Source organism: Passer domesticus, chromosome 5, assembly GCF_036417665.1.
Source record: "Passer domesticus isolate bPasDom1 chromosome 5, bPasDom1.hap1, whole genome shotgun sequence".
NCBI classification, from domain to species: domain Eukaryota; kingdom Metazoa; phylum Chordata; class Aves; order Passeriformes; family Passeridae; genus Passer; species Passer domesticus.
Window position 1 is genome coordinate 22,580,657 of NC_087478.1, and position 121,896 is coordinate 22,702,552.

Sequence of the window (121,896 nt, forward strand, 5' to 3'; positions counted from 1 at the left end):
TGGCCACCTGGGCATACACTGGCTCACGTTCAGCTGGCTATAAACTAGCATCCCCAAGTCGCTTTCTGCCAAACAGCTTTCAAGTCACTCCTCCCTAGGTCTGTAGTGCTGTGTTGCCGTCTTGCTGCAAAGGTTTCATACCTTCTTGGAGATTTCTCAAGGGCAGCTCCTCACAGCACTAACTCATCTCCTCAGCACAGCCAACAAACCCCATCTCTCCACTTGATCAGCCAACCTGCTCTTTTATAATACCCCTCTTAACTGGATCCAGCTGTGGCCTATTAAGGGCAGGCTTGTTCTTAATGCTTGATAATTGGCACAGCTGTAACTCTTTAGGGGTGAGATTACTTTCACCACTATCTCTAGTCTCCTGCCTTCTATCTATCCACAGTGCTGCATCCAGTTGCTGCAACATGAGTGAGAGGACGTGGCACCTTATTGAACCTCTAGCATTTGTCCTCAGCCCATTGATGGAGTCTGTCCAGCTCCTCTGCAGGGCCTCCCTACCATTGAGCAGACCAACACTCCTACCCAACTTAGTGCCATCTGCAGATTTACAAGGGTGCACTCAATCCCCACATGCAGATCACCAATAAAGGTGGTAGACAGGACCAGCCCTAAAACTAAGCCCTGGGGAACACCACTGCTGGGAGCACCTGGGAGCACCAGCTGCCAACTGGATTTAACTCCATTTGCCACAATTCTCTGGGCCTGGTCATCCAGCCAGTTTTTTACCCATCAAAGAGTCCACCCATCCAAGCTGTGAGCAGACAGTTTTTCTGGGAGGATGCTGTGGGAGACTGTGCTGAACACTTCACTGAAGTCTAGACAGGCTACATCCACAGCCATTCCCCCATCTACTAATCAGGTCACTTTGTCACAGAAGAAGGCCAGGTTGATGAAGCTTTTGTAAATCCATGTTGTCTGGGCTGTACCCCCTAGCTGTCCAGCATGTGCCGTGTAATGGCACTCAGGATGATCTCTTCCATAACTTTGCCTGGAACAGAGATCAGACTGGCAGACCTGTAGTTCCCTGGATCATCCTTCTGGCCCTTTTTGTAAGTGGGCATTACATTTGCTAATTTCCAGTCAGCTGGAACTTCTCCAGTAAATCAGGACTGTGGGTGGATAATTGAGAGTGCTTGACAGGGTGATTGAGAGTGGTGGGAGTGTCTCAATATAGCCCTGGAGAAGCTGCTGTCTTTCCTTGCCTCAAAGGTGTATTGCTGGCTCAAGTTCAATTTTTTTGGCCACCAGCACCTATAGTTCTTTGTCTGCAAAGTTTCTTCCCAGCTGCTCAGCCTAGTAGAATATACTAATCTGGAATACTGTATTTGTCCTTGGGTACAGGACTTGCATATCTCTATTTTGTATTCATTAGATTTTCATTTGTCTATTTGTCCAGGCAGTCGACAATTTTGTGAATGGCAGCACAGCCATTTGGGCCTCTGCAAACTCCCCAAGCATGCACTCTGTCCTATCATTCAGGTCAGTAATGAAGGTTTTAAACTCTTTTGGCCCTTTTATCAGCCTCCAGAACTAATAACTGGCCTCCATCTGTACTTCAGGCTAGTGACCAGAGCACTTGGAGCACAGCTGTTCAAGCAGTCAGGCCATTTCCAAGCCACATCCCCATCTAGCCTGTATTCTGTCACTTATGAGAGACAGTGCTGCTGTACTGTTAAAGACAGGATTAAAAATATCCACCACTCTTCCTTCATCTATCTACCAAGCAATTCTTATCACAGAAGGTATCATGTTGGGTATGCATGACTCCTGCTACATGAACCCACACTGACTGTTCCAGATCATCATCCTGGTCCTTGCATTAGGATAAGGCTTCCAGAAGGATATGCTCCATCCAGGTTCCAGGGGGTGAGGTGAAGTTGACTGGTCTATAGTACCACGGATTCTCCTTCTTACCCTTCTTGTAGGTACCCTTCTGTTTTCCAGTTCAAACATCTGAGTTCATGGTGTCTTGTGGGTGTATTTGTGTGGCCTGAATCCAACTCCCCATGTCCTGCTGAGGGGTGAAGAGAACAATGCCAGCACAGCCACATATGAACAGATAATTATCAAGCATCCAGAAAGATCCTTTCTAATGTATCTCCGTGCTAGAACCAGCTAGAAAACTGCCTGTATCTTTCTGTAAAGATTTGCCCTAAACCACTTTGGTAAACCACATACTTGTGCATGAAAAGCTACACACACTAGGAACCTCAGAATCTGAAATGCTGGGCTCAGAGACCTCTCACCTCATTTGGACATATAAAAGTTAAACACCTAAATATACTCGAATCAGCTGAAGGTCTCTTCAGAACCAGAGGTAAGAGGCAGATCAGAGAACAGTCCACTGTAAAGGCAAATCAAATTAATTAAATGATCAAATGAATCAAATGAATCCTGTTGTGCAGCTGTTTCTTTCTCCGTTATATCTGGAAGTCAAATATAACTGATTTAATCTTCAATACCTAACCTGTATACTCCAACATATAGCAAGATGATCTGCCTCATCATTTTATCTTCTTGAATTTTTAGCTACTTATAGAAATACAGAGGTAAAATATAATCAATAGCAGCTTAGATTCCTTAGGCATAAAATCTTAGATCATCAGTTCCAATCCTTCACTCCAAGGTGAGAAAAAATATATTTAGATCATTCTTAAGACATGTCAGTCTGATTTGTTCTCAGAAATTTTCATTAATGGGAATTCTACCCCATGCCTTGGTAGCTTGCTCCTGAGGAATCCTCATAACTAGAAATTGCCCCCCAGTCTCAACTCTCCCTTAGAGAAAAGTAAGGGAATTAAATTCTTGCACAAAATGGACGTGTGAAGGTCATTCTCTAGTTTCCTTTTGTGACCGCTTTTAATCTCCATTATTTCTCTTCTAGAAGAAAACAATTCAGATGTTCAGCCTTCATCATAAATTTTATACTTTAAACTTCTGATTATTTTTATTACTCTCTTAACCCGCTCTCTGCAATTTCTCAGCATCTGCTTTAGCATGAAATACCCAGTATGGTGATCAAACTCCAGCTGAAACCTTACTACTGCCTGCCAGCTTAGCAGAATGATTAGTTGCCATGCCCTCAATACAAAACTTGCATTAGCATATCCCAGAATGACACCCCTTGTGAATGGCTTAGCATTGTGCTGTTTAGTCAAAACCAGTTTGTAGTCACTCAAGTCCTTCTTTTCTATGTTGGTGTAATACTTTGCTTTTTACTAATTCTTAGCAATGAATCCTTGTTCTGCCATTTTGTGCAATGTCATCTTAATATCCATCATTAAATCATCCTGACACAGAACAGTTGTTTTCTCCTTATCCTCACTATGCACTCAAATGTATCATACACAAGGGAAGAGTGTTTGCCACAGAATCATTTCATTTTCAATTCAACTTTAGCAAAATAATAAAGTAAAAGTGTAAAGTGATAGAAATTATACAGTCAAATATATTCTATACCAGTGACACTGATGACAACCCATGAAGCAAAAATTCTTCCCAAAAGAATTAACCTTTCCAAATTCATGAACTATGTAACTGGGACAAGTAGAACCTGTGAATTAATACAAAATGCTATAAGAGATGACAACTTATTTGTCTTACATGCTTAATTGCTCATGTATAAAATACAAAACATTTTAAATTAAAACAACTGAGCAAAACAAGGCAGAGACTAAATGTTAAAATACAGACACATATCTCTAAGAGATATTCAGGCTAAAGAATGTAATATCAGAATATTTATAAAATTAAAAGGGAAAGTGAACTGTAAGAAAATGGAAGCATCTTTACCAGGGCAAGAAGTAATTAACCCCAGTGATAAGGTACCAGTCTGCAGGAAAATTTAAAAGAAAAAATATAGAAAGGTGATTTTGCATTTAAAGACAGACATGATGTTAGCTCAACCAAAATGAAAAAAGACCTATGAGACAGACTTACAGTCCAATACTTTGGATTATTTATTGATGGCACTAGTACACATGAGCTAACAACAGTAACAAAACAAAAAAATATCCTCACCAAAAGCAGGTACTCTGTGATGCACAGTATGTGCATGAAAGGATGAACTAAAGAGCTGGACAGACACACTGAATAATCCAGCCTCAAGGAGAAGTCTACATTACAATTTTCAACATCATTTAGTCCAAATATTCAGTGAATGTCACTGTAGTCATTAGGCAGTAAATTGCCAAGGAGTATTCTATGTCTTATGAAGAGGAGGTCTAGAAATGTCATGAAGATTGTATTTAAGGAGGTTTTCTTATTCTTATCTGTGTTTTGTACTATTTTTAATATTCTTTTTTTTTGTAAATTATATTCACTTATGGATTTCAGTTATCTCAGAAAAGAAAATACACTTTTATCTGGTAGGTGGGAAATAGAGAAAGCAAGGGAAGATGTTTTCCTTCTTGTAACTTGCATTTGACACAATAAATTAAAACAATGGCTGCAGTTCAGTGGTCTGCAGGCTTTGTACTCCAGATAATAAAACAAGTTACTGCAGTCTTAAAAGGAATCACTTTCTCTAAGATCTCCTCAAAAAAATGCAGTTACACAAATCTTGTCTGTTTATTGCAGATGTGTGGGTAAGGAACAGATGTGCTTTTGGCAATACAAATATGAGGAACTGGCATGATTAATTTGTCCAAGGACCCGTGTACAGAAATATTTCACTGGGTTTCATTTCATCACCTCCCCATTTTAGTGTCAAGGAAAGGACACAAAGAGGAAACTGAGAGGTTCAAGTCTATACAGTTATCAAAATTCAAGAATACTTAGCTACACACACCTTTCTTCAAGTCATATTTTTCAGTTTAACTGATCATCAAAAAGCCTAGGCGTACAAAAGTGGAATTAACTCTAATGAGTTAATCCAGTATGTTTTTACTTGTGCATCTAAAGCAATTCCCTGAGTCAGGTTTCAGTCAAATCCACAGCTAAAGTAGATTCACAAACAGCAGTGGCAACCAGTGTCAATATTCATAACCTCCAGATTCCCAGAAAGCTTCATTATTTTTTCCAGTGTAGGGTTTTCCAGTTTCACCTGTTCTTATACATTACCTCCAAACTGAACTGTAGAAGGTTTCAACTTCAGCTCACTTTAAAATTACAGTTCCTTTAGAGTGCATTTCTCCAAATTCAGACTAGTACAAATTCCTACAGGCACAGATCATCTGCTCTGAGGTCTACATACAACTTACTTGATCTGACAGTGCAACTCAAAACACTGGTCACTGTGTTCAAAGACTCAAAACCTTGGAACCTGAACTCTGGAAAAAAAAGTATAATCTCTTGTTGTTCAGAACACCTTGAAAATCACCCTGAAGCCTCCTTCTGCTGTCATGACTGTTGTGCTCCATTTTCTGCCTGTACCAAAGAACATGAAACTCACTGTCTCCATTGCTTTGGAGTTTGTCTGCAGCCACCATGCACTGTTCATCTCTATGTGCCTTCTCTTTCTTTCCATCTCTTTTCACCTTAATCTTTTTCCTACTATGAAATTTTGGTCTAATTTATTCTACTAAATGTATGTATCCACTAAATGGGTGATAAAACAATGAAGAAAAAAAAGGTGTGTACTTTCATGTTTTGGGATTCAATCCAAGCAGTGGAAAGCATTGTCTTAACAGAGGTTAATGCATTAACCTCTACATTGTCTTAATTGCTTTTTTCTGTTTAAACGTACTCACTTTTAGATATATAACAGGTTTTCCCTACTTGTAGAAACACAATATTGGGAACCAATGTTCTACAAAAATAAATAAAAATTAATCTAACATTTTTCTACCTAGTTCTCCAATTTTGCATACGTGTGTTACTCCCACAGGTTGTCACACTAGAAGAATGCAACAAGTACAGGGTTTTGCTCCTTTTGGGATTAATTTGAAGTCTGTTTTTATTGATGGCAAGTAATATGTACGCAAACAATTATCAAAAGACAATTTTTCTCCCACCAAAAAATAATTTCAGAAGGAATGAACAATATTATTGTCTTTTATAATATTTTGTGAATCAGAATATTAGAAATGTTTAAGTCAAATTTGCAAAAGTGGACATGGACTCACTTTTTCAAAAGGAGGAATAAAAACATGTATCATTAATTTTCTCAGGTTCCTCTGTTTTTTTGGGTTTTTTTCCCAAATCATGAGGTTAAAGAAGTGCCATTACAGAACCATAGAATCAGAGAAGGACTGAGGTTAGGATGGGCCTCTTGGGATCAAGTTGCTTTCCTACTGGTCAGCCCCTATCTACTGATGCTTGTGTCTTACCCAGTGCAGGGTGTTGCACTTCCCCTTGTTGAAGAGGTTCCCATTAGCCCAATTCTCCAGCCAGACAAGATTGCTCTTGTCACAGCACAAGCCTCTGGGATGTAAGTCAGTCCTCCTGTGCCATCAGTATAATGGTGAGGGTATGTTCTGTCCCATCACCCAGATCATCAGTGAAGATGTTGACCAGGAGTTGCTGATCACCGCCCTCCAGGCAGATGTTGTACCACTGGTCACCACCCTCTGGGCCCAGCAGTTTTCAACCTGGCTCCTGTCTGCTCAGCCAGCCCATACTTCATCAGCCTCTCTGTGAGGAAGTCTTTTCTGTGTCCACTACTATAAACATTTATTTTGATTTCAAAAAATCAACAGAAGTGATTCTTTTAACACTGGATTTATTTTTCCAAGGGAAACAAAAGTCAGAATTCTTAATTTTAATTATCACCTTTTACATGATACTAACTTACATCTAATAAAAATAAGACAGCATCAAGTTTTAAGGGTTTGAAATACCTTAGAACTTGGGTACCTTCAGAGCTTAACCTACATGTTTTATTTATGCATCTGAATTACAGATCTGGCTGTGATGGAATTAGTGCCTTCAAGCCCTGTTGGGAGGCACTGTTTGAAAACAGTGTTTTGAGGATTTTTTCATCAGAAATGAAACATATGATGTTTCCATTTCAGTCTTGTTTGCTTCAGCTGCACCTGAAGGCCTTCCTACAATTGTGTTCCCTCCAGGAGAAAAGCAACAAATAACTTTATAAGATTGCATTTCAAGTGACTGTCTCTTACTGGTCTTGATAATATCTAATTTACTGAAGTGAGAGCACAGGAGGATGGAGAAAAGTGAAAACAATTTGTTCTTGACCACAGAGCTTAGTGTAAATTATTGGCCCATTCAAGGCAGAGATTTAATTCTAATACTGTTGAAGACATGTCATTATTATTCATTAAGTTCTCTGAAAGCAAGCAAACTGCATCTCTATGTCTGTTTACTGACCAGTTCACAAGGAGCTTTCTACAAAGTACTGTGGCTTTTGATTTGACAGATGCAAAATTTTTTAAAGTATTCTTTTAATTACAATTATAAATTATGAATAAGGTAAGTTTCTGCACTTGCAAATATTTGAAATGTTTCTAAGTTTATATAAAGTTCGTTGTGTTTTATTCAATTTATAAGATACACAGACTGAAATAATTTGTAGCATGTATGGACAGCAATTATTTCTTTAATTAATTCCTAAAACACGCAAGTTTGTTTATGCTTTGCAATTAATTTTAGCTACATTTCATCTTACCACATATCAAAGAAAAGGTGAAAACATTCTGTTTAATTGATACCAAACAGAAGCCATGTATATTTTTATGGTTCTTGGACATCTTTTTCCTTTAAACTATTTCACCTAATTTGGGAATTATTTGGACTCATTTTGATCTATCCAACCATGCAAACAGGAGTGCAGCACCTGCTTTCACATAAATGTCACCTAGCCTAGCTGTGCCCATGCACAAGAGAAAGGGACTCGTGGCTCCCCATGCCACTAGAGTTATCTACTGCACAGCAGCTTCCCACTGTTCACTGAACCTGAAATTCCTGACATTATCATCTTGCCACGGCCAACAGTAATCTGTGAGGAAGATAGAGGGTGGGTATAGACGCTTTCAATAAGAAAGCAAGTTTTTATTTGGGTAATATTAATCCATAACAATGACTCCTCTCTGACTATGAGACACTATAAAGAAATCAAGGACAAGGATCCTGGGCAGCTTGTAACATCTGGTGGTTATTTTGACAACATCAGTCACTCCTTTCTCTGTGCAGGCTGTAAGTGGCATGTAAGTAAATACACCCTTCAACAGCCTCAGTCTAAATAACAAAATCTGTTCCAAGATAGTAGCTATCCACTTGCTGCAGCTAAAGCAGAATGTAAACCAGTTAAAATCAATCCAAGGTTCTGCTACAAGCCAAAAAATTAACACTGTGTTTCAATAAAACTATTAAGCTGGTTGAAGTCTAAGAATTACTCAGTGCCTAACATGACATCAGGGCCTACATGCCACAGCCATATCAACACAACTTACATCCATTCAAGACAAGATTTGGGTATTTTGAACAAGCTCAGCAGTACTTCTCAGTATACAGAGATGAATCCTGTTATTACTAGAGACTTGCTGACCCTAAGTTGTTTATTAGAAATTGCTCGCTTGTAAGAAGTGATATCATTCCCATTGCTAAAACCTCAAAACTAGGCTGGCACAGAATATAACAAAGTGCAGTGCATTAATCAACCCTGAATTGGCATAAATCCCAACTTCAGAAAGCCTAATATACAATTTCTTCTCTTAATTGCTACAGTTCTTTGCTGTGGCCTTCATTGTTTCTGCAGCTAGTCCATGATTGATCATTAATACCATGTTTTCATGAGTTTTACCTGTGATGTTAGCTTTAATAAATCTCTGAAACTGCTCTTACCTTTAAATACATGCTATCTCTGCTCTGCAAGGTGTCTCCCCCTAGGAATTTCTGGTGATATTTCTGTTCCTTTAAAAAAGAAGGGTAAGAACATTCAGACTACCACCTCCCCCAAAACAAATATCTCCTTTCTTTGTAAGACCTACAAAGCCATTGTACAAAACTGCTATAAACCACTGGGTCCTCCTCAGCTGAGAGAACTGAGGGAAAACACTGAAACTGAAAGCAGTCTCCAATTTAATTTAATTTCAAGTAATAAAATTTTCTACATCTACAATATGTATAAATAAAAATATTCAAAAAATATTATTTTAACTAAGATCTTATTTCACATGTCACACCACTTGACCTGATCCCATATATTGACCTCGGTGTGCAATAAATCAGTCACCCAATGGCATTGCAGGATAGGGGCATGTTCACAGAAAAATCATTCTCAGTCACTATCCAAAATTGCTCAGTGGATTATTTGTAATTTAGTTTTGACTGTAAAGATTTCTTAGAGTAAGTTCATTAATATTTATCCAATGCTCAGCAATCAGAATTTAAAATCAGTAATAGAAGCAGCACAATTAGCACACGTGTTCAAAGTAAGAAGGGTTATTGCTGTGGTTGAGTTGAAGAAACATTTTTACAGCTTAGAATTCATGCTAATAGGAAAAAGCAGTACTTAGATTCAATTTTCTCCCATTAAAGTGAACAGGAGTCCTGACACTGAGTTCAAGGACAGGAGAATCATGCCCCAGAAAGACAGATGTCAATAGTCAAAGTCAGCAGTCATTAATGAATATGACCTTAGCAGTAGAAGTTTACACCCTCACCCATAAGAAAATAAACCATACTATGGTTTTTATTCTTCTTAAAACTATTTCCAGAAAAATTGTATATCTCAATCCTGATTTACTTTGTGCTAGATATTATGTATTGAATACTCAAAGTGTTCTTCAACAGTCTAAACCAAAAATTAGACAGTGTTTTTTCTTCATCTTAGGTTTTAACCTAATTATGGCAAGGCAGATGTTTCTAGGGCTTGTAGGTGCCAATATAAAGTAAATTAATAAATGGAGTGATAACGAGGATTAAGAAATCCATCATGCAAGTGAGGTCAAAACTGATTATTTGGGGCGAGGGGGGTTTCTTCTTAGTACAATAAGTATCCTGCTACTTTTTTAATCCTCTAGCAATTATATTACCATTAAATGATAAATAATAATTTAATATTTGTACTGCTGTATATAACCAATAAGTGTTTCCATCCTCCAATATTTGAATAAGGAGCTGAACAGTAGGTCAGTCAAACAACCCATCAAAAAAGAGTATTATTTTTTGTGCTTGGTGTGCAGCAGAGGCATGAAAGAAGCCCCACTCTAAATGGCAAATGCACCATGCAAGAATAAGACACTGCACATATGGCATGGAGTCAGCAGGCTTTGATAGGGAAGCCAAAAGCTCTGTGCTTTGCTCTGCAAATCCACAGAAGCCCTGCCCATGCGTTTACATGTGTGCATATATGCATATACACTCCTGCCTAATCAGGCATCCCATACTGCATGTGTACTTTGTGTGAAAAATAGAAGATCTTCTCCTGGCTTCTCCTTCATTTCCTTCACTTCTCCTTCACTTCAGAGGTAGTGACACAGGAATATATCTGTGCAGGCTGTAGCATCCTTTTTTCCTCATTTAAATCTGGAAAATTCTGATAAGCACATTCCAGGCTTGCATACAAGAGATTGATGTGATGCCCCTATTTCTAGCAATGAATCAGCTCTTCAGTGTGATACGTATTACCTATTAATTATGTAGTGCTCCCATTTTATAAAATCTGTTTGCAGACTCCGTCTGGAATAATAATTAATTACACAGTACATATTATATGCTTTATTTCTCTCCAGCCTACATTCAGCTAGCTGCTGTTATTCATTATGCCATATACACTGTTTAACCCTTAGCTCTTCCTGCATTGTACTGAAACCCTAAGACTCAGCTACAGAATCCCTAACCAGGCATCCTGAAAGAGCTGAGGGTCACTGCCTAATACCTGAGTAAGGGAGGAGGACTTCACAGTCAGGAATACACGTAAGAGAGTTGCCTCTCTGTGTAAGCCCCATGCCTGGCACAGAGAAGCAAAAGAAAGTGTGATCATCCTCTCCAGGCCAAATCCAGGGGTCAAGACTAAATCAAACATATTCTGTGCAGACATTTATGCCACCTTCCAGGTGTAGTCAGAGCCTGATTGATATCATATGTTTCCAGTTTGAAATCCCAAGGCTTATATACTTATATACCTATATATATTGTATTTCACAATGACTTATCCTATAGCCACTGATCTTTTAACAAGACACTTGATATTTGCATCTCAATCTGTTCTTTTCAAACATATCATTCTCTATTCAAAACGGAGGGGAAATTTCAGCTTCTAGCGGTCAGCAAGATATTTCCCAATTGTCATTATGGGATTTGATCACTTTTGATAGAAAGAATCATTGTGGTGTTTTCTTTTAGTAATTCTCCCATTAAGTTAATAAACTTGATGTAATATAGAGAGCATTGCATAGCCTTAATGTCACATGGGAAACACAGATTTCTCCATAATTTCTGTACATCAGTGGATAAAATTAATTGAATTACATCTCATTGTATGAAAGAGAAAGAATTTTGTACTAAGGTATTGATTCAATCATTACTGTAATTTACATGGAAGATGTTCCAGAGGTGTCATCCTGTAACACTTCATCTTTGTTACAAGACACATTACAGAGAAACCTCTGACATACTGTGACTTGTTCCCAACATTTTTTCAGACAGTTTTCATCGAAGCTATGTAGCTCTTTTTTCTCACTTCAGTTTCCATTTTCTTACCTATTCTTTGCTTTCCAACCTAACTTTTGCAGAGATTGCATCTTGCTAGTTCTGGGATCAGAATGTTTTTCTATTCCATCTATAAATTTAGAATATTTACAATGGCTCTCAGAAATCTACAGACAGGTTCTCCAAAAATTCAACTCTTGACTAGTTGTTAAGACTATCTAAACTACAGTATGTTCTTATTTTAGTCTCCAGCTAAGTCTATGTCATAAAGTTATAAAGAATTACTGAATGACATAAAATTCAGTGTCCTGGTTCTTCACTTCGTAGGATCTGCATGCAGTTAAATTTTGACGACTTGTTTCATTGTGTTCCAAGAAGGCATTTAAATTCCCTAAGGAGACAATCAAATTGTTTTTGACAACACAGATGTATTTGTTCTTTCCCCCTCTTTCAGTGAGTTATGAGGTCCAAATTAAGCACTTCTGGCAAAGACCAACATTCCCTTCTGCCCTTCATTTCAGACATTTTTATTTTCTAAGGCCACTTTCAGCTACCTTTTCACAACATGTGGGCATGAATGTAAAACATTCATTGATCAATTTTCAGACCAAATAAGACAGGTTATCAGAAGCTTGTGCTCTTCCACACTATGCCCTGAACATTAAAAGCCTTTCAGGGGCTGATCTTTCAAACACTTATTCATGCAATCAAGTTTTACTGAGCTTCTTGCATGCTTGAAATTAAGTACCTACTTCAGTATCATGCTGAACTAGACTCTAAATCTTCTTTATTACCAACAATTACTAAGCCCCATTTTTTCTTTTAATTTTACCTAGCCTGTCAGACAAACACACCCATAAAACCCAATCTGTTATTGTCATTCATATATACAATAATCCCCAGCTGACATCATCTGAGCCTGAAGTAGACAAATAAAGAAGCTTACACCTGCCAGGGATAAAACAAGACAGTTACAGCAATGAATTTGCACTTGAAACATTTTAAATATTTTAGATTATAGCAAGTATAGTCTCATTCTCAAGAAAAGGGAAACAAATTTATGTTGCTTTAGTATTAGCTCTTGAACTATCAAAGAAATCTCTGATATAATGAAACATAAAAGAAGCCTGCAAAACAGTTCTATAATGAAGATACAATGCCTGATTACAACATTGTCCATATTTGTGCAAATCTGATATGAAACTTTAATTTGTATGCAGACACAACCCTGCAAATCTGGGCAAGTAATCAATTTCTATCAGATTCCTGGGAGTTTATGACATCATGTGCACCTGTATTTGAAGGATGTAGCCAATGTCCTTTACACTTTCTTATAATTGCCCATCATACAAAATCACTGATCAGAAAAACCAGTGGAGCTTTAAATTCATCTTTGCATTTTTTGCAAAAGTTTGGGTATGGCATTTAAGCATATCTCATCTGATGCAAGCCAATGACCTTTATACTTTCCCACTCTGTACCTACTCTCCAAGGCTTTTATCAAAGTTAGAAGGCCGATACCTTTAACAACATATAAATTCATACCTGTCAAAATACATGGACTCACACCGCTGCCTCTTTCCACACTCCATCTGCTGCTTTTGTTATTTGTGACCACACTTCCTGCCATGCCACCTCCTACCTGGGCCAATTTGCCTGTAAACTGAGCTCAGTCAGAAATGAGGAATGATCCTGAACTTTCTTGTTCTGCCTCTGCCTCTGTTTTTGACATTAGATGAGGGGTATGCTGCCACCAGGACACTTTCTTCTATGACAGAACACAAAATCCTGTTATTACACTAGACCTTCTGCAGAGTTGCACAACGGTTAGTCAATAAACACTCAGAGAGTCAGAAATGGAAGACCACCTAGATGCCCAGGCAGCTGAGGACAGCACCTTCATCTAACCCATTGCTCTTCTCAGTGGAAGCGTGTGCAGATCAGCAAGAAAAGAAACTATTTCCAGATTCCATCACGAATCACTAGAGTGATTCAAGTTTTGCAATGAGGGTAGACTTTTCACTATTTTTATTACCGCATTGAAGTGACACCAGAAAAACTGAACAACATGCAATGTAGTCTCTTCAAATAGTTACCATGACGATACTCATTAGATGTTCTATGCCAAAACAAAATGCTTCAGGTTACTTTGAAAATGTGAAAAAAGCTTGAAATTGTTCATTTTTGTCCTAATTCTGTCACTGCATGCATGACACAAATAAGCAGTACTTTGATTTTTTTTTTTTTACAGCAGTATTTTCCAAAAATAAGATGCTTTGCTTATGCCTCACATTAAAAAGAGAGGGAGCAAAATAGGATATATCATTAGGGACACAGAAGCAGAAGTCAAAATAGCATTTAAAAAGAGGAAAAAAGAAGAAGAAAGAGCACAACAGCAGCTGAGAGAAAAGAAGCATTTCATTTCACAGTGATGTAAGGAAAAGAGAAAATCCTCTACAAAGGCAAGATATCCCTTCACTTATGTTTAAAAAAGAGGAATTCAAATGGGAACAGACTCAAAGAAGCACTATCACAATGATTATGAGAATTGAGAATTTTTGAGAACCCTTAATATGTCTCATGATACCAGTTAAATTACTTTTATCTGCTTGTCTTAGAAGAGAAATATGATAAGCTTTTATAAACACATTAAAAACAGTATTTGAGAGGGTGGAAAATTATCCAGATTAAAGGATAATAAATAGTATAGATACAAAAGTGACTGTCAATTTGCCAAAAATATATTTTCACCAAAAAATAGAAGTGTTCTTGTCACGTGCAGAGCTGACTACCCTATGATCCTATAATCTTTTCCAAAGGAAAATGAAGATATTTAAAGTTGAGTTCAGGCTCTAAGGTAGGGCCTCTAACAGAGCATCTCTAGGAAAGTTTCATGTAAGAAAATTTATAGAAATTCTGCTAAGCTACATGGGTATTAATAAGCTTTCCCTGCATTTTTCTAAAAATGGGTTTGCATGAGGCATGAACCTGTTTGGTTAACAATTGATACTGGCATTGCTCTTCCAGAGAGGAAAAGTCACAGGTGACCCTAACTCTCATCTCCCAAACAAAACTTACATGACCCCGAATCTGATCTCTCAAAGCAGCAGCAGCCAGGGCAGAGTGGCTTGTCACAGGAACGTTTCTGAGTTGGGGAGAGGGCAGGTGACTTATCTCTGGGGAAAACCTGAGGTTTCCCAGCTGCACACAACCATGCAGCACCAGAAGCTTCTCCTTGCTGCTGAAGAAAACAGCTCAGCCACAAACAGAAGGCATCCTCCCCTATAGGCATAGCTACAAGCTGTGCCCACGCATTGTTTGGAGTGGCACAGCTGGCATGGGCCAAAGCCAGGACAGGAAAGTGTGAAAAGTTAGAGTACAGCATGTCCTTGATGCACATAGCTGCAACATACAGGTTTAGTTAGAGGGAAAATGCCCTGTGCCTTGTGACCCACTACAGCACTGCAGCAGCCCTGTCCTGTTTGTCCCTGTAATGGAAAGCAATGCACAACTTTAACAACAATGCTCTCAGGTGAATAAAATTCAGCTGACGCCACTTAGTTATATTGTTTCTGAAGTGCTAGCAAGACTGAAAAACTAGTAAAAATTATTTGTAACGCTCGCAGGCATGTTTATGAACAGAGAGAGGGAAACAGATTTGCTGAGTATGGAGGTGGTGTTGTATTTGAGAGCACAGTTTCTTGTAAGCATCCATATTGCCTAAATTTAGCATATACAATATTATCCACCATCAGATCAGCAAGTACTGTATGACTGAGATCAGCACAGGCAATTTTTCTACATGAGACAATATTTAATGCAGTGTTGGGTGAATAACACTTTTTTTAATCTATTCTCAGAACAGGACAATGTTTCTTATTTATAAATAACACCTCCAGTCACTACTTTAATCTACACCTTTCATTCATTATGGATAGGCTACAGCATATGGTGATAGATCTCACAGTCTGGGGATTCATTAATCTATGGTGAGCTGAGAGGTGATTTATCTATGGGATAGAGGAGTCTCCTGGGCTCCCAGAGAGTGACAGTGTTACTGCTGACTTACTGTTATTCCCCCACAGCTGTTCACAAGCAAGCCTGCACCTCTCCAGCCAGCAATGCAGTCTCCAGCCCCAAGGATGTAAGGCTCAGTTACAGTCTGGATGAGAACTGGCAGTGTTGTTTGATGCACAGAAAAAATCCCAGGCTCCATGTCAAACACAGCAGCTGCAGCAGCCTGCCTATTATACACACATGCAGAAGGTCACACCACAAGGATTTTACACCATAAGATACAGGACTACTGTTCCCTAGACTGTTGTTACTGTTGGGGTGCGGGAAAAATGTCCCCTGGTGTTGCATGCCCTCATTGTCCTCAGGCTGACGCAGCCTCACTGCAGCAGCAGAGCTCCAGAGCAGTCAGTTCTGCCACCACAGCCCACAGAGCATACTGAAAATCAGCAGGTTTCAAAACACTTCTCTCTCTTTTTTTGTTCAATGGATAAATGCCAAACAGCCACCTTCTCAGCTCTACCCACATCCACCACCAAATTCCTACCAATTATCTTTCTTGATAGAGAGGAATATTCTCTGCATGAGGTGCTCTAGATACACAGAACTAAGAAAGATGAACAGGATTTTCTTGCCCAAAAGTACACTGATGGTTAAATTTTTTTTGTTGTTGATGTATGGCTATATCAGTTAACCTTCCTGTCATCTACAATTGGATCTGAAAGTACTGTCTTTTCAATTTCAGAACCCTGGGCTATAACCATTCATGCCAGAAGTTTCTTTTATTTGAAATGGGGACTAAGCCTTGCTACACATTGCAGCTGTCAGATGTTTGACTGAATGTCAGAAGCAGCTGAGTTGATATACAAGCAGTTGTTTATAGAACTGCTTGATTTGCAGACACCTCCTGATTTTACTTTAATTGTCCTACAGCACGTGAACTGTAATAATAATAATAGTGGGTAGCTGCCATGGAAAGGTTTGTAGAACACAAGATATTTAATCAAGAGAGGGAGGAATATATTTTTCATTTTTCATTAAGATAAATATGCTTTCAGCTCTGATTATATGCCACAGTTTTTCTACAGATAACAAAAACTACCTCCAACGTGAGAGTTAAAGAATGCCCTGTGTCATTATGCATCTGACTTTTCCTGAGGTTTAAGGCCAGCATTCATGTTGACTGTCCCAGGAGCTCTGACTGTTCAGCACTGCCTGAAAATGAGTTACTTCAGTTACATACAAGTTAGGGAATCAGGTGGCTGTGCACTGCTGCTCTCCTGTGGTCTACAAGGGAGTTTCCTAGGACAGAGCTGGGAAACAAAGGAGGTGAGGTTTACATGGAGAAGGGTCTTCACAGGGGAAAGACAGGTGGTAAAGGATGCAGTGTATAAGGGGCAGCATTGGGCTGCCAGACAAAGATCAGAAGTCCTTTCTCCTGGGGACAGGAGACAGAAGGAAAACAGAGCCAAGGGCAGGAGGAGAGGGCTCTCTCCTGCATTCCCTCTCAAAACTGCAGGCAGAGAGCAGCACAGTGCCCTGCAGTCAGGAGAAGCAGAGGTAGAGAGGGGCTGGGCAACCTATCAACCCAAAGTAGCATCGTCATCTGATAAGGGACCTTCTTCAGAGGTTTTTCAACAGCCAACTCAGCAAAACTGCTCCCAGTACTGCTCTGCCCTTGGCAGGGCAGACACTGAAGCCCAGCCTGACCCTTGAGCAAATATTTGTGTAGTGCTGCAATGAATTCAATACCCAGTGTTTTGCAGGAAACAAATATGAGTGATATGTAAACATTAATAAATGCAATTGACCACCAAATTTCTTTGAGACATTAAGGGTACACCTAGAGGTACAGCCTGGAAGAAGGTAGACAGCAGGCAGGTGAATTATCATTTTGTACCTTATGTTCTCAGAAAGATAAGTGAGACAAGGGAGGAGAAACTGGGCATGTGAAGCTCCTGAGCGGAGTTATAATAAAAACTAAACTGCTTAGATAAATCTGTAGCAAAGTAGTAAGACTGTAATGGACTACTATATTTTATGTTGTGTTCTGCCCTTTAAATGGAACCATTCAAGGAAGGACTACAAGATATTAGGACTAAATATAAATGAGAGAGAAATCAAGGAATTTGTTACTAAGAGGAATAAGGTACATCCAAGTGGGCTTTACTTATGCACATTCAGCCAGCTACAGACTCCAGATATCCACAGCAAGGCTGCAGAACAACAAGCATTTAAAAAATTTTAAAAGTCACCACAATCCCAGAGGAGAAAAACTATATTTTTGAAATGGATTTCAGCATCAAACTTACATTTAAGGATTCTATAAATTTCTGACTATTAGGCAGGAGACTAAAGGGCAATGCAAAATACCAGCATTTGGAGGCCAGGAGAATTAAAATTCCTCAAACAGCAAAACAAGACTGAGAAACTCTCCACTCTGGACTGCAGATTTTCTCTCTAGAGAGTTATCTTTTTGAGTTATACTGTATGCTCCTGTAGGTTTGTGAATCCTCTTCTGTTCACCTTCTGGTTTGCCTATATTTCCTAACTTATGGCTAGCTTGGTAGAGAAAGCAAGATACACTGATGACCTGGACACATAGCAGTTTGTACCCACTGCATCTTGGGATCAAGAGATCAGAGCAAAAGAGAATGTGTCCATCTTCCTTGGGACCACTCATGGAGGAGTCCAGCTTCATCGAGTTGCTCGACTTGTTCACCAACAAGTCCATGAAGCTTGTTCTTACATGAGCCTAAAACCACCAACTCCAAAAGCAGAGGGAGTGGTGTCTTCATGTGTCTCCAATTTACAGTACCACCCATAGATTCTCTGCAGGTGGTGGCCATCAGTCTTGGCTTGTAGGTAAGCACAAAATATACATTAAAATACCCAGGTTTTGTTAAGTACTGTGTGTTAGAATCAGAATCTTAAACAAAAATGTAGAAAACTAGCAAAGATAATGTATCCAGTACATTAAAAATTACATAAACTCAGATCTAGATTCATCCTAGCTAAATGTCAGAATCAGCTGAGGATCTTCCATAATCCATAGACTGGGGAGTATGAGGAATCTACAAGAATCAACATCAGACACCTGAGTGCTGACACTGGAGTCTCCCTGGAGCTCTGTAGGACCCAAGCCTTCTCAGGTCAGAACTAGTTTCTGCAGACACTTATATTCAATAAATGCTGAGCACTGCTAAATGTGAAGGCTTGACCCCAAGATGACACTTTCTTATCTTCTTTCTTTGCAGAAAAAAAAAAAAAGTTTAAAAGCAGAAATCCAAAACATTGTTCAGTAATGACAAAGAGCTGAGGACTTTTTAACATACAATAGCGGGAAAGACTTGGAGAAGTTTCACTTGCTAGCTGTGTGCTTCAGACCACATTCATGATGATGATTTTGGGATTGTAGGAGCAAAAGCAGAAATTTTCAAAAGATGGACAGTATTCGCCATGGAACATAATGAAATAATTTTGATGAATGGAGTAGCAAGTTAACTGTGTAAAAGTCATGTATCCATCATGTTACCACAACCATCATAAGATAGACTGCTCAAAAGATGCTAGTTTTAAAAAAGACAAAACAAACAAATCAAGCAAACAAACAAAAAAACAAACAAAAATGCAGAATGGCAAAATATGTAAGTAAAGTGGGTTTATTCCATTTTAAACATAAAAACTTAAAAGTATTTGAAGGGTAAATCTGAAAGAAGAAGAAATTCCTGGGTTTTTTAATAGTAGCCCCATCCTCGCACAAATTAAAATAGTAGAAAGCCCTCACTGTATCAAGAGTATCAAAAAGTTCTTGATCATTGTATAGTGACATCCAATATTATACTATTGGACTCCCTTCTCTCTCCAGAAAGCAAGTGTCAGGGAAAAAAAAAAAAAGCCCTAAAAACTTCCTCCCAAGACTAGATTACTTAGCACTCCTGGATTTGCCAAAAGGAGACTGGCCCTTTTCAAGTAGCAAGGATGATAAGTTTCATTGAAGAGAAGAAAGAACACATGCAATTACTGAATCAGTTCCACAGATGAGCATGGTTTGCAGCAAATGCTAATGTGACTAATGCCTTCTTCCATATCAATATCTCCACCATATGGTGACAGTTGAAGACAAATGGTTGTTCCTGGTTTCTTAACAAAAAGTGACATGACTGAACTATGATATCAAATTATGATGAAACTTAAGTAGCACAGTGAAAATAGTACACAATGGAAAGTCATCTATCTGTGCTGTCTGCAACAACAATTTTCTTAATCTCAAAGGAACATAGCTGGTACCACACTTAGAGAAGAAGGAAAAATTATGCTCAGAGTTACAAACAGGCTGAAATGATTTAACCAAATATTCTTAAAGACTACTCTGAATCTGCAAGAAATTTTATTTTAAAAGTGTATGTCAGCATTTTTGCCGTGATGATACCCACACAGATATACCACATCACTTAAGCTCAATCTTAAGTAAAATACTTGGATGTTTCATAGCTGCCTCTATACTCAAAAATCAAGCATATTTTTACTAGACTCCTGACTTGCTGAATTTTATGCTCACATGTTTAAGTAAAAGAGACTGACAGACACAGAAATGTTAAAAGTATTTTAATGAAATTATATTAATATAATGACATGACTCAGATGTTAACTGTAGATTCAGGAGACCATTCCATGAGTTCCAGGAAAACTCCCATGAGACTAAATGTGTAATAAAGTTTGGAGAGGTTGCTCACTTTCCAATAACTCTACATTATAAACACAGAAATTTCATTCTTAGAAGAAACAATTTTCAAAGTATGGGGAAAAAGAAGACCTTTGAACAGACTGGGGTGAGGAGGTAAAATTAGTCATGGAAAAGCTAAAGAATTAGAACTAAACTTATTTTGGCAACAACACCTTCTTCCTCTTATGTCTGTATAGTATGACATTTTTCAGTTACATAGTAAACTACTATGTTGCTTGAATATCTCTGTCTCTCCCATTGCACTGCACAATTTCCAAAGGATCATAAGAAAAAAAATATCATTCTTCTGTACTGAAGATGAACTCATCCACTGTCTATGAAAGACATGGAAAAACAAACAGACCATCTTAGTCTCTCTTCTTGTCTCCCATTGACTGGAAAATAGCTGGTAATTTAATTGAGTACTTTTAATGCAGGACAGATGTGATAGATTCAAGCTACAAAATTCAGTTTGGTTTTACCTATAAAATGTACAGTGTTCAATCAAGCTGTCACAAGGCTGCACTGTTGCATGAGGTTACCAATAAAGACCAGAGAGCCTGACAGGTTTTTTTACATGAAGAGCCATTCTCAACATCACTTAGCTTGCTTTTGGGAGGGAAGAAGTTAAGTCTGAGAAAATGGACTTTGCAAAAGGCAAAGAAGCCATTGCTGATGCTGTAAGTGCTGAGAAACAACAGATGCATAGGGGACCCTATGAGATGGATTTGTGTCACCTCCAATGCCTATTTTGCAGATATTTGTACAGAGAGATTTGCAGGCTACATTTTAATTTATAACAATAGAAAATACTTCCATTTTCTCACCAAATATAATGAAAAAAGTATGTACAATGTGTAATGTAATCTGTCCTATAACTAAGAACAGTTTGTCTGACAGGCCATTTACTGATATGCATGATGCTGTGTTTTTATATGGTGGTCTTCTTGGCATATAGCATCACCAAACACTTCAAGGGAAAACTTTTCTCCTCAGATTTTAGGTCCATTTTGAATAACATTTGAATGACAGAAGAAGAGGGGGGAGGAACTGTCCAGTCCACATCTTTGTTATTTATGCTGGTTTTAATAACTCTTTTTAACTGTTGCAATTATGGTGAATGAAGGCAGACAAAACAGTAGGCCAGATTAACTTTGCCTTTTACTTCATGGAACAGGTATTTTGCTGAAAACTGCTCATTAATTAATCAATCACTTTCATTGGCCAAAATATGTCCAAACCCTATTTCTCAAAAAGAAATTATTAATTGCTGTACTAGAACTATCTCAAGTAAAAATTTTACAAGTAAAACTTATCATAAGCTTTAGAATATGTGTGGATGTATCACAAAAATTATTTCCTTTTAATAGTTAGAATATAGACTGAATTTGCATTGAGCACCATATACCTGCCAAGCAGGCAGCTTTGTTCAATATCTAAACTTATTTTAGTTATTCACGACTTTTAAATGAGTAGAGGTTCTAACAAGAAGTATTACATGAAAATTGCACCAACTGAATAATAACTTCTGCACAAGTTAAACACTTGGTTGAGCAAAAAAGACCTATTACAGCTGCCTCCTGAGGAGAAGAACAGCCAACAACTTATGTTTTCAATGAGCTGTCCTGTCTTTTTAACCATGATGGAACACATTGCTCCAAAACCAATCAATAAAAGACAGCACTACATCTGCCCTCTATCTAACATTCCACAGAACAGAAAGCTTTTCAGTGAGACTCTTACATATGTTGATGTGACAGAAATATAGTAGAAGAAAAACTATGGTAATTAGTTCTTTTCATCTCAGGAATAATCTGTTCCTGTAGTGCTTTCTCGTAGCATGAATGAGTTTGAGATAAGAGTGGAGGGAACAGACTAGACACAGATTTGCATCTATGCTTTACACTAGTTAGGCTTTAATACTCCTTTTGGCTTGGGCATTTTTGTACACACACTCAAGTTAGAAAGACTATAAAAACCCTGCGTTGTAGGTGGAATCACAACAAAATAAAGTCATATTTCTGAAAGGGGAATAAATCCTGTGTCAGTCATTGACCCAGCTTTTTCCTAATATTTTCAATTTAATGATGCACCTTTCACGTCCATTTGACAGAGGTGAATTGCTAGAAGACAAGTAGATGTTATCAAAAATTAAGAGCTAAACTCAGAATCTATTCACCCCCCTGACACCCTTTGAAGGCCCTCAACACAGGAAAAGTTTAGTTTGGTATCATGTCTCATGTACCCTTAACCAGTGTAACCGTCCCTGAGTATCAACTGTTCTATTAATTATTTACCCTGGTCACATAAATCCTTTTTTAGCACTGCAGTAATAGTACTTGTAACATGATTTAGTGTTGATCTATATAATTTATAAAAGTCTAGTTGATATTTTAAAGCATCTGTTGCACATCTGGGAAAATATCATACTTCAACACACACAGTTTAGTGGAACTGATGCATACAGAAACAAATCTGTCAGTGAAGGTGATAGGTGTACCCAATTCTCTCAGTGGGTACACACAAACTCTCTGCTTTATGGACACTCTCCCAGTAAAGAAATGCTGACATCACTATAAGTATCTCATAACATTACATGGATATATAGCTTTGCCAAATGTGGCAGAAATGATAGCCTAGCTGATTGTAAGGTTGCTACATGAAAATTATTAATTTTAAAGCTTCCCTTTGATTAATAAATGTCTGGGCTAATTAATTTTAAATAACATATGATATTCCCTTAGAAGTTGAATCCCTTCTTTATCATCACTACTGTCATAAACTCAGTCACAAGTTCAGAATTCAGCAAAGAAATCTAAACAATTCCACATTAGACACAACTGTACAGTAAAAAAGATCAGAAATAAACATAACACATTTTTTTTATATATCATGTTTACAGATTCCTCTCATAGGAACTTTTCATGCTGAGAAAAATTCACAGATATTACTCAAAATTTCTGGAACCACTGACAGCGATCATCTCAGTTTCTGTATGATGCCCTGACAGCATTAAGAAGGACCACTACTGTCTGTTCTGGAAGGAATAGAAGAGACTGATACAATCATAAAATTATTTGCAAACTTCTACAAAAACTCCAGAGGCTGCATTCTTAGTCTCAAGCAAACATTATCCTGCATGAGCTCAGACTGGGCAAACACTCTCAGAAATAATATGATCGATTTTTCCCTAGAAAATGCTCTCCAAAGCTAACAAAACAAACTTGCACACAACAAAGAACACTCACTCTTCTTTATACAGTACTTGGGTTTAGTAATCCAGCTACTCATTGTTGCAGTGGAGACAGCCACAATACACAAAGTATCACCATACAATTTCAGAAAGCTTCAACCCCTACAGAGTAACACCAAACCACATCAGGTTTCAGGTGTCTGCCCATACAGAGCAACATCACTTGAGAAGACTGCAACCATCTACCTTTCTTGTTCTTTAGCCCAAAATTTATGCTCCTCATGTTTATGCATTGCCCCTGTGTGCCCTCTGCTCCCTTTGGTTGGTCAGTGCCCCTGGGCTCTCCATGACTCATTGCTGTCAGTGATGCTCCCCTGTTTCTCACAGCTGTGCCCACTGGGGATGAGGCTGCAGCCCCACTCCCAATCTCCACAAACTGTGTACTTATAACTCATCATCCATTTGCTCCCTAAAAATTTCAGGTGTTCAAATGAGAAGCAGTAACAATACTGCTTGACTTCATTGCCAAGTCCCAAGATTAATAGTAACAGAGTGCCTACCAACAGGAACATTTTGGAGGTGATCCATGGGAGGAATGGCTTGAGGTACCCAGACTATCAGCAGAAGTCACAGCTCCTAAGGATAGCTCTTAATGTTAGCACTCCCATTCAGGCCAACCAACACCTTTAGCCACATGCAGAGAGACCCTGCAAGCATACACCTTGTTTAAACTAAAAGGAATTGTTTATTGACCAAAAAAACCATAAAACTCCCCTGTATTTTAATCCTCTGAGATTTTATATATTTTCAAAATGGCTTTTATTTTCTTCTCAATCTCTGCCACAACAACCCTACATCTGATTGCATTTTCACATTCCTTATCTCTCTGTAGACCTCTCATAGCTGGTTCTCCCCATAAGGCAATTTCTTCATAAGCCAGGGTTATGCATCTGGTCCATGCAAAGTAAAGCCAAGAATCCTTGGATATCACCAGTGCCAGCCTGGGCCAGGGAAAGTCCACAGAGGGGGTTACAGTGTGAACAGGTTGTGCAAGTGACTACTTAAATGAAATACTAAGTTATTCTTTCACGTACAAGTACAATTCTGGTTCTTGTAGTACTGAGAGGGAAGGTTTTTCTTCCTGTTAGCAACCAAGTACCCCCATCCCATTTCAGAGGCAGCACTCAGGATGACCAGCTTCAGAGAACAACCTCTACTGAGTCCTTCCAAAAACAGTGCAGTCCAAGTGAACTTTGCACTACAAGGATCAGCCAGATACAATATGAAAATGAAATACTCAGGGTTTCCAGACATGCAGCTCCAAATTACTGCAATGACAGCTACAGTATATGCCCCAAAAACTGACACAACTTCAGTCTTACTTGGGGGCCCAGATATAGGATGTGCATCCACAAAACCAGGATCATACGGAGTAATGCAGTAGAAAGGGTTATGCTGCCTAGTGCTACACCCATTCAGCTTCTCCCATCTTGTATTGCTTCCTGATGGGAGATTTGTCTGTAAGATTGTGGGAATCTTTCAAAAACATAAAAGGGTCTTGATGTGGTTAACTTCCATTTGATGCCCATGAAAATTTGAGTTCTTACAGTTATTTGTGCCTCTCAAGATGTCACTAAAATTACTTTTGATTTAATTATTGTAAGCAAGGATAATAAAGTTGATTCTGCTTTGTGCCGTTAACAATCTTTGTCCTGAATTGCACTGCCTACATGTTACATTAATAATCCTTTTGCTATTTAATTTCTCTTGACTAGCTCTTTAGAATTGATTAATTTATTCTCCAAAGCATTATAATGACTTTGGGCATACAACAGAATACATTTAGGATTAGACTTTACATTTGGTGTAGTACTTTCAGGTTCCTGGACATTCAAAACCAGTGAGACCATTTCTACAGTCAATTCAGTTTCTTACTTGTACAATTCCTCCATTCTTTTAGCTTACAAGTGAAGAGGTGTAGGTTACAAAGATTTACATAACTTAATTATGCAAAATTTAATCAAGAAATTACATTTTTCTTATAGCTTGAAGTAATTCCTAAAAATCTAATTAAAATCTCTTTAATTAATGCTGCCAAAATTGTTCAAGTGTCAAAGCAGATCATATTCTTCACCTCTAGCAGAAATGATAAAATCATTTTACAATTTATATGCACTATTGCTTCTGGGAAAAATATGGCCATTCGACACTTTCTAAACACTCTGCTCAAAAATGTTCAAAGAAAAACTGTGCAATGAGTCATACTGGCATTGTACTGCACATGACAAGCATAGAAAAATCATGATTATTCTGGCAAAAACAGTGTACTGAGATGTCAAACACTGTGTCAGTCAGCAATGTTATCTGAAGTGTACACTGATTTATTACCAATTGGATGAGGCAAAGTACTCCATTCTGTCTAATGCATCTTCTATTTTATTCATTAAACAATAACTTTTGAAACTCATGTCTGATCAGTGTCAAAAATGCAGGGATTGCCCAGCTAAATCTCATTCATTGTGGTCAAAAGTCAAAAAACATGTGAGGAGAAACTGGGTAGTCACAAAAGCTATTTTTCTCTCTTTACCAGCAAAACCTGCACAGGTATACCTGTTCTTGGAAACATTGGCCTGCTCTAGTGACATGCACACAGAAAAGAGCTTGAGCCTTTGCAATGCAGGAGTTGTGTCCACTCAGCCTTTCATCACATGTGCCACCAAGTAAACTGGGGACTCATTTTGTGCATCTCACCCCACAACCTTCTGCCAGCAGCATGTTCCATGACCACCACAGCACGCCCCACCGAAAGGAATGCAGCTCTCGCATTTCTCTGAATGTCTTAACAAATCATGCTGCAGCCTTCTGCACTCATGGCAGACAGTAAGATGGGGACCAACACTAGGGCCAGCATCTCAGGAACATCCTCTCCTTCTGACAGGAGAAACAGTGTAATTGCACAGTGGCATGTGCAGGGCTGACAGGGGATGCACATCGGAAAGACAAGAGGGAGTGGGCAGAGAGAGATATAAGGGGAGGAAAAGGAATGGAGATGAGGAACAATACAGTCAAAACTGTATGTTCAGAAATGGGGCCACAGAGAGTCAAACACCATGTCCCTGGGATTTGTGGCTGGGGGTGCACCATTCCTGGTGTCAGCTGTTCCACTCCTTTCCATGTAGCATGGCATAAAAATGCCAGGAACACTCAGCAGGTCTCCATCTCAATGCACTGGTATTATTGCAAGACCTCTCCTGCTGTCTGTTATTCTGTCTAATGGAAACTCACTTGAAAAGTTAGTACAGACACTGTGTACCAAAAGATCTCTGGCTCCCAGACCAGAGATCATCACTCTTCCTCATCACTCCCTGGATGTGCTTATGCAAGATAGCAAAAAATCAGGAATACAACAAAGATAAACAGATCATAGAATCATAAAATATTTAAGGTAGGAAAAGACTTCTAATATCATTGAATCCAACCATTAACCTAACACTGCCAAGTCCACCATGAAACCATGTCTCTAGGTCCACATGAAGATAGATAAACATGCAAACACACATCCACACCTGTAATAAATCACCAGCAAAATTTCTCCTAATTCCATGACAAATGATGAGATTCTTCTGCCTTCACTCAGGCAGGAAGTGAAGGTATAGACAAAAGTCTGGGGGCACAGAGCTAGTAAGAACATAAGAGATCCAGGTCTGGTTGATTAAAGGTTTCACCTGGAGTTCCTATCACAACCCAAAACTGAGAGCTCCCTCTTCCTTCTGAAAATACTTTCCCTGCCATGATGGAGAGAAAACCTATCACTCCCCAAATAATGAAATGTTTTCTAGCAACTTCATTTTCTTTCTTTTTGATGTGTTGTTAAGAACCTGAGCATCAGTTCTACCTCCTTCAGGTCAGCAGGCTGTCTTATTTTGTGAGTACCTCAATTAGCTAGTAGTAGTAGTACATTTCTCATGTCAACTGCCTTTTTCTCATTATTCTTTGAAAGATCTCAGATGCATTGGAGAAGTTGGTGGGGGTAAAATAGAAGTTTGAGGGTCATCTCTACAACTGAAATCTGATGCTTTCAGAGTTAGAAGACCTGCAAACCACAAGGCATTTGCAATAAATCATGTTGTTTCTTATTATGCACGAGCACAGGTGTTCTGGAGAGGGATCCAGCGATGACTCCCTGCTTAATCACATACAGCCATTCCTCCTGACTGGCTGCTGTTATGGTTTTTACTACTATAATTAATGCTAACAACAGTAATAATAATATTGTCTAAAGCTTGGTAGAGCTCTCAATTAGTAGATCTCATAATACTTCCCAGGAACCATTAACTTCTCAGTTTGTCAGTGGCATAAATGAGATGAACTAAAGCGCCACTTACTTTCAAATGCGCATCACTGTCTGACACTAATAGGACTGGCAATTGCCTTTATCCATGTATGTGAGCATAATTACTTATGGTTGTTGTCTGAAGTGCTGCCATAAACTAAGAATTAAAAAGTCTCAAATGCTTTTAAATAAGCTGCCTGCCAAAAGAATCAGGAGGGATATCAGCATACAAAGTCTTTAGAGACATAATTTAGACAGTGAAACGTTTCAGTTGGTTTTTCATACTTTCTTCCTACCAAATTGCAAATGGAAACTTTCCGTTATTATCAGACAATTTTCTTATTGTATGTTTCTGTTTAAAAATTTAGTTAGTCCATGACTGGCACAAAGCCAATGGCACCTCTGTGCTTGGGCATTCGTGCACCAGTGCAAACCACTGTGCTAGTACAGAGCATCAACACCACAGCCATTTCCACAAAAGCCAGCCCAGCTCAGAACACATACACCGTAATTCTCCCTAATAAGTTCTGCTAAGAAAAGTAATTTCCTGAAGTATAAGGCCACCTGAATGAAGGCACAGAGTGTTGAAGTTAGTGGGAACTTTTTGCGAGTTCTGATGTGCGTTAGGATTTAAAGTTACTGAAACAGTTTTTAAAGCCTAACTTCTTGTTCCTTTTATTATGGATATGAGCAGGGAATTAAAAGTCATAAAAATGAGTTAGAAGAGCATTATTTATGTATATGCAATGTCAGTTTATCCACTGGAAACCTGTTGCCAAGCAGAGTAATAAGTGTTGTATTAAAATTTTCAGGATTATACCTAGTATCTTAATTTCTCTTTCATAGTCAAGTTAAAAATTATCTTTATTATATAATGATTATATATCCCAAGAAATAATTCCATTTTTCATTAATTATGACAAAATTATGACATTGCAGGATTTAGAACAGGCTGGGAGAGACTCAGAACTATGCTATTAGTTGACTCATGTATTTCACACTATCAAAACACATAATGAATGTAGCAGTTATAAAATTTACCGTAGGAATAAAGTTTTAAAAATTAATACACAGGCTGCTAACCTGGTCACTGCAAATAAAAAGAACATTGAGTTATGCAGGCAAGTTGGACTCAGATGGGGTTGAACTTCTGGCCGAGCAATCAAGGTGCCTTTTGCTTCCAAAAATGAGTAATTTTTACACCATACTCAGTACAGCTACTCACAGCATTATTTTTATCTTTGGTTGCAATAATGCATTGGAATAGCTGCCCTGAGCAATGAGTTTGTGACAGTACAAGTGAGTCTTGTGCAGACTCACTACAATGCCCAGCTGTGACCTAACAACTTTCTGCCTCATGTCACAGGCAAAGCTTACTAAAAATTGCTAACAAAAGTTGTTAGAAAACTGCATAAGACCAGACTTAACATGAAGGAACATAAGTTTTCCTCTTGCATACTTTTCATGGACACACTAAGACAGCCAAGATATTTCCTTCTGGTTTACATCTTTTTTTAATTGCAAGACTGGGTGTGCCCAGTCTTGCAATAAAAATTGTGTGAGGTGAAAATTTATTTCCTCCAAATATCTGTGATAAAATTTCCCCCTCAACACCTCCCTTGACTATGCAGAAGTGTTGCACTGACCTGAATGGAAAATGCAAAATGATGCAAAAGCATCATTGTAGGAAAGAAATGTTGAAAAAGGTAGTAAATGCATAACCTTTTCCTCATGAACATTATCTGGTTCCTGCTAACAGCAGAGTTGCATACTGCAAAATATGTTTTGGGGTTTTTTAGACTGAAACAGCCCATTACTAGCAGTTCATTCATTCATTAAGTACTGTGGACAACATAACTCTACTTGTATGAATTATCCCCTTATGTATGCTAAATATGGACAACAGCTGCATTTAGCAGATTTCATTGATTGCTCAGTGCTCCTGAAGTGTAGAGAAGTGCTGGGTACATTTAGGACTAAAACATTTCCAGGTCTCTTTTTCGTTATCAGCCAAGGGCAGTTAATCCCTGGAGGAGAGGAGGTACAGTATGTTTTTAGTTTGCTGTTCTCAGCATCAAACTTGATTGTCTTTATTCTCCTCCATTCCTTCCCAAAGCAAACAACTGGTTGTCTGCTTCCTATTCCCCAGCGGCCCAGTTATTTCAGGCTGCTTGTCTGAATTTCCTTGAAGAATCCTGTTTCTTCCAGTCAGACTTCAAAAGAGAATTATCAAGTGGGCATGGCTGTGTAACTAAAGATTACTTTTTCACTTAGCATCCTCCTCATGTTTTTCAACTCACTATTTTTTTTTTTCAAAACCTCCGCTTCCTCTGTACTTTGAACAAAATCTTAATCTTCTTTCTCTGTCCTATATTTGTCTCCAGTTGCACGGAGACAGAAGTTTGATGGGAGCACACAGCTGTGATGACTACTGAGGGACTGTCTGAGAAAGGAAGAAGTTGGAGATTATGGTTCTTAGCACAAAGATTGTTGTTGGCAGAAGTCTGAGATGAGGTCCTGAGGGAAGCACTTCTACTAGGAGGAGTGCTTTGAGGAACAGGATGAGATAATTTAAGGTGGTACTGTAGGAAATGGAAAAAAATGGGAAAGATTAGGAGAGGAGGAGAATACAGTGATGAAATCACAGCAGGATGAGAAAGAAATGCTAAGTACAATTCAGTTCCTGAAAGAGAGGCATTTAGTGCTATTTGAGATACTCTACAGTACTTTAGACATCTCCATGGAACTGGCAGCTGAAATACAGTACACAAGTGAGTGTTCCTGGACTTGCAGGGGAAAATTTCCAAGGACATTTCAAAGGAAAATAAATCCTTATGAGTATTTGATTGGACTATTCCTGGCATATGTGGCAAGACATAGAAATAAGGGAGAAACAAGGACCACTCTATAAAGAAAGCACAAAAAAGTAATCACAGAAAATGGTAAAAGCAAAGTAAAAAAGGGAAAACTTGACAGGTCATATTAAAGAGAGAAAACATGTTGGAGAGTAGAAAGCACAGAAGCAAGGGATCTCTGGGGTAATAGTAAACAAGCAGAAAACTGCAGTGCTGTTTAAAAGCTTCACTAGAGAGCTACTGGCAGACACTCCCTACACAAGTCAGGTTAAACTTCAAAAATATCCATGTCCCACAAGACCTCAGGTTAAACACAGCTTTTATTCTGTAATCTCAGAACCTCATGCATGAGTATATTCAATTAACATGTGGAGGTTCTAATGATACATTTTGCTTAAAGGTAATACATTTATTATTTTCCAAATTAGAAGTTAAAACTAAGGAGATAAATTTTGTAGGTCAGCCACTGAAGCACATACTTTGCTTATGTCTGAATCCATGTTTCTTGCCAGTTGGTAAGAGTGAGCAAATGAAGGATCATAAAGTCCTTTATCCAGTAGAAGGAGAGGGGAAGGAAGAGGGTGGAAAAGAAGCAGCTTCATCCTCTTGCCTTAGATCAGCTGGGCATGACTTCAGGCACTGGGTTGTTTTTCAAACTGGAAACAAGAACTGGATTGATATGGTCAGATCCAGGCTCAAACTGAACATTTTTCCCCGCGACTTGCATTTTGCATATTCAATTCAGATTCCGATTTAGTTGGATTGATAAAGAACTTGAAAAACATGCTATTTAATAATAACTCTGCCTGGATAGACTGGAAAATAAAGATGGCAAATCATTCAGCCTAATAGGTTTTTTAATTGCTAAACATATTTATAGATTTCATTGATTCTTCTATGGGAACAAGGAATATATTCAAGATGGCAGATAAGGGCTTACCTTCAGTGGCCCCAAATTGCTCATCTTAGGTTTTAAGTCTGTACATAATGCTAACATACTGGAAAGAAAAAATAGAATTTATTGCAACCCCTAATGTCTCACCACATAACCAAAATTCTGCAAACATAAATTGCTCTGCATAAGGCACTTTAGCAGGTAAGATGCTGCATTAAGCATCAAACTAGCTCTCGTGATGGCTTGACATGCAAACTTGACTTCCTGTGTTCTTGTGTACCTTTATCCATTTTTCTTTCACTGCTAATGAGCTGCAGCATGTACAAAGTGTTATGTAGTACCCTGACAAAAGGAGAGTCCCAGTTCCTATGAGATTTGTGAATGTAGAAATAAAAGTATTAAGAAAGGGTATCCATAGCATCCATAGCTTCATGATTCTAATTTAGCCTAGGAGCCCAATCTGTTAGCCAGTAAACCACAGTTCCTGGGAACTGCCTATGGCCTTTTCTGCTAGGCAAATGTTACTCCTCTTTAGTGAAGCATGGTGCCTATTGCTCAGCAAGAGAACATCCTCCCAATGGAAATGTACCACATGTTTGGAGAGGCCTCATGGGCCTACAATGCAGCAAAACAAAAGTAAAATACGAAAACTTCAGTTCAGCTGTTGACTTCCTACTGTACTTCTCACGGAAGACGGAGAGTAAGAAGAAAGATACAGCAATGTAGTTTCTATTTCAGAACAACTGAGAACAGATCACTGTAACATGCAGTCATTTGATCCATGTGAATAGAACCATCAGTGCCCAGCCTGGGAGCACAGTTCATGTTTTCCCTAAGAAATTAAAGTAACATTAATTCTTGATGAATTAAAGAATCTTCTAAATACCAACCATTGTTATTTGTTTTAAAAGCATTTTTTATCACCAGACTATAAATGGGGCAATATACCTGTAAGCCTGTCACTCTGTAGAGAACAGAAGCTGAATATCTATGACAAAGAAGAACTGTCTAATTAGTCTACATTTAAAAAAAAAAAAAATTTGCTGTCAACCATTTAAACCATCTTTGTGGAAACACTTTTCCCAGGGAAGCTATTGACAGGATGTGGATCCCTGAGAATATAAACCTTCCTCAAAAGCAGTCCTATTTCTGTTGAGTTGTAGAAAACTATATTTTCTGTGTTATTTTATATTTGAAGTGCTAAGCATAAAATTAAGGAAAGATATGTTTAAAGGTTTACCAGGGCTCCAGCAACAATATTGTTCAACTAATGTACAATAGCTCATTTCAAATAACAAGGCCAATGATTTATTTTATGGTATATGGTAAGTGTCCCTAAACTTAAACAGTTTAAAGCATTGATGTTAGTTTTTCAGAGGACATAAAGCCCATGCATTAACAGTGGCATGAACAGAAGAATGTGAGGTTGAAGGAAAAGGGGTTGAATATTAAAGCTGTCACTCCTGGGGAAGATGGAGGCTATTTTTGGATCTTCCTTTTAAATTGTGCTTAGAGCAATAATGCATTTATTATCAGACTCCATTAGTACTTCTACAAGGTAAAACTTATTCTGAATGCAGTGGTACAGGGGCTAGGTTCTTTCTAAGATACTATTACATAATTTAGAAAACATAAACCATACTTCAATAAATATTAGTATCTTTAGCAAAGCTCAAATGAGCTATTTTCCAATACCTCATTATGTATCGTGCCTTCTTATTCTAACAGCAATTAGGCACCAGGGAGGAAACAGATCTAATACCAGGAAAAACAACTAAATTAGAGATGGCATAGACTTGTTTTGCTCTAGTTATATCCCTGAAGATGAATCTGGTATGATGTAATCAAGAAACTGCTAAGAACATTGGTGAAAACTCTGCTTAATTATTTATTGGACATTGATGTTTATCGATTTGTATAACTCAGTTCTTCACATAGTACAATTTGTATGCTGTGATTTACAAATCACAGTTAATTTCTGGTTTTTTCAAGGCTAGGGTTCTACACCTTTAAAGTTTAAAAATTAGAAAACTTAGAAAATGGGGAAGTTTTCATGTTCACACTTACCACGACTTTCAGCAATGCATCTCTCTACAAAATACTTATTCTCATCCTTATCACCCAAAGCACTATGGTATTTAAACAGGGGCAACTAATATTTGCTTGTAAAAAATCTTTATTTCATTTTTTACCTTAGAGAAAGATTGTGATATTTGGCTTTCCAATATATATAACCAGAAATAAAAATCCCTGCTAATTTTAATATGCTTTTGGAGCACAAAACTAATTACTACTCTGAAGTTTACACACTAGAAACAAAAAAACCCAAACTTCTCTTTTGCCATCTGAATTGGCAGACACCACATGTAGGGGGTTTTGTGTTTACTTGCCATTCATAATTGGAAATCTCTTAACATCAGCCTTCAGGAGTATTTTTGTCACACTATCTGTGAAGCAAGAATCCTGATTTTCTTTCCGTATTCAACATATAATACATAAGAGAGATGGTATTGCAAATAGAAAAAAAAATCCCTGAGCTTAATTAAATTAGTGGTTATTTGACTACAAGACCCAACATGAACATTTTCCAAAATACTATGTTCATTCTTTTAAAATACTACATTCACTCCTTTTGCTAAATAAACACCCCAACAAATCAATACCTTTAGATACATTGCTTCTAGGTACCTATATACCTAAATCTAAGTCTTATTTCAGCCACCTTCAAAAATTTCAAAAGATACCCTTCACTTATACTGCAAGGACACAGGATAGCCTTAGAATTCTTTTTATTTGAAAACTATTTATACGAAAGGATTTTTAGTTGTGTGTATATATATATATATATAACATATCACCTATGTGTGTTCTGAAAAATAGAAAAATGAGTGGATTTGGAACTATAACTATACTTTTCCATGGACCATCAAGTTTCCATCATGAACACACCAGTGACATCACTGAGATTTTACTTTTGTACATGCAAACAGAATCCAGACAAGACTGGACAAATACATCAAACAATAATAAGCCATATTGCTTATTGCATACTGCTTAGGTGTGTGTTTGGCTTTGATTACACTTTGTGTGTACTATATGCATCATTTTCAGGCATCTCTGCTGTAAATAACTAGAGTGGTAGACTCTGTGAAGAAACAAATGGACTCTGTAAAACAATATTCTTGGGTATACCAATATAAAAAATTAAGAACTTCACTGGGAAAAAATTTGGCATACCACATCAAATGTGACAAGCAATGTATTAATTAAATAGACTAGTCACAAGTTTGCTGTGGTGAACTATGGAAACAGGTCACATTGTACTTTTGTGTAATTTTTAGAAGGATGTCTGAGCATGCCTCCCACTCTCCCTCATTTGTTCTGTCAGCAACACTTGTCTCTTTGATGTCTAATTGCAAACTGTCTGTATAATGCAACTCTGCTGGTACCCACTACACCCAAGCTCTACTTTATCAAACCAAATTGATTATTACTGGTCTGAGGAAATTCTTGATTCAGTTCTCAACAGAGATGTTATAAATCCTCAGATAGCACTGAATCTTGTAGGTCACACATGGCCATTCTGAAAAAACAGTTCATAAACTTGCAGTCCCTGTCAAGAGTCTAGTTACCACAAACAATTCAGAGGAGGAGGCAAAAATAAGAAGTGGCATACCATCCAAAAGAGGGTAAATGACACAGGGGTGTTAGTATGGGGAAAATCACAAGCAACATTGCAATCATCTGTGTCAATTTGAAGGGAACATAGTTTACAATTCAATGTTATATATAATAATAACAAGAAGATAAAAACAATGAAAAAGAAAAATACAACAGAAGAAAAGGTTTTTTCAGTGAATACAAAAATAAAGATCACAGTGAATATAAGAATTGGTAAAGCCATCACTGCAATGCAGTTACAGAAGAGGAAATCAAATAAGTGAAGAAATTGCCTTTTAAAAATGTTTCTATGCTTTTATTACAGAATCAGCACCAACTGCGATTTAAATCTCAGGGGTTTTTTTCACATTTATTGCTAAGTAAATTGCTAATGTTTCAACTGGAAAAAATCTCTAGCCCTAGTGCTGGTGAAGGGGGAGAAAAGCACAACTTTTTTTAAAATAAGAACATCTCTATTGCACCAGGCCATGGAACAAAATCTCACCACTGGGGCCCATGTTAAACTCTTACAGCTACCAACATAATTGAAAAGGTTTATCTTCCTACAAAGAAGAGAACTTTCACTGAACTACTGTAAAGCACACGTTTTACAATTTCCTCAAAGTTCCTCTTGGCTGCCATCCAGTAGATCATACATAGCTGCTGTGCTGCAATATGCAGTGGGCTTAAAAGCCTTTTCTGCAGAGACTAGTGGAATGTACACTTTTAATGGTGCATCATGTCATTAAAAGCAGAATAAATTTTGATGCACATTGCACTGGCATGTATCTTAGATGGGAAAAACATGTTATTGCAGAATTGTTTATGTGATCCATTCAGTTCCTCCGAAATACACTTGGTATTGGCCTCACATAATTACTACAATCTCTATTTTTGCTTCTAGAATACAGGTTGTATTCATAGTTGTAATACATCATGCCAAACATTACATGGTAGAGGTCTGCAGTAGGGAATACACTTTTGTTCATAAGATGCCCTCAAGATTTGAGGAATCAGTATGGATACAGAGAATTCCTGTTGGTTTCACAAATTTTTGTGGTTCCCTTTTGGTTTACTGACTCACACTAGACAATAATGAGAAACTGTCTCCACTTATAGTCAAAGAGAAATATGCTTTACAGTCACGGAAAGTGATAATATTCAGATTTGAATGTGAAGCCAGTTTAAGCTCAATAATCAAATTTAAAAGAAGACTGAAAATATTAACATAGCTCTAACGATATTGGAATAATAGTGTGTGAACTCCAAAATAGCTGAAGTCTACTGAGTTTATCTACATGCATACATCAGACGAAATGTAATGAAAAAATTTCTTACTATGAGGGTGGTGAAACATTGGCATAGTTGTGGTAGAAATCCCATCCCTGGAAACATTCAAAGTCAGATTGGACAGGGCTCTGAGCAACTGATCTAGTTGAAGATGCCCCTGCTTATTGCAGGGGTGGTGGGACTAGACAACCTTTAAAGGTCCAAGGATGCATCTACTTAAGCATCACTGTAATTAAAATACAATAAACTCATCAGATGTGCGGGTTTCACCTGGGATAGAATTACTTTTCTTCTCAGTATCTGGTAAAGTTTTGAATTCAGTATGAGAATAATGTTGATAATACACAGATGTTTTAGATGTGGCTAAGTAATATCTACTCTAAGCCAGGGACTTTTCAGTTTCTCATGCTCTGCCTGTGAGGAGCTGCACAAGAAGCTGGCAGAGAGTATGGCCAAGACAAAGGGATATTCCACACCACAAAACATCATGTCCAGTATATAAACTGGAGGAAGTTGACTCAGACTTCTCCTTGGGGACAGGCTGGGCATCCATCAGCAGGTAGTCAGCAATTGTATTGTTCATCACTTTTTCTAACTTTCTAGATTTTTCTTGTCTCCCTTTTCATTACATCATCATCATCATCATCATCATCATCATCATTATTGGGTTTTTGTTATTATTAATATAAATACTACTTCAATTATTAAACTGTTCTTAACCCACAGGTTTTACTTTTTTCCCTATTCTCCACCCCATCCCACTGGGGCAGAGGGGATGTGCAGTGAGTTAAGCTAATGGCTGCATGGTTCTTAGTTGCTGGCTTGGGTTAAACCATGACGTCATTTAACTCAGCACTTTCTTCTTGAGGCTGGGAATGACAGTTGATCATTGCCATTATTACTTTTAAATCCCTGGGAGGCACTCTGATACTCCAGTGACAGAAGTACACAAAGTCTGAGGCAAATAAATGGATTTTCTAACTGAAATCTAAAACACTATTATCAGTTTTTTCAGAAGATGTGATGTTAGTCCCAAGGGCAGTACAGTGATGGGGACACACTGCCTGATGTTATAAATCCCATACAGTTTTTCATTTCTGTCCCTTTCATCTCCCTTGTACCATGACCTATCCACATGCAGAGAACTGAATGGAAGGGACTTTTTACCAGAAGATTTGTGCCTGGAAGGAATGAAATGCACTTTCTTTGTATTCTCTCTGAACAATGGATGATCTTTCCTGCAGCAGCGACTAACTAGGCACTACTGAATCCAGACATTAAGTCATGAACATTTCACAATATTTTCAGAAATGGACAAGTAGTTGCAGGGGCCAGAAACTTTGCAAGCAGATGACTTCACACTGCAACTTCCATCTCAATTAGTTTTCAGTTGAATGTCCAGAAACATATGCACATTTTTTTCTTTTAAACCACGAGATATATAAAATAGGAAAAAGTACTTTTTTCAAAATAAGAATCTGGGTTTTTTTGTTCATTTAATTATCCACCTGCCTCAATTACTTCTCTGAAAAATATTTTTTAGTGTGAAAGTTTATAATGGAAATTGTTGTTTAGTCTTTACTGTGTATCCAACTCAGTATTACCTTTCATCATGTAGGGAAATTTTATCTTCAAGCAAAATCATAATTTGGAATGTGGTATACAAGTACACTAAATTATTCTGCTGTTGTTATTGTGGTTTTAGTAAATTATTATTTCAAATCATAATCTCATTTACTGTCCCTTTCTTACAAATAAAGGGTAGAGGAAATGGCTTAGTTGGAGTTTAATTTCCCTACAGATGGTAAAACCAGCACACTGAGCTACAAGCTGGCCACAAAATACACTGACAATTTAAAATACACCTTTGGTAAAGTCATGGCTTTAACAAGAATTCACACTTAATCATAACACTGTTGAGATGACACTATATTTCATTACCTGAAGAGTTGAGTTCAGGATCTATCTCTCTGTGTTATAATTCAGTGGTTTATAGTACTAAACTGAATGTATTTGAAGTATAGACTATGACAGGCAATAATGGAGTGTGTTTAACTACAAACTGTGACAGGCAATAACCACATTCTGGTTATCAGGGAAGTATTATACTCCTAGAAATCTTGAAACACTAGTGAGAGAGATTAACATGAGTCTATAAATCTAATGAAGACATCTGCATTAGTCTTTCCTCAAACGATAGTGACAAGACAAATTTCAGGCTGTAGCTATCATGAATTTAACTTCTGACAACTTTCTTGTTAGAGTGTAACAAATACTAAGTAGTTGGTTACAGGTCTCCTCGGGCACCAGTGAGAGACAGCAGAGTAAATACTCAGGGAAAAGCAATAATGGTAAAATCAGAAGTAATAAAACCCATAAAGCATCTTAAAATAGCTCTAAGTGTATGAACACCTAATATAATAGAAGTCCTTCATATAGACTTCCACTCAATAGTTCAGAATATCATGCACCTTTAAAAACGTGAGGAAAAAATAAAACAGCGTTGAAATGCATAAACAGCAACTTTTCTGTATGCCTTTGTCAATGAACATGTAATGTTTTAATCCAACAGCAACTTTAGCTTTATAACTGGAAACTTGGACATTTTGCAATATTTAACCTTAAGTGCTTTGGAAAGAAACTGCAAAAAGTAATCTACTTATTCTTTCCATGATGAAAAATGACTGTGCTGGAATGGGGCTAAAACCAGCCCAAGTGTTTCTTCCTCTTAATCTAAAGTTTGCAAGCAGTCCAAGTAACTTTGAAAAGATCACTTGAATATTTAAAATAGCTACTTACCACATCAAGCCTTAAACCTAACCAACGAATGCTAACAAAAATATAAACGCAATAACATTATAAAACACTAAGTTATAAAAACCAGATTGACATGAATAAACTCATTTAGATAAGAACTCAGTTTTGCATCTATCATGCTGAAAGAAGCATGTAGCATGTCTTTTTTTTTTTTGTTCAGTCTAGTGCTCTCCCAATTGCACTATTGAAACATCCAAACCTCGACCTCACTTTCAATGGGATAATGAGCTGTTCTAGCGAGATGGTTTTTTAATCTTTGGAAAATGTAATAAAACATAAAAGGTGTTTGCAGTCCTTTGTGGCAGAAAGCATTAGAACAAAGGAATGCATGTTACCAAGCATTTTTCAACTATTACATGCAGCTTCCTTTTTCTAGCTGCCCAGTATTTTGACTAAACTATAAAACAAGTACCAGAAAAATAAAAATAGAAAAATATACAGGAGTTTGATAAAAATTAAATAAATCCAAGAATTCCTTTTTCTTTCTTTTATCTTAGAATCATGGCTAGGTGAAACTAAGTGCTTTTCATGCACACGTCTTAGTTTTTCTTTATCTTGTTAAAGGGTAACTAACTGGTTACTTTTCTAAAGGTTTTTTAATGCATTGCTGTCACTGAGATTGCTTTTTATGACTCATTCAGGTTCATCTACTGCATTTTTCCATTTATTGCTACCTGAAATTTTATATGCAAGAAGAAACTCTGCAATGATTGCATTTGGCCTCTTAAGAATTTTTATTTTCCTTTCATTTACTTTTCTTTCCTTTCTATATTCTTCTCCATCACCCAGTCTCACCCCACTGAGGTTTTATTGCTGGTGAAAGAACATTTAATTACATGAAGCAAGCACACTTTTTCACAAATACATGTGAAACAGATGACATGGCCATAGAAAACAAGATATATGCATCCAAGATATACTGTACCTTGCCAATGCAGTTTGATAACTTAACATTAAATGCTCAGGAGAAATGTGCCCCTCAGGTCAGCATTATTCAGATCAGTACAGATGATTGGATAATTTGGCTTATTCAAAAAGCATTCCTTTATGTGATTTATATGTCACCCATTGAGAAGAAGTAAGTCTTTGGACTGTCTCCTGTAGGGAAGGAAGATGATATTTATGACAGAAAATGCCGAGCTGCCAGTATAGGTCTTGGGTCCACCAGCACTTTTTTAGTCCAATCTCTTCAGTGTCTATTTAACATACTTATTGGCTCCTACTGATATAGCTTCTAATCTGAGGAACATGTATTCTTGAAATCTTGTGGTCTGAGAAATAGCACTGCTCCTGTTCTCACAGTTGGGTAGAATGAGGCACAAGTATTTTAAATAATTTGCTCAGGATCAAAGAACAAATTCCTGCTTCTCTACAGTTTAAGTCTGAGCTACAAATGCTCTTGTCAATTTAATGACTTCTGAACTCTCAAACTCACTCATGAACAAGCAAAGCAGAGCAGTGCCTGGAGAGCATCAGTCTGATGTGGGGCATGTGCATACCTAACAAGTTCCCAAACCACAAATTATGTTACAGCAGAACAAAATCCTCTCTTCCACAGATCCCTGGCATATCTATCAGGGCTTCACTGGTGGACAGAAGTTTGAGGGCTGAGACAGGACAAAACCCATTTAAGTACTGAAATCAATGTTGCTGCATAACAATAAAATGGGATAAGACTACAAAGACTCTGATGCACACTGCTGAGTGCATGTGTCCTGAAACTACACAGGCACCTTCCCCAAAGCAAATCTGGGAAGAGGCAGGTTCAGCACAAGCTTTTTCTACTTCTTTCATCCTGCTGCAGCTGGTGCAGCAAGCACACAGCTTAGAGCCATTACAGGCAAAGGAAACAAACTGTTATGGAAGACAGGGCTGCTGAAGCACAGCTGTGCTTTGGTTACATGCTGCTGGGCCTGATGCCTTTGGTAGGGAAGAAAGGCCTCTTGTGGCCCTGAATGCCTTCCTGGGACTACTTGGGGGAAAAATACCCATCATTAGTATAGAGAGAAACAAGGACCTCAGACTGAAAAGGTGTTTTGTCAGTGAGACAAAGTCTCACTATGGCATTTGTTATTGGCTCTGGGAAAAGAAGCCACAGAGCTGTGTACTTAAATCCTCTGAGTCGTCTGTGTTGGAAAAAGGACTTCTATCTGTCCTGAATATATAAATCCATCCTCTTTTAACACTGCAAATACATGCTTCCTGGTTCTTTGAGATCCAGACAGTCTCTAATAAAGAAGCTGAGGAATTTAACATTCTTCCTTTTGGCTGTTGAGAGCACTTGCCCACCACTATTATATAAGTCACCTAGAACCTCCTTCAGTAAATGCTCTAAGTGCAGCTTAAACCTAAAACTGATCTAAGCATGGACAGAATAAATCAAGCCAGATAGGGGCACAGGGCTAAATGTGAGCAGAAGTTTTCAGAGGTAGCTCAGGGAGCCTTTCCCAGGTGGGAGGTGATCAAGCTTAGCTGAGCCCTCCTGCAGCCTCTGGCTCCCAGGAAGAGTGGAGTGTCAAGTGAACCATAAACCTTGTTCATGGTTAATGTCATTCATTTAGGAGCAAGGATTTTCAGAAAAGAAGACCTGTGTTGATTGTTTTGTGTGAACAAATGTTTTGGATTTTTTTATTCCTCTTCTCTCACTGAAGCTTCAAAGTAGCCAGTAGCTTTGCAGTGCATGTCTGTGATGTTTCAGATGTATGAACATTCTGTAATTACAGCATGAAAATCTGTGGAAGGATATTGTTGTCACTTCCTAGCCCCAAAGCTGTTACAAGAGACCAAAATTTCTTGTTTTGTAACTAAAAGACAGTGTTTAACATTAAAACTACCTTATTCTAAATCTGTTAGCTTCAAAATAGTCCTATTTATAAACATGGTGATCCAATTTAATTCAGTTGCCTGTTTCAGTGTATTAATCTGGCTCATTCAGCTGTAGGAATCAGCAAAGGTAAAATCACCGGTGAACTGATCTGTTTCAAGCTCACGCAAATCATCAACATCAAATTTCTCAGTGGCTTAATTTGTGAATCGGAAAGAGTTTTACTGAACCTAGCAACTGTCACTGATGTCTGATAGTGTATTAAAGTACTTGCTTCCCTAATTTTTATCACTTTTGATAGATAATAGCTTTATAATAGCTTGAAAATTTTCCCATCCCCACCACTATAGTTTCTTCATTAACAGCAGCCTACCAGCTTAAATATACTGTATATAATTGTACAGTGTTTAATATTCCCTGACTACTTTCAATTTACAGTATCTCCTTTCCTCCCCCCTCTCACAGAAGAATATTATATTTTGACCTCTTTCTCCCATTTATACCTCCTAAACTGCAAAAGCTGTTGCCTTTTCCCTGCTGTTTAAAATGTCTTCCAAGCCATCCATCAATTTATGTCAGAGTGGCGCAGTGAGGGAAATGCAGCAGGGCTCTGCACCTGCACCAAATCCAGTGTTGTGCTGGGCTGGTGAATAAAAGCAGCAAACAAGCTGCAGCATAACAAAAACAAACCCAGCAGACTGATTACAGCAGTGGGTAGTACTAATGTCTTAAATTAAATATGTCTGACAGTATCCTCATCTATTTCTCACACTTGATGCCAGGATGTACTTAACTTCAGCACAGGCCATGGCAGCCTGCAGCATTATAACAGGGATGGAAAGAGTCCTGATCCCAACAGAGAGCTGTACAGACATGCAGCTGTACAGCACAGATATCAATGGAAAAATATGCTTTGTGTCAGCTGATCCTAATGGAAAGAATAAAGCCTCATCCCTGCTGCTATATCTATGTCTGGTTATTACTTGGATTTCCACAAAAATATCACCACGAATCCATCTGCCCTGTAGTTCATGTACATCTCATGCAATTAACTTGTCATGACTAAGAGGTATGGGTTCTTGCAACATTTACTCAAATTCCAAAAATTGGTACAATATAATGTATTTGAAGTCATGACATAAAACACCTGAAATGAGAAATGTATTTCTGAAATGTACAGACTTTTTCACAACACTTATTTGCACTTACTTAACCTCCAATCTAGTTTTGCTCTAGTACGATCTATACATAGTATTTGCATGACAGTGAACCCAAGACACAGCCCCAAGCCACAGAGTGGTGGCAGTTCAGGGCCAAGCCGTGCAGAGCACAAGCCCCAGTGGAGTGACACCAGTGCTGGAGGCAGATGCTCAGAACGGTCTGAGGTTCCCACTGCAGCATGGCACAGTGCAGATGATCTAGTTTCTGAGGGGGTTGGTTTGCCCTAGATCTCCATTGTCTGCTTTGTCAGACAGGGCAATGGGAGCATTAAGCTGTGGAAGCTCTCATTAGCCATATTACTCCTGTCTTCCCAAATACCACATGGCCCTGGTGCAGGGCCAGTTGCCATATTGCTTTCATCTGGAAAACCACACAGAGCACTACCTTAGGGAAGTGCTCTTGTTTGCTTGGTGGTGAATATCCTTTCGTGGATAAAAAACTCTCTCCCTTTTGTACAATTTTTGTTATTAATATTGCTGTGGTTATTGCTATTTTCAGTAAATTGTTATTCCAATTCATAATGTATCCTAATGTTTCTCCATTATCAAAAGGGGAAGGGGAAAGGGGGAAGCTTGAGTGTGTTTCATTTTCCACCTAGGTTTTAAACTACTACATCATCCTTCTTTTATATAGAAGTGTATCAATCCTGCAACCCTCCCCAAATACCCATCTCCTGCCCTGCACATGGTCCCTTCCCCATTTTCATTGGAATGCAGGGATAGAAGCAGACCCAGCAAAAGAGAGCCATGCCATCCACTTATGCATAGCCACATAAGAGAAGCTAAAGAAAAGACTCACCCTGAGGGGCAGCGAAGGTTGGGTCAGCTGTCAGCACTGCAAAGGAAAACCAGAAAATGAGGACCGAGGGCTAATAAGAGAGCTAAAATTCTTTCTGCACAGTGAAGTACATCTAGACCATGTTCTCTTTAAGACTGCCTGGCTTCAATGAGTTCCTTCATAATCCCATGAAATACAGAAAATGACACAAGACTTTAATAGAGAAGCACTATCCAGTATTATACTAATCTCAACAATACAGCACAAAAAACGCCTATATTTGGAAGGAGTGATACCAGACTTTGTCTTGATTAACACTGTTTCCAGGCTGCAACTGAATAATAATTAAATGTAAAAACTCTGCCTTTGCATACTGCTAGGGTTAATAGTTTACATACAGCAGAAGTAAAGAAGGAATAAAATTATATTATTTGTCTGCCAAATCAGATGAAATTGATCTGTGCAGAAGATTTCATACGTAAAGAAAGAAACACATTGCTCACTAGAAGGCAACAATAAGACTCATGTCATTAGAGTACTACAAATAATCTAATTTGTATCACAGATCATGTCACTACGGAATTTTGAAGGGTGCATAATATAATCTTGTTCTCCATCTTAGGAAGTTGTCCTGTGGGCACATGTCCCATGTTATGCTTTTGTAGCTTGAAATAAAAGAGATAGATAATCCTGAGTTGGGCTATTTAACAAGAATCAAACACTTAATTGCATAAATGTCAGAAGCAGTCTGAGTAGAAAAATTTATTGTAAAATTAATCACTCCTAATATTAGAAAATCCTACAATGTCTCAGTTCTCAAGTAAATTACACTGTCACCTTAAAAAATCACTTTCTGGAGGGAAACTTCCGAAAATCTCAGACACTGGTCTTGCCTGGCCCCCACTATCTTCTCATGTGCACTTTCCTGACCTCTGTTAAAGCCTTCCTTGTAATCTCTATCCATCAATTTTTGTGTAAGACATTACAATGCTCATGGGAGTAATTTGCAAGTTACTGAAGTTGAACAGGTAATCTGAGAACTTCCACTCATATGCCTTCTGAAAAAAGGACTGAAAACCTGAAGAGCTCAATTCTGTTTAGCATCCTCCTACATTAGCAAATAGCTTGGCATTGCCTTCACTATGCAACCAAATTACAGCATCAGAAATATTAACATCAAGGTCTTTGTTTTTATCTTACCTGCTTTTCATCACCTGAGATAATGAGAACCTAACTGGAAAAACTACAATGGAGCACACCAAGAGGAAGAGAAAGGAAGCATAAAATTTTGCTTATTATAGATTAGTAGGTGATATCCCAAAAGAGAGATGGAGAAAGATGTCATGCTTATCTTTTGCTTTCCTTCTCTGTCTCAAAACCCACCTATCACCTGTGATCAAGTTATAAAACTGCTCTTTTTAATGACTTAGAAGCCAGAAAAAATTCCACTCCCATACACATCATCTGTGGTAAAAAGCCTTCATGATTTGTGCCATTTTGTTTTGGCATGAAAAGAAGACAGTAGAGCTTATCGTTATGATGAATGCTGGATTCTGGATATTCTGATGATATGATTCTATAAAAGAAGAGTTTCAGTATTGCTGAAAAGATCCTGTACTAGTTCACCAATTATAAATATTTTCAATCCCTCACTGACAATCTGGAACAGCCCCGCCTCATTAATTAACACTAATGATTAGGAGGATCAAATTAGTGACTAATGGATGAATGCATAATAAAGCAAGGCAATGCAGCAACAAAAGTCTGTTAATATGTTTGTTCAGAACAGTTTCATTTATTTTTAATGCAATGATTTATGATTAGAGTCAATTAAAACTTTCTTTTTATAACTATTTTTATCTATTTGAAAAAATACCTTCCTTGTGGCAAATGCCATTTTGTTAAATCTGAGATATCATGTAGTAACATCTGAATGCAAGGAAAAAATTTACAGAGAAAAGGTGTACACTTCCTTATCTCTCTGGCATCCTACCAGAGGTTAGTTACACTGCTTTGTTCAGACTAGTGTCAGGCAGAAACACTGAGTCTATCTCCAGATAAACTGGTGTTCCCACAGAGCAGAGGTCAGCGTTATCCAGATTTTTGCTTGGGTCCCATATGCAGTACCCAGCCCTTTTAGACAAACCTCTGCTCATGCACATTAGCCGAAATAATGCTGAGTGCCTTACTTTTAGAGCATCAGGTTTCCAACCTGGCTGGTTCAAAAAAAGCCTTGTGCCATACATGCTCATGCCAAGAGACAACCAGCAGCCTGGCAGCTCTTAATCAAGTCTCCAGTAGAGATTAGGGAAGGCCTGCAAGCATCTCCTGCATCCCCCTACTGTAAGTATGTGTGTATAGTATGGCAGGATTTCCTCATATCTATTTTGGCCCCATGTACTGTCCATACAGCTGATCGGGACTGTTTCATCCACTCAAAAAATATCAGAGTAGCTAATTACCATTTCTCTAAACTGAAAAATTCTAATATAATTCTTTTTTCCATTAAATTGTTTAAAATCTACTCATTTTTTGTTTCATTTATTAAATTATAGAATTTCAGGAATTGCATTGCGTGATGTGTTAGAATAATAATGGTACACTTAAGCCCTAAAATTCAAACTAAAAGTTATTATTGTAGAAAACTTGAACTTTCTTAATGTGGCTGTGTTCTACATTTCTCCCTTAGGAGTATCTGTAACATCAGCAGCTGGATAGTGAAGGATATACTGGAATAGGCAACAGCTCCCATCTGGCATCAAGCATCTGTGTTACCTTTCAGATAGTGTATTTATTGGAAATACATCTTCCAGAGGGATTTGAATATGAAGGAAATCTAGAAGAAAACTCAGTTTTATGTAAAAAATGCAAAATGTTAATAAAATGCAAGTTTGTAAAATTTTGCTTTAACACTTTTTCCCAAAATATGATTGATAATCTGCCATGATAACAAAAAGGCAGAACAGAAACTATACATATAAAACAGGAAGCCAAAAGCTGCTAATTAAATATGAATTTTGAGCTCAAATGATCACTGCATAATTCTCTGTAAAGGAAATGTATTACTGAATTTACCTGCTCTTCTAGCAGCCCTATCTTATATAAACACACCCAAAAAAGGGAAATTCTCAGTGGAAGTTGAGTCCCATGGAGGTCAAGTGGGGGATGTCTACACAGATGGACTTGTCATGAGCTCTCCTATGCCCTACCACTGAGCCATGAACAGGTTCATCCCAGGAACCACACAACCTGATTTGTTAAATGTAGAGCTGTGGGCGGTGGGAACAGACATGGCTGTGTCACTCTACACAGGAATGATGCCCCAGGCTGGCTTGGCTTACATCTTCTGCCAGGGATTTCTCTGTTGGGTGACAGCACTGTGTTAGCAAAAGTTGTGGTGCTTTTCCAGGGCTCACAGGTTAGCCAGTGGTGCTCCCCAGCCTGGGAAAAGAGTCCCTATGGACAGCAAGGCTTCACACTGTTCCAGCAGAGACGAAGCAGTGCCCCTGAGCCTCACCCCTCTCTCTTCATTACAGAGCATATGCACAAAGTGTAAATAAACTAATTCACCAGGGAAATTATTTTCTGTGTCACTTAATTTTCTACAGCCTCTCCTTCCAGAGACCTGAAAAGGCTGGTATTGAACAAAGAGGCAAAAATAATTAACCTCTCTCACCTTCCAATTGATCAGCTGTGGCCGTCCTCACTTTTATCTGGCTACAAGGAATAGGTTTGTGGAACAACTTTTCTATAGTTTACCACTGGTTGCTGCATGAGACATTATGAGATCTACTGATGCAGAAAAAACTTATAATTAACTATCTGAGATCTACAAAAAACTGAGCTAAAGGGTCAGAGATGAGATCTCACCCCTTATCACATGTTTGGGGAAAATTACCAGCTCAGTGACAGAGCCCAACCTCCTGCTAGCAACAGTCTACTCTAGAAGGATTTAACTCTTGGTCATTATTTTTCAAATGGAAATTCTGTTTCCATGTTGCTCCAATGAAACACCTCAAATGAATGCACAAGTTTTCCTTTCTAGTAACCCAGGTGCAGAGACTTCTAAATATTCATAGCTAATGGGTGATGCAGGTCTCAGAATAGCTGTCTGCCCCCAAGCACCTTTTAACATTACTCAATAAAGCAGCTGTGAAAATGGTTCCAAACTTGTGTTACAAATAATCTTCTCAAGACAGTTCTCTCCACACATGAAAAAAGGCATATGTCTTTTTGTTCTGGACAAAATCTTCTGCAGATTTTGACCAATGACTTGTGGAAATGGTCAGCAAGTGTCTTACAATAACTGTTTTGTTAGAAAGTCAATGCGCTTCTGCGGACTGTGTTATGAACAGGACCCTTCTTGCAATGCTGACATAGGAGCTCTTGTAACACCTCTGCCTCATTTTTAGACAGAGAAAAGGCAGAAGAGATTGAAGATCACATAGACTGCTGTGTTTAGAATGGTGTTTTGCTCAGTGATGTCACACATCTTACAGTCAGCGATAGCCCTGAAGGGTTTTTGAGGGAGAGAAGGGTCCTGTTGAAGTGAAGGGGGAAGTGGAGCCTTGCAGGGCTTCACAGGTGGCACTACTTTCTGGAAGCAGAAAGCATGACCACAGCAAGTGGGAAGTTTAGTCATCACCAGGTGACCAAGGAGATTGTCTTCCTGTGCTTGTATCAGAGGTTCTGTCTGCAGATCTTAGGTGGGCCATCTTGGAGAAAGAGAGGATGCTAGTGCTGATTTGGAGGATTTAATATTTAGGCATGTCAGGACATAGAGACCTGTTACCCCAGCCATCCCAATGGAAACTAGATGGGTAGCATGTCTCTTAGATCTCAGGGACCAGAATCACTGCACTAGTTATCCCTGCTCTCTAGGGACAATGACTTTTTACCCTGCTATTGACTGACCTAGACATATTAATTATGGTCCTTGAGTCCACTGAGTCAAGGACTTTTGAAGCCTACATTCAGCCTGCATGCAATTGCTGTAGGTCTGAAGTACCTGAAGTTTTACTTCAAAAGCAGTCAACCTTGAAGTTTGGCTGCTGTTCCTTTAAAATTCAGAACAGGTCTGCTCTGTGTGGAAACACAGACACACTGTTCCCCATCTTTACAGTTTGGACTGATCCAAATTATGAACATTTTACAGGCTGTATGTACTGGTCTCTTAAATATTTTTCTCTTGAGTATCCTCATATGTAATTTCCTCTCTTAAAGTCTTTCTTTACAGCTGTTTTTGTCTGCTCTCTTCATGTCAGTGCATCTCCTAATTCATTTGTGTTACCACTAAACTGAACTTGAACATACAAGGAATTGTATTGTTAATCTTAAATAATCTGCTGTACAGCTTGTTATCTTTCCATAAACCATTACTGCTGAGATGTTTGACAGACAAAGCGCAGCTAGTAGTTCAGTAGTAGATAACAGACCCTGGGGACCTGTGCAAAAAAATGAATCAGGAAGGAATAATTAAATTCGTATACTCTACTGAGGCCTACATGTTGTACTTCTGTGAGAAAGAAGTGGCCAGCTGAGTAAAACCCAGGAAACATAAAGATGCATTAAGATAATGCCAAATAATATGGAAATCTAGTGGTTCTTAAGTAAACATTCATGTTCATCTATACCTGGAGCTCACCAAGACTTCCAAAACAACAGAATGCACAATATACAAATAAAAATCTCCAGGGGGCACTGAAGGCATTCAGCTACCTAGCTAGCATTCTGATTGCCAGGGTGGGACACAACAAAGCCAAAGCCTCTTGCAGACAAAGTGCTGAACAGACAGGTAAGCTGTCCCTAGAGGACAGTGACAGTAACAATGACACTCTTTTTTTTTCATTGTGGTCAAGCCTAGAGATATAAGCAGAATAAAAATCTCCGTAACATCTTTCCTTGAGAACAAACAAAAGCAGCCTGGTAAAAAGATCAGATCTCTGGGAACAGCACGAGTCTTCACCACTGACCACTCACTCTATGTCACGCATAGCTGCTAGGTGCAGAGGAGAGCCTTCTGACGTGTGATATTACACCAACAAGGCACTTCAAATAGATCTCTTTGACTTTCATATAAGAAAATGTACTTCTTTCTAGTCTTCTTTATCCCTTCTTGGAACAAGGAGAAAAATATTCTTTTCTGAATTTGATCCCTGATAATTAGAATTAATTATCACAATACTGAATTTCATTTTTGTTGGGATTTTTTGTTTGTTTGGTTTTTGTTGTTGTTGTTGTTTTGGTTTTGTACCTGCATAAACAAAACAAAGATTTTTTCCTAAGTAGCCTAACACCACAATTCCTCTGAAAACAACAAGGTTTGTATTCCAAAGTTAGTTACAAGTTTCAAGCAGACTATCAATTGTATTTTATATACATATTTACTCAACTACATACACGCATATTTATTATGCATACAAAGACACAAATAGTACAAGGTGTATACAATACACCACTGCAATTTAAAATCCATAGCAACATGCAAGGAAAGCTCCAGTCTTTGTAAATAAGAAAATTATTTATTTGATTACTGACTTAAATATCTTGTTAATAGAAATCAACCAAACAAAAGTATATACGTGGCAGAACAGCAGTACCCAGAGACAAAACAATGTACCCAGTTCTTTCACAACATTTATAAAATGTTTTTCTTACACAATTAATATTTTCATCATCAAAAGTAATTCTTTCATTAGCTTATGTAAAATTCATACCTTGTCTTCCAATAGCATTACATTATTTAGAGCTTAAAAACAGAAGCCAGTGTTTTTAGAAATGTGATGCTGAAAAATAAATTCATCTACTCTTCCTAGCTTGTCTACTGTATGGGCGATTCTATTATTTTCTTTTAATTACATTTTAATAAAATGTAATGGCAAATCAAAATCCTGCAATCTGTGGAAATGTTGCACTATATTTCATCAGACACCTTTCTATTTGTTACTTATTTACCTCTTACCCCAGTTACTGAAAAGGTTGGCCTACCAGTAAATCACTGGTAGGCCAGTAAAATTATAAATGTCCATTTTTCTTCTAGTTACAGGTTAGGCTTAAACCTAAACTATTACAACTCTACAATAGTAGTGGAATACTCAATGCCCTTTGCAGCAAGCTCCTTACAGATATAGTGAGCCACATGGCCATTCAAATATGAAGTGAGAAGCAAGGAGTGGTTAGGTAACTGAAAATATGGGGAATGGTGTTAAGAAAGAGCTAACTGCATTCAGCATGCTACCCAATACCAAATACACACCAAAAAAACAGAGTAACTGTACAGCTCTGAGAATATCAAATACAGCCAGCTGAGCACTAACCACAGAAGGAGGAGAGTTGTTTCACCATTGCTAGCTACTAATCCTTTAATTAAAAGCATCACTTCAAAAGAAGAATTTGCCACTTCTTTATATCATGCTTACAGGTACAGTTTCTCAGCTTCTTTAAGATAAAGTCATTATCTTAAATTACCTTATCTTAAAGAATAAGATAAGGGCTCTGCCCCAGATTGTTACACTATTTAGCCATTCCACACACCCATCCCTCCCCACCCCCCCCCCCCAAAAAAAAGGGCGGGGGCAGTTGATCCACAGCAAGCAATTTGTAACATTGATGTTTCCTGGGCTTCTTATGAATCAGCACATCAAGTCTCTGATTTATGAAAAAGTCAGAATCCCAATAACAAAATACACCTTCAAGATATCTGCAATTGGTATTCTTTTCCTTTTTTTTTTTCTTCTGTGCTAGTCTTCTTTAACTTCAGCTGAAGTTTTTGTCTTGAAGTAATAGATTTTTATAAATAAAATGCTCATCCCAAGAAGATGCATGGAAAACATGAATTCTTTATACTGTGCAGTATTTGAGCTGGACCATTCACACCCCCCTGGATTCAGCCAGACTGGTAAAGTTGGTTCAAGGTGTTGGTTAGTGGCACTGTCTCAGAATTACAGGGAAACAAATTACCAAGTCTGGGTGGAAGCAGATTAACTTTGCAAACAGCTGCCAATATCCATATCTAAAGCTATTACCCTGAGCCTATGGGTTGTTTTGGCTGTTTTTTCCCCACAACTGCTTCAGGTGGAATCCAGTCAATCACTTTAAAAGGGAAAGCCCATGAAGGAATAAGGGCAACCTCTTTCATTCTGAGTGGATGGCAAAAGCACAGGGGCAGGATCATCCTGAATCACCACATATGCTTGCTAAACAGACATATATTAATTAAACATCTGCAAACAGTTTAGTAATTGGGAAGTAGCCATCTGTGAAGTTTCCACAGGGTAAAGCAAATTAACAAGTTTCACACATAGGAGAAGCAAGCCACTAAGAGTTCAGTGGGGAAACAGCTCCGTAGCCACACAGCAAATGTGGTGGGAGAAGAGTCTTGTCCTCATGTTGTCCTGGTGAACAGGCTGAAGATACTGCTAAACAAGCTCACATGCTTATGGGTGCAAATCTAGCTACAACAACATAATCTAATTAAGCTAAGAAAGTTACCCTTTCATGGAATGTAGATTAGAACCCTCCATTTCCTTAGATTAGAAGCCTTAGTTTCCCTCCTCCAGTGCAATGCAACTTGGAGCTGTGATTTGAATATTCCTTTTGTATTCTGTATAGACTGTATTCTGCACAGTGTTTTGTATTTTGGGAAATCATGCTTTGGGTTTAAAGCAAAGTGCATTGTCTAGAAGCCTGCTTACCAAAGGTAGGTGTGGCATAGTACTTTTCAGACATTATAACCTCCTGGAGAGTATTTGGCCATTTCAGTGAGGTTTTGCAAGATTGTTTCTAGGCATTGCCCCCTGGTTTTTTATCTGGAAAGCTCCAAGATCATTTCTGGGGAAATCAGAATGTGCCCAAAATAATCCACAAATATATGCACTTTATGTCATGTCTACTCTTGTGTGAAACAACAACCCAAAGAACCACAGGTTTATGTGCTATGGACTTTTTGCATGTACCACCCATGCCAGGGACTCAGTTCTTCAGCAGTAATATGGATGGGTATTATTCCTATCACTTGCAAACTGGTAGGATTATAGCATGCTTCAGACATGGAATAACCAACAGCAGGTCTCTAATTTCTGGATGTGAAAAGACTCATTTTAATAGCCTCATATCAGATGCTAGAACAAATCATCAATAAAGACAAACCTAGTTGCAGTTCATACTCTGTTTCAAAAGGGGATGGAAGCTCAGGAAAATGGCCACATACAATCCCTACAGATGTGCAGAACTGTATTTCAGTGAAGCAAACTCCTCTAAAGCAACTTGGCATCACTGTTGTAGAGCTGGTTTAAGTCCCTACATGTCAAACACAGCTGCTGCATTTCAGAGACACGGCATTCCTAATGATTATGGGAGGCACTCATGAAACACACACTCCCATGAAAATACAGCTTTTCATTTTAGAGGCTCTAAAATCATAGAATTGCAGGATTGTTTAGGTTGAAAAAGACCCTTAGGTTTGTCAAGTCCAATTGGCAAGCCAGCAATGCCAAGTCCACCACTGAACAATGTCCCTAAGTGCCACTTCTGCACATCTTTTAAATAGTTGCAGGGATGGTGACCCAGCCACTTCCCTAGGCAGCCTCTTCCACTGCTTGACAAACCCTTCTGTGAAGAATTTTGTCTTATTAGCCAGTATAAACCTCCCCTGGTACAACTTGAAGCATTTCCTTTTGTCCTATAACTTGTTACCTGGGATAAGAGACTGACCTCCAGCTGGCTACAATTTCCTTTTCAGATCATCATGGAGAGTGATAAGGTCTTCTTGCTGTTTCCTTTTCTCTAGGCTAAACAACCCCAGTTCCCTCAGTCATTCCTCATAAGACTTGTTACCTTGCAGTACACATCCCTAAATCAGCAACCAGGTTTTCATACCATCACGTAATGAGTATTTGGTTAATTAACTCACAACTCCATTAAGCTTCAGAAAAGTACCGATTTTGAGCACTCCTGTGGTTTTACCTGACACTGGATACTTCATCCAACCTGACCATTCCATCGAGTCTCCTGACCCTTCTCCACAGCAGTACAGTCAGCAGCATGGATGGAGAGTTGCTGCTTGATGGAGGGGTCGTACTACAAACAATTTTGTACCGTGCCTAAAAAGTAAAATTGCGAGGCAAACAGTACACGAAGACGTAGCTGCCACTAGATGGCATAAAGTGCCCATGGAAAGCAAGAGTATTTCTGAGAGCACAACTAATGGTCTCTTCACTTAGAGGAGTTTACTGGGCCATGGGCAAACAGAGGTAGGAAGGCAACAGGGCAGCACAAAAGCCCTGCCTGAGTACATACTGTGCCTTTCGAAAAGCTGTATTGTATCCCAACGCTGTCCAATTCTCCACCTCCCATTGCATCAACCTGTGTTTTAAAGCTAACTAACAACAACAGCAACAAATACAACAACAAAGTTGCACCTGAAGCCCCAAAGGCTGTTCAGATGTTCAGAGAAGCTTTAAAGACAGCGCACAATAGAGTTCAGGACTCTGGGTGCAAGAGACTGTGAAGTTGTGAGGATAGTGAAAGAGGAGGGAACATAGGAAACTCCTGAGCCATTTGAAAGGATTTACTCCAGAAGTCTTGTTGTTGACCTGTGGAGTGATTATGTGATCTGTTCCACATGATAGGAACAGAGACTAATTAAATAATACAAAATGACCTCACCTACACTAGGCCTGGGGACATACAACACTGTAGGAGCCACTTGAAAAAACACTGGCACCAAACACTAATCATCACAATGATGGTGGTGTAAGTTTTCTTTTCCAAACATACTGGGGAACAGATCTCCCAACATACTTCCCTCATGCAAACAGCATCATTTCCTTTTAACACTAGGCTGGGAAGTGACCCTTACTGTCATTGCATCTCTGTGAACACAAACTGAGATGTCCCTGAGGGCTGAATGACTGCAAAGGTCACAGGTTAATAGGGCAGCAAGGACTTGTACTATACATCCTGGCAGGTCTGCTACAAAGGACCATATTACTGGCAAGCTTCATTTATTCTGGCAGGGTGCTACAGAGAGAGTCCATTCATCCCCTTTTTGCTAGTAGATGTACTAACCTACTTCACATCAAAATCCACTTTCCAACACTTCTTCAGCTGAAAAGACTTCACAATACCTTGCAAAGCACAATGACTCAAAAAAGAGCAAACTGAAGCCGCCCAGAAAGCAAGTGCAGAGCCTCTGGGCCTTCACATTCTCCTGTGACTGGGACCAACAGGGATGTGTTCTCAAGCGTGTTTGTAGCAGGCCGTGTGCTGTCACTTGGCTGGTGGAGCAGCAAAACACAAAATCAGCGCTGGCAGCTGGCACAGCAGCAAGTGCCAGCAGTTACCACGGTGTACGGGGATAAAGGCTCTGTCTGGCTTTCCAGAGGGACAAGAGAGAGGAGTTGGGGAATTGTCCTGGAACTCTGGCATTGCAGCCTTGGAGCGATCACCTCCGAGGTGACTGAGATCTCCGGTGGCCCCCGCCCGCTCGGGATCCAACCCCAACCTGAGGTTTCCCTTGGGACGCGAGCCGAGCGGCACCCTGGCCATGCGCTGAGGGCAGAGCCCAGAGCGGACGAGGCGAGAATTGCTCGGGCGCCTGCCGCAGCCTCCGGCCCGGCCGGAGCAGCCCGAGCCGAGCCTCACAAGCCGCGGGCCGCCTCCTCCCCGGCCGCCCGGCCCCGGCCGGCCCCTCTTCCTCTGTGACGCCCCCGGTAAATCCCCGCGGTGCTGCCGGCCACTGTGGCGCCGCAGGCTCTGTTGGTGCCCGCAGCCGGCGCCCAGAGCTGCCCGACCCGCTCCGGGAGCAGCAGCGCGTCCCAGGCTGGGAGCACTGCGCATCCCTGCCGCCCTCTCGGAGGATCCACACCGCCGCCACTGCGCGGGGCGACCTTGTCTGCCTTGTACCCGACGCCTGTTCTGGTCCTTTTCGCTTCCCTGCCCTTCATCCTCGCCCTGTTCCTCATCCTAATCCCGTCCTTCGTCCCCTATCCACACCCGGGGCCAAGCAGCCCGCCGGGTGCTTCCTGCGGCTGATCGTCCCTAGCAGGGCCATGTCGCACGCCCTGCAGAAGAGAGTCGGGTGGCTGTTGGGCAGTAGGCGACAGCGGTGGCCATCCAGTAGCCCGTCTGGGCAGCCCTGTGCCGAGCTCAGTGACAAGGTCCAGGGCAGGCTGAGGCGGTGGCGCTGGTGTTTCAGGAGAGGCGGCAGCGGCCCGCGAGAGCAGCTGAGGCGGTCAGTTCTGGGGGACACTGATGGGACACCTTGGCTGCCTCCGGCAGGCACTGCCGCGGCTTTTTCTGAGCCAAGCTCCACTAGTCCTCAGCAGGCTTCTCTTCAGGAAAAGGCAGAACGAGAGTATCAGCATGGTGCGACCAACACCCCCCAGCAGCTTTAGATGCCACGTGGAAGCACCGCCCTTAAGGCTGTGTGTGAGATCGCGTTCAAGCTAATGGCTTGAAAAGCGATATTTGTCCTGTCAGCTGGGAGAGTGAACTCTAGAGTTTTTCGTGGCTTGGAGCCGCCTGGTTGACTCGAGCCCTGTTGGAAGTGCATGCTGCCGGCCTGCCGCTCTGCCACTGTCTCTCTGCAGGGCTGTTGCACTGCTTCACATCACCCATTCTCTTCTGCCCTGTGGCTCTTCCAGTGTGACTGGTACATGCAGGTCTCCTCTTGGCTGCTCTCAGACCCTTGGTAGTCTTGTACTTTGTCTGCTGAGGACTGCCAGAACGTGTTGTCTGTGGTGCACTCTCCTCACACAGACCCAGACTCACTGGGAAACTTGCCATTAGATCAGCAGCAAGGGTGCTCTGCAGGAGAGGGGGTTTTAAGCAAAGGACCTAAGTGCTATGAATTGGAGCATTGGGAGAAAGAGACGAAGGGGAGATGATGGATTCCAACCACACATGAAGAGAAAACATCTTGCTGTGTAGATGGTCAGGTAGTTGAACAGCTTGCCCCAGGAGTTCGTGCAGCTGCATCCAGGGGGGATTTTGAAGAGTCATTGAACAAGCAATAAACAGCATAGCCTTATTCCATAGCTGAGCTGCACTGCAGAGGCGGTGGGACTGGAGACATCCTGAGGTTGTCTAATTCTAAGCTTCCTTGTACTTGGCTGTCCTTTCACTGTTCTTGTAGGAAAGGGGGAAAGAGTAGACTTGAGAGCAAGCAGGGAAAAAATGATGTGGAATTGGACATATTTTCCATTAAATTTTGGATGCTTTAGGACTGCTCTTGTGGTTACTACAAGCCATGAGGCCGATGTGGATGAAGACAGTCTGCGCTTGCAGGAGAGGTTGGAGAGGGCTGAAGTGGAGGTATGGAAAGCCTGTTCCTACAGGAATAAACCATGGGGTTCCTGTCCATCATGAAAAAGGACAAAAGAGTATCCTGTGAGCCAGAAGAAGAGAGACCTAAGCAAGTGATGGTTACATTGGGCTTTGATTTTTCCCAGTCCCTCCTGACTTTGTGCCTCACCATGGTGAGGTAAAGCTGCCTCTCCTCAGGGTTTCACCACTTTCCAGTCAGGGGCGTGGGATTCCTCTCTCTGCTCTACATTCGAGGTCTTCCTGGTTTAAGAACACTCCCCAAGCACCCTGGCATGATTCCCAACTCCAGAGCAGGTCTGATGGCAGAGTTTACCTGGAGCCTTTGCTGAAATGGTGCTCCCCGGGATATAACTGTTGCCATCCCTCCTGGACCCACCACGCTGAGGCAGAGCTGCCATTCCTCAGGAATCCACTGCTTCCCGCTCAGCAGAAGCTGGGCACCTCTCTCGGTGCTGCATTTAAGGTCTCTGCCATGTCAGAAAACTCCCCATGCTCCCCTGGCTGTGCTCCAGAGCAGGTCTGCCACAGCCGTTTTCCTCTGATACTTCCAAGGCTCCTTCATTCTTTAGGAATGAAAGCACTTCAGTTCATGCTTTTCTGCAGTAGCAAATAAAGTGAATACAAAGAGCATCATCACAGGTCCCCAAAAGGGTCAGAGCAGCAGTGACAGTGTTTAGAACCATGCTCTAGGAAATCTGTGGAGGGATGGAAGAGGCCATCCCTCTCCCATCCCTCCACAGATTTCCTAGAGCACAGAAATCTGTGCTGTAGATTAGGAAGTAACACAGCTTGTGTTCATTAGCTAGTAGAAGCAAAGCTTTGAAGGTACTTGAGATGACTACAGTTCTTTGGACGGTGGGTATGGGCAGATATCTGCAGCATGTGAATCCTTGGGCAGCAGCTGAATCCTCTGTATAAAAGCTTATCTGAAGACTGTGGATCCTTTCTGTCATTTTACAGCTGCGGGAGGTAGAAGAACACTATTGTAAGTCTAAGCATTTTCCTCATGACTTGAAGATTGCATTGGATGATAAGGACAGAGAAGAGCTGGCTGCTGTCCAGGAACTGCAGGACCAGCTGTTGGCATATTTGGAGAATCAGGATACTGTGAAAAGACTGCAAGAACACATGCAATGGTGAGGGAACAATGCAGTGGGATGAGGTGTCTGTTGCTTGCGGGGGCTGGAAGGAAACCACAGGACACATACTCTGACTTTGAAGGACACTCTTGTTTTTCATTTTGTTACTTCACACTGTTCATCTGTAATTGGAGCTCTCCTTGTAGAATTTTCTTCAATAAGACCTCTATTTCTCTTAAAGCCTTGAAATTGAAAACACCAGATTGGAAGCCACTGTCCAGCAACAAAGTGACAGGATTGAAGCCCTGCAGGGAGACCTGCAAGCCTCTGCCTCAGTAAGCTGCTCATAAATTTCTCTTTTGGAGACTCCTGAGCCTATTTCTATGGGGAAGTTGTATTGTGTACTTTTCCTGAAGACCTGAGGAGGGCTCAGTGCCTGCATTCTCCTGAATACAGGCTTCTCAGAAAGCAGCTGAGGACCTGGCATTCATAGCAAGTGACCTTTGAGTAGCCTGTCTAGTCTCAAATAGAAGGAGTGAAGTTTTCTGTTTCCCCCTGCCCTTTGGCCTGCTTGGCTGGAAAAGGAGGAGAGAGAGTTCATTGGTTTTCTGGCTACCTGCTGGTGGCCAGCAGCATTTCTTAGTTTGAATTCACCCTGAACACAGGCATAATTCTTCAACTGAAGAAGTAAAAGCACCCATAATATGCTCAGCGAAAACGTCATGCTTGTGGAACACCATTTCCCTAGGACTCAGTGCCTGCAGCAGAAGGTTGCCAGTGCAGTTCTAGAGCAATCTACATCCAAAGCTTCACTGTCAGTTACTATGAGCCTTGAGGCTGACTTGGAGAAAGGCAGCCTGTACTTTTGTAAGGAATTGGCTAGGGTGTGAGCAGAGTTAGGGAAAGCCTGTGCCTTTAGGAAAAAGCTGTGCATGCCCATCTCTTCCAATACATCTTGAAAAAGAGCAAGACAGTATTCCGGGGGAAGGACACCTAGGAAGTGGTAGTTACCTTGGGCTTTGACGTGCCCTCCTGCCTCCTCCTCTAACCATGGTGATGTAGAGCTGCCTCTCCTCAGGGTTTCACCACTTTCCAGTCAGGGGCGTGGGATTCCTCTGCTCTACATTCATGGTTTTCCTAGTTTAAGGACCCTCCCCAAGCACCCTGGCATGATTCCCAACTCCAGAGCAGGTCTGATGACAGAGTTCACCTGGAGCCTTTGCTGAAATGGTGCTCCCTGGGATATAACTGTTGCCATCCCTCCTGGATCCACCACGCTGAGGCAGAGCTGCCATTCCTCAGGAATCCACTGCTTCCCGCTCAGCAGAAGCTGGGCACCTCTCTCGGTGCTGCATTTGAGGTCTCTGCCACGTCAGAAAACTGTCCCTGGTGCTGTGCTGTGCTGTGCTCCAGAGCAGATCCACCGAGCAGTTTTCCTCTGACACTTCCAAGACTCCTTCATTCTTTAGGAATAAAAGCATTTCAGTTCATGCTTTCCTGTAGTAGCAAATAAAGTGAATACGAAGAGCATCATCACAGGTCCCCAAAAGGGTCGGAGCAGCAGTGTCAGGGTTTAGAACCGTGCTCTAGGAAATCTGTGGAGGGGTGGGAGAGGCCGCTGTAGAAGATTAGGAAGTAGCACAGCTTGTGTTCATTCACTAGTAGAAGCTTTGAAGGTACTTGAGATGATTACAGTTCTTTGGGCAGTGGGTATGGGCAGATATCTGCAGCACATGGATCCTTGGGCAGCAGCTGACTGCCCTATATAAAAGCTCACCTGACAACTGTGGATCCTTTCTATGACGTTACAGTTGTGGGAAGTGGAAGAAAAATACCGAAATTCCGAGTGTTGTGTTCACAACTTGATGGCTACCTCCAATGATAAGGACAGACAAGAGCTGGCTGCTGTCCAGGAACTGCAGGACCAGCTGTTGGCATATTTGGAGAATGAGGCTACTGTGAAAAGACTGCAAGAACATGTGCAATGGTAAGGGAACAATGCAGTGGGATAAGGTGTCTGTTGCTTGCGGGGGTTGAGTGGAAACCATAGAATAGATACTCTGATTTTGAAGGGCACTTTTGTTTTCAGTTCTGTAACTTCGTGCTGGGACTGGTGCTTGTACTGGTGCATTTTCTGGCAGTAAGACCTATATTTATTTTTAAGCCTTGAAATTGAAAACACCAGATTGGAAGCCACTGTCCAGCAACAAAGCGACAGGATTGAAGCCCTGCAGAGAGACCTGCAAGCCTCTGCCTCAGTAAGCTGCTCATAAATTTCTCTTTTGGAGACTCTTGAGCCTAGTCACCTATTTCTGTGGGGAAATTGTATTGTGGACTTTTCCTGAAGACCTGAGGGGAGCTCAGTGCCTGCATTCTCCTGAATACAGGTTTCTCAGAAAGCAGCTGAGGTGATTACAGTTCTTTGGGCAGTGGGCATGGGCAGATAACTGCAGCATGTGAGTCCTTGGGCAGCAGCTGACTGCCCTGTATAAAAGCTCACCTGACAACTCCTTCTGTGACTTTACAGTTGCGGGAGGTGGAAGAAAAATACCAAAATTCTGAGCGTTGTGTTCAGAACTGTATGGCTATCTCGGATGAGAAGGAAAGAGAAACAACAGCTTCTGCCCTGAAACTGCAGGACCAGCTGTTGGCATATATGGAGACTGTGAAACAGCTTGAAGAACACGTGCAACGGTAAGAGAACAACACAGCGGGACAGTGTCTGGTGCTTGCAGAAGCTGGGTGGAAACCACAGAATAGAGCCCTTGATGCATTAGAGCAAATCATTATGGTTTTGAATGATGCTCTTCATTTTCAATATTTTACTCTGTTCTTTTGGAATTGGTGCTCTGGCAGATTTTTATAGTAAGACCTGTATTTCTTTTTAAGCCTTGGATTTAAAAATACCAGTTTGGAAGCCACTGTCCAGCAACAAAGCAACAAAATTGAAGCCCTACAGAGAGACCTGCAAGCCACTACCTCTGTAAGTTGCTCATACATTTCCCTATTGATGAATCCTGAGGCTAGTTACTTATTTATACAGGGAAATTTTGGTGTGTGTTTTTCCCAGAGAGCCAAGGGGAGCTCAGTTCCTGCATTCTGCCAAATAAAGGCTCCTCAGAAAGCAGCTGGGGACTTCCCTGGCTTTCAGAGCAAGTGGCCTTTCAGTATTCTCTATGCCTGTCCTACAGAGATCATGCTCTTTCATGAGTAGATTTTTAGCAGTACTAATTTGTCCTTCATCCTGAGTGAAAAGACTTAGCTCCAGGATTCTGCCTTAACTGCTGATGGTAGTAAGAAGGCACAGCTGCCTCTGTGAGCCAAGCTGCGTGCTTGAACTTGGATACATGCAACTGACAGGGGGGGAGAGTTCTCTGTTTTTTTTTTTGTGATGGTTGAAGGTGCACTGTCTCTTTCAGGCACAGGCAGCCACTCAGGAGTTCATAAAACAAAGCAGAGCCAGTCATCATGATTCACTGACCAACCAGCTAAAAGACAGAATTAAAGATCTTGAATGTGAATTGGACAGGATAAAAGGTACTAAACAAGAGAGTACTTTTCAAAAACAATGTACACAGGCAGAAGTGGAAAAGTACAAGGAGCTGTATCTGAAGGAAGTGAATATTAGCAAATGGCAAGCAAAGGAACTGGAAAGGTGAGTCCATATCTTTGGGAGTGGTAATAAAAGTGACTCTTATTTCCTCACGCATCTTCTTTCCAAATCACTCTTCTCCACCTGCTTAGTGTGGAAGCATGTGTGGAAGCATGAGATGGCATAATTCTGGTGAAAGACCTTTCCTCTTCATCAGCCTTCTCTTCATCTCTCTTTAGTGTTACAGCAGCAACACCACAGTAGCAACATTGTGGCATGAACAGGTTATTTTTCAAGTTGATGATTTTTTAACTGGCAGCTTTTTTTGCCAGTCTCTATAATCTTTTTATCCTGTATACAACACAAAAGATTAATTTCATGTCAATTACTCTTTGAGTGTGAATAGGCCCCTCAGAGAAGAGAATTCTGTTCTGTTAAGGAAAAATACAAAAGATCTTTTTTTGGCTTCTGTTCAAGCAGTGGCCCTGAGCTTTGAGCTTTCCTTGGGAAGGGGATCCAGCTCAGAATTGTTACAGAGGTGATGTACCTTCCAGAAGAAGCTGTGTAAACACATGGCTTTCACAGAAGGCTTTGAAGCCCTCATGCTGAGCACTCCTAAGCACTGGTGATGCTGCTCCTTACACCTAGTGCGACATCTTAGAAACAGGCCCACCAAATAAGCTCAGGTCAAATGATGAACTACTTTTGGGGGTTCTTCATCTCAGAAGTAAAATAATAGTCAAGGACCTGGAGAGTAACTTTGGGAAAGTGTTGCTAACAAAGGTAACTGTTTGTGTGCTTCCAAATGTTTCAGAGCTAATGAGAGACTTGAAGAAGCCAATGCTAAGCTCCTCCGGGAGCGCCATAAAAGCAAATCGTTAATCACGAGCAGCATTGTCAGCGGAGGTCTGGCTGCAACTCCAGTTCTGTATTCAACTGCACTCGGATATCCTGCAAACAGTTTAGGACTGGACAGAAGTCTTACTCTAGGGGGAAGCTTCCTAAGCCAATGTGAGATGATCTTATCATCAAGAAAGAGACTTGCAGCTTTTGTGGCCAAGGTAAGCATTTTGAAATACCATTCTTGACTCCTGCTGAAGAGTAGCCATATGCAAGGTTCTCCCTTTTAGCCTGAAGTTAAAATCCATTTATTGTTCCATGTCACATTACGTAATAGGTGAAAGCAACTGCTAATCCTCAGAACAGTGCACAACTGTACATGGTAAGGCTGAAGATTTTTGGTCATCATGGATGTAAAAATTTTACTCTTAAAACCTGGTCTTTCCTCTCTGAGTCATAAATAGGAAGTACTGTTAGTGGTCTGTATACCTGGATTTGGAAGATGGGGCCTTAGGCAGAGAATGTCTCTGCTGCAAGTATCGCAAGAAGATTTTGGGACTCAAGGCCACTTGTTATACTTACAAACTGTCAAGCTTCCATCCTAACAGCTGTGCCAAAGGCTGCTGCAAATGAATATGGGTGTCTTGATGCAGAAAAGAATAGTGAACTCTGCTAGCTGCAACCAGTGTGAATTGGTGGATTTCTGAAACCAGTTTCCCTGCCTAATGTGAGAAAGGGAATGTCAGCTCCCTACGCTCTCTCTCAACTTCTGTTCCTTTTCTGGTTTCATTTTCCAAATGCCTCTTGTATTTTAGTGGTCTTTTTATTGTGAGCTTTTTTCCTTGCCTCGTGTACATGTAGGCCATGTTCTTGTGTCTCACTGAAGACCTTTGAACTAAAGGCTGTTTTTCTTTCTTCAGATCCTTAATCAAAAATCTTCTCTCTCTTCTCTGCAGCCAGATATATGACAAGGTTTGTAGCCTGTCCTGTTTAACCTTGGGTGCTATTGCAGATGTTTGTCTATTTATGCTGCTAGGTTTGATTCAGACTCACTGATGCATTCACACTGGCCTAAAGCTGGAGACACTTTGAAGTTGCTGGTTTCTCTTGAGTAAAAGAGTGACTTACTGCTGAGTAGTTCTGTGCTTTATGTCTTTGTGAAGTTATGGCTTTGTGGTAGTTCAGCTTCTGTAAGGTGGCACCGTATGTATGGATTTCACCTCTTCTGATGGAACTTGGTTAAACTAGAGGAGAAGGCTCTTTACCACCCTTGCCTGTTCTGACAGTCAAAAAGTCCTGGGTAGTAACAGCAGTTGTGTGTGCAGCAGCAGTGCTGCTCTGAAGTTGAGTTCCTAGACCCTGAGTACCATCTCATGGGTCTTGGAGGATCCAGCTTACTCTGTGCTGAAGAAGCTCCGTGGGTAAGTAGTAAGTCAACATCACCTCCTGAAACAGAGTTACTGAGATGGTGACTGCTGCAAGTGACCCAGTATGTTACTGCCTGAAGAGCTGAGCAGTGAAAAGAGGTACCTGCTCAGGATGTTTGGGCTAGTCAGCTGTGATGCCTTCTCCTAAGGGCTTGGGGACCAGGAGAACAATGGAGACACTGTCAGAGTCCTCAAAAATGTAATTTTATTCTAAGGCCTTTTTATTCCTTTTCAGAGAAATCCATGTGTTTGCTTTATTTCCACTGATTTCTCTTTCCTTGGGAAGGGATGAGAATTACAAAAAGGTTACCAAAATAAGTAAGAGGCAAACAAGACCTTTTTCGTCTCTTGATTAATCAACACATGTAGCAGAGAGTCCTGTGGAATTCTTGTCATTGTGAAGGCTTCATAAACTGGGGAAAGTGCTTTCTTCCAACAGCGCAACTACTATGGCTTTGCTTAGAATTAGTCCTGCTATAGGACATCTTTTTATCTAGGCCTGAGATTTTGTGCCTCCTTCCACTACCCATGTCTCATTTCATGTTCTGGAGGGATCCCTCTTCCCCAGGACAAGATTTTACTGTCCACGCTTGAAGAAAACTTGCAGCTTGCGGGGAGTTGGTTTTTTGGTACCACTGAGAAAAGTTTGGCTCCATCTCTGTTACTCCACCCCCCTGGTAGTTAATACACACAGACAAGGTCGCCTGAGCTTTGTCTACTCCAGGAAAGAAACAGTCACAGCTCTCTCAGCCTTTCCACATAGCTCATGTGGTCCAGGGCCTTGGGCATCTTCTTGGCCATCACAGGCCATCATCTCCATTTGGGATGATATTTTTAGGTTTTATCATGTTGTCTGTAGGGTGTAAGAATGTTACAGGAGTTTTAGCACTTACATTTGGGTCATATTATGTATATTATGTCTTAACTGTATATTTGATGTATAATTCTAGGCACAACAGGAACTGGATGAAAAAATCACTAAGGAACTGAAAGAAGGTAATGTGTCATTACATTTGGAGTGTTATGAAGGAAAAAGTTGTCTATTTCTAAGACTTGACCACTTTCAAGGCATTGTTTTCAACTTCTTCTGCTAAGCAGAGATTTTTTTTTAAACTCTCCAGTTTAGACTTGAATGTGAAAAATTCCTGCTTCCCAAAATACTGCATAGAATGTTATGCACTTGCCTAGAAAAAAACAAGCAAAAGAAAATTCATCCACTGCTCCACTCAGAAACACTCAGCTTAGGATGAAGTTGCTATTCACTAGAGTTAATCTCCAGCAAACACATCAAAGAAGACCCCCAGATTTTTATGGATCTTTACAGACTTCAGCCATCCCTTTCTTCCCTGTACATGGGTTGCATTCAGTACTAAACCATACCTTACATATTCTCTGCTGTTAGATCTTGGTTTTTGTTGCTATGATTCATGGCTTGTCTTTGTAGCTTAGGTGTTGCAGTCAGTCTTGTTTTGAAAAAGTAGAAGAACACGATCAGGGATAAAAGACAACATTTCTTTGGGAAGAGATCATTCAGTAGTGCTTAGGCAAACATGAGTTCAATGCTCACAACATGGAGCATAAAACACGCTCTGTAACTTGAGGCCAGGCATCCAAAGATGAAATCCACTTGCTTCATGATAGTTGGTCCTCCAGAGGCACTGCTTTGCAGGGACTGCGGCTGTGTAGTTGTAGTGTCGCAATAAAGTACAGCTTTGAATGTTTAAGGAAAGCAAAGACTTCAGGTTGAAGAGCTCTGCAGGGGCTACATTAAGAAGCACTGTTAAGGGCCCCTGGAGTGGTGTGGAGTCCCTTAGGATGTTTGCAGCAGCCTTTGGCACAGTTGTTAGGATGTGTGTAACTGTAGGCAGAGTTTGTGGTGATTGGGAATGGGGCTGTGGCTGTGCCTCATCCCTAATGCTCTACAGCTGTGTAGGACAGATGAATAGTACTGAAAGCAAAGAATCATGGAATGCTGAGGTGTACTGACCAATCACAAAGGGGCAGACAGAGCACACAGGTGTAATGCATGAAAGAGGAGGGGTATAAAAGGTTGTACTGAAAGTGCTGATGCTTAGACCCTTCTTCAGAGTCAGTAGTTTCTTTTCTGTCATGTAGTCTCTGGAATGTCTGTCACTACCTTTAGAAATGCTGTTGACTGATAAGCACACATGCGTAAAATGTGTTGCTTCCTCTTGCCCAATTTGTCCCTTGCTACATGTCTTTGGAAATTTTCAAGTCTTGTTCGGATTTGCAGACTCTCAAGTTATGTGAAATCTTCTTACAGTGTCTGATGTAGAAGTAACATAAAGAATCTTGTGTCATTTCCCCCAGCCACTGCTGAACTTGAAACTGGACATGCTGGATCTTCTAAAAACCTTCATGTGGACCAGGACCCCCTTTGCAGAGCAATAGAGGAGTACCGTGATGTTTTAACCAAAAATTACATGATTTGAATGAAATGCTGTGGAAAGACTCTGAACATTTTTTGCTTTTGTAGAAAGCACATCTATGGTTTCCCTCTCCCCAGTTCAGATGTAAAAAGTTGTTCATTGCAGTCTGAATATAAACTTAAGTCTATTAAATGTCTGTCAAGCACAGTGCACTCATCTGTTGGGTTTTTTCTGTATAACTGGCTTCTTTTGCACTCACAGTAAGAACCACATCTGTTTCTTCTGACCAGCAGATTGACTGGTCTGGATTCTTGAGCTTGACAAAACTGTCAGAAATGTTTCCTCTTACAGCGACTTCACTATGTTGCATCACTCATGTTCTATGTTTGAACAAAAGTTAAACCAAAGTTTCCATTTGTTCTTTCTTGTCCTTTCCCTTAAAGTGGAACGTTTCCAGTGTTATTTTCCTGCTTAGAGACATGTTCAAGACCTGGATGTTGAGAAGAAACACCATTCTCAGGTCTTGCTGGGAAGTAGACATCTATGGAAGTCTATCTCACCAGTCCTCATTTCCTCAAAATCATGAAGGCAGGCATTAGAACTTTGAGACATCACTCTTCATATATACACCAAAGTACAGTTGGCAAAAAGTGCATCAAAAATAATGTTCCACCTCCTCTCCAGGTAATCCCTGTGAAAGTTACATTTATTAGCAAATGTGTGGGTTGTAAATCCCAAATGCCCTTTGGAGGCTAACAAATTTGATTAAACAGTATATTGCATGAGTTCTTCACATAATTGAAAATGAGACCTTGGCTAAGGAGCAACAGTACTGTAAACTCTAAGTCGCGGCAAATGATGTAAGAAGCAGCAGTAACCTGTGATGCCATATAAGCTGATGAAATCTGGCTGCTTAGCAGTTTGATCAAGGACTATGTGATATAAGCAAATCACTTGCTTATGTGTTTTGATTTAGTACCGATTTCTTTTTGTCTGATGCTGGTTTGATTTTAAACACCAAGTATGCATAATTATTTCAGAAAGTCTTAGTCTTTCAAGAAATTGAAACTAACTTGAACTTGAAAAAAGTCTAATAATCAGTATGTGAGAGTCACAGAAAAACCATTTACCAACTGAAGATTTCAGGGGCCTTTTCTGGGAACAATCATGGTTCTCTTCCTCAGTGTCTGTTGAAAACCATGTTTAAGCCTATTCTAAACTCAAATTTATCTGTATCTGAAACATGGCTGACGCAAACTAAGCACAACAAAACATTTTATTAGACAACAAAGTGAATAATGTCATCATTTGTGGATAGATAAAATGTAGGAGAATAGACATAGTGGTGAAAGTAATCTAGCCCCTAGGGAGTTACAGCTGGGCCAATTATCAAGCATTAAGAACAAGCCTGCCCTTAACAGGCCACAGCTGGATCCAGTTAAGGGGGTATTATAAAAGAGCAGGTTGGCTGGTGAGATGTCAGATTGAGTTTGTTGGCTGTGCTGAGAAGAAGGAGTCAGTGCTGTGAGGAGCTGCCCCTGAGAAACCTCCAAGAAGGTATGAAACCTTTGCAACGAGATGGCAACAATTGGTGACCCTGATGTGATCAAGGACCCAGGATGGTGCTGGGTTCCCCCTGAATGGCAGTGTGTGCAGCAGTGTGATAGAGCTGTGTGATAGAAGTGGCAAATGGCATGGCCACAACAGCAGGGGGTGCCTCAGCAATAGCATGGCCCCTGAGGAGTATGGGGGGTGGTTTGCTAAGTCACTGCTACATGAGCACTGGAACAAAGGCACCATGGAGCTCTGAGAGGCAGAGTCAGGGCTATGCAGACAACATGTAAGAGAAGCCTTCTAAAACTGTATAGTGGCCATCTCCACAGTAATCTGACATGATTGGGAGTGGGCTGCAGGGTGAGGTGCAGCCAGAGATGGAGCCCAGCGTAGCAATGAGAGCAGCAGGGGAAGCTGCCTGATCTGGACCTGGCAGATTTCGACACCTGAGGTACAGGTGAGCTGCTGGGGACACAATGAGAAATAACATATTGAGTGCAGGACAGATTTTTTTTTTTTTAATTTCTTTCCATGTATATCAAACAAACTGTGAAATATAGCATCAAAAAGGGGGTAAGGCAGCTGCAGATTTGGCTGCCACCTGGAAATCACTTTATAATACTTTAAAAGAATGGAAAACAGAGCTAGACAAGAGAGCCTTGCAATGATCAACTAATACAACAAAATCTGTAGAAGGAAGAAGAGAATTATTAAAACAGCAGTGGGGACTGCGGAAAGAGTAACTCTATTCTTTAGTATGGTGCATTTGTTTGCTAATGAAACATGTGCATTTTGTTTGTGAATTGCAACTATGGATCTTTGATTAAGCATAAGTTTAAAAGTTTGTATTCCATAAGCATAAGTACACTTGACAGATGCTGGATCAATGTTGTTCAAAGTTCTATAGCTGTTGATTTGTTGCTGCCTTAATATATAGCCTTTAACTTATTCTTGTGAGTTACCTTACAGAAGTTGAACAGCGGTGGATATTGTCAATATTCTAGAGACATATACTTTCACTGTGACATAGAAGTCTAAGTAACTTTGTAATTAAAAGAAAAAGGGGGAATTGTGGACAGATAAAATGTGGGATAATAGAGATAGTAGTGAAAGTAATCTAGCCCCTAAGGAGTTAAAGCTGGGCCAATTATCAAGCATTAAGAACAAGCCTGCCCTTAACAGGCCACAGCTGGATCCAGTTAAGAGGGGTATTGTGAAAGAGCAGGTTGGCTGATCAAGAGGTGAGATGGAGTTTGTTGGCTGTGCTGAGAAGAAGGAGTCAGTGCTGTGAGGTGCTCCCCTGAGAAATCTCCAAGAAGGTATGAAACCTTTGCAACAAGATGGCAACAGTCATTAACCTTCTGCCTACTCTTTTATTTGTGTAGTTGTTCACTGCTGGAAGAATGAAAGCTCACATACCTCTCTATCAAGATGTGTTTCTCACATATTTTCTGTACTCAAGCACAGATCTGGGCAGGGCAGATATTTGCACTGCAGACTCGGAATAATTGATGCATTAAGTTCATTGCACAGATGCACCAAACCCAAACATAGGTCTAACCCTACAAAGCATTTTAGCTCAAATTATTTCATTGCCATCACTGGAATCACTGACAGACTGTTCATTGAAGAGGAATGCACACTCTTAATGCAGTTGTATTCTGAACATTCAGCACTTTTCAGAATGAGTAAGATTGGCAATTAAGATTAGCTCTGCCATCATTGCTGCCATGAATAAAACTTTCTACTTGATTGTTTGGCATTGTTCTGCCTAATTTAGCCCAGGGCTATCCCAAATATTGTCTGCCTGGGTAGGCAGTCCAGCACTATGCTCTCAGGACCTGACATTTTGTGGCTATCCTAGAGTTGGTGGCCTAGGACTGCACTCTTAGGACCCAACAGCACTGCTCAACAATAGCAAAAACACCTTGACGCTATCATCACTATGTTCAGAACAAATCCAAAACAGCCCCATACCAGTCACTGTGAACAAAATTAACTCTACCACAGCCCAAACCAGCACAATAACACAATGATGTTTTGGCTGTTGCTGAGCAGTGCTTATCAGAAGTCAGGGAGTTTTCAATGTCTCATGTCTTAACCAGGGGGGAGATGCAGAAAAAGCTGGGAGGAGAAAAAGCTAGGACAGCTTACCCAAACTGGCCAAAAGGATATTCCACATCATAGAAACTGAGTCAAGTTAGACAGGATGGGCATCAATCAGTGGGAGGTGAGCAACTGTATTGTGGATCACTTGTTTCTTATGGATTTAGTTTTTCCTTTTTTAGAAATTATATTTCTTACCTTTTTTGTTTGTATCAATTATTAAACTGTTCTCCTCTGAACGCACAAGTCAGGGTATTTTTGTTACTTTTTCTAATTCTCTTCCCCATCCCACTGGGTTGCGGGGGTGGTGGTGTGTATGCAAGGGGTAGTGATCACTCTGAGGTGTGGTACCTCAGTTTGGGTCTGGGGTTAAGCCACAGCATTCAGGAGTTGAAATAAGTTCTCAGTACATTGCAGTCCTATGGTCAGCAGACATTTCTCCCTTTCTTATGGTTTATAATTTCCAAGTAGTTTGCAAAATAAGACCTTTGTCTTTTTTATTATTTTTCTCAACTAAACTGAGCCAAACCTAACAAATCCAATTGTGACCAACCTGACCCCACAATAAGAGAGTTCATTTCCATGATAACTGTATATTGGTAGCCCAGAAAGTGTGAGCCAGTGAATTTGTGTGGTTCTGAATATGCTAGTAAGCCTCTTCTGACTCATAGTATCATAGAAGATTCTGAGTTGGAAGGGACCCACAAGGATGGATCATCAAATACAACTCTTAAGTGAACGGCCCAAAAAGGATTGAACCCATAACCTTGGTGGTGTTAGCACCACTCTCTGACCAACTGAGCCAATGTCATACAGTAACTCTTTTACTGTATTGAAAAGAAAATTTCTTATTCATCACTTAGAGGAAGCCAAAAGAAATCCCTTCTACATTCTGAATGGAAAGCTAGCTGTTAATCCACCATGTGCATGGGATATGGTGTGTCAGGCTGGACTGGGAGCAAATAAAACTGCTCCACTGGACTCAGCAACTATCCAATGACTCCAGAAGGCTCCAGAGGCAGCGCACCAAGGGCACCCCCACAGCTGCAGCTTGGCCCTTACAGCAAAGCTGCTGAAGTCATGGTCTGCAGGATGTGTTCTAACTATCCTGCTCCCTACAAAGCCTCAGAGTCGGCATTACTGAGACATGCAATCCTCCCAGGCAGCTTTTCTAAGCTGTACCACTTCTATAAATACAGCAGTTGCAAAGCAGGTGTACTAAACCAGATTCTTAGCAGCATATTGTTATCAGCCCAAGTCTTTACTGAGACTTTTCCTTCCTGGTAGTCAAAATTCCCCAGGTGGTTTAATAGGGGAATTAGCTGTATTGGCAAAGGGGAATTTCAGACTGCCATTTTATACCTCAGCTGTACAAAGATTGTGAACTAAATTACCCAGCTACAGTGAATCGTGTTGAAGGAAAGGTGTACCTATAGCAGACTAATCCAAATACCAGTGCTTATGCAACACTTAAGTCACACTTAAGCCCTATTTGGAAATCTCCCTGTGGTACATAAGTCTTGTAATGAAACAAGAATTCAGGAACAGGAATGAAACATTTCATGTAGACAGGAAAAGAAACAACTGCTATTACATGATACTGATAACTACAGCTAAGCATAGAGAACACGGAACAGGAAAAGCAACAGAATAGGAAATACCAAAATTTAAAAAACCCCTCAAACCTAAACCCAAAAAGGAAGGATAAAAATTAAATTTAAAATAGAAATGAATCAAAACTAAAAACATACATGTTGATATTTTCAACAACACCCTGAGCCATAATGATTAAAGAAACAGTATGAACAAAGATTGATACAAACAACTGACAGTTGCTTTAGTGACAGACTAGCTATTTCTTTTGCATCTTTCTTGACTAGTAAGGAATGAACAGTTCCTGTTGTACCCATATGACTCCATGACCCATCAGCATCCTCTTATCTTCAAAAGCAATGAAACCAAATTTTAGTCCATTCAGCTATCCCAGTCATCAACTGAAGCTGGCATTGTAATCACATGGTTTTTTATTGATACCATTCTGAAATACTTGACATAGAATTAGGGTTTCCTGGTCTTAGCTGGGGAGTAACCTATACAAACAAAATTATTTTGCGGCTGAGCATGTGTCCAGTTGAAAAGATGAGATTCTTTCTCCTGAAGAGCACAGAGATGACTCATGTTTATCCCATGTTGCCATCTTGTAAATAAAAACTTGCCTTTCTTCTAAGATGGCTGGAAAGAAAAAAAATATATCCAGTTAAAAATGCATTTTGCTCTCAATTTTTCTATTAAATGGTCAGACTGATTATAGAGACACTCTCAAAATGGTTACTAGTAGTTATTTCCTAATACTCATAGAAATTTAGGTTTTGCAACCTCAATCTACTTAGCTGCAGTTTCAGCAAAAGAGTATTTTTACATCTTTTTACAATTATTATTATTATTTTGGCTTTTTTCTAGAGTTCAGGTCTGAAAAAACAGAACACTGCTAATACACTGAGAATCAGCTAATGAAAGTGTCTGTACATCAGTCACTGCAGTACAAGAGAATATTGTCAGTAGCAAATATTTGATAAAGCTGTGAAGATTCATTCTGGAAAGGAAAATAAAGATTTTAATATATGTACCATTCTTAGTGATGAAGGAAAAGAAAATATTTCAAAGGGCTGAATCACCTCCGTACAAAGTGTTACTATATCCTTGTCCAGTTGCAATAAATATTTTTACTGTTTATCATAGTGAAATGTATTCCTCTTTGAATTAGGTTTTGTTTGCCATTTGTTTTTCAGAAATTCACATGCAAAAAGGAGTTTCTAAAGATAAGAAAAATTGTTTTGGCAAGGTGTTCCATTAGCCAAACACCCTAGGGTAAACTGTACCATGGCATCATGTCCCAATTATATGGCATCTGAACTACCCAGTGGCATCACTGTAACAGGACAATATTAATAATTATTCCAAACTTACCAAATATTTTGCTTTCTGTACTACGTTTTTATACAGGCCATCTGCCATGTTTGTATTCCTGTGTCAGTGCCAACTTAGCCACACTTATCAGAAAGTAACTTTCTGAGTGTGCCATGGCTGTTAGGGAAACTTCCAGTCTGGCCATCCACAGAACTCTGAGTCCCACAGCCCAAAGGTGTCACAGGGCCAAAGGCTCTGCTGAGGCGAGGCCTGACGCATCTCCCCGCACCCCGCCACTCTCACACGGTCACACCAGGCTCCCTCACCGGCTCGACCCCGGCCTCCCACAGCAGAGTCTCAGATACCTCGTTCCATAGAGCAGTTTATTCCTGTGCAGTGACACAGACACAGCTCGAGCTGGTGCCTCTGAGCAGAGCACCTACACAAAGAACCTCTGGGCTTCTGCAGCCTCACAGGGGCCCCCTGAGCCAGTCTCGCTCTTCCGCCCGAGCCATGGGCTCTTGTCCCACTCTCCATGCTCAAGGACTTCGCTGGCGTCACCGGTCTTCATCTCCTTTGTTACCCAAAGAGGCAATTCCAGGCTCCTGCTGTGTTTCCCAGAGTCTGTTCACCTGACCAGCATCTCCCATCTTCGCGCCCTTGGATATCCCGAAGGCTGGCAGCTCACGGCCTCTTGTCTCAGGCTCCCACCCAAAGCTTAACCTAGATTTCAATCGGCAGCTTGCGATCCCAGCTACCTGGACCAGACGTATTCCTCAGCATCTGGTCAGGCACGTAAGCAGATGATGTCTGAAGCTCTGCTCCATCCCCTTTCCTCTTGCATTAATCCTTGCTGTCTGTTCTTTTCACCCAAGCCCGTTAGCGGCACCCACGCAGCCCCGAGTGCCCGGGGACACTAATTCCATCGAGCACCGCTCCGTCCCTGACTCCCCGCCTCCCGCGGCCGCGCCTGCGCCAGCCCGCCCGCGCCTGCGCGGAGCTGGCCGTGCGCGGAGCGGTGGGACGGGGCTGCCGGGGGCAGCGGGCTGTGCCTGGGGCTGCCGCCGCCCCGAGGTTCGCTCCGCTGGAGCCGCATCGAGTCGAGCTCGCTGCCGGGGCTCCCCTCCCCTGTCCCTGCTTGAGGCACAATACAGCCCGCCAGTGCTTCCCGCCGTCACTCTCCTTAGACGGGACCGTGCCGGCGTTCCTGCTGCGGGATGAAGAGGATCTTCGGGTTCGGGAGGAAGAGGAAGGAACAGCCGCCGCCCGGCAGCGGCTCCCTTCCCTGCTCCGCCGGTGCCTACGAGCTTCGGCAGAAGGACCTGGGCAAGCTACACCGCGCGGCCGCCGGCGGCGACCTGGCCCAGGTGCGGCAGGGACTGAGGAAATACAGCATCGACGGGCGGGACAAGGCGGAGCGGTAAGGGCGGGAGCCGCGGGGCGGTCTCGGCAGCCCCGGCTGCAGCTGTGGGAGCCCCGGGAGCTCCCCGGCAGGAGCCGACCGGCAGCGCCGCTGTGAGGAGTGGGAGTGCAGCCCTTGGCTTGGGCTGCCAAACACCCCTTGGACCCGGCCAGCCGTCGCCTTACTGTTTTTGACCCGGCCTCCTCAGTGCCCTCATTCCCGGACTCCTGTGTCCTTGCCCAGGAGGGCAGGGGTGGAGGCGAGCTCTTAGCCTGGCAGAGGAGACTTGCAAGAGAAGCCTTATGGCCATTCTCTAGCCAGGGTGTGAGGTCTGAGTGTAATCGCCCCATCTCTATGCACCTCTGAGGGCTCAGCGTGCAGGTTCAGGAGTTGAGCCCAAAGGATGCGCTGCTTCAGCTGGGAGCAACATAAAGAAAGTTGGACACTGCAGTTTAGGAAGGATTTATAATGCAGAATAAACGTGTTGTTTATTGATACTGCACGCATAGTTGCCTTTTCTGAGTGTGATGTGGCAGCCTAAGCCACAGTGTGGTTTTAGGTGGCAGTTAGTTTTTCCTCTGAGGCTTTGGTGCAGCTGATCAGCACCTTGGACTGGAATATCTGGTCAGTATCTTGCAGGAGAAGCTGTTGCTTTCTGGCAGGTGTTGTGTGGGGGTTTGAGTCAAGCACAGCAAGCACTTAACAGTCCTACCTTAAGGAGAAGCCCTGGGTTGCAGCACAGTTCCTAGTGATCTATCATAAACAAAAGGGAATCACCTTTTTTGGAAAGGCTCGGAGTCAAACCCTTTGTGATATACCAAAGAGGGGCTGGTTTTAGCAGAATAGTTCAGTTTCCTAGGCTGAACTTCTGGCAGCAATAAAGTTCATTTAGTTTTATTGCCCTAAAAACACCTACTAGATTTGTAGGAGGAAACACATGCAAGAACTTCCTCGGTGCTTGTGTCTTTGTGTGCAAGTAGACTGGTTAATTGACATGACACCTAAGGACTGCTTTTCCTTCTGGCAAGGCTTTAAATTGAAGAAGAAAGTTCAGTCTTCCTGTGCTGGTTATGTATTGTGGAGAGGACTTAATCTGTAGTAGTCTTTTTATGACTGTGATAGTTAAACATTACAGGAAAGTCAAAAGCTACTTTCCTGTAGTCAGGATCAGAGTGTTCTGCTCTTTGTTTTGCTGTATGTTGTTAGAGGCTCTTGGATGCAAATGTGGTCTTGGTTTTGCTTCAGTAGTAAAAAAGCTAGAGGAAAAGGAAAAATTCTCAAAGTGAGGGGAAGCTCTAATATTCTTGGAATCAACCGATCTCTGACATTTTCAATACACTTCTGGCCCATGAATGATCAAAGAAAAACTTAGAAGTTGATTTGTCATAGTCCTCAGATTCCCTGGCTTTGTCTCTGTTGCTGTGCCATGTGTGTAGTCCCACACTGCAGAGGACAATACCCAATGCCTGGGCACAGGAATTTCTGCAGATTCTGTTCTGTTGGGAAATGTTCCCTTACTAAGCAGAAGCTGTGGAGGGTTTTTGCTAGCAAGTCCCACGCATTTGGTGTGCAGCTCCTGTGCAGCTAATGGAATGGGTTCTTAAGTTTGAGATTTGCAAAGTGAAACTTGTGGTCATATCTGTTTATAAAAAAAACCCTGAAATTATCCCTGTCTGTGCTAATTCAATTTATTTAATTTTTAGGACAGCTCTGCATCTTGCTTGTGCAAATGGCCATGTGGATGTAGTTACATTTCTAGTAGAAAACAAGTGTAAGCTAAATCTTTTTGACAATGATAACAGATCACCACTGATGAAGGTACGTGGACTGTGGTATGTTCTTGCAAGTGAGACTTACTGATTTCTAACTAAATGATATATTTTTCAGGATTCTTTATGTAGACCTTTGTAAAATCATGCATATTGTGATTGTTGTGGAACGGGCATATGTTAGTCAATCTTTGAAGATGCTTTTAATTCCCAGTATTGGGAAGATGGAGGAATTGCAGCAAAGTGAAACTGTAAATGCTAAAGTTTTTGTATTTTGTTTCCAGGCAGTACAATGCCAGCAAGAAAAATGTGTGGCTATTCTGCTGGAACATGGTGCTGACCCAAATCTGGCAGATGCTGATGGCAACACTGCCCTTCACCTGGCCGTCCTGTCTGGTAGTACTGCTGTAGCAGGGCTGTTACTTCAGCATGATGCTCATATTGATGCCCAAAATAAGGTAAATTTTTATATTTGTTAATAAAGTGCTTTCCAAAAGTTGCATTCATATTTTTCTTACACTTTTGTTTGTTTGTTTTAATTTTGATTTTTAACTTTATCTGCGCTTTCAGGAGGGATGTACCCCTCTTATTCTTGCTGTCTCCGAACATCATGAAGAAATAATGGAGTTTCTCCTTAAAAAAGGAGCTGACGTGCATGCTCGAGATCAATGTGAAAGGTCAGGGGCTGTCAAAACTTTACATGGGTCTCTTTAATATTCTTCGGCTTGGCTTGAGGGAGGCATGGGAATGAGGTTTGAAAAAAACACAAAACAAGGAGCCACACAGACGCAGTTACTTCTGTGTGGCTTGTGAAAGATGGTCATACCTCAGTGGCTTGCTGTCATATCTCGTTCAATGCTTTCCACATTGAGGATTGCAGAATGTTACTGTCTGTGATGGCCTTTCTGGCAGGAAGCCTGTCACTAGCTCAGTGACATTCCCTCAGATTGAAAAGCCATCTCCTGCATAGTAGTAGAGTTTCTAAGTGTTGTCTGTGTGGAAGCATTTTTTTATATTAAACATTTAATTGTTTTGAGACCTTCTCCAATTTTATTGTTTATCTTAATGAAAAATGCTTTTTCTTTCCTTTTCTTCATTTTAAAGTAAAGGAGAGTATGCTTTTTTGAGGGTGAACAGAAACAAAACTATTTATGGTGAGTGTAAAGCAGTCTATTTCATATCGTATTTCTTGGATCCTTCAGAACCCCGCTTATGACTGCTGCTTCTGGTGGAGAGCTTAATGTGATAAAGGTTCTTCTTCGGTATGGTGCTGATGTTTCCCATAAAGACACTAACGGATGGACAGCAGAGGATTATGCTGTTATTCATGGATATTCTAGGTAAATTTAAACTGTATCACCAGAGTAAGTTGTCAGTTATCAGTGTGGTTTTTGATAATATTTGATAACAGCACCAAGGTTTAATGATGTGCTGAGACTTGTCTAAGGGTGTCCTCAGTGATGTCTTCATAGAATCATTTAAATTGGAAAAGGCCTCTCTAAAGAATCAACCTAACACTGCCAAGCCCACCACTAAACCACATCCCTAAGTGCCAATCTACAAGGTCTTTCAAATACCTCCAGGCCTGGTGACTCAGCAGCTTCACTGGTCAGTCTGTTGTAATGCCTGACGACTCTTTCACTGAAGTAATTTTTCCTAATATGCAGTTTATCCTTCCCCAGCACAACTTGTGGTCATTTCTCCCGTCTCCTGTCTTCTTTACATTCCAGTGTCTAGTGTTAACTTGGAAGTTGAGGAAAATTTTTACCCAGAGTTCTCTGTTAGATTTCAAGTTTTATGGCTAAGCTCACATTTGCTCACTATAAACTCTAAAATTTGTCTGTATCCTACAGTTATCCAGAGGTGAAACTTGACAGGTACCAAGCAGGAGTTAATACCTTCATACATTTGAATATGACTGTAGAGTGAACATGACTGTAGTGAATATTGAACTGTGCAATAGTCATGCAGTAAGTGCATATGGGTACATAAATCTATATGGCTATGGATAGAGTGAAGATAGGATAAGAATAGGTTGGATAAGAAGTGGCTGTTAACTCTTCTATTAAGTGGTATATGCAAGTATGGGAATATTTTTTACCTAATGCATTTCTTCTCTTTTTCTGTACAGTCTTAGCAAACAACTGGCAGAATATGCAGACTGGGAAAACACAGGAGAAGCTTCTACAGGTGGTGGTGCACGAGGCACCACAGCACTTGGCACTCCACACAGGGCAGCAGCTGCTGGCTTTACATTGGGTGCACCGGCTGTGGACAGAGGAGGTAAGAGCCTTCACCATGGAGGAGCTCACAAGGACAATCAGTGTGGCTTTTCCTTAGTGGGTTTGTGTTGTTAGTGCTTACTGCTGGCTTTAGTGGAGGCATCAGATGGAGTAGCACAAGCTTTGTGAATGTGCTTATTTGGTGGTAGTTGGAAGTGCTGCTTGTCAGGCTGTGAAAGCATTTGATTTGCATTCTGTGTTCACTTCTTGGGGTTGTTACTTTCTATCTGTCAGATTGTCCACCTATTTGGGTTTTCCTAGAGAGAGAGAGGAGGATAGGAAAGGCACTAGGCAAAAGTGTTTACTTTTCAAGTGTGTACTTCTGCCTAGAGATGGCAACTGAGATTGTGAAAATCCAATTACAAAAGCAGTGGGTTCCACCTGAGTAGTTGTTCCTCTTTCTGTACTTGGGAAGCAACAGAGAAATGAGCAGAAAAGGTATGTGTCTTGTTAGTTTTCATGGAGTTTGTGTCTTCATTTTAACGTTAATAGTTCCATCTGCACTAAGGTCTTTCTTGCATGTCCTGTTTCTCAAAATCAGTTATGACTTTCCATGCAGGTGTTGTAGAGACATACTTAGCAATATTGGAAAAGTAACTTTGCTGGCAATAACATTGCAGTGTCCATGAATGCTGTATTGGCTAGAGCATAGTTTGATTTACAACACAAATAATGCTTTTCTTCTACTTTCAGTAATTATGATTTATTTTTTTTTTAGAAAAGAATTATTACTTTGTGATCCAGAAAAACAATTGGTTTTTTTTTTGATCACAAGGCAATTTAACTCCTTCAGTGAGTTTTAAAAATTCAGTCTATGGTTATGAGCTCAGACTACTAGAGGAATCTTTGAATACCTTAGTATAAATGAAATAGTGTGTCTTGTACTTTACATTTCAAGCCCTACAAGTGGGAGATTTTATTCTTTCTGAATTTTTAAAGGTGTTTCTTTGGAACTATGTGGCAAATGGGCAGAAGACACTGCTCAAACACAATTCATTATTCATTTAAATACAGTTCCTTAGACCATTTTTAAATGTCTAGAAAAATGAGCAAAATATGGGATATTTTTCCTCACTGACCTTTCCTAGATACAGGAGTTTAATTTAGAGACAGGCTTTGTTGCTTTGACTTAGGAACACTTGATTTCACCTGGTCAGAGATTTGGAAAGTTGCTTGATAGATTGCAGGAATGCAATCTTTTGCCCAAACAGTGCACACTGTTACTGTCTCTTAGAGATTAGTAACATAAAGAGAATATTTACCTGCATTAATTATGCAGTCTCTAACTTGCACAGAAAAAGTACAGGTCCTGCAGCATGAGAGTCCTTCTAATATGCTGCAGTAACAGACTTTGAAGCCTCTGTTAGAGAGAAGTTGGAATGATCTCAGGAGAACAGAGAAACATATTTTGGAATTATTTTTGTTTCTGTTGCTCTTCTGTACAATTTTTCTGGAATCCTCAGTGTTGTCTTTGTTCCTTTTGCTAATTTTGCACTTGTTGAATATATTTCAAAATACTCTCCTTTAGTGAGCAATTCAGCCTACTTCAAAAGTTGGCTTTTGTTTATATGAATATTTACTGTGTGATGTGTTGTTCCTTTCTTGTTCCTGGGTCCCTATGGAAACTGTTGGGTTTCCATCACAGAGCTCTTTGAAAAGAATTCAGTGATTTCTATCTCCCAAGTTCAGTAAAAGCTGTCCTGTATTATCTCTTCAGAAAGCTGAGAAATATAGAAGAGGTGAGAAACTATCATGCAGTCCTTTCTTAACTCTTTAAATGTATCTTGCTTTGATACAAGTAATTTTGCCACATTCGTTCCCTGTGGTAAAATCTATAGAAGCAGGACTCCCTTCTGTTCTGAGATAAATGCTGCATCATGAAGAAATTTGGTGTCAGCTGCAATAACAGAATGAATTCTTGCATTTTACTAAGTGGGATGGGTAGAGCAGATGCACAATGGTTTATATTCTGAATTTGTGCTTCCCAACACACAGACATGTACACACACAAATACACCAGTCAACGCACCCATTTCAGTCCGGTTGTGGCCTGCTCCATAGTCCTGGGGAACATACTGCCCTCTTGTCCTGTCTGAGTGGTTCAGCATGGTCAAATGAATATAAGCAGGACTCTTCCAACTGAGGTAGAAGTGGCCTGTGTTTATATCAGGCACCAGCTGACACAACTTTTAAGATTAAGATGAGCTGATTTAAGGCAACAAGTTACTGTGTTCCTTTTTTAATGAGGGATAACAAACGTGCTAAAACTGTAACTTAAGACGAGTGTGTGTAAATAACATAACGTCTCAAAGTTGCATGCTGGTCTGAGTACAGGGAGCCAAGATTTCCTTGAAGCTTCTGGATAGTCTCCAAAGTTTGGTTCTTGACACATACGGATTTTTGAGATCTTCCTTAGAATAAGGACCTGTGTGTGCTGTATGCGTAAGGCACTGTACAACCATGAAGGAATTTAATTAGCATCTCTGCTAGACAAGTAGTCAAGTTGAGGGAAATACAAAATTATCAGGAGAGTATATTTTCGATAATATGTTTCAGTGTTTCAAAATACTGAAATATGGATGTTCTACATGGAGCAAGTACTTTAAGTTACTGTTTGACACTGTCCCTTGAAAGCAGAGTTCTTTAGACTCTGGTTGAGTTGTTTCCAGCACTTCTGACTGTAGAATAGGCTGATAGTCACAGTATGTTCTCCCATTGCTGTAGCTGTTTTGATGTACTGCTTATGTTTTCCAAGTTTCTGGAAATTCCAGTTTATTCTGATGTCATTGTTCCATCTGTCCTTTCCACGCCTTTTCCTAAATGGATATAGGAATGCAACAATCTCCTAACCAGACATCAAGAACAGGAAAATCAAGGAAAGGTATTTTATACAGTAGCATTTAAAATATGAAACATGTTGTGCAGTATACAGATATCAACACATCTATGATGTTTATTATCCTGGAGGCTCCTATTTTGATGGTACTGGTTTTATGAACTACATTTGAGAGCAGGCTTTGTGTGATTTTTGTTTGTTTGCATGTTTTGCCTTTGTTCTTTATTATTGAATTTAGTGTTTGCTTTGTGTCATCGATGATAGTAAATAATTTTTTAAGTAAGCCCTTCTTTTACTCTGAAATGGAAATGGGCTTGAATTAAAGTGGAAACAAGCAATCCCCAGAGACTGCTTTTCTAGATCCAATTTTTACTGTAATCAGAGTTCTGTCTGAGAGGTAGCTCATGAACTTTCTCTTTTGCCTTCTAAAGGACAATGTGACTTGTTCTTGATCACTGCTTAAAGTCACTATTTACAGAGTGACAGAATATTTGGAATTAGAAAGGATCCACAAAGATCATCAAGTCCAGCTCTTAAGTGACTGGCCTATACAGGGATTGGAACCCACAAACTTGGTATTATTAGCACCATGCTCTACCCAACTGAGCTAATCTATTAATTGGAAGCAAAATTTCAGAAAACTTACTCAGCTCTTTTGATTACTTATAACTGTACTAATTGAAAATATAACTGAAGTCATCCATCAGGCGTGATAACCGACTACCTCCACACTGGAGCAGTGGTGGAGATGTTTTTACTCAGCTTGGGAAATCAGCAGGTAGGTTAGACTGCTGGTGCTGATTGAGTTAACAGGAACTGTGGTATGTACAGGTAATTATTATTATTTAAATATTGTGTATTTGCAAAAAGAAACAGTAAAAATTAGAGAGTGTGTTGTATTTTTAAACTGTTAGCTTGTCCTTGTTTCAGCTTCTAGACTTTCTCTTCATGACATGCACACTGTATTTCGTTGTCCATCAGCCCAGTGCAGGTCAGGAGATCTACTCATCAACATTTCTACATGTACCCTGTCTTTAGAACAGACAAAATTTCCATGCTCTTTTGTATTTAATGCTAGTGGAGGAGATGTCTTCAGGCATATGATATGCCTTTGTTTTCTTTTCCGCTTAATGATTCTGCCAAATACTTTGGATTGGTTGTTATGATAGTTGACAAGAATTAATTATCAAGAACTTGAGGAATACTGAAATAGGTACTATTGGAAGTTGTGTTTATTTCCCCTTCTGTTTTGGGAATTGAAGAGCCCTTTTATATGATCTTAGCTGTTGATAGTTGAGAGGTTCTAGCACTCTTGAAGCTGGATTCCTAGAGGTCAGGTTTCTTCAGTGGGTCAGAGATGTGCTAGAGTGCACTCTCAACAGTTTGCAAGCTTGTTGGGAGGATCAGTGGATGCACTTCAGGGTAGTGCTGTCATTCAGAGGCATTTACTCTGCCAGACTGTGTAAATGAACTCTCAGGCCTGTCTAGCAAAATTCAGCCAGGGCAAATGCAAAATCTGCACATGGAAAAGAACAACCCCTTGCTACAAAGCATGCTGGCACTGCCTGGCAGGAGAGATGCCTTGCTGAGAAAGCCTGATGGGTCTTGGCAGAAGAGTGAGCTGAGAATGAGCCAGCAGCAGGGTGCCCTGGCAACAGTGTCCTGAGTTGTATTAAGAGCAGCATAGCCAAGAGATTGAGGAAATTGATTATCCACCTCTGCTTGGCACTCTCTGGATTATGTCCAGTGCTCTGGGTGTAATTTGAGCCTCCAGTGCAAGAGAGATTTGTCTTTCAAAAGTGAGGAAGCTCAGTGCAAAGCCATCAGGTTCATCAGGGACAGGAATATTTGCCCTTTGAGGACAGGTTGAGGAAGCTGGGATTTTTCAGCCTAGAGTAGTGAATTTGCAGAGGACCTAGCAGCAGCTTCTAGTATATGTGAGAAGACAAATCCAGGTGCTTCCCAGTGGTACATTGACAGGAGGCAGAGATATAAGAGGCATAAATGGCAACAAAATAGTTTCAAATTGGATGTGGGAACAGTAAAACAGAGGTTGTACAGTCTCCCTCCTTGGAAGTGTTTAACACAAGACTGGATAAAGCCCTGAACAACCTTATCTGACCTCATAACTGAGCCTGCTTTGAGAAGGCTGGCTAAGAGACTTCCTGAGGTTCCTTCTGACCTGATTTATCCTATTATCCTACGTGCAAGTCGTGTTTGTAACACTGATGAAAGCTTGGGGTGTGCTATAGAGTGCCCTGGGTTTGCCACTTTTGTCTGCTGAATTCCCTTTTTGATGCAGTGTACAGAAGTGTTGGTGATTCTTCTACTTGAGCTTTAGAGCTAGATTATGCTTTTTGATTTTCATTACCTTTGCAAAAAAACCCCTGAAACTGGGTAGAGCAGCAGACAGTGTAATATCTACCATAATGTTATACATAATGCTGCATAAAATAATGAATCTCTGTATGTGATGTGTACTTGTGTGTAAGATGAGTACTTTGGAAGTTCTTAATGTCTTGCTAAACCACCACCATTTTGTTAATTGTTTACTACTATAGGATATTCATGTTATGCCTTTTTTTTTAAGTTTAGGGGTGTTTCTATGTTTTTTAAACTTCTAGGTATAAGACTCCAGAAGAGATATAGCTCTGGTCTTTTTATTTCCTTTTTTTATTTTATTTTTTTTTTAATTCAGTGTTGTTTGAAGATGCAATTTTGTTCTGGAAGTGCAGTCATTTATGCCGCCTTGTACTAAATTTACTACCCAAAGCATTGTTCTATTATGATGTGTAGAGTTGTCCATGTAAAATGTTGAATTTTTGAATGGTTAATTTTTAACATGCTAAATTTAATTTCAACATGTTGATTAATGTTTAAACAGCAATAGATGACTTCTCCCAAGGAGACTCAATAAGGTGAGACTTTTAAAATAATAACACTTACCTGAGGAATGACTTAAGAGACACGGTACTCATTTTGCTTTGCTTTTAAAGAAGCTCTGAGAAAGAGGGGAGCGATGACAGTTGGCATACCTCTGAGGAAGAGGAACTTGATTTTACCCCCAAGGTATGGTGCATTTACAGGAAAAATATCCTGTAAAAATAAGGGGTTTGAAAGCAAATTTTATTTGGAACTGAAAGAAACTGCAGCTCCAGTCAATATTGTTTTCTCTTTAAAGTAATCTCTGGCATGCAGCCTTCCTTCTGCTGTGAGTTTTTCCTAAAGGACCTGTAGCTGTGACAGAGTATGCAGTAGATTTGTAATTGGAAACCAAAAAGCAGTAGGTGACAAGATAGCCACGTAGTTTTATATTTTTTCTTGTTCATATGAGTCAGATTTGCAGGCTTCAAAAATTTGCAAGTTATTATTATAGCCTATCCTGTTCTTGTCTAATCATTGTTATTGTTTTCTGTAAATTTGGGGATAGATTCCTAAGCGATAAAGGACATTGTTTTATCAAGATCTGTAAAAATCTTCATCACCTAGTTCTCCTTTCCTCAGCAGGTTCCTCAAGAGTGCTCAATGAACAGATGAGTTACTCAAATGGGTCATCTATTTTCTTCTATAAGATGACATTCAGTACTTGCATGTGATCTCACAATGCATGTTTTTCCCCTTTTTTTTCTTTTTTTTTCTTTTTTTTTGTTTAATGCTCGGGTAATACTCTTTTTATTAGTTACAGGCTCTTATGCCTACTGTTTTTACTAATAATTTGTAGAATTACAAACTTCTGAGTGATGTCTGGAGCATCAACTCTGTTGCATTGGCATTGTGCTGTGATGTAGAACCTGAGTGTGGTAGTTCAACCCACTCTGTAATGCTAGAGATGTAAGCATGTTTAGTTTTAACTTGATTTTATTTTCTTGCACTGATTTAAATAGAAATGATACATTTTCCTGCCATGATTTTGAAATTTAGTGGTATTTTCTAAGTGTACTTGCAAGGACTAAATTTATGCATTAAGTATGGGGATATTAGTAGTTACCTTGTGCACATTTGCAAGTAAGCATCCTGAAAATGCACTTTTAAATATAGTTGAATTTTACTTAAGTATTGCACATATTAGAAAGATATTTTTAGAACAATTATGCACATAAACATTTTTGGAAACAATTTGCAGAAGGGTGCCTGCACATGCTTACTGAATTGGATATGAGATGAGTGTTTTTATAGTTAGAAGTATAGAATAGAGCCAGCACTATCACAAGGACAGTCTCATTATATTTACTGTTCAAGATTTGATGTGAACGAAGGATTTGTTGTTGTTACTGTTAAAAAAAGAATCTTAAATAAGTCTTTGTTTACAGAAGTTGCAGAAGCCAAACCTGACACTGTTAATGAATGCTTCACAGCAGTTCAGGAAAAACAGTAAGTTAATTTGCAAAAGGTTGCATGATATATTGACATACAAAGTAGACTTGCTAAGTAGCTTTTTTTGTTAGTTTGGGGGGGTTTTTTAAATAGTAAATGAGAAAAGTAGCATTTTGTAAACACGACACTGAATAATTCAGAATAAAATAAGTCATTAAAATGAAGCTATTAATCACCTCTTAAGTCCCTTTCCTTCATCAAGTTCATCCTCTGTCCTGCTCAACCTCTTCATTTCTAGACATTCCCAAATGGCTCTTGTCTTGTACATTAATCTGATAACATGCCTGTTACTGTTTCCATAATTCTTTGTGTTCACATGCTTTTTTTTTTTTTTTTGTACTTTAAGATGATGGCGGTGGTTCTAGAATTGAAAGTCCTAAGTCACCAAAGAAAAGTCTCAAACAAAGAATCCCACCAGGTGCAAATATGAGCAGAGGGGACAGTGAAGAATTGTTTAATCAAGATGTCTCAGCTGCAAGCAACCTGGATGAAGAAGAACTGGAGGAGGAAGAAGAGGAGGAGGAAGAGGATGAAAATGACAATGAAGATGGTGATGAAGATTATGAGGAGGAAGAGGAGGAGGAGGATGATGATGGTGAAGATTTTACTGAAGATGAAAAGGAGGAGGAAGAGCTGAAGGATGAAGAAACTCAGTCTAATGAAATACTGGAAGAGGAGAAAACAGAACCTAAAGGGGAAATTAATCAGAAATTAGAGTATTTCAGTAAAGCAAAGTATGAACGAGATGCTCGATGTGGAACAGGAAATGTCTGTGAGGATGATGAAATAAATAAAGAACATGATGAAAAGGTGGAGGAATCTGTTGATTCTCCTGTGTCTTTCATAGCTGAGTCTTGTGAAGGGTTTCAAGAAAATAAAGCAGCAGTGTCTCCAAAGATCATGAATAATGAAGTATCTTGCAAGTCAGTACCAAAACAAGCTGTCTTTCAAAATCTGAATAATCTGCAAGATATGCAAGAAAGCTGGAACAGAAAAAGCATGATTGAGGAGAAATTTCACAGAAACGCTGACTCCTGTTTTCCAGACTCTGAAGTGACAGAGTGGAAAAAAGAGGTACCTCAGCCTCTCGTAGATAGCTGTGGTGTTAAGGAGAAAAGGTCAAACTTCAGTGATGGCTTTGAACGTGGCAATAATTGGTTAGCAGGAAAACCCCCGGGACCTGAAAGGCCAACCTCTGTCATACTTGAACATGTGGATGGTGAAGATACTGAAGAAGAGGAATATGAAGGAGTAGATTCTAAAGTCTATAAACCACTGAAAAAAGAAAGTGAAAACTTGCCCTTAAATAAGCAAGAAGAAAATTTGAGAGCAGCATTTCATTCAAGCAGTGAAGTAAGTATATAAGGATGATTCAATCACAGGGTATTTTCAAAGGGTCAGATATGTAAGAAAAACATACTAAACCAGATTTATTTTAATAATTATTTTTCACTTATATCCATCTTTCATTCGTTTTTGATATTAATTTTTTACTTGGAGTCAAAACAGTTTCTTTGCTATGGTATGGTAATAGAATATGGAAAAAGAATAGGCAATAGACTCTGGGATGGGTTTGTTTTTTCTCAGTTCTGTTACAGTTTTTATCTGTGAAGTTTTACTATCATTTAGGAAAATTCATGGCATGATAGCTGAAAGTGATGAAACAAAAAAGAATTTTGTATAAGATTGAGAGCAGGAAACTAATGATTTTCAATGGAGCAAAGTAGAGGAAAAAAAGAAATATGCTCCAGAATGTTGGAACTTAAATGAAGCTGGAGTTAGACTGACATGAGGAGTTGTTTATGGAGCAACAGCAAAGATGATGTTTCTTGCTATTCTTTTCAGCTGTTTTGGTTGATGTCTTTTAGGAAGAATCATCTGAACATGAAGAGAAAGAGGATGCTGGCAAAAAGCTACAAATTACAGTTGCTGAGGATGTGAAAAATTCTGTTTGTAATGATAGGCATGAAGTCCACAAAGCTTCAAAGGACAATGCTGGTGAGAGAAATTACTTTGTAAATCCTGACCCAGGTGCTTCCTCTACAAATATTAATGCATAGAAAATGAACTAAAAAGGTGATTGACTCCTGTGATAGCAAAATTTTCTCTTTCCTGTGAGTCCCAGTGGGCATTGGCAGAGAAGGGAAAGCAGATTGTGTTGCTTTTCATTCATTCTTAAAGAACTGAAATTGTAGCATTGGGTATGAAGCAAAGTGATACAAAGCAAGTGCCATTCTTGATTTGTTGCTATGTTCTTCCTGAAGTGATCTGAACAAAATTCGCAGATAACAAAGAGAAGGAGGACTGGAATGTCTTGAGTGACAACAGTATTCTCTTTTATCATGAGTACTGTCATGTTGAATGGCTGTAATTGCTCTTGGCTGAAACCAGGGAAGGATTTGAGTCAAGCTGAGAGAAAGCTGTTCCAGTGCCTCACCTTGTCCAGTTTTCAAATGTAGAAGGTCTCTCCAGCACCACATGTGTGTGTTTGAAAACATTACCAGCCTAGTCGGAGTAGAGCACTTTGGTACTTACCTGAGGTCTGACAGTGGGAAGACAAAGCACCATTTCCATTGTCTGTCTCCAGAGAGTAGCTTGTTGTAGTAGACATTACTAGAGCTGCTGCTCAGATGCTGTGCAGGGGGCCCTGGCAGAACCTGCTGTATTCTGGTGTTGTGCCTCTACCTGCTCATCTGCCTATATGTGTTTTACCATAAGTATGTATTTGGCATAGTGTAAGTAGTCAGAGTTCAGATTGGAACCAGCAGTTGCCTCTTCTGGGGTGGGTGCCCTCACAGGCATCCAGCTTCTTCCCCCTTCTTGATGTGTATGTGTCCACCCAATTGAATCCTGAATCCGTTTTTCCTAATGGAGTAGCTTAAAATAGAAATACGATAGTAAAGTCTGGCTAGTAACCCCCTGAGACTGAACCTTGAAATTGTCTTAAAATTGCAGGGAAGCGGTTTGAATTTTAATCCCCCCTCCCCAAGACAGAAATAGCTTTTGTGTGTTTGGGTTAAGTGTTTGAGGGAAGGGGCTGGGTAACAACTTTGTCAGGGATGATCTTTCCTAGTAGCACAACAAAGGGAGGATTGTTTCTTGGTGACTTTGTGCATGTTAGTGTGAGGAGGTTTTGGATAGTGTTTCTGTGGTACTCCCTGTACAGTGGAAAGTGATGGCAAATGCCAAATTTTGGAGCTGCAGGCTGGAGAGACCTTAACTCTGTATGCAGCAGAACTGCAGGATACTTCCGTATCTTCCTGAATGTTACCCAGGCATGCTGGGTATTGTCTGTAGCTTTGTTAGCTGTTATGCATAGCCATCCTCTGATAGAAAGGAAGAAAAGGGAGCAAAAGGAGATAGCATGATGTGTCTGGGTGGGAAGAAACACTTGAATAAAACTTGCTTCTTAGTTTGTCCTCATCAATGAAGCCTGCATCTTTGAATGTACAAACACTCAAGCATCTCGCTTCTTACCTTATTTGTAGATGCCTTTCCAACAGTGGGAGCAGAGCACGAGGAAGATGCTGAATCTCCCTGGGATTCCGAGGTACTTATTGTGAAGGACACAAGGGTTTCCACTGCAGTAAATAGAAGTAAGATCCAGAATCACTTGAGAGCTTCCTTTTTCATTTGGACACTACTGTTGATAAGGCTTATTTCCTCTTTTCTTCCTTTTGCTGTATGTTTGTAACTGGGGGCTCTTGAAATAATTCTGCTCTAGGCCAGCTGCTCGTTTAGGTTTGGGATGAAGTTAGGTGGAGCTAATTGCTTGGGTCACAGCAGCTGGCTGAGTTTGGTTTCTAGTATCATCCTGAAACAGTGAAGTTCCTTGTTGCTTGAAATATTCTTACCTTTTCACTGAGGCTGGCAGGATTGTTGCTTTTTCACCATGCTGCCCTAGTCTGACCTGGTTAGCTGTTGCCCTTGGGGTCTACCAGCTCGATGGCTAGCTGCTTCTGAGCAGATCCTCTCTACCTTTTGCAGGTGTACTCTGGCCCTCTTTAAAATCACGTTCAGCAGAGGCACTGCACATGTTGGCCTTGTTTGCCTTTTTAATTCTTTCTGTCCATGGCAATCAGCAAAGTCTGTAGCTAAGTCCCTCTGGTTCTTTTGAGAAAAAAGGACTCTTCCCAAATTAAAATACAAGGCTCAAACATTGTTACTTTCAAGGTAATTTTAAGCTCTGCCTTGCTAATTTTTGTTCAACCCAAAGGCTCTTGCAGTTGGGAGCAGCACTGTGTTCATTCACTGCCACAGGATATATGCCATGGGAATGTCCGTACCAACTTGAATGTCATGTACAAGTTCAGTACAAATGCTGGACTACTGCAGACATGTAGCTGTTGGTTCACAACCTGTATCTTGAGTTACCATGTCAATTCTTCTTTGTAGTTGTCTAGTCTGTCAAGATTTGTCAGCGTGGCAGAATAGTGGTATGAAGTTTTGCTTAGGATCTGAAAACAAACACAATTGCTGTGATTTTCCAATATACTGTGTTTTGATGGATTCATGCCAAGGGCCTTAAGAAACATTTTTGTATCTGGAATATACTTGATACTGTGCTACATGAATTGGTTTAGCAGGAACTTTTTGTATAGCAATTAGTTGAAAATGCATTTGTACCAATTCTCATTCATGTGTTTTAGGTTACACAGACAGATTCTGAAATGCCAAGAAAAATGCCATGTGGTGTGCTGCTCCCAGCTGCAGAGAGACATGGAGCATGCTCCCAGTTTGTTTCAGGGGAAAGTGACAATGGTAACTTCCTGGTGGGCTAATGTTTGTCTGTAAACATTAATAAGATAAAGTAAACTTTTGTCAGTGTCTGTCTTAGAAATGCTGTCGCAGTATGAGTGCAAACAATACCAATGAAGTGCTTATTGTTTGTTAACTAATGCCAGTAACCACAGCACTTGCTGGCCTGTTTGTAAAGGAAATTCTTTGCATTATTTTGTTCTTCCAGTGAGTATCTATTTTTTTTGATTCAGGTTCTTATTTCATAGTGATGACAGGTCAGTCCTAATAGACATACACTTTCTCAACATTTAACATTCTTAGATGATAATGCAGCAGAAGACAGCTATGATCTGGCTTAGCATTTTTAATCTTTAATGGCTTTTTGATAGCTTATGTTGTGCTTTGCCTAGGAGCTAAAGTAGGACTACAGGTACAAGGATTTTTGCTGAGGATTTCTGCCTGTAATTTGTGACACTGTCTCTTGAGTGTCTTGTGCAAAACTTTACAAGCTTGCAGGAGTTTCAAATGCAGTTGTTAACTATTTGTTACAGAATTCTGCTTAGACAAGAATTCTACTAAGACAAGTTTAGGATCAGTGTGAAAAGATGGTAAAAGGTGGTTATGGTAATCTTTCTAAGGTCTTTCCACACTGCTGGAGCACCAGGTTTACTGAAATTGAATACTGTTTGGTTTTTAATGGTGGTTTGTTTGTTGTTTTTTTTTTTTTTTAATATAAAACATAAGCAACTTTATTTAAATAGAAAATTCTTGTCATGGGGCCATTCTTAATAATTCTAAGTATTCTTTCATATACTTCTTTAGTCAGAAGACTCAAACCATAAGATGACTTAAGCAGAGGATTTGAGAAGTGTAGGTGGGATTGAAAATGATTTAATGTTGGACAAAATCTAAAAAAATATTTGGAACTGTATTATAAATGTAGATTAAAACCAGACAACATTTGTTTCTGTTATTCCCCTGCAAGCTAAACCACAATAATCTGAACACTGCCTTGATTTTACTTTGTTAGACATGTATGAGGTTTTACTGTCTGCATCCATGCTTTCTTAGTCTCATCAATGGAAAAGAACATGCTCCTCAATATTAAGCACTTGCAGAATAATCACAGTCATAGTGCTGTTTTATGATTATTCATTGCAGCAGATCAGCTTTGGCTTTTGAAATAATCCTTTTAGAATGCAGGATTCAGCTCCTTAAAAGGACTAAATATTTTAATCTTGTTCTGTTAACAAGCATGACCTTACTGCTTCACCTATATTGTCCTAGTTCTGTGATAATCATATTTTAAATCCAGGGTGTATGATGGGAAGCATGCATTGTTCTTTTCTTGTATACTAAGACACATGCTGCATGATGAGGTGAATGGAATGTTCAGTATTGTACTCTTGATGAAATAATGCTTGTGACTGATACTTAGTTGTAGAAACTGCTGATGTTGAATGGAGTAAAACGTATCCACAATTTAAAAAAATAACATTTCCCAAAATATTTTTCACTTCCAGGCTTTTTGGAGAAACCCAACAATCCACAGGTAAGTATTTGTTCATGTTAGACTATCTACTTATTCTGCTCATTAAATAGTTTGTAGTTACTTTGAATTTGGTGTTTTATCATTGAATTGTCTTTCATAGCTGAAGACTCCCATATCTGCTTTGGAAATGAATGAAACATCTCCTGAAAACAGGCAGCAGAAATCAGGTACATTTGTCTTAAGTGGTTCTGGATTTAGCTGCATAATCTTTTAGAAGTATTTAATAAAGCATCTGTTTTATGTTTTGCAGATCTGTTGCAGGAATTTGATTTAGAAGATGTTGAGGATATTGAAGGTATTTGTGACCATCTCTTTGTCATGTTTTTTCATGGACAGTCACATTGTAATTGCAAATCTTTTCTTAATTTTAAATTAATGGTTCTAACAAGGTGTTCTGGAAGCAGAAGGACTACTGCAATATGCACCTGTACATGTTTGCTCCCTCCTACAGTCTACCTTTCCATGATGTTGGCTTCCTCCAGCATACATGTTGTCATCTTCCCTTTTCAGGCAGTCCTGAAGATGGAGGAACATTGATGCCTTGTGTCTTTCCTTCCTTTTCCCTTGTTCTCTGCCAGTTACACGGAAATTTCAAGATTGATTAAACAATATGTGAAATAGATCTTATGAGCTCCAATGGTCCTAAAATCTTACTTAAAGACTGAGACTTCAAACTCAACATAGCTGCTGTTGAAAATTTCTTTGATGGGCAAGACTAAATGGGAGTTTGGGTTGCTTTTGATTACAGCAGTCTTGATAGTGATAACTGAGGATACCCTCTGCAGTAACTTCTGTGGTGCTACCTACAAATGTCACTTGACCACCAGCACATCTGTCTGGTTTTAGTGCTGGCTGGAGCCTTCATCTGCACCAGCAAATGGTATTAGGATATCTATAAGCATGACTAAAGTCTAAAGCTCCTCTTGTTGAAAAACAAGGAAAAAAGAAAAATGCCTGTGTTCCTTGTAGAACATTATCCTTAGATAATCCCTAATTATTTCTGTTATTGTCTTTAGTATGTATCAGACTATCTGAAATGCATCAGAGTTATCAAGAGATCATCATAACAACTCTGTGAAATAAGTACTGTCAATTCACTAGTGACTGTTGTGTAATGCCTTGTGCTCAAATACCCAACAGTCAAATCTACAAAAAATCTCAGAAATTTTACCCAGCAGTGAGGTGGAAGGAAAAGGTTGTTACTTCACACTGTGTAACTTGGGGTCAGAATTGACCTCTGGAGATCTTTGACTGACTGAGGAGCTCAGACTCCAGTTCAGACAGAAAGGTGTAACTCTGAGCTTGTATCAAATGTTAAGAACCCTTCCCAGAATGAAGGCTTGCAAAAGTACCTAAAGCAGAAAATGCCAAGAAGTGGAGTTGCACCCTTTTTTATTTTTTGATGATACCTATGTATTTTTCTCAGTCTTGCTGGTTTTTGGTGTTTTTTTTTTTTTTTGTAGGAAGGATATTTTGTCCCTTTTTAGCAGTGAAACTTTGTATATAGAAAGGCTATTGTGTAGAATCCATGGTGTTATGGAGCAAGACGGGAGGTGCAGAGTGATAAGGGTGAAAAGCCTCTATCTCTTGTTTTTAGATTCCCCAGTTGAGTTGCTAAGACTCATTTCTTTCTGCAAATTTGTCACTTGAAAGTGTACTATATGCCTTCCACAAGAACAATGACAGTGAGGTGCTGCTTCTGGATTGTGTCTGGGATTGCCTGGAAAGCAGTTTTCTGGTATAACAGAGATTCAGGGTAGGGTGCCAGACTGAGTGAATACATCTGAGAAGTTTGTGACCTGCCCATATTATATAGAAATTCTGAGAGAGGGAAGAGTGGAATCCGGTTTTCAACAGTATAAGCAAAACGTTCAGATCATGGATTGTTTCTCAGCGTGACACAAGTCTGTCTTTCAGTTCCCATCTGTGTCTTCTGCAACAGATAAGGTAGCAGTTTGAAATACTCGGTCCAGATCCTTGTCTAGAGACAGATTTGTTTCATGGACAGAGTAAAGCTGGGGCCTTAAAATATTTCAAAGCTATGATTTTTTAAATGATTTTTTGTGTACTGCACATATGCACATAGGAGAATTACAGTTGATGGAGCCATATTTACTGTATGGCACACAGTGTTTCAAAGAGAAAGATCACGGTAATGCAGCTTTAAGAAACACAATTAGTTTGTGACCACTTGCAGCAATTTTCAGCAAATTTCCTTTAAATGCCATGTAAAAGCAGTGTACACAGATGCATCTTCAATCTGTTTTATGGTAATTTTTGTCTCTTAAGAGCTCACAAATTAGAGGTGATGTATTGTTTTCTTTCAAGATTTTTCTCACAAATATGATTCAAGATGCGCTCTAAATGTAAATATGTAGCATTAGGTCATGCTGGTTATGAAAATATAGTTTTCTCACTGTAGGTGAGTACTCAGGATCTTCTTTTCATATGTCATCAGCAGCTGAAAAAGAAGATGATAAGGATGCCATTGAAAACTGTGGAGTGTGGGTATGTAACACCAAAGGTTTTGCATTAGGAGTCTGAAATAGTAAATTGTATTTACACTGTAAAGCAAAGAATTATATATTATACACATGTAAAGTGAATGAAACTTACCAGTCAATTAATAATTCTGTAGAATCCTGTAGATAAAGGTTGTACAACAGCCTGAAGTAAAATAGGATGCATTCTTCTTATGGTGGGGAAAACTCCTTATTGTTATATTGTATACTTGCTGTTACACTAATTTGTTTCCAGCTGGTTTGCTTAGACTTTGTTCAGTGTTTTTCCTTTTGCACAGTGCTGAGAAACAGTGCAGTCAAATTCTTCTTTTTCCCTATGCAAAATGCACATTCAAGTAAAGAAGGAAATTTGTCTATAGTATGCTGATCTATTTGTTTAAGTATGCCTGGTCTTCCACTTTGTAACACATGAAGAAACAAAAAAAAGTTAAATTTTGTGACCTGAACTCTTTCCTTGTCTCTACAAAACATCTGCTTGTTTGGCCATGTTAGTAAGTGTTTGAAAAGTTTTTTTTCAGAGAGTGCTTTAGGTGGGAATAAGGCAGGCATCCTGTTTGTGTTTGGCCTACAATAGGAGAGGGAGAAGGCTGGATAGAGGAGTCTTCTGTAGCACCTCAAGGGACAGTGGAGCAAATTACTTCTACCCCACACCCAGGTGTGATGGAAAAGGAACATGCTTAATAGTGACAGGCAGAGCATGGAACTTAGGCCTGCTGGAAGTGGTAGTGGTTGGGCAGTGACCTTGGGGAATGGTGAGGCTGAGACATGGGAGCTGGCTGGGGTGTTCCTTCCCCGTTCTGAAAGCAGGAAGTTTTGCAGAGAGAGGAGGGCTTGGCTGTCAAGAGAGAGGAGGTGAATGGTCTCAGCCCCGTGGGACTAAGGCTGCAGTCTGTATGGAAGGCACTTGGAAGCATATGGGGATGGAGCATGTGAGGAGCAGGGTGTGGGGTCAGGGACAGGGGCAGACTGGGGGGTGTTAAGTGAGGCATGGTATGGTTTTCACATACGTTTGGGTTCCTCACTTTAGGGATAAGGAAAGGAATGGACAGGTTTCCCTCATAAATGCTTTTCTTGGGATCTTGGAATGAAATTTAACATTTCTATGCCTTGGGTGAAGAAATAGGCCCAGTTCTCTGTGTTGAGTACAATAAAAACATTGTCGTGTTTATTAACACTGTGTTAGCTTAGCTGACAGGGGATTGTAAAATACCATACAGTAGGAAGGAAGGAAGGTGAGGAAACATGGGCAGTTCCAAAGAAAAATGGTATTAAAGCAATAAAACGTGAAAAAATAAATTGCGTCTAACAAAGGACACTGGTTACAGAAAACAGGCAGTCCTAAACGTGAAAGTAACTCTCGTATAGACAACTCCAATCCTAGAAAAGCTGTTGTCTCTAATAAGTCGTAGTAGCTAGTAAGCCCTTTATTTTTAAGAAAAAGCTGAGTCAGTGAACCTTTAATTTAGTATCCCTTGATTTATAGTATAAAAATTGCTTTCAGAATATCTTGATGCTGTTATTCCTGTTACATGATAGGATGAGTTTGCAATGGAAATTGCCAGATTAACTTCCTTTTTCTTGGTAATCTTTTTGTCTGTACCTGTTTGCTTAAGGATAAATGTATTTTAGAAACTACCAACTTCATAGAAAAAACAGCACATGAAAATCAGACTGACAAAGCAGAAGTTTCACATCAGGAAGCCCTAACAAAAAATGAGGAATCGCACAGTGCTGACAAGGAGTTAAATCTAAAACCTTGGGAAAAAAGATATGAAAGAATGTGGGTTGAAAATGAGAAAAGGGAATTAAAAACAAATTTCAAAAACATTACAGCAGAGCTGAAGCAGTTGTTTGGTGAAAATGAAGCTGGGGAAACTGCTTCACTTGTGGAAGAAATACGAGAAGATGGCTTTGGTGAAGAATTGAAGAGTTCTCACATTATTTCATCTCCTGTGACAGAATCAAGTAATAATTTAGAAAGCCAGTGTGAATTTGGTGATATTAAACTTACACTAGGTGGAAAAATACCCAAAATAGAAATTGTATTTCCAAGTCATGGTGTTCTTCCTGATCAAAATAGCATAAGGACAAATGAAGATGATACCTGGAATACAGACAAAGAAGCTGGCATTAACAATGTAGATAACAGGAAGATGTCTCTAACTAAAGGAAAGAAAAAGAAAATGCCTACTATGGAAACAGAAGAGAATGATAATGGAAATAATAAAAATGCAGAGGAAGGTCCTGCTTACTCCCTGAGACATAGCTTAAAATCAAGTATTTTGGGTGACATTTCTAATATTTTTCCGAAAATAAGACCTGTTTGTACAAGTGATGAAAGTGCTCATTCTGTAACAGAAATGAAACTTAAAAGATACTCTGGATTTAATGATGATGTTCCCAAGGACTGCCATATCAACAGTAATGTAGGAGAAACGGAAACTGAAAGTCTTTTCACTAGTGCTCAGGAGTGTGATGTGCTGGAAAGGAGTCTTGATGAAGAGCTAAAACGAGATCTGGAAAGATTTAAGTGTAAGGTAGGAATGCTGCAAACAGTATTCCTGGCTTTGGAGAAAGAGAAGGTACAGCTGCAAAAAGAGGTAGTTCACCTGCTACTCCTTATTCTTTAGTCTTTCTCCGTATCAATGGTCCTGTTCACTTCAGCTATTCATCATTAAACAAAGTTGCTTTGTGCAAATTAGTTACTGTTTGAATGAAAATACAAAACTTATTAATAAAGACAGCAGTGGAAAGTTGCCTTTTCCCCCTTTTCAGAAAACACAGAATGCACTATTGTTCCAGTTTAACAGTATGTGGCACTCAGTTCCAGTGTAAGAAGTTAGCACTTCATTGACATAAAAAGTGCACACAATTAAATCAGTTTTGATTCTCAAACAAAGAATGAAAATAGCTTCTGAACAGGGTCTTGACTGAACTTCTCATTTGATTTCTGCATGGTGTGTCTTCATTGCCCTTCACTTAAATTCCTGTTTGCTGTGAGTGGAGTTGTTTCTACTTGTGGGTTTGGAATCTTTTTCCCAGCTACCCCACCCTCCATGGAGAAAGCAGTAACCAAGCACACATCCACTTGCTTTTTTATTTCTGTTTTCATAACAAACATTGTGCAGTTCTTGTAACTCTTTAATCCATCAGTAATGCTTTTACATTTTTGTTGTTCATGTTTTAAGATTCACTGTTGTTTTCTTTCTAAGGACTATGTTTCTGTTACATCATAGGATCATGAGTAAATTTGAAGTACTTTCAATGACAATACACTTTGTAATGTAATTTTTGTGAAAATACTCGCTTATTTTTTTTATATTTTACTTTTCTTCAGAGGTAAACCCTGAATTATTCAATCTTGAATATCGTGTTTCTCTTCTATGGAAAGACTGATTAATACTTGAAACTTAACTTTCTTTTTGTAGGTTGAGAAGGAAAAAAACAAAGAAAGATGTTTCATTATGCAGACAGTGGCAAAAGAGGAAAATATTGATAAATTAAATGCACCACCATGCAATATTACTAATCTGCAAATGAAAGAAAAGCTTACCCTAAGGAAGAATGACTCTTTGAAAATGGAGGATGAAAACATTACAGAAGAAAAACTCAGCAAGAATTTTTCACCTGAGGAGAGGTCAGAAATTATTAAAGTGCCAATGAAAGTAGAAACTAAAGACGTGATCTCTAATTCATATTTGTAGGATTACTTAAGTATCTTTTAGGTTTTCTAATATTGTTCTAGTTGAAGCAGTTTCTTTGATGCTGAAAGCAATACTGAGCAGACCATTGCTTCATAAACATATAAGAAAAACACTTTTTTTAGGAAGAGGGAAAAGATATTACCAAATGAATATTAAAAGTTTGAAGGAGGCACTGATATTTTTATGAAATCCTAAGCAGGAGGGTTTTTCTGTCTGTCCTTCAAAGGAATCTCTGCTCTTAATACTTCCCCTAATGTGGATATAAGATACTGCCTGAATCTTGTTCAGGTTCCACATTCCCCCCTCATTCCTAGGGCAAGGTATTTTAAATAATTTTAAATACTCCACAGTCCTTGGAGTTAAGTGTGTGTTTTATCACAGATATTTTTAATCTCAGTTGTTTGAGATATGACAGTTTCTGACATCATCTTATGTCTGTTTCAAATAAATATTTTCTGTTAAGTTACTCAATAGGTAGGTTTTTTCTCCTTTCTGTTTAATGTAGCGAATTTGCCCTGAATCATGATGTTGCAAAGAAAAATAAAGGACCAACTTCAAAGCAGAAGGCTAATCAGCAGATGAGTGGGAATAATTTTCAAGTACCAGATGATAGCACTTTCAGTGAAGCATCTCAAGAGGAGGAAAGGTACTGAATATAAGGAATGTTATAACTAAAACTTACCTAATTATAAAAATTGACCTAAAGCTAAAGGTAAGTTTTTTGTAAACCTGATATGCACAGTGGTTTTTGTTCCTTCATGTGACCATATTTTTGTACTCCAAAAGACATCTTTTTTGCTTTATGTGCTTTGAACATCTTAGCCAAGTTCATTATAAAGACAGTGTGCACAAGTGCTGAAAAATTACCTGAAGATCAGTGTATATGTAAACATACATTTTATATTTTTAAAAAGGGAGAGGAGAGTCTTATTCAAGAACAAAGTTGCTATTTCATCACATGCATCTTAGAGTTTGAGGTTTATTTTTTTTTTTTTTCTTTAGCTGTATGTCCTCTTGACTTCTTGCCTCCCTCAAACTTAACTGTAGGGGAAAAATGAGAAACAGAAATTGCCAACAGAATACAAGCACTGTTCAGCAATAGCCAAAACACTGGTATGTTGCCAGCACTGTTTTGGTCAGATATGTAACACAAAGTATTGTGTGGGCTGCTCTGAAGAAAATTAACTCCACCCCAGTCAGCCTAAGTACATTAGAGAATCCAAAATTACACGTCTTTGGCCTTAGGGGAAAGAGTCTAAATACTGAAAAGAACTAAACCTCTAGTATTAAACAGGGAATGCACATAACTATGGATCTGTATATCTCCATGTCTGTAGCTATATGATTCCTGTCACTTTGAGTGAACAGTTATTTCAGCTATTTGCTTAATATCTTGTGAGAAAAAATCATCTTCCAATAAGGATGATATTTTTTTCTAGTATTCACCTACGTCTAAAAAAACTCTTGTATTAAATTTTACGTTAATTCCCTACAGAAATTAGGTTTTCAAAACAACTTTAGATATTGTCCTTAATGCAGGATAAACATTCCAGAACTGAAATACATTTCTCTTTTCCAGACCTGCAGCAAAAACAGCGAGTGAAAAGAACAAGGTACTGTAAAATAAGTTTCTTGATAAATAGTTTTATCAGCTTTTACTCACTCAGATGGGACCAGTCATATGGCCTGTGAATGAAAGAATGAGTCATTCATGCATGTGTAATATTACATAGTTGTATACAGAAAATACTGTATTGTTTGTAGGTCAGCATACAAATGGATGTAACTGATGACCTTGATTCAACTCACTCATCTGACACAACATCAGAGGACGTCAAATTACCAACGTCCACCTACAAAGAGGCTGTGTTGCTCTTAGAACAGCTTACTGTGGATCATACAGGTATGTTCTAAAGTCATTTTTTCCTCAGATGTTACAAGTTTCTCTTTTAAATCATGGTTTCTTTGTGTGCACTTCTAGGTATTGTGGTTCATTTATATGTAGGATAACACCTCCCCACCACCCCCTTCATCGCTGACCCGTGTGTACAGAGCAGCTGTTTTTCCTATTTCTTGCCTTTGCCTTTGTGGTGGTTTTGTCTTCTCCTAAATATATTTTTATGAGGTGCCACCAGCATGGCTGAAAGGCTCAGTTGTGTCCTGCAGTTGGTCCATTGTCTTGTGTCTGGAATGGGGCAACACCTGGCCTCTTCTCACAGAGAATTCCCACTGCCTTCCTTCATTCTTCCCACGGCCAAAACTTTATCACCTACACCAAATCAAAGAATTTGCACATTATAAAGTATTTATGCATATGTGCAACTTTGTCTCGTCTGTCTCAAAACAGGTTCTGCTATTTTACTGAAAATTCAAAACATACTTCTTAAATATGAACAAATAATAGAGCATGAAAAAAATCGATATGCTGCAGTCTGGAGAGAAGTAAGAAAATTGGAAAGTGAAAAGGAGGAATCAAAATTAATAGCGGAAGAGACTCAAGATTTGAAATCCATATTGGCTCATCAAGAAGTGGAATGGAAAAGTGATATCCAAAGCCTTAAGTATGTAATCTTGTGTTCTGATAATGTGTTACCTTGTAACAGTATATTTACGTAGATAAACTTAAAAGTGACAAAACACTCAAGAGTTTATTTTCATATACTGTAAATGTGATACCATGGATAATGGAATGACAATGGAATTCTTTAAAAAGTTAAAAATTAGCATAAAAATATAAAATCTGAAAATATTTAACATTTTTATGGTTTGAGTTGTTTCTGCAAGTTCATCGTGTAGAATATCTAATTTTTTTATCAGTGCTTTAGTTTCTCAACTCTACTGTTAATTCCCAGGTTTACTTTGAAACAAGAAGAAGAAAAGAGGCTCAGAGTAGAAACACTATATGAGAAAACAAAAGAAAAACTCAGAAGGAAAGAAGAGCAATATTGTAAAGAGATGGAGGAGAAACAGCAGCTTGAGTTACAATCAAGGAATTTAGAAATGGAGTTAGTAACACTGAGAAAGCTCTTCAAACAGGTATGTTAGATAATGACTTAAAAAATTGTTTTCTTATATTCTGCTTCTTTTTAATTGTTGTTGTATTCCAGTATATCTAAAGAAGAGGTACTTTGTTCATGGAAGAGGCATTGGGTAGCTATTGCCAGATTTTGCAAACAGCTGGTTTCCAAGTAGTGTGTTCCCTTTTTTTTTGTTTGTATTTCAAAGCCTAACTTTGAATTATTTTTCAGAATTATTATAAAATAATAATTAAAATAACTAAATTATTCTGTATTTCTTCTTAATTTTCAGAATAAAATTAAAATTTATAGATGGATTATTGTAACTGTGGAAAGCAAAAATATTAAAAGAATACAAGGGAGAGTGGGGTGATATTGGTAGCTTTGTTTCTCTGAAGTTGCAAGTAATTTAATTGTATTATTGTTGTAGGTTGAAGACGAGCGTGATGAAACACAGAGACAGCTCTCTCAGGAAAAGAGTGCCAGAGCCCTGCAAGAAGGCATTTTGAACAACCACCTTTGGAGACAAAAGGAACTAGAAGAGGAGACAAGAAGAACTACAGGGAAAAGTTCAGATGTAAGGAGATTTTTTTTTCTAATTAATTCAATTTCACCATGTTTGTTCTAAAGTTATAATAAAACTTCTATTTTTTTCTGCGTCTTGATGGATTATTTGCAGTGTAATTTTACTGTGCAAATACCTCTTCTGTTTTCCCTTATGTCTTTAAAAGTTTTGGAAAGCAGTATCAGTGCTGAATGTACAAGTAGAAAGCTAAAAGAAAACACTATTTACACCATTTCTTGTCTTGTTTTTATTTCCTTGATATTTTATCATCACTTTTTAAGGTTTCTAGCAGGGAAACACCTAGCTACCTACATCCAGGCTGGCAAGGAAGGAAATTGACACTCACTCAGTGTTTCCATTACTTGGGTTTTTTTAAATTATTTATTCCCTTATCAAACTTGAAGTATGAAGTTCTTTTCCACCTCTGCATATTAAAGTTTTATGAAGAAAGATCAGCAATAAATTAAACTCTCAGTACTAGTTAAAATAATTGAAGGAGAATAAGCAATCATGGACACTATAAAAAAAAGGTCTTGAAATGTTTAATGAATTTACTAAGAATGTGAAATTCTTGGAAGAATTATTTGTTCTTGGCTATGCTACCCAATAAATACAGGGTGTATATGTTTACATGGAAAATAATTTGTATAATAAACAGGCACTATACAAGAGTCTTGCATTCCAGGGATGATTCAGCTGTATAGCCAACTTTCAGTAATGCCAAAAAAGTATTAAGACATTAAGACATTTAAGTATTAAGACATTTAAATTAAGACATTTAAGACATTTATTAAGAGGAAAATACCCTTTTTAGCCTGGTAAACAGAGATTTTACCCAACTGGTAACATTGCCAAATTAATCCAAAAGGGAATATTTTAAAGACTTGCACACACAAGAAAGCACTGTTATTTTATAACCTTTATACCTGAAACATTTTGAATAATTTTATTATTTAGTTCCTGGTTTACAGAAAAAAAAGGTATTATGTATTTGGTGTGTTTATTTATGGATATGTTATGCTTTCATTCTGTGCCTGCATTGGACACATGCACTAGTTCATCGAGTATCTTATGTGTTATCTGAAATTTCATTCTCATCTTTGCAGTCATATTGCACTGTTAGAAACAGTAAAGTGCAGTTTAATGCTGAAGTGGTTTTGCAGAATTATTTCCCACCTGAATATTTATTCATGTTCCCTATCATTCAGGAATCCGACACTGAGAGAGAAAAGGATCTGTTGTACAAAAATCAGTTACTGCAAGATGAAATTGCCATGCTAAGACTAGAACTTGATCAAATAAGACTTAGACACCAGGAGGAAGAAGGAAAATATTTAGAGGAAAATGAGACCTTGAAAGAAAAAAATGAAGATCTCCACAAAGAACTTAAGCTGAATGAGGAAGCCTTAACGCAAACAGTTTTTCAGTACAATGGACAACTGAACTTACTAAAGGCAGAATCTGCAATGCTAACTTCCAAACTTGAGCAGACAAAAGAAAGCAAAGACAGACTAGAGACAGAAATTGAGTCATTTCGCTCACGCTTGAACACTGCTGTGCAGGAACTTGAACGTCACCAGTCATCAAGAAGCGATGTTGAACGAACGTTTCAGAGGGAGCGCGACGAATGGCTTCGCTTGCAAGACAAGCTCCATCATGACCTCTCAGATGTGCGAGAAGCCAACAAGAGCTTGTCTCAGCAGCTGAGTAAAGCTGAAAGCAAAGCTAACAGTCTAGAAAATGAGCTTCACCAGTTAAGACAAACGCTCAGAGAGAAAACATTGCTTTTAGAAATGACACAAAAAGAATTAAGTCAAACCCAGTGTCAGGCAAAGGAATATGATCATGCTCGACAGCTTGAGAAAGACCAAGTAAACAAACTTATAATAAAGCAGGAATCCATGCAGGAGCGATTGGCCCAGCTCCAGAGTGAAAACGTTTTGCTCCGTCAGCAACTAGAAGATCTGCAGAACAAGGGGATCATCAAAGAAAAAGTAGTTAATGATGTCCAAGATCGGTTTAATGATATTTTCAACAAACTCAGAGCTGATACTGAAAAGCAAGTTTACCTAGTGGAAGAGAGAAACAAGGAATTAAATGCCAAGTGTATTGATTTAAGAGAACAAGTCTTCAAATATGAGACTGACAAAATAGAGAGAGAGGTAAAATACAAACTTACAGCAATTTAAAGTTTTCCAGTTCTTGAAATTATTTTGTGTTTCTAAAGTGTATCAGCTATAAGCCATATGCGTGGGACTAGATAATGATTATTTGTTCTGGTTTGTTGTGTTTCTCTTGAAACTGTGGAAGGGTTTGGTAAATGGGGTGTTACTGCTCACATCTGAGCAGAGAGCAGAGAAAAGGTATCCAAGTCTGCTTTGATCAAAAAAGAACTTGTCATCTGTTTTTCTTAGTCCATTTTTTTGCCCTATAGAATTGGTTTGGATATTTGATGATTTTTTTAAGTTTTGCACTGATGACACAAGTAAGAGTGATGTAGAAGAATGATCCAATATGTGACAGTTGAGAAATGAAGATGCAGATGAGTGAATTGTGTAAGATGGACTTGTATTAAGTTTCTGTCGAGGAAAAACACTGCTTTTCCCTAAGTTGTTATCAAAATTGAAGAGTATTTTAGTGTCCAGGTATTAATTTATGAATATTCTGGGGACTCTAAGGGGTCTGCCTAGATAATGCATCATCTGTGTTCCTAGGAGTAAGTAGGGTATTCTGTAATGATAGTGTTCTGGCCGATTTCAGAGCAATGTTAGAGTAATGACTTAAAAATTGCCTTACCCATTTTGTTTAACCTCCCTTACTTTCTAGAAAATAGGAACTAATAAAATTCAATATTTAGACACACTGGTGTACAGTTTGTCACCTTTTAGTGATTTGAACAGTGATTTAAAATGACACTTCCTTCTTCCTAACAAGTGCGGAACCTTTGAGTGGGATATAGGCATGTGTGAGATAACTGCTTTATTCTTCATTTGTCAGTTCCTGTAAGGTGTGTGTGGGGAGAGAACTCCAGCAATACTTTCAGTCATTTTAATCTGTGAATTGCTGTGTATGAAGAATCTGTGTATTCTTCATACCAAAACACCAGGTTCCCTCTGAAAATACTACATCTGTGTAACTGTATGAACTATCCAGGTTTTTGCAAACCTAATATGTCAGTATAAAGACAGTTGTTATTCTGAAACATACTTATTAAGACAGCTGTAAGAGGACGTGATTCAACATATTGTTAGAGTGTATCTAAAGGGAGCTTTTAGATATAGGTATTAATTTAATTATATTTGTAAAATGTCGGAATAGAACAAAGAATGATGTGATACCAAGTCCTGTCTTCGGTCAACAAAATAGTATCTGCAGTCAGATTATGGCTCTCGCATCACAACAGGTTTCTTTGGATTATGTTAGTAAAATTCCCATGATTGCAGTGTGTGCTTATGCACAGTTTCAAGAAGAACAATATCTGGACCTTTTTTATGTATTAGGAAACAGAAATCCTCATGAACAGCTGCTGACAGTTTGGGGGTGCTCAGCTGAGAAAGATGGAGAGGTGATTGTGCATATGCCTGCTGGTGACATAATTTCACTTGAGTTCAATTCAAAAACATATCTAACTCTATAATCAAATAAGTCAAAGTAAAGGGATTTTTCGTATTCTTACGACTTTATTCATGCTCATTTAATTGTTTCATTAGGGCATGATCAGACAGCTGCAGCAGGAGCTTGCTGATGCTCTTAAAAAGCAGTCTATGTCAGAAGCTTCACTCGAAGTTACTACGCGCTACCGCAGTGACCTGGAGGAAGACAAGCTGCACTTGCAAAAGGAATTGGAAAAGGCTAAAACCAAGGTACAAAATGTCTGTAGTTGTAGCAATAAATCTTATGGTGGCTGTTAAAAGTAGGATTGGATGTTGTCCTAAAACCCCAGGAAAAAATGAAACAGGATAGATTTAATGATGTGTGAATCAATTGCATTGTTTTATAAACTTAGTGTCTTTGACATGCGGACATTATGCCCTAACTTGGACAAAATTGTTTGTTTGCAAAGATGCTTTTCGCAATGAATTTGTGTCTGCATTTTTGCCTTGTTACCTTTGGTTTTACCAAGGAGGTTGTCTAATTTCTGAATAACAATAGAAGTATTGGACTGCTGTTTGGACATTTTTATGCTACTCCTTTCCCCCTGCCCCCACTCCCCCCACCCTGCCCTGTCACCAGGTAACACGTCAAATTCTGAATGCTTTTGTAACTTACTCTGCATTTTCCCCCTTTGGCCCTGCTATAATTTGCCATCCTTAAGTGGCTTTCCTGCAAGGAAAGTATAAGCTATTTCTTAGTTAGGAACCACCTTTCACAGTGTTTTTCCAGGGTATGGGCGTATGAAGGTCTTGGAGTTCTAAAAGGAAAGTAACTTAAAATCTAGTCCTTATGAGGGACTTCTGAAGTCACTACTGACAGATGAATGTCTTAATTCATGTTTTCATAGAGGAGCAAACAAGTGAATACAAAGAGCATTCTAAGTCACTAAAAGAGTCAGAGCAGCAGTGTCAGTGCTTAGAACTGTGCTCTAGGAAATCCATGGAGGGATGGGAGAGGCCACTGTAGAAGATTAGGAAGTAACACAACTTGTGTTCATTAGCTAGTAGAAGCTTTGAAAGTACTTGAGATGATTACAGTTCTTTGGGCAGAGGGCAGATAACTGCAGCGTGTGAATCCTTGGGCAGCAGCTGACTGTCCTGTATAAAAGCTCGCCTGACAACTGTGGATCCTTTCTGTGACGTTACAGTTGCGGGAGGTGGAAGAAAAGTATCTTCAGTCTGAGCATTGTGTTCGTGACTTGAAGAATGCCTTGGATGGTAAGGAAAGAGAAGCAACAGCTTCTGCCCAGAAACTGCAGGACCAGCTGTTGGCATCTTCTGAGACTAGCACTACTATAAAACAACTGGAAGAACACGTGCAACAGTAAGAGAACACAGTGGGGCGAGGTATCTGTCACTTCCAGGTTTGGCTGGATACCGCAGCATAGATAGGTAGCCTTGTTGCATCACAGAAAATTATTAAGATTTTGAAAGATGTTCTTTTTTTATTTTGCACTGTTCTTTTAGAAGTGGTGCTCTGGCAGATTTTTATAATAAGACCTGTATTTCTTTTTAAGCCTTGAAATTGAAAACACCAGATTGGAAGCCACTGTCCAGCAACAAAACAACAGGATTGAAGCCCTACAGAGAGACCTGCAAGCCTCTGCCTCAGTAAGCTGCTCACAAATTTCCATTTTGTTGACTCCTGAGCCTGGTTACCTATTTCTGTGGGGAAATTTTATGGTGAGGTTTTCCTGAAGAGCCAAGGGGTGCTCAGTGCCTGCATTTTTCTGAATAGAAGCTCTCGGGAAGCAGCTTGCTCTACTTTCCAACCATCCTGTTTTGAAAATTTTCCTGTGCTGTAACAAGTCAAACATAACACTCTAAAAAGTAAGGATTTGACAGCAGTACACTGGTATAACTATTGTCTGCTTTAGACCCTTCATAACATCAGATGCTGCTTTGGGGACTGCAGTGTATTCCGTTTAAGGTATTCATCAAGTTAACTGGTAGAAATTCCACAGGATGTATTGATGCCAAGCCCTTTATGCTAGAGACCTGGCTGACATCATCAGACTGAAACAAAAAATTACTTGTCCCAGAGCTTTTGCTGTGCAGAATTGCTTTTTCTTTGGCTACTTGCTGTGTGTCTATTTTCATGAAACAGTGAAGAGGACTGCTTGTGACATCTGCAAAACTCAGTGTGAGCCTTGGAATGTACCACAGCTTCTACACAGTGGGTAATTTTAGCTCAAATAAGGTGCTAACATCTGTGGCCTGAATTAAGATATATTTTTGCTGTTGCTTTTTGTATTATAGCCACTGAACTAGGATTCTTGTTACAGCTGTAGTTGTCAGTTATTGCTGAACGTATTTTGAAAATCACTACATGTGATAGTCAAACTTTGTGATGTACTGATATTGTCAAGAGAAGTGGGAAGGCAGTCACAAATCCTTCCACTTTGATTAATAGGGCATGATTTTCAAGTGTACTAGGGATGAGAAAAGCTACTCCTGCCTGTTTTCACTGAAGATTCTTTATATCCCACATGGTTTTTCTCTCTCTCTCTCTGCACCAAATGGCAGAGGTGAGGATTGCTAACAATTTTGCAGTGGTATGAAACTAAGGCCATTTTGATAATTGTTGCTGGGTGTAAATTATGTAGGAATAAAGAGGTGAAGAAGTTTTGTGTAATACTTTTGTCAGTGAGGTGTAACTTCAATCTAAAAAGTGATAGTGTACCTTCTTGCTTCTTGTAATGCTTCTATAGGTTCACAACCGCCTGGAAGACTTGATAATGAGCTTACAGACAGCACAGGCAGCTGCAGAGGACCACCACAATCAGGTACATGACAGGCTCTGTGAAGGATGTTTTAGTCTTTGAATTTTTTGTGTATAGGTAATTGATGAAAAGATCATGTGGACTGTGTAAGCACACAGCTGTTAAATATCCATCTGGTTTTAGGGCAAGGCACTCTCAAGGGAAAAGGCTATGAGTTTCCTCATTTTTCTACTTCTGTGTTTTGTATGTGTTGTGGTGTGCAAGACAGTTGTGTTCATCATTGTGATTCTTCTGATGAATACTCTTCCCCATCCCACCTGCAGGGAGTGAGCCAGTGGCTGTGAAATGCTTAGCTGCCTACCAGGTTTAAGCCATAGCAGATGACTGATAGAGTGGATGTTGTGGACAGCATGGAGATCTGTGGTTGAAAGCTGAGAGGAGAGCAGACTTTACAGATCCATATTTTCTGTGTAATTTTGTGAGAGCTTGTCTTGAGGACATGACCGGGTTTTTTTATGAGACCCAGTGTTTTACCACCTCTATGAGGACTTGAGAAAGTCATACACCCTAAGGTTGTTTTTTTTACCCAAGACTCTGTGTTAAGTGTTTTGTCACTTTCTGTAGCCAGTAAACATCTCCTGTTTCTTCCTTTCTTGCTTTTGTAATTTTCTTTGGTTTTCCCCTTAAAAAATGCCACTAAAACCATCTAGTCAGCTTCCAGTCTTTAACTGAATCAGCAAGTTGTGTTCAACTCAAATACATCTTACATCTCTTAGGCAAATCTTTGTCCCTTTAGATAGAACCATCCATACCATTGTCAATTTCAAAACATTTTCTTGCTCTCAGGTGATATACAGCTGTCACAGAAGCCATGAGGGTAGGGTATATTCTGTGGTGGGCACTAGAAATGAATACATTAGAAAGTATGTAATGAACTCTGGAGAGCCTTTGGAAGAAAGCTACAGGGTGATTTTGTGTGTGTGTGTTTGTTATTCCCCAAAGTTCAGCCTCATCTAACCACCCCTATAGCATTCATTCTTTTTACCATCCTCAGTTTGTCTTCTTGGTTATGTATCCCAAGCTGTGTTTTACATTGCACATTAACAGTAACCATAGATATTGGATGGGGAGAGGAGAGAGTTTCCACTTAAGTTACAGCTTTCTGTTACAGCGTTTTCTTTACGGTCACCTTAGTTTCTTCTTCTGCCATTGTTGCTTTTACAGGTGCAAAAGCAGAATGTGCTGGCTCTGACATCAAAGGACTTGCAGAGCATGTGGGAAGAGCAGTTTAAGTCAAGATCTAACCTTGAAGAGCGTGTTGCTCAACTTGACAGGGAAAAGGCAGACCTTTTTGAACAGGTAAATTTAGAACATTCTCCAGAGACCTAAGCCAGTACCTGAGAGAGCCACATTAACCTTTTGGTCAAGTTCTTAGATAAGGAGCATTTTTTCATTACCCCTGCCATTCAGGGCCTGGATATGTTGTGATTTGTAGATCATCCAGGAAGCAAATGAAAGCTATCTGGGTATCTTGTGTAAGTTCTGGAGTGATTGTCTTTGAAAGAGTTCCCAGTATTGTTTGCATCAGTTGAGCACATCAAGCAGGGCTTCAGTTCCCCAGGTCTTTCTTGAATTCCTTCTGGCCATCTTTTGACCCCTTGTTTTCTGGGCAGGGTTGAAGTATTTAATTTTTTCCAGTGCAGTGCAGGGAGGAGTAGCAGCACATTTTCAGGGTTTTGGATGCTTAAAAGCTTTGCAGAAAAACACAGTGAAGGAATTTTGGGGAAATGAACCTAGTGCTTGGGAAACCAGAAATGACTGACAGTTGCAATGAGGCAGTCTTTCCCTCTTTGTCTGTAGAGGAATAAAGGAAGTGCGAAGCAACTAGCACATAAGTAGCCACAAAGAAGGGGTGGAAGGGAGTAGTATATTGAAAAAATTCCCAAAGATCAAATTCCTCTGCCTGCTTATCAATAAGGATCCTGTAAAAGCTTTAGATTAATTTGTATTCTCCCATAATAAGCATACCTAAATAATCTTTACTATGAGTTGAGGACTCTTGAAAGCAGTCCAGCATCTTCTCCACCTTTGTATCAGTGGAGGCATCTGTTTTTGTTCTTCAATATTGGCCCAGTTTGCTCTGAAACCTGACACGTAACTTGGCTAATGGAGGTGGACTGCAGCTTCTCCCTGGAGAACACTAGAGACACATTGCACGTAGCTATTGTTCTTACGTGTCGTGTGTGTCATGTGTCTTTTCTGTTTTGAAAGTGTGAGAGTGAAAGAAAGAAAGTGAAGAAACTGATAGAGTTAAAACGCCCAGTTGAACTCCGTCTGGACCAAGAAATGAGACGAAACTTAGAATTGCAGAAAGACTTTAAGAGGTATGGCTTTTTCATATGGTGAAGAGATATCCCTGAATAGAAGTCCAGTTTTATTGAACTGTAATGTCAGAACAAGTATACATACTCTGCGAGCAAACTGAGGTCTCGTGTTAGTTCCTGCAAGGTACCTCTGTGCATGAGCTTATACTTACTTATAGCTGCAAGAGGAATTGCCAGTCCAGGTTGCCCTGCAGTTCTGTGGGGGTGCGGAGGGTAGCCTTTAATTTGTCTTTTCACCTGGAATTTGGATGTGCCAGGTGATTTGTGGCACAGGAAGAGCAGGGTTTTATCTTCAATTCCTGGTACTTTCAAGTATGTTAAAGATGAAGAAAGCTATTTCTGCATACCTTACTGGAGAGCATATGGAAAAGGTTGCTTATTCCTGTGTTTCATTGTTTTCTGAACTGATTTGCTGTTTAGATTGAAGAGACTTCTCAACAGAGCTACAAAGAAAATAAAGGTGTATGAGGAGAGAGAAATGGAGTCACAGCTTAATTTGAAGGGAGAAATGAAGAGCAGATATTCTGAAATGGTCAGTGAAGTTGATAGATTGAGAACAAAGGTGAGCTCTGCTTAATTTGGGCTTTGTTTGGTTATGGTGTTACTTTTTTTCAAACCTGTGTGAAGCTTTGCTTGTATTTCTTGTCATGCTGATGATTTGTTTTCCTTGGCTATATTTTTGATTTGATTTGTCTCTCTCAACGATTTTTCTACTGTTAGAGAAGCAGGTCACTATAGTAATACTGGTGTAGTTGTCCTTATGGGTAAAGATGTATGTGCAAAGCAGCATCTGCAATGGCACCAGAAGGACAGACTGTCACACAGAGGAAGGACAAGCCAAGAGTGGCAGCAAGGCTGGCAGGGTCCATGACCTCATGGTGCATGGAGCCATCCCACAGGTGCTCACCAAGAAGTACAGAACTGGTCTGGTGACAGCAGGCAGGGTCAGCCAAGAGAGCAGATCCAGCAGGTCCTCAGGGCAGGCCCTAGGGATGGGCAGTTCTGCTTTCCTACCAGGACATCACGTCCCTGACTGAGGGTCAGGGCTGAGTATACAGATAATAAATGCAGTCTCCATGGACAACCCCTTTAGTGATTTTAACAGAATTCACTGCCTTTAAATGCCTCTAAGTTTCTTTTTTTTTTTTTTCCCCACATACAGGTTGCTGAACTTTCCCAGCAGCTAGACATGGAGTCCAAAAAAAGCATGCAGCTAGAAGCCCAAAACCGGGAATTGCGAGAAGAGCTATCTACCCTGCATGGGAACTGTGAAAAACTGGAGAAGAGCAAATGCCAGCTGAAAGAAGAAGTGGCAAAACTCCAACATCACTTGGAGACTAACATGGTGGATCACAGCCAAATAGAACAGTATAAAAGAGAGGTTGATGAACGAGCAGGGCAAGAAATAAGACAAAAACTACAAGAAGTCAATTTGTTTTTGCAAGTGAGTGACTTTCTGATATGTGTCTGTAAGCACTCTGTAGGCTTTGGTTGTGGTCACCATTTTTTAGTGTTTTGATTTGGGTGGCTGATTCTGTGTGTTAGTGTTGTACTTGTGTGTTAGTGTCTTTGCCAAAGGAAAGTGGGAGATGGGCATATGGCTGGGCAGGAGTGCTCTTAGGATGTGTAATGTGCCAGCAGGTCCCTGAATCAAAAGCTTGCCCAAGGCAGGTTTCCATTTTGCAGTGCTTGGAGCTGTCTTTGTTCACTGGTCGGCTTCTCACTGTTCATGCTTGAAGAGGTGTTGCACCTTCCAGCTGTCACAGCCAGACCTACAGGTCCGGTTTTGTCCTTGTACACGGGAGAGTGCTCAGAAAACAGGTGACTGGAGTTGCAGGTGTGGAGATGGGGAGGAGGTGAGGCATCCTACTAAGGAATCCTGTGAGGAATCCTGTTCTCCATGCCCTGTTCTATAGAGATAATGCCCTTTCATTAGTAGATTTGAATAGTGGTACTGGTTTGGGCTTCATCCTCAGTGATAAGAATTACTTACCCTGGTGGTAGCTTCAGGGTTCTGCCTTGACTGCTGATGGTAGTGAAGAGGCACAGCTGCCTCTGTGAGCCAGGCTAGGCCCATGACCTTGGGTACATGCAATTGACAGGTGGGGAGAGTTCTCTTTTTCTGTGTGGTGGTTGAAGGTGCACTGTCTCCTTCAGGCACAGGCAGCCTCCCAGGACAGACTAGAACACATCAGAGCAAGTCATCATGCTTCTCTGAGAAACCAGCTAAAAGACAGAATCAGAGATCTTGAATGTGAATTGGACAAGATAAAAAATACTCAACAAGACAGTACTTTTCCAAAAGAATGTATACAGGCAGAAGTGGAAAAGTACAAGGAGCTGTATCTGGAGGAAGTGAAAACAAGACGATGCCTAGCAAAGAAACTGGAAAGGTAAGTCCATGCTTTTTTTGGACTGGTAATAAGAGACTCCTTTTTCTTCATGCACATTTCTTGTTAATTCCTCTTCTACACCTGGCCGGCATTGAAAGCCTATGATGACATGTTTGTGGGAAAAGTACCTCAAGACCCCTCCCATTTAGCAGGCCTTCATTTCTCTTTAGTGTTTCAACAGGAATACAACTGATTGTGGCATTAACGGGAGGCTTTTCAAGTTGATGTTGTTTTAACTGGTAGCTTTTTTTGCCAGGGTCTGTAGTCTCACCCTCTATACAACAGAAAAAATGAATTTCATGTCCTTTATTGTCCGAATAAGGGTAGGCCTCTCAGAGAACAGATTTCTCTTCTGTGAAGAAAAAAATAGAAATAATCTTTTTTGGCTTCTGTTCAAGCAGTGGCTCTGAGCTTTGAGCTTTCCTTGGGAAGGGGATCCAGCTCAGAATTGTTACAGAGGTGATGTACCTTCCAGAAGAAGCTGTGTAAACACATGGCTTTCACAGAAGGCTTTGAAGCCCTCATGCTGAGCACTCCTAAGCACTGGTGATGCCGCTCCTTACACCTAGTGCGACATCTTAGAAACAGGCCCACCAAAAAGCTCAGGTCAAATGATGAACTACTTTTGGAGGTTCTTCATCTCAGAAGTGAAATAATAGTCAAGGACCTGGAGAGTAACTTTGGGAAAGTGTTGTTAACAAAGGTAGAAACCAAAGGTAACTGTCTGTGTGCTTCCAAATGTTTCAGAGCTAATGAGAGACTTGAAGAAGCCAATGCTAAGCTCCTCCGGGAGCGCCATAAAAGCAAATCGTTAATCACGAGCAGCATTGTCAGCGGAGGTCTGGCTGCAACTCCAGTTCTGTATTCAACTGCACTCGGACATCTTGGCAACAATTTGGGACTGAGCAGAAGTCTCAGTCTAGGAGGAAGCTTCCTCACCCCAGCTGAGAACACATTATCCTCGAGAAACAGGGTTGCAGCCTTTGTGGCCAAGGTAAGCATTTTGAAATACCATTCTCGACTCCTGCTGAAGAGTAGCCATATGCAAGGTTCTCCCTTTTAGCCTGAAGTTAAAATCCATTTATTGTTCCATGCCATATTGTGTAATAGACCAAAGCAACTGCTAATCCTCAGAACAGTGCACAGTTGTACATTGTAAGGCTGAAGATTTTTGGTCATCAGAGTTGTAAAAATTTTCAGGAGGGTAAAGGCTATAAAATATTTAAGTCAAAGCAGTGAACTGGCCATGCCATTGTTTTACAAGAGAAACTGTGACAAGGAGTACTGTAGCATAGGGAGCTCCCAGCTAAGCTCATCATGAAATTCCAGTGTGTGGTATGGCTAACCCGTTTAAAGTGGCTAGAGTCACATTGAGTGATAAATCCAATCAGACATCTCTGAGACACTTTTTTCTTCTTCCTTGATCTTCACTGCAGCAATTTCTTCACAGAACTTGCATTAGTATGTTAATACCAACAAAAGGATGCTTCAAAAGTAGGATGATATGAATGGGATGGCATAACTTTGCTCTTAAACTTCACTGCAGAATACGTACTATGCATAGGAGACATTTGTTCTTGTAGTTCCTGCCATGTTATTTCATGAAATGGTAAAATTACCTACTCTTTGGCAAGTCTTCACAGCTTTCTCATTTTATAGCAATGCTGCAACCTCTGCAATGCCTCTGGTCCAAATATGCCCTGTAATTAGCGGTCACTGTGATAGCACATCCCTCACAGAAGGCTGAACATTATGCCATGAAAACCCCACACCAATAGTTGTAATCACTGAGAGATCCACTTAACATGGCCGAGCTTCTCTGTTGAGGCATGGTATTCTGTTGTCAAGGGAATGTGACAAGTATTTCTTCACTTTTAAGTCCTTCTCAGTTTGATGGTCTCCCCTCATTGGAAAGAACCCATTTAAACCATATGTCTACATAGAGCACCTGTTCTACAAAAACCAGCCAAGAGAACAGATGGGACCAAAGCAGCATTGGAAATGCATAGCTGTGGCAGTTACGGAGATGAGCTTCTCTGTGTAGCTGTGAACACACTTTTGAGGGCAGAGGTGGACAGACATTACTGGAAGAACTCATGAAGTCGTTAGTACTGTATCATCTGCAGGGGCTATTCTGCATACAAGCACTAGAAGGGTAGGAAAATTGCAGGACCCACTGTGAAAGGGAAATAAAAGAGGGGAGAGCAGGAGGGGTAGGGAGCACAGAACAAGAGAGGGGAAAAAAGGACAGAGAGATGGGAGCAAGACATTAAAAAAAGGCAAAAGAGGAAACCATTCCTCTGCTAGGCAAAAAATGCTGCCCTAGGATACAAGGAAGAGTTTAACAGTTGTGGCTTTTTTGGAGAAAAATGATGAAAACGGACAGTGAAGGGAAAGAAAGTCGGAGTACTAGGTGCTTCTTAAAACTCAATTACAGCAATGGTTTTCAGGTAGTGCTTTTCATTTTCATTTTCCAGAAGACATTGGAACTCTCTGAGAATCTCAAAGTTTTGTCAGTATCAAGATAGACACGTTGATGGGTTTGCTCCCTTCCCCTAAGTAGGGAAGTTTAATTACAGAAATTAAATATTTCTCCAGGCTGTTTCTTAGCTTGTTGTTTTATACAGCTGCTAATAAATACAGATGTATAGTTCAAACTGCTGTGTAGACCTCTTCAGTGTTTTTTGAAAAATGCTTCCAAATCCACTTGTGAAAAACATTTGAGCTGATTCCAGGACAAGTCTGCATTAGATCTGAGAATGGTGATACTGTTCTCTCTCGGTGTCCTGACTTCAAGAGCACCCATAGAGTTTCTTTCCAGAGAATGTGTGTCTCACAGCTTTGAGCGTACTCTCAAGGAAGTTGTTGAACAATTATGTATAGCATTTTCCAAGTTTCAGTTGCAGATGTCCAGTATTTTCTTCTTAACTTGGGGGCTTTCTTCTATACTAAGATTTTTTTCTTCCTAGTGCAGTTTTGTTGGTAGGACTTTGAAGTTCTCTCTGCTCTTGATCACAACCTATGGTTGTTGTCAGCAGAGGAGCTGCAGATAACTCACTCTCACTATACACAGTTTGTCTTCTTAGGATTCCCTTTGAGCTCTAATACTGTATCAAATTCTGAAGTTTTATTCCTTGAATAAGGGTGAGTCAAACAACTGCTATACCACAGAAAACTTACCTATTTCTTACCATTTCAACCAGGTTCTTTTAAGAGAAAGATAGAAATCTCAGCATGCCAGATTTCTCTCAATGAAAGCAGAAGGCTGGTGTCTGGGACTCAGATTTCCTGCTGTGAATTTATCTGCCTTCATACTAAATTGAGCTGCACATTCTGTTGTGATAAGTCTTCCTGAAATCACCAATTAGGGAACTACTGAGACTGTCATGGCACCACCTGTAGCCTCAAGTACCTCAATGTTCATTGTGTTCAGCGAAGTCTTAAAACCTGGTCTTCCCTCTCTGAGTCATAAACAGGAAGTACTGTTAGTGATCTGTGTAACCAGAATTCGGAAATGTAGTGCATAGCCCAAGGCAGAGAATGTCTGTCTACTTGCTGCAAGTATTGCAAGAAGATTTTGGGACTCAAGGCCACTTGTTAGACTGACAAACTGTCAAGCTTCCATCCTAACAGCTGTGCCAAAGGCTGCTGCAAATGAATATGGGTGTTCTGATGCAGAAAAGAATAGTGAACTCTGCTAGCTGCAACCAGTGTGAATTGGTGGATTTCTGAAACCAGTTTCCCTGCCTAATGTGAGAAAGGGAATGTCAGCTCCCTACGCTCTCTCTCAACTTCTGTTCCTTTTCTGGTTTCATTTTCCAAATGCCTTCTTGTATTTTAGTGGTCTTTTTATTGTGAGCTTTTTTCCTTGCCTCGTGTACATGTAGGCCATGTTCTTGTGTCTCACTGAAGACCTTTGAACTAAAGGCTGTTTTTCTTTCTTCAGATCCTTAATCAAAAATCTTCTCTCTCTTCTCTGCAGCCACATATATGACAAGGTTTGTAGCCTGTCCTGTTTAACCTTGGGTGCTATTGCAGATGTTTGTCTATTTATGCTGCTAGGTTTGATTCAAACTCACTGATGCATTCACACTGGCCTAAAGCTGGAGACACTTTGAAGTTGCTGGTTTCTCTTGAGTAAAAGAGTGACTTACTGCTGAGTAGTTCTGTGCTTTATGTCTTTGTGAAGTTATGGCTTTGTGGTAGTTCAGCTTCTGTAAGATGGCACCGTATGTATGGATTTCACCTCTTCTGATGGAACTTGGTTAAACTAGAGGAGAAGGCTCTTTACCACCCTTGCCTGTTCTGACAGTCAAAAAGTCCTGGGTAGTAACAGCAGTTGTGTGTGCAGCAGCAGTGCTGCTCTGAAGTTGAGTTCCTAGACCCTGAGTACCATCTCATGGGTCTTGGAGGATCCAGCTTACTCTGTGCTCAAGAAGCTCCATGGGTAAGTAATAAGTCAACATCACCTCCTGAAACAGAGTTACTGAGATGGTGACTGCTGCAAGTGACCCAGTATGTTACTGCTTGAAGAGCTGAGCAGTGAGAGGTACCTGCTCAGGACACAGACACCGACTTGAGGACTAGTGGAATTCAGTATAATGTAAAACTGCAGTGAATTCTGGAAGGATATGCTAAGCTAAGCAAAGCACATAATCATTAGCAGAGAATTATAAAGGACAAGCTAAGCAATGCACCTAATGACTATTACGAAAGAATGCCTGTAGGGGTAAAGAAAGATCACCAGTTACTCCAGTACTTTGCCATAATCCAAGTCTGAGACACCTCAGCTGTCAGGGAAAGGCGTCACAGTGAAAGACTGGAGAACCAAGGTAACTGGGAACTCCTGTGGTGCATCCACCTTGCAGGCCACCAGGCTCCCCCAGCTTTGCTGTGAAAATAGCCCAGCTTTTATACTGTTAAACAAACAAGCTGAGATAATGTGTAATTTCATTCACCTGTTGGCTTTCCTCCAGAGCCTGGCCAGGGCTCAAGGAGGAATCAAGGGAGTTGTCTTTGATCCTACACCCGCTTGGTTAGGCCAGATGTGGCCTCATCTAGTTTCTAGATGCAGAAAGGTAAATGCATGTTCTGCCAATAAATGCACACATATAACAATACTTTGTTAACAAGCAGATATATATAGATAACATTTCATTGGAAGGTTCATCTATAGTCAACTTTGGCTCCAGGCCTCCTGTTCAGGCCTTGTTAGGGCCTGTTGTTCAGTCCTTGGTACTTCATGCCTTCTCCAGAGGGGGCAGTAGGACAATGGTGACATTGTCAGTCCTCAAAGGTGTATTTTCATTCAAAGGCCTTTTCCTTCCTTTTCAGAGAAATCTATGTGTTGGCTTTATTTCCACACATGAAAAAAACTTGAGGCTTGTGGGGAGTTGATCTTTTGGTACCACTGAGAAGAGTTTGGCTCCATCTCTGTTACTCCACCCCCCTGGTAGTTAATACACACAGACAAGGTCGCCTGAGCTTTGTCTACTCCAGGAAAGAAACAGTCACAGCTCTCTCAGCCTTTCCACACAGCTCATGTGGTCCAGGGCCTTGGGCATCTTCTTGGCCATCACAGGCCATCATCTCCATTTGGGATGATATTTTTAGGTTTTATCACGTTGTCCATGGGGTGTAAGAATGTTACAGGAGTTTTAGCACTTACATTTGGGTCATATTGTGTGTATTATGTCTTAATTGTATATTTGATGTATAATTCTAGGTACGACAGGAACTGGATGAAAAAATCACTAAGGAACTGAAAGAAGGTAATGTGTCATTACATTTGGAGTGTTATGAAGGAAAAATATTTCCATTTCTAAGTCTTGACAGCTTTCAAGCCATTATTTTCAACTTCTTCTGCTAAGAACAGAGATTTTTTTCTACAAGCTCTCCAGTTTAGACTTGAATGTGAAAAATTCCTGCTTCCCAAAATACTGCATAGAATGTTATGCACTTGCCTAGAAAAAAACAAGCAAAAGAAAATTCATCCACTGCTCCACTCAGAAACACTCAGCTTAGGATGAAGTTGCTATTCACTAGAATTAATCTCCAGCAAACACATCAAAGAAGCCCCCCAGATTTTTACAGATCTTTATAGACTTCAGCCATCCCTTTCTTCCCTGTACATGGGTTGCATTCAGTACTAAACCATACCTTACATATTCTCTGCTGTTAGATCTTGGTTTTTGTTGCTATGATTCATGGCTTGTCTTTGTAGCTTAGGTGTTGCAGTCAGTCTTGTTTTGAAAAAGTAGAAGAACACGATCAGGGTTAAACGACAACATTTCTTTGGGAAGAGATCATTCAGTAGTGCTTAGGCAAACATGAGTTCAATGCTCACAACATGGAGCATAAAACACGCTCTGTAACTTGAGGCCAGGCATCCAAAGAGGAAATCCACTTGCTTCATGATAGTTGGTCCTCCAGAGGCACTGCTTTGCAGGGACTGCGGCTGTGTAGTTGTAGTGTCGCAACAAAGTACAGCTTTGAATGTTTAAGGAAAGCAAAGACTTGAGGTTGAAGAGCTCTGCAGGGGCTACATTAAGAAGCACTGTTAAGGGCCCCTGGAGTGGTGTGGAGTCCCACAAGATTTTCAGTGTGTAGTCTCTGGAATGTCTGTCACTAGCTTTAGAAATGCTGTTGACTGATAAGCACACGTGCACAAAATGTGTTGCTTCCTCTTGCCCAATTTGTCCCTTGCTACGTGTCTTTGGAAATTTTCAAGTCTTGTTCAGATTTGCAGACTCTATAAAGTTACGTAAAATCTTCTTACAGTGCCTTATTTCCCACTGTCTGATGTAGAAGTAACATAAGGAATCTTGTGTCATTTCCCCTCAGCCACTGCTGAACTCGAAACTGGATGTGCTGGATCTTCCAAAAACCTTCATGTGGACCAGGACCCCCTTTGCAGAGCAATAGAGGAGTACCGTGATGTTTTAACCAAAAATTACATGATTTGAATGAAATGCTGTGGAAACACTCTGAACATTTTTTGCTTTTGTAGAAAGCACACCTATGGTTTCCCTCCCCCCAGTTCAAATGTAAAAAGTTGTTCATTGCAGTCTGAATATAAACTCTACTAAACGGATGTCCAGCACAGTGCACTCATCTGTTGGGTTTTTTCTGTATAACTGGCTTCTTTTGCACTCACAGTAAGAACCACATCTGTTTCTTCTGACCAGCAGATTGACTGGTCTGGCTTCTTGAGCTTGACAAAACTGTCAGAAATGTTTCCTCTTATAGTAGCTTCATTATGTTGCATTATTTGTGTTCTAACAAAAGCATTCCCTTTGTTCTGTTTAATCCTTTCACTCAATGTGTTTGTAAGTTCTCCAGTGTTATTTCAATGTTTAGGACATCATTTGATGTTCTTTGAGCCCAGTGCTTCAATCCTGATGCAGTACTAAGTTCTGCTAATTAACTTAGAGTGATGTTCAAGCTGGAGAAAAGGGCACTTTGCATTGTTGTCACTTTATGCAACGTAAGTTTAAAATGACTGTGACTGTGTAGTAGTGCCAAGACTTGTTTTATGGGCTTTTTGGTATTTTTATTTTGTATCACAGAATGAGTGAAGTTGGAAGGGACCTCTGGAGGCTATTTGTTCTACCCCTCCTCCTCCAGGAGGACCACCTTTAGTTAGTTTCCCAGATACGTGTTGGGTTTTTAATTACTTTAAAAAATGGAGACTCCAAAGCCTCCATAGGCAACCTGGCCTCATGGTCAGTCACTGTCACAATACACTTGAATATCATGAGGGATATTTAAACTCAGTACCTCTCATGTTATTGGTGTTGATTTCTGTATTAAAAATTGCTGCAGCTTCAGACTTTTGCAGCTCTTGCTTAAACACGGTACACCTGAAAACACCTTCAGTGGGAGGGGTAGAAAAGGAACATTAATATCATCAACACTCCTCAGTACTCTCCAGAACTTGTGTGATAGGATACTCAGGTTTTTTGTTGCTGCTAGCAGCTGATGATATGGTGTCTGTAGCACAAATGTGGTGGAAAATTGATAGCAACCATATAAGCAGTTTTACTTATTTCAAGAAGTTACCAGTTTTTAATTAGGATGTGTGTTGTCATTTCCCATCTGCAAAAGTCACCAGCAGAGTATAGAACCAAGTCCCAGTTCTGGAAAAGTAAGAATAATTGTACTGAGAGTAATCAAAACTGAAAGAATTTTAGGGTTCTACCCACTATTTTAAGGACTTAACAGATAGTGAGAAAAGCATTAAATGCTGCTGTAACACTCTTCCTTTTTATATGAATACATTTTTGTGAGGCTATGACACTGTATTTAATTTAACTTGATATTTAATAAACTTTGCAGTCTAGAACATGGCTTTGTTTTATTGTTCCTCTTCTTGACACTGCTTTCCACCCCTTCCCTGCTCATAGAACTCTCCAGTGCTCTCAGCTGCACCTTGCCTGTTCTCCTGTAAGAGACTGGCCTGCTACAGATGAATGATTCAAACACTCAACCATTTGCAGTAACTGCCCAGGTGCTGCAAGAGCCTCGACTGGCTCAAACAGTCAGCTGGGTGCTTGGCCAGTGATGCATAGAGTGGCCTCCCAGTGCAGGTGG

The 121,896-nt window shown here is 39.8% G+C and overlaps 2 protein-coding genes and 3 long non-coding RNA genes across 13 annotated transcripts; 3 read left to right on the plus strand and 2 right to left on the minus strand.

Annotated features, from left to right (window-relative positions):
* Positions 1-1,168: 1,168 nt before the first annotated feature.
* On the plus strand, positions 1,169-1,901 carry LOC135301284 (uncharacterized). Its single transcript, XR_010363023.1, has 3 exons — positions 1,169-1,305; positions 1,406-1,488; positions 1,569-1,901. It is a non-coding gene; the product is annotated as an uncharacterized LOC135301284 (long non-coding RNA).
* Positions 1,902-56,217: 54,316 nt separating this feature from the next.
* On the plus strand, positions 56,218-67,238 carry LOC135301200 (ankyrin repeat domain-containing protein 26-like). The gene is made up of 12 exons (XM_064421538.1): positions 56,218-56,399; positions 57,391-57,481; positions 58,454-58,629; positions 58,814-58,907; positions 60,384-60,559; positions 60,737-60,830; positions 61,100-61,266; positions 61,462-61,555; positions 61,992-62,227; positions 62,979-63,225; positions 65,382-65,427; positions 66,763-67,238. The coding sequence occupies exons 1-12, from the start codon at positions 56,218-56,220 to the stop codon at positions 66,882-66,884; spliced, it is 1,725 nt and encodes a 574-aa protein (XP_064277608.1). The 3' UTR covers positions 66,885-67,238.
* A 4,787-nt stretch (positions 67,239-72,025) lies between these two features.
* LOC135301831 (uncharacterized) lies at positions 72,026-74,332 on the minus strand. The gene is made up of 2 exons (XR_010363564.1): positions 73,449-74,332; positions 72,026-72,713 (listed from the first exon to the last, which is right to left on the minus strand). It is a non-coding gene; the product is annotated as an uncharacterized LOC135301831 (long non-coding RNA).
* A 101-nt stretch (positions 74,333-74,433) lies between these two features.
* On the plus strand, positions 74,434-121,648 carry ANKRD26 (ankyrin repeat domain containing 26). Of its 9 annotated transcripts, none has more exons than XM_064422306.1 (39): positions 74,434-74,808; positions 76,494-76,608; positions 76,844-77,017; positions 77,130-77,236; positions 77,762-77,899; positions 78,691-78,842; positions 81,672-81,722; positions 84,562-84,595; positions 84,674-84,746; positions 85,988-86,048; positions 86,398-87,404; positions 87,920-88,082; positions 89,540-89,601; positions 90,701-90,812; positions 92,315-92,343; positions 92,444-92,510; positions 92,594-92,638; positions 94,766-94,851; positions 96,479-97,465; positions 98,294-98,502; positions 99,075-99,215; positions 100,149-100,182; positions 100,334-100,472; positions 100,917-101,130; positions 101,422-101,605; positions 102,017-102,163; positions 103,360-104,313; positions 105,862-106,014; positions 106,953-107,128; positions 107,322-107,415; positions 108,516-108,590; positions 109,752-109,886; positions 110,799-110,911; positions 111,332-111,473; positions 112,074-112,355; positions 113,069-113,304; positions 114,052-114,298; positions 119,030-119,075; positions 120,148-121,648. In XM_064422306.1, the coding sequence occupies exons 1-39, from the start codon at positions 74,606-74,608 to the stop codon at positions 120,267-120,269; spliced, it is 7,509 nt and encodes a 2,502-aa protein (XP_064278376.1). In that variant the 5' UTR covers positions 74,434-74,605; the 3' UTR covers positions 120,270-121,648. The 9 variants fall into 9 exon arrangements, 8 of the variants coding, with proteins under 8 accessions (XP_064278376.1, XP_064278381.1, XP_064278378.1 ...); XM_064422311.1 differs by having other exon boundaries at positions 96,479-97,402; XM_064422308.1 differs by having other exon boundaries at positions 87,920-88,049.
* LOC135301832 (uncharacterized) lies at positions 105,400-106,957 on the minus strand. Its single transcript, XR_010363566.1, has 3 exons — positions 106,841-106,957; positions 106,421-106,474; positions 105,400-105,960 (listed from the first exon to the last, which is right to left on the minus strand). It is a non-coding gene; the product is annotated as an uncharacterized LOC135301832 (long non-coding RNA).
* Positions 121,649-121,896: the final 248 nt, after the last annotated feature.

What these genes read in the sequence shown, in the direction of transcription:
- LOC135301200 (XM_064421538.1), top strand. Translation starts at nt 56,218, where the DNA reads ATGTCGCACGCCCTGCAGAAGAGAGTCGGGTGGCTGTTGGGCAGTAGG. An exon ending in CTGCAAGAACACATGCAATG is followed by an intron (nt 58,630 to 58,813) that starts GTGAGGGAACAA and finishes TTTCTCTTAAAG; the next exon opens with CCTTGAAATTGAAAACACCA. An exon ending in CTTGAAGAACACGTGCAACG is followed by an intron (nt 61,267 to 61,461) that starts GTAAGAGAACAA and finishes TTTCTTTTTAAG; the next exon opens with CCTTGGATTTAAAAATACCA.
- ANKRD26 (XM_064422306.1), top strand. Translation starts at nt 74,606, where the DNA reads ATGAAGAGGATCTTCGGGTTCGGGAGGAAGAGGAAGGAACAGCCGCCG. An exon ending in CTTTGTAAATCCTGACCCAG is followed by an intron (nt 88,083 to 89,539) that starts GTGCTTCCTCTA and finishes CCTTATTTGTAG; the next exon opens with ATGCCTTTCCAACAGTGGGA. An exon ending in AGTGATATCCAAAGCCTTAA is followed by an intron (nt 101,131 to 101,421) that starts GTATGTAATCTT and finishes GTTAATTCCCAG; the next exon opens with GTTTACTTTGAAACAAGAAG.